General features: G+C 44.2%; 1 protein-coding gene, 1 long non-coding RNA gene and 12 other non-coding genes across 16 annotated transcripts; 13 read left to right on the top strand and 1 right to left on the bottom strand.

The window, feature by feature from the left end:
- Positions 1–3,648: 3,648 nt before the first annotated feature.
- Positions 3,649–3,737, top strand: TRNAI-UAU (transfer RNA isoleucine (anticodon UAU)). Its single transcript is given in 2 exon segments — positions 3,649–3,686; positions 3,702–3,737. It is a non-coding gene; the product is annotated as a tRNA-Ile (tRNA).
- Positions 3,738–6,838: 3,101 nt separating this feature from the next.
- Positions 6,839–6,927, top strand: TRNAI-UAU (transfer RNA isoleucine (anticodon UAU)). Its single transcript is given in 2 exon segments — positions 6,839–6,876; positions 6,892–6,927. It is a non-coding gene; the product is annotated as a tRNA-Ile (tRNA).
- A 2,633-nt stretch (positions 6,928–9,560) lies between these two features.
- TRNAI-UAU (transfer RNA isoleucine (anticodon UAU)) lies at positions 9,561–9,649 on the top strand. The gene is given in 2 exon segments: positions 9,561–9,598; positions 9,614–9,649. It is a non-coding gene; the product is annotated as a tRNA-Ile (tRNA).
- Positions 9,650–20,515: 10,866 nt separating this feature from the next.
- TRNAI-UAU (transfer RNA isoleucine (anticodon UAU)) lies at positions 20,516–20,604 on the top strand. The gene is given in 2 exon segments: positions 20,516–20,553; positions 20,569–20,604. It is a non-coding gene; the product is annotated as a tRNA-Ile (tRNA).
- Positions 20,605–23,694: 3,090 nt separating this feature from the next.
- Positions 23,695–23,783, top strand: TRNAI-UAU (transfer RNA isoleucine (anticodon UAU)). The gene is given in 2 exon segments: positions 23,695–23,732; positions 23,748–23,783. It is a non-coding gene; the product is annotated as a tRNA-Ile (tRNA).
- Positions 23,784–26,417: 2,634 nt separating this feature from the next.
- TRNAI-UAU (transfer RNA isoleucine (anticodon UAU)) lies at positions 26,418–26,506 on the top strand. The gene is given in 2 exon segments: positions 26,418–26,455; positions 26,471–26,506. It is a non-coding gene; the product is annotated as a tRNA-Ile (tRNA).
- A 10,828-nt stretch (positions 26,507–37,334) lies between these two features.
- TRNAI-UAU (transfer RNA isoleucine (anticodon UAU)) lies at positions 37,335–37,423 on the top strand. The gene is given in 2 exon segments: positions 37,335–37,372; positions 37,388–37,423. It is a non-coding gene; the product is annotated as a tRNA-Ile (tRNA).
- A 3,042-nt stretch (positions 37,424–40,465) lies between these two features.
- Positions 40,466–40,554, top strand: TRNAI-UAU (transfer RNA isoleucine (anticodon UAU)). The gene is given in 2 exon segments: positions 40,466–40,503; positions 40,519–40,554. It is a non-coding gene; the product is annotated as a tRNA-Ile (tRNA).
- Positions 40,555–43,214: 2,660 nt separating this feature from the next.
- TRNAI-UAU (transfer RNA isoleucine (anticodon UAU)) lies at positions 43,215–43,303 on the top strand. Its single transcript is given in 2 exon segments — positions 43,215–43,252; positions 43,268–43,303. It is a non-coding gene; the product is annotated as a tRNA-Ile (tRNA).
- A 3,106-nt stretch (positions 43,304–46,409) lies between these two features.
- Positions 46,410–46,498, top strand: TRNAI-UAU (transfer RNA isoleucine (anticodon UAU)). Its single transcript is given in 2 exon segments — positions 46,410–46,447; positions 46,463–46,498. It is a non-coding gene; the product is annotated as a tRNA-Ile (tRNA).
- Positions 46,499–49,156: 2,658 nt separating this feature from the next.
- Positions 49,157–49,245, top strand: TRNAI-UAU (transfer RNA isoleucine (anticodon UAU)). Its single transcript is given in 2 exon segments — positions 49,157–49,194; positions 49,210–49,245. It is a non-coding gene; the product is annotated as a tRNA-Ile (tRNA).
- Positions 49,246–52,406: 3,161 nt separating this feature from the next.
- TRNAI-UAU (transfer RNA isoleucine (anticodon UAU)) lies at positions 52,407–52,495 on the top strand. The gene is given in 2 exon segments: positions 52,407–52,444; positions 52,460–52,495. It is a non-coding gene; the product is annotated as a tRNA-Ile (tRNA).
- Positions 52,496–53,433: 938 nt separating this feature from the next.
- Positions 53,434–104,808, bottom strand: LOC147014368 (uncharacterized). Of its 2 annotated transcripts, none has more exons than XR_015050750.1 (4): positions 104,712–104,808; positions 60,353–60,434; positions 56,699–56,739; positions 53,434–54,133 (listed from the first exon to the last, which is right to left on the bottom strand). It is a non-coding gene; the product is annotated as an uncharacterized LOC147014368 (long non-coding RNA). The 2 variants fall into 2 exon arrangements; XR_015050749.1 differs by lacking the exon at positions 56,699–56,739 and adding an exon at positions 54,532–54,619.
- Positions 104,809–104,850: 42 nt separating this feature from the next.
- Positions 104,851–131,393, top strand: LOC147014367 (creatine kinase B-type). Of its 2 annotated transcripts, none has more exons than XM_085852286.1 (8): positions 104,851–104,999; positions 106,827–107,029; positions 107,996–108,150; positions 113,029–113,161; positions 116,766–116,937; positions 118,313–118,436; positions 129,942–130,131; positions 130,918–131,393. In XM_085852286.1, the coding sequence occupies exons 2-8, from the start codon at positions 106,837–106,839 to the stop codon at positions 131,094–131,096; spliced, it is 1,146 nt and encodes a 381-aa protein (XP_085708412.1). In that variant the 5' UTR covers positions 104,851–104,999; positions 106,827–106,836; the 3' UTR covers positions 131,097–131,393. The 2 variants fall into 2 exon arrangements, with proteins under 2 accessions (XP_085708412.1, XP_085708413.1); XM_085852287.1 differs by lacking the exon at positions 104,851–104,999 and adding an exon at positions 105,251–105,327.
- Positions 131,394–144,179: the final 12,786 nt, after the last annotated feature.

The raw sequence follows: 144,179 nt of genomic DNA, 5'->3' as shown, positions 1-144,179 counted from the left end.
GAAGCGGGAAACAGTTCAACATAAAGCACATTTATTCGCGATGAACGGAAAGCACACATATACAATTCCACCAAAAGCACATAGAAGGAAAAGAAACACAATGCAATTTTACACAAAAAGCAAATGTAAAAGCGAAGACACAATGCAGAGCTATCCGACTACCGAGCACACGGCAACACTTATACAATTCTACTTCACAGACGGCGCCGACAACACATACCCAAAACCAAGAAAAAGAACACCCTCAAGGATGAGGCGGGCCTGAGGCCGAGACCGGGTCGGGCCTACCCGTCTGGTGATGAGACGCGGAGCGGCGATGGTGCCTCAACTCCGCGGGCCTCGCGGACAGTGTCTGGTAGGGGGTGGGAAGGGGGCCCCCTTGGTCGCACTATCTCAGCGCGGGGGGAAACAGGAGGGGGTTGCTGATGCTCGGGGAAAGGAGGATTTTTACTCTGTCTCGAGTCCTGCGACGAGCGTCTCCACCTCGACCAGGTCGCGCCGTCGGCCTCCCTGGTGTGCAGCTCCCGGCACGACGCGAGCACCCCCTCGTCTGCCTTCGCCGCCTCTCCACAGCTCCGTCCTCTTCGCTCCGACTCCAACGCACACGACGACGACGACGACCAACAACCCCTTTTCTGACGAACGCAGCCGCTTATATAAGCCCCGTGGCTTCGCCTTTGACCCCCTGCCTTCGACCTTTCACCTCGCTCCCCATTGGCCCGAGAAAAAGTGGGCGTGAATGCATTTTGATCCATGAATTTGCATATAGCGACCGCCCTCCAACGCCCTGGAGGCGGGGCCAAATCGCCCCTCGCTCACCGATTGGACGGAACAAAAGTGGGCGTGTGTCGTTTTGATCCGTTTTTGGAGCGGAAAGTCCGTGGTTTTGTACACGCTGTTCGGCGCGCGCCCTGCACGAGTCCAATACCGGTACCCACAAGCGGCGCAAGAACGGTGGCGATGCGACGGTTGCGAGGGTTGACGGTCAAGGTCGTGGCTGTTGTGGTGAAGCGGCGTTGTGGTGGGTGGTTGATGTTGTGATGACTGTTGATGGTGGTAACAATGGCGGTTGGTCCAAAATAAAGATAGTAAAAGAAAAACGGCTATCCTGAAGAGTCGCAGCACGCATGAATAACATTTATTCCCTCTAGACAACGGGTTTGGGCCTAACTACACATATACTTACCGAGATATCTCACCTAAGGGACCTGAATGGTGGTTTGCGAATTTGGTAACCACAACAATATTCATTGAGGACCCAATGGGGAAATCAAATAAATAACAAGAGGGGGAGCACTTGGTTGAGTGCAAAACCTCCGCCGCCAATACTGCTGGGTCACTTAAGTGAACCTGATATCCTGTTCATTGTAGGTCAAAACGGATCAGACTCGACTGAACCACGATTGAATAAACTAAACGAGATCGACGTGCATGCAGAAATGCCAAAAAAAAATAATAATCGAAATTTTTTTGGAAAAAAAATTGCAAAATTTCTGGGTTTTTTTCTCCAACAATTTTTTTTTGGGGGGGGGGTTGGAAATCATTAAAAACATGTAGAAATGTAAAAAAAAAAATTCAAATATTTTTCAAATAAAATCGAAAATTTTTTTGATAAAAAATTGCAAAATTTGTTTGTTTTTTTTCTCTCACAAAATTTTTTTGGGGGGGGGTTGGAAATCACTTAAAACATGTAGAAATGTAAAAAAGAAAAATTCAAATATTTTTCAAATAAAATCGAAATTTTTTTGAAAAAAAGTTGCAAAATTGTTTTTTTTTTCTCTAAATTTTTTTCTTTGGGGGGGGGGGGGTTGGAAATCACTTAAAACATGTAGAAATGCAAAAAGAAAAATTCAAATAGTTTTCAAATAAAATCGAAATTTTTTTGAAAAAAAATTTTTTTGGACCAAGTCCAAAATATAATGGCATGCTCCTTGGACCATACCTTATCCCCCCACCAAGTTTCGTCGAAATCCGTCCTGGAGTTTTTCGGTAATACTGTTCACAAACAAACAAACAAACAGACAGTGGTGAAAACAGTAACCTCCGTCCATCTTCGATGGCGGAGGTTAATTATTATAAACTAATATGTGACTTTCCTTATGGAGTATATATATATATATATATATATATATATATATATATATATATATATATATATATATATATATATATATATATATATATATATATATATATATATATATATATATAAAACAACGAAAAGCACGATGAGGCAATGAGGCGATGAGGAGGTGAGTCGTTGAGTCTTTGAGCCGGTTCGGCAGTGAAGCTGTCCATCAGTTTGTGAAGGCCATATGCCGATGAATGAAGTCCTGTTTGAACGTTGATTCACCAGGTCCCTTAAGACCCCTAAAGCCCCAAAGACCTCGAAGACCCCCTCGACCCAAAAGACCCTGACGACCCCAAGGACCAAAAAGACCCAAAACTCCCTAAAGACCCAAAAGACTCTGAAGACCCCAAAGTTACTGAGCACACAAAAGACCCCAAAAACCCAAGAGTCCCTGAGGACGCAAAAGTCCCTGAGGACCCAAAAGACACCAAAGACCCAAAAGACACTGAAGACACAAAAAGACAATGAAGATGCAAAAGACCCTGAAGACCTCAAATACTCAAAAGTCCCAAAAGACTGTGAAGATCAAAAAGTCAACAAGGAGCCAAAAAATCCTGAAGACCTAAAATAACCGAAATACCACAAAGACCCCGAACACTCAACAGACATACAAATAGGCTTGAAAACTTGACCTCTGTCCACCTTTAGTGGTGGAGGGAATAAATGCACAATCAATAAAATGAACAAGCACTTCTTGAATAATCGACAGAGTGATCTCCTCAATGGCGAAATGTGCCTCTGTTTTGTGCATTTCCTGATTAAACCGACGAGGACGGGATTCCAAACGGAGTTGGGATGGAGGTGGCAAAAATACAAATGGCACCTTCTGTCCTCGAGCCGGCAAGCTGGGAGCAACAATTCACATTGATTGCCACATCTGATGCAATTTAAATGCTCTCATGGTGGAGGTGCTCCATTTGAAACTGTTTGTTGGATAGATGGAGCTTTTTGATGACGATGGTCTGAAACAACAATGTGTATTGGTGTCAAAGCCGGTGACCAATTATAAATTAATGGTGGTATACCAAGGGGAACTTTATTGATAAATCCATGGAGCTTGAGGACCTTGATGGAGTACATGTGCACACCTTGTCTCCCCCATATCATGAATGCACAATTATCATCTCCTCACAGGTAAACATCACAAGCAATGCAGTGTGGAGAGTTACCCCTGCCCATTGGGAGAGATGAGGAACCAAGCAGGTGGAGAGTAATCATGGATAGACGGCTTCAAAGTTCGTTGAAAACTTAAAACATCAACAATTAACAACAAAATAAAAATAATTCTGTCCAATATGAGGGATATGTTATTAATATTAATCATTAATTAATTATATTGAATGTATAAATCACAATATGATTCACACATCATTGATCTCGTGTCTTCTTGCTTTATATTTGGGATTTCCTCCCAACGTCCTCATTAACATTTCCTCCTCCTTCCTCATCACAGTAAAATTTCCATTGTTACAGTTATTAATTGTGGTGTGAAGTTTACAAAGTTTCCCACACCTGCAGCTCCAGTGGCGCAATCGGTCAGCGCGCGGTACTTATAATCAGTACTTGGGTGATGCCGAGGTTGTGAGTTCGAGCCTCACCTGGAGCAAGTATTTTTTCGATATCGTGTGTGTGGTTCAGAGGGCACCAAACTCGACGAAACAGATGATCGTCAAATTGAAGTCTTCACTTTCGTGTTCTTCATCAGATTGGTTGTATTTTTGTCATGTTTCGGTAAGTTTTTGATTCGTGAGTTTATTTGTTATGAAAATCGTGGTGGGGGGTTGTGGGATTTTGTGGTGGCAAATACTGAGGGTTTGAAAAGTGATTCGGAGCTTTGAATGGGTGAAGTTAATAAGTGGGGGAGGGGGGTCTGCATCAGAGAATTGGGGAACCTTCAACAAGCAAATGCAGAGAGTGCTTGGTATATAATCTAGATATACATATATGTTCACATGTATATTCCCCAGTGAGGTGTCACGGTGGAGGCAGAGACCTGGGTGGTGGAGCAGGGAGATCCGTCGGGTTATGTGGGAAAAGCAGGTGTTCATTGAGGACCCAATGGGGGAATCAAATAAATAATTATAAACTAATATGTGACTTTCGTTATGGTGTATATATATATATATATATATATATATATATATATATATATATATATATATATATATATATATATATATATATATATGTATATATATATATATATGTATATATATATATATATATATATATATATATATATATATATATATATATATATATATATATATATATATAACAACGAAAAGCACGATGAGGTGGTGAGGCGATGAGGAGGTGAGACAGTGAGGAGATGAGGCGGTGAGTCGTTGAGACAGTGAGGAAATGAGGGGGTGAGTCGTTGAGGCAGTGAGGTGATGAGGGGTGTGTCGTTGAGGAAGTTCAGCAGTGAGTCGTTGAGAAGATGAGAGTGAGGAGGTGAGGTGATGAGGTGGTAAGTCGTTGAGGCAGTGAGTCGTTGAGGAGATGAGGCGGTGAGTCATTGAGGAAGTAAAACAGTGAGGAGATGAGGCGGTGAGTCGTTGAGGAAGTGAGACAGTGAGGAGATGAGGCGGTGAGTCGTTGAGGCAGTAAAACAGTGAGGAGATGAGGCGGTGAGTCGTTGAGGGAGTGAGACAGTGAGGAGATGAGGCGGTGAGTCGTTGAGGAAGTTCGGCAGTTAAGCTGTCCATCAGTCTGTGCAGACCATATGTCAATTAATGAAGTCCTGTTTGAACGTTGATTCACCAAGTCCCTTAAGACCCCGAAAGCCCAAAAGACCCCATCAACCCAAAAGACCCTGAAGACCCCAAGTACCGAAAAGACCCCAAAGTCCCCGAAGACTCAAAAGACTCTGAACACCCCAAAGTTACTGAGGACACAAAAGACCCCGAAGACCCAAAAGACACCGAAGACCTAAAAGTTCCCGAGGACCCAAAAGACCCTGATGACCGAAAAGTCACCAAGTTCCGAAAATATCCGAAAGACCCGAAATCCTCCAAAAACCCAAAAGACTCCAAAGACCCAAAAAACAACAAAACCCAAAAATACCCTGACGACTCAAAATAACCCAAAGACCCAAAAAGACCCCAAAGACACAAAAGTCCCTGAAGACCCAAAAGACTCTGAAGACCGAAATCACCCTCAAGACCCAAAAATACCCTAAAGAAACAAAATAACCCAAAGAGCCAAAAGTCACCAAAGAACTAAAATACCCCAAAGACCCCAAATTTCCTGAAGACCCAAAAGTCCCTGAGGACTCAAAAGACCCCAAAGACCCAAAAGTCCCTGAAGACCCAAAAGTCCCTGAGGACCCAAAAGACTCCAAAGACCCAAAAGACACTGAAGACCCAAGAAGACAATGAAGACGCAAAAGACCCTGAAGACCTCAAAGATCCAAAACTCCCCAAATACTCAAAAGTCCCAAAAGACCCCATAGACTCAAAAGACTCCGAAGAGCCAAAAGACCCTGAAGACCCAAAATGCGCCAAATATTCCCAAAGACTGAAAACTCAATAGACATATAAAGAGGGTTGAAAACTTAAACTCCGTCCACCTTTAAGGGTAAAGGGAAAAACGTACAATTAATCAAATGAACACCAGCCTGGTGTTGGTTTGTGGTTCGGGTGGTGGCTTGAGACCCTCAGGTCCTGAGTTCAAGCCCCGTTGGCCGCTGAATGAATACACCAGGGAGTTGACTCAGCCTGTCATCCTTCCGAGGTCGGCGAAATGAGTACCAGTGTGCACTGGTGGAGGGGCACTGCATCAGTGACACAGTCACGCTTCCAAGAAATGATAGTTCCCCCTCAGCGAAGCTGCCATACGCAAGAAGCAGAAAAATCAAATGAACAAGCACCTCTCGAATAATAATAATCGATAGCGTGATCTCCTCAATCACGAAATGTCCCTCTGTTTTGTACATTTCCTGATTAAACCGACGAGGACGGGATTCCAAACGGGGTTGGGATGGAGAGGGCAAAAATACAAATGGCGCCTTCTGTCCTCGAGCCGGCAAGCTGGGAGCAACAATTCACATTTATTGCCACATCTGATGCAATGTAAATGCTCTCATGGTGGAGGTGCTCCATTTGAAATAGTTTAGTGGATATGTGGAGCTTTTTGATGACGATGGTCTGGAATAAAAAATTTGTATTGGTGTCAAAGCCGGTGACCAATTATAAATTAAAAATGGGATACCAAGGGGAACTTTATTAATAAATCCATGGAGCTTGAGGACCTTGATGGAGTGCGTGTGCAAACCTTGTCTCCCCCATATCATGATTGCACAATTATCTGCTCACAGGTAAACATCACAAGCAATGCAGTGTGGAGAGTTACCCCTGCCCATTGGTGGATATGATGAACCAAGCAGGTGGAGAGTCATCATGGAAAGACGGCTTCAAAGTTCATTGAAAACTTAAAACATCAACAATTAAAAATAAAATAAAAATAATTCTGTCCAATATGAGGGATATGTTATTAATATTAATAATTAATTAATAATATTATTGAATGTATAAATCACAATATGATTCACACATCATTGATCTTGTGTCTTCTTGCTTTATATTTGGGATTTCCTCCCAACGACCTCATGAACGTTTCCTCCTCCTTCCTCATCAGAGTTAAATTTCCATTGTTAAAGTTATTAATTGTGGTGTGAAGTTTACAAGATTTCCCAAACCTGCAGCTCCAGTGGCGCAATCGGTCAGCGCGCGGTACTTATAATCAGTACTTGGGTGATGCCGAGGTTGTGAGTTCGAGCCTCACCTGGAGCAGGTATTTTTATCGATATCTTGTGTGTGTTTTTGAAGTCACCAAACACGACCAAACAGAAGATCGTCACATTTCACTCTTCATCGGATTGATTGTCTTTTTGTCATGTTTCGGTAAGTTTTTGATTCGCGAGTTTATTAGTTTTGAATATCGTGGTGGACGGTTGTTGGATTTTGTGGTGGCAAATACTGAGGGTTTGAAAAGTAGTTTGAAGCTTTTGATTGGTTGAAGTTAATAAGTGGGGGAGGGGGTGGTTCTGCATCAGAGAATTGGGGAACCTTCAACAAGAAAATGCAGAGAGTGCTTGGTATATAATCGAGATATACATATATGTTCACATGTATATTCCCCAGTGAGGTGTCACGGTGGAGGCAGAGACCTGGGTGGTGGAGCAGGGAGATCCGTCGTGGAATTCGGAAGAAGCAGAAGGTCGTCATTAAGGCCAAAATAAGAGGATTAAAGTACGACTCAGCGTCGTGTTGGCTTCGTGGTTGGGGTGAATGGCTTGGGATCTTCGGGTCCTGAGTTCGAGCCCTGTTGGCTGCTGAATTAACACCAGGTGGGGTTCACTCAGCCTGTCATTCAACCTTCGGAGGTCGCCGAAATGAGTACCAGTGTACTGGTGAAGGTGCCCAGCATCAGCAGCATCGTTGTGTCCCAACAAAATGACAGCTTCCCAGCAGCTGAGCTGCCTTATGTCAGTGGAAGAAGATGTGTCGGGTAAACAGATGTCGAAAAGAGAATAACTCGGTACCCCACAAGAGAATGTGAAAAACAAATTGCCAAAAATGTGAAACATGACATCACAGCATTCCCAAAGTGTGGAAGGGGTAAATTAATGGGTAATGCAAGTGTGGGCTCTTTGAGGAATTACAAAGGGAGATTGGTTGGTGATGTGAGTGAGATGGCAGCCGTTTATGAAATACAGTGCTGTCGTTATTTTGCTTCAAACGTTACAGAAGGATTTGTCAAGGGATTTTTCAATAGCTGAGAGTATCTATTAAGCAGGTGAGTATGGGCATTGAGATCCAGGTGGAGGAGGGAAGGAAGTGGAGAAGCAGTTTTGGAAAGATGAGGGATGATCAATCTCGAGGACCAGATAACATGCATCCATCCGAGTATTGAGGGTGAGGGAGGTGATGGAGCAGATAAGCAGGATTCTAACCGACATCGAAACAGCTCATTTGGAGTCAGGACAGGTGCAGTTAGGTAGATTGAAGAATAATAATTATATTGCATAAATATTTCATAAAGGACCAAGAGAATCATTTCGGAACCATAGACCTATTTGTTTGACTTCAGTTCTGAAGGTGTTGGAGACATTATTTTCGGACCAACAGGGAATCAAACAAAAAATTAAAAACTAATATGTGACTTTGGTAATGGTGGATCGATATAATCTACAAACAAAAAACGAAAAGCACGACGAGGTGGTGAAGCCGTGAAGCTGACCGTCAGTCCGTGAAGACAGGATGCCTTTCAAATCATGTCATGTTTGAACATCAATTCACCAAGACCCTTAAGACCATAAAGCCCCAAAAGACCCCAAAGACCCAAACCTCACCGAGGCCACAAAAGATCCCAAAGACCTAATATTGCACTGAAGACCCAAAAGTACCAAAAGACCGTGAAGACACCAAAGTCACCGAGGACCACAAATACCTTAAAATCACGGAGGATCCAAAAGACCCTGAAGACCTAAAAGACCCCAAATACCCAACAGACATACAAACAGGGTTGAAAACATAACCTCCGTCCACCTTTATTGGTGGAGGGAATAAACGCACAATAAATCAAATGAACAAGCACCTCTCGAATAATCGATAGTGACATCCTCAATGGCGAAATGTCCCTCTGTTTTGTACACCACCTGATTAAACCGACGAGGACGGGATTCCAAACGGGGTTGGATGGAGGAGGCAAAAATACAAATGGCACCTTCTATCCTCGAGCCGGCAAGCTGGGAGCAACAATTCACATTTATTGCCACATCTGATGCAATTTAAATGCTCTCATGGTGGAGGTGCTCCATTTGAAACAGGTTGGTGGAGAGATGGAGCTTTTTGATGCTGATGGTCTGAAATATTTTTTTTTATTGGTGTCAAAGCCGGTGACCAATTATAAATTAATGGTGGTATACCAAGGGGAACTTTGTTGATAAATCCATGGAGCTTGAGGACCTTGATGGAGTACATGTGCACACCTTGTCTCCCCCATATCATGACTGCACAATTATCATCTCCTCACAGGTAAACATCACAAGCAATGCAGTGTGGAGAGTTACCCCTGCCCATTGGGAGATATGATGAACCAAGCAGGTGGAGAGTCATCATGGATAGACGGCTTCAAAGTTCATTGAAAACTTAAAACATCAACAATTAACAATAAACTAAAAATAATTCTGTGCAATATGAGGGATATGTCATAAATATTAATTATTAATTAATTATGATATTGAATGTATAAATCACAATATGATTCACACATCATTGATCTCGTGTCTTCTTACTTTATATTTGGGATTTCCTCCCAACGTCCTCATGAACGTTTCCTCCTCCTTCCTCATCAGAGCTAAATTTCCATTGTTAAAGTTATTAATTGTGGTGTGAAGTTTACAAGATTTCCCAAACCTGCAGCTCCAGTGGCGCAATCGGTCAGCGCGCGGTACTTATAATCAGTACTTGGGTGATGCCGAGGTTGTGAGTTCGAGCCTCACCTGGAGCAGGTATTTTTATCGGTATCTTGTGTGTGGTTTCGAAGTCACGAAACACGACGAAACAGAAGATCGTCACATTTAACTTCATCAGATTGGTTGTATTTTGCCATGTTTCTGTAAGTTTTTGATTCGTGAGTTTATTTGTTATGAATATCGTGGTGGGGGGTTGTTGGATTTTGTGGTGGCAAATCCTGAGGGTTTGAAAAGTGATTTGAAGCTTTGAATGGGTGAAGTTAATGAGGGGACTCAGGGAGGTCTGCATCGGAGTATTAGGCAACTTTCAACAAGAAAATGGAGAGAGTGCTTGGTATATATATATATATATATATATATATATATATATATATATATATATATATATATATATATATATATATATATATATATATATATATATATATATATATATGTTCCAGTGAGGTGTCACGGTCGAGGCAGGAAGAGACCAGGGTGGAGGAGCAGGGAGATCTGCCCTGTTATGTGGCAGAAGCAGAATATATTGTTACGGATTCGCGCCCGCCGGCGTGCTGACGGCCACGTAACTCGAATCGCGGCACGTCGCCCACCGGACGGACAATCCAGTCGTGACCCTCTCGGACTAACGCCGGGAACCAGTCACGGGTGGACCTTTCGGTCTCACCGCGATCGAGCCAATCGGCCCCCGCGTGGGATAGGGTTGCTCGCCAAATTCGACCTACCTAAGTACCCACACGGAGGGTAGACCGGGCGATCGCACCTCGCCGCAGGTCGACTTCGGACACGGGCCACTTAAGCGACCCGTTCCGTACTATCGGGATAACCGAGCGGTGTTATCGTCGGCCTCGACGGTTCGATTAATTATCGGGCGTATTCAGCCCACTACCAACCCTTTACGTGAAGCAAGATGAGGATTCAATGAGAGAAATGACGAAGCGAAGCGGGAAACAGTTCAACATAAAGCACATTTATTCGCGATGAACGGAAAGCACACATATACAATTCCACCAAAAGCACATAGAAGGAAAAGAAACACAATGCAATTTTACACAAAAAGCAAATGTAAAAGCGAAGACACAATGCAGAGCTATCCGACTACCGAGCACACGGCAACACTTGTACAATTCTACTTCACAGACGGCGCCGACAACACATACCTAAAACCAAGAAAAAGAACACCCTCAAGGATGAGGCGGGCCTGAGGCCGAGACCGGGTCGGGCCTACCCGTCTGGTGATGAGACGCAGAGCGGCGATGGTGCCTCAACTCCGCGGGCCTCGCGGACAGTGTCTGGTAGGGGGTGGGAAGGGGGCCCCCTTGGTCGCACTATCTCAGCGCGGGGGGAAACAGGAGGGGGTTGCTGATGCTCGGGGAAAGGAGGATTTTTACTCTGCCTCGAGTCCCGCGACGAGCGTCTCCACCTCGACCAGGTCGCGCCATCGGCCTCCCTGGTGTGCAGCTCCCGGCACGACGCGAGCACCCCCTCGTCTGCCTTCGCCGCCTCTCCACAGCTCCGTCCTCTTCGCTCCGACTCCAACGCACACGACGACGACGACGACCAACAACCCCTTTTCTGACGAACGCAGCCGCTTATATAAGCCCCGTGGCTTCGCCTTTGACCCCCTGCCTTCGACCTTTCACCTCGCTCCCCATTGGCCCGAGAAAAAGTGGGCGTCAATGCATTTTGATCCATGAATTTGCATATAGCGACCGCCCTCCAACGCCCTGGAGGCGGGGCCAAATCGCCCCTCGCTCACCGATTGGACGGAACAAAAGTGGGCGTGTGTCGTTTTTGATCCGTTTTTGGAGCGGAAAGTCCGTGGTTTTGTACACGCTGTTCGGCGCGCGCCCTGCACGAGTCCAATACCGGTACCCACAAGCGGCGCAAGAACGGTGGCGATGCGACGGTTGCGAGGGTTGACGGTCAAGGTCGTGGCTGTTGTGGTGAAGCGGCGTTGTGGTGGGTGGTTGATGTTGTGATGACTGTTGATGGTGGTAACAATGGCGGTTGGTCGAAAATAAAGATAGTAAAAGAAAAACGGCTATCCTGAAGAGTCGCAGCACGCATGAATAACATTTATTCCCTCGAGACAACGGGTTTGGGCCTAACTACACATATACTTACCGAGATATCTCACCTAAGGGACCTGAATGGTGGTTTGCGAATTTGATAACTACAACACTACCCCCTCCCCTTTTTACAGACTCGTCCCGAGTCGTCAAATTTTCGTGTGCCAGCATGTGTAGTTTTCCCCTAGTACATTTTACCTACGGATCCCTGAGTGCGACATTCATGGTATTCGTGTCCCCAAAATAAATAACCTGAGGGCTGCGTAACTACCTAAACAAACTCACTCACACGGACGACTTAAATAAAATTGCCGGCGCTAGGACAGACATGCCGGGGGCGCACTCATATTTACAGTACATCTTAACCTTAACTTACAAATTTTACACTAAACCATGGCCCAGGATCAATGTGCTCTGCAAAAGAAAAGCAGTTAGCAGGGAGCCAGGCTGCTCGCATGCAGTCTCTGGCTCAAACAATGCAGGTGACAGGGAACGTGGCTGGCTGCTCACACGCAGTCCAAGGCCTTCCCTTTTGAACTGAACGCAGTGAACCACAACGGTGCATGGGCTGCACAACGCAGTCTCCGTGCCAGCTCAAGTGGCACACGCAATGAGCACAACGAATGGATGGATGAATGCAAACACGGTGCACGGGCCGCCACTGCAGGCCCGTGTTGTAGCTGCCAACAGGGCAGTTCTTGCAGCTTGCAAACTGTTGCCTTGCGGATCCTGGCACACATGGAAATGAACAGGGGGGGGGGGGCAAAGCAAAAATTGAACGGGGCTGGTGAACGTGGGCAGTGGGCATGGCATGGCAAAGGTGAGCAGGCAATCACAGCCCGCAGAAGAAGGCCGCTGCAGGCAAACACAGCCGGCAGATGAACTGGCCGGCACAGGCCTTGAAGAAAACGGCCAGCCGGCAGATGAAGTGGACCGGCACAGGCCTTGAAGCAAAACACGGCCAGCCGATGGCACAGGCCTTGCAGCAAAACAACAGCTGCCGATGAAGTTGGCCGGCCTCTGCCTTGAAGCAAAACACGGCCAGCCGATGAAGTTGGCCAGCCTTTGCCATTCAGTGGAGGTTGGTGGAGGGAGTGCGGTGGTGCTGGCCACTTGGAAGGCGGGCTCGGACCTACCTACCTGTCTCCCTCCCAACCTATCGCCTTTGCCTGTCACTGTACATACCCACTCCCTTAATTTGTCAAACCCCAATTTAGCCCCAACTTAATATTTTTTTTTTAACTCCCCACTATAAATCGTCCCCTAACCCCCTTTATCGTCTTTGTTCGGCTAACCTATTCTGTCACCTAGCCTACTCCCAACCCCTACGTTCCCTTCCCAGAGGGGAACAAGGGAGAGCTAGTGTCCTGTGTCGAGGCCCAACTCAAGCCTCAGAATGGCCTCCCCAGAGTTCGGCGATCTATAACCAAAGTGGGTCCAGCGGCCCACAACGAGAGCGAGGGGATGGATGGTGCGGAGGGTTACACTTCCTAATCTACCCAATCCATTTAACTGTTAAACTACCCCGGGGCTTTCAACAAGCGCCTCTCGCTTAAACTATTGGTTCTTACAACCCAGATTCCCGTCGCCTGTGTTGGTGTCCTTACAATTTCGGGCCTCGCCCCCCAATTTTCTCTCCGTGCCCTCACACGGTCTCTTGGCTGGGACACGTGGCTCCCTTTGGCAGGCACGACCCTCTGCCGAATCTCCCGCTATGGCACCCCCGGGCACTACACTGCCTCCGAGCCTACCAGCTCCCGAACACCGGGAGTGCCCCCATGGCACCTCCCCTGAAACGCACACGTGGCAGGCTGGCTTCCCAGGCCCCTTTCCGAGGGTCACCCTTGCCCACAACACTGCCCACGCGGCTAATGGCGCCCGGGCCTCCGCACCAAGCAGACGCACCCGTGCCCACTACGCTATCCCGGCCCCCCATGGGCCCTTGGCCTACCGCGGCCGACTCGCCTGGTGCCCGGGGTACCCACTCAGCGATACTCACATTCCGCAGCCACGCTCCCAAGCCCGTCAACAGGGCTCCTGCACCCCTCCAAATGGGTCTCGAGCCTACTTTCCCACCAACAACAAAACGACCTCCATTTTTCAATTTGACTAACCCAGCGAACTCAATCTACACTGACCCCGGGGTCCCTTGGGTGGGAGTCACTCCTTCCCCCAATCACTCATCGCACCATGCATTCCCCATTCGCTCCATACACACAGACCCGCTGGCCTCACTCACTTACCAAGCACATGCTTCCAATCCACTCACCAACAACTCTTCAACACACACACCACTGAACTCTGCCATCCTCCTATCTACATCCCCTAACTAACTCGTGCTCCCACGTCGTCCCTTAAACTATAGCACGTTCCATTTAACACTACGTAGCTAAGCTACGTCCCCTCTACACATTCACAAGTCTGTCACTGTCTCCAAATAAATCTATTTATTTCATTTCCCAACCTAAATCTGACTACAATCCCTCTAACTAATCCATTCCACGGACTCCATGAGGACTTACCCTTGCCCCATGAAGTCGGTCGAGCTAAGCTAACCCTTCCCCCTGACTAGTTTCCATCCTGTGCCCTAGGTAAGGGGGTCTTCCACCCGTTGCCCAGGAATCCTGTGCACCCGAAAGTGAGGCTTGCTTTTTTTTTTCATGCGCAGCACCAGCGCGGCAACTCGCGCACTTTGCACCTGCCCGTGACGTCATGCAGCTGCACGTGTTCCTCGTCCCTCCTTGGACGGCACCATCCGGTAGGGATTCCCCTCCTGCCGGATTCCAACCCCACGTGCAGCCATGGCGTCACCGTGCGCATAAAAAAAACAAGCCCCACGTCTCGGGGGGTTCCCCACGCGAACACATGTGCTTTGCCCGTTGGAGCTTAACACACACGATCGCGTGGAGAACCCGTCCGGTCCAAATCCGTTTACCTGCCTAAACTTTGTCCGTCCGCGGGATCGGCAAATCCACCGCGTGCGTTTCCGGACCGGGACTTCACTCTCGCAAGCGAGCACGTGGGGGTCTCGTGCGTTGCACAGCACGGACCTCATGCTCACTGCTGGGTGAACCCGGCACGGTCCCCGAAACAACGACAGCCGCTACTCTGCTTTCTTTCCTCACATGTCGCCGTCGTCGCCATTCGACCCACGCACACCTGCGTGTTACGACGCTCACACTCCATTCCATCACATTCACACCGGGAGACGCGGCTGCGTGCTCCCGCATGCCAACCGACATCTCCCTCACATACCGCTCTCTCACACACACGGTCTCCCTTGCATTCGGCCGTTCACTCACGCGTGCCTCACTACTCACACAAACCATACTACTTACACACGCGGGGGCACTCACCCGCGGTGCCTCATCCACACTCCGTGCCTCACTCACACACACGGCCTCTTCCACACACGGGGTGCTGGGAAGCACGTACTCCGGTACAGTCGCCACCACACCACTCACACACGGGGTCGCTTCCACACACGAGGACGCACTCACACCTTGCACCACACACACAGGGACAACCACACTGGGGATTCGTGTCCCCACAAGAGTCTCCGGGGCCTCTATACCCCCCAAGCTCTCCAAGCACCCGTTCGCAGCACTCCTCCCCTCGAACTCGCAAAGCACGACCGAACTCACCTGGTCGTGACTCGCCTCAAGGGGGCATACTCCCTCCCCTCGTTCCTGGAGGAGGCCATCCAGCTGCTCGCACCGGGTCCCTGCACGGTCCGCCAGCTCAACCTCATGGTCCTCCACTACCTCTGTGTGTGTGTGCGTCACTTACCCCGTCTTCATCGTGCAGTCTTCCCTCTATCGTTCCCATCTCCCGTGTCTCTGCCAACTCTTCACCCTTTACCTCCCTTGTCTCCACTATTATTTCCGTTGTCGTCACCTCGTGTCTCGTCTCGCACGTTTTGGTCTCCCCATTTAATTTTTCCCTTTCGGTCACCGTCGATTCTTCTGTCACGACCCTCGCCCAACACGCCCCCCGAATTTTTTTTTACCCGCCTCCACCGCGGGCCTGTCAGCCGTTGCACCCCCTTCCAGCTCGTTTGCTCCCACACGTGGAGTCGCCATTCCCAGCTCCCTGGTCACAGCCTTCATGCCCGCCTGCAGGCATCGGCCCATGTTCTGCGTCTCACCCCGTAGCTCTTTCATTTCTTCCTTCATGTTTGTTTCCATTCCGTTCATTTGTTGTGTATTCGCATCCAATTTTTGTGTATTCGCATCCATCTTCGTTTTTACTTCGTCCATTTGCTTGTTCATGTTCGCATTCATCTTCGCTGTCATTTCCGCATTCATTTGTGCCAGCATGGTGAATAGCTGGGCCATGTCGGGTGCGCTTGGGTGAGCCGTTTCGGCAGGGGTCGGGGAAGGGTTTTGGTGGAGAGGGGGAGGGGAGGTGTCATACATCGCGGCCGCTGCCGCACCCATTTCGGGCTCTGGGTTCAGTTGGGCGAGTCCGTGTTCCTGCACAATCAACATTTCCTGCTCGGGGATTCCATCCTGGACCATGGATTCTACACATTCTACATCCATTTCTAATACCCCCGGCTCCCGCTCGCCTTGAGACGCCATCTTGCTTCTCGTGAAGGGTTAATTTCGCTCGCTCGTAATTTGGAGGGAATCGGGGGTCGCTTCTCTCACCCCTGGACCGATTCCCGTGAATTTAGCCGGAGACAGGAGAGCCCGTTTTCCTGTTCTCCGATACCAGTGCCGCGAGGAGGGCGATGGATTTGTATCGCACGACCTGACACCAGTGTTACGGATTCGCGCCCGCCGGCGTGCTGACGGCCACGTAACTCGAATCGCGGCACGTCGCCCACCGGACGGACAATCCAGTCGTGACCCTCTCGGACTAACGCCGGGAACCAGTCACGGGTGGACCTTTCGGTCTCACCGCGATCGAGCCAATCGGCCCCCGCGTGGGATAGGGTTGCTCGCCAAATTCGACCTACCTAAGTACCCACACGGAGGGTAGACCGGGCGATCGCACCTCGCCGCAGGTCGACTTCGGACACGGGCCACTTAAGCGACCTGTTCCGTACTATCGGGATAACCGAGCGGTGTTATCGTCGGCCTCGACGGTTCGATTAATTATCGGGCGTATTCAGCCCACTACCAACCCTTTACGTGAAGCAAGATGAGGATTCAATGAGAGAAATGACGAAGCGAAGCGGGAAACAGTTCAACATAAAGCACATTTATTCGCGATGAACGGAAAGCACACATATACAATTCCACCAAAAGCACATAGAAGGAAAAGAAACACAATGCAATTTTACACAAAAAGCAAATGTAAAAGCGAAGACACAATGCAGAGCTATCCGACTACCGAGCACACGGCAACACTTATACAATTCTACTTCACAGACGGCGCCGACAACACATACCCAAAACCAAGAAAAAGAACACCCTCAAGGATGAGGCGGGCCTGAGGCCGAGACCGGGTCGGGCCTACCCGTCTGGTGATGAGACGCGGAGCGGCGATGGTGCCTCAACTCCGCGGGCCTCGCGGACAGTGTCTGGTAGGGGGTGGGAAGGGGGCCCCCTTGGTCGCACTATCTCAGCGCGGGGGGAAACAGGAGGGGGTTGCTGATGCTCGGGGAAAGGAGGATTTTTACTCTGTCTCGAGTCCTGCGACGAGCGTCTCCACCTCGACCAGGTTGCGCCGTCGGCCTCCCTGGTGTGCAGCTCCCGGCACGACGCGAGCACCCCCTCGTCTGCCTTCGCCGCCTCTCCACAGCTCCGTCCTCTTCGCTCCGACTCCAACGCACACGACGACGACGACGACCAACAACCCCTTTTCTGACGAACGCAGCCGCTTATATAAGCCCCGTGGCTTCGCCTTTGACCCCCTGCCTTCGACCTTTCACCTCGCTCCCCATTGGCCCGAGAAAAAGTGGGCGTGAATGCATTTTGATCCATGAATTTGCATATAGCGACCGCCCTCCAACGCCCTGGAGGCGGGGCCAAATCGCCCCTCGCTCACCGATTGGACGGAACAAAAGTGGGCGTGTGTCGTTTTTGATCCGTTTTTGGAGCGGAAAGTCCGTGGTTTTGTACACGCTGTTCGGCGCGCGCCCTGCACGAGTCCAATACCGGTACCCACAAGCGGCGCAAGAACGGTGGCGATGCGACGGTTGCGAGGGTTGACGGTCAAGGTCGTGGCTGTTGTGGTGAAGCGGCGTTGTGGTGGGTGGTTGATGTTGTGATGACTGTTGATGGTGGTAACAATGGCGGTTGGTCCAAAATAAAGATAGTAAAAGAAAAACGGCTATCCTGAAGAGTCGCAGCACGCATGAATAACATTTATTCCCTCTAGACAACGGGTTTGGGCCTAACTACACATATACTTACCGAGATATCTCACCTAAGGGACCTGAATGGTGGTTTGCGAATTTGGTAACCACAACAATATTCATTGAGGACCCAATGGGGAAATCAAATAAATAACAAGAGGGGGAGCACTTGGTTGAGTGCAAAACCTCCGCCGCCAATACTGCTGGGTCACTTAAGTGAACCTGATATCCTGTTCATTGTAGGTCAAAACGGATCAGACTCGACTGAACCACGATTGAATAAACTAAACGAGATCGACGTGCATGCAGAAATGCCAAAAAAATAAAAATCGAAATTTTTTTGGAAAAAAAATTGCAAAATTTCTGGGTTTTTTTCTCCAACAATTTTTTTTTGGGGGGGGGGGGGTTGGAAATCATTAAAAACATGTAGAAATGTAAAAAAAAAAATTCAAATATTTTTCAAATAAAATCGAAAATTTTTTTGATAAAAAATTGCAAAATTTGTTTGTTTTTTTTCTCTCACAAAATTTTTTTGGGGGGGGGTTGGAAATCACTTAAAACATGTAGAAATGTAAAAAAGAAAAATTCAAATATTTTTCAAATAAAATCGAAATTTTTTTTGAGAAAAAAATTGCAAAATTTGTTTTTTTCTCTCACAAAATTTTTTTTGGGGGGGGTTGGACATCACTTAAAACATGTAGAAATGCCCAAAAAAAAAAATTCAAATATTTTTCAAATAAAATCGAAATTTTTTTGAAAAAAAAATATTTTTTTTGGACCAAGTCCAAAATCTAATGGCATGATCCTTGGAACATACCTAATCCCCCCACCAAGTTTCGTCGAAATCCGTCCAGGAGTTTTTCCGTAATACTGTTCACAAACAAACAAACAAACAGACAGTGGTGAAAACAGTAACCTCCGTCCATCTTCGATGGCGGAGGTTAATTATTATAAACTAATATGTGACTTTCCTTATGGAGTATATATATATATATATATATATATATATATATATATATATATATATATATATATATATATATATATATATATATATATATATATATATATATATATATATATATAAAACAACGAAAAGCACGATGAGGCAATGAGGCGATGAGGAGGTGAGTCGTTGAGTCTTTGAGCCGGTTCGGCAGTGAAGCTGTCCATCAGTTTGTGAAGGCCATATGCCGATGAATGAAGTCCTGTTTGAACGTTGATTCACCAGGTCCCTTAAGACCCCTAAAGCCCCAAAGACCTCGAAGACCCCCTCGACCCAAAAGACCCTGACGACCCCAAGGACCAAAAAGACCCAAAACTCCCTAAAGACCCAAAAGACTCTGAAGACCCCAAAGTTACTGAGCACACAAAAGACCCCAAAAACCCAAGAGTCCCTGAGGACGCAAAAGTCCCTGAGGACCCAAAAGACACCAAAGACCCAAAAGACACTGAAGACACAAAAAGACAATGAAGATGCAAAAGACCCTGAAGACCTCAAATACTCAAAAGTCCCAAAAGACTGTGAAGATCAAAAAGTCAACAAGGAGCCAAAAAATCCTGAAGACCTAAAATAACCGAAATACCACAAAGACCCCGAACACTCAACAGACATACAAATAGGCTTGAAAACTTGACCTCTGTCCACCTTTAGTGGTGGAGGGAATAAATGCACAATCAATAAAATGAACAAGCACTTCTTGAATAATCGACAGAGTGATCTCCTCAATGGCGAAATGTGCCTCTGTTTTGTGCATTTCCTGATTAAACCGACGAGGACGGGATTCCAAACGGAGTTGGGATGGAGGTGGCAAAAATACAAATGGCACCTTCTGTCCTCGAGCCGGCAAGCTGGGAGCAACAATTCACATTGATTGCCACATCTGATGCAATTTAAATGCTCTCATGGTGGAGGTGCTCCATTTGAAACTGTTTGTTGGATAGATGGAGCTTTTTGATGACGATGGTCTGAAACAACAATGTGTATTGGTGTCAAAGCCGGTGACCAATTATAAATTAATGGTGGTATACCAAGGGGAACTTTATTGATAAATCCATGGAGCTTGAGGACCTTGATGGAGTACATGTGCACACCTTGTCTCCCCATATCATGAATGCACAATTATCATCTCCTCACAGGTAAACATCACAAGCAATGCAGTGTGGAGAGTTACCCCTGCCCATTGGGAGAGATGAGGAACCAAGCAGGTGGAGAGTAATCATGGATAGACGGCTTCAAAGTTCGTTGAAAACTTAAAACATCAACAATTAACAACAAAATAAAAATAATTCTGTCCAATATGAGGGATATGTTATTAATATTAATCATTAATTAATTATATTGAATGTATAAATCACAATATGATTCACACATCATTGATCTCGTGTCTTCTTGCTTTATATTTGGGATTTCCTCCCAACGTCCTCATTAACATTTCCTCCTCCTTCCTCATCACAGTAAAATTTCCATTGTTACAGTTATTAATTGTGGTGTGAAGTTTACAAAGTTTCCCACACCTGCAGCTCCAGTGGCGCAATCGGTCAGCGCGCGGTACTTATAATCAGTACTTGGGTGATGCCGAGGTTGTGAGTTCGAGCCTCACCTGGAGCAAGTATTTTTCGATATCGTGTGTGTGGTTCAGAGGGCACCAAACTCGACGAAACAGATGATCGTCAAATTGAAGTCTTCACTTTCGTGTTCTTCATCAGATTGGTTGTATTTTTGTCATGTTTCGGTAAGTTTTTGATTCGTGAGTTTATTTGTTATGAAAATCGTGGTGGGGGGTTGTGGGATTTTGTGGTGGCAAATACTGAGGGTTTGAAAAGTGATTCGGAGCTTTGAATGGGTGAAGTTAATAAGTGGGGGAGGGGGGTCTGCATCAGAGAATTGGGGAACCTTCAACAAGCAAATGCAGAGAGTGCTTGGTATATAATCTAGATATACATATATGTTCACATGTATATTCCCCAGTGAGGTGTCACGGTGGAGGCAGAGACCTGGGTGGTGGAGCAGGGAGATCCGTCGGGTTATGTGGGAAAAGCAGGTGTTCATTGAGGACCCAATGGGGGAATCAAATAAATAATTATAAACTAATATGTGACTTTCGTTATGGTGTATATATATATATATATATATATATATATATATATATATATATATATATATATATATATATATATATATATATATATATATATATATGTATATATATATATATATATATATATATATATATATATATATATATATATATATATATATATATATATAACAACGAAAAGCACGATGAGGTGGTGAGGCGATGAGGAGGTGAGACAGTGAGGAGATGAGGCGGTGAGTCGTTGAGACAGTGAGGAAATGAGGGGGTGAGTCGTTGAGGCAGTGAGGTGATGAGGGGTGTGTCGTTGAGGAAGTTCAGCAGTGAGTCGTTGAGAAGATGAGAGTGAGGAGGTGAGGTGATGAGGTGGTAAGTCGTTGAGGCAGTGAGTCGTTGAGGAGATGAGGCGGTGAGTCATTGAGGAAGTAAAACAGTGAGGAGATGAGGCGGTGAGTCGTTGAGGAAGTGAGACAGTGAGGAGATGAGGCGGTGAGTCGTTGAGGCAGTAAAACAGTGAGGAGATGAGGCGGTGAGTCGTTGAGGGAGTGAGACAGTGAGGAGATGAGGCGGTGAGTCGTTGAGGAAGTTCGGCAGTTAAGCTGTCCATCAGTCTGTGCAGACCATATGTCAATTAATGAAGTCCTGTTTGAACATTGATTCACCAAGTCCCTTAAGACCCCGAAAGCCCAAAAGACCCCATCAACCCAAAAGACCCTGAAGACCCCAAGTACCGAAAAGACCCCAAAGTCCCCGAAGACTCAAAAGACTCTGAACACCCCAAAGTTACTGAGGACACAAAAGACCCCGAAGACCCAAAAGACACCGAAGACCTAAAAGTTCCCGAGGACCCAAAAGACCCTGATGACCGAAAAGTCACCAAGTTCCGAAAATATCCGAAAGACCCGAAATCCTCCAAAAACCCAAAAGACTCCAAAGACCCAAAAAACAACAAAACCCAAAAATACCCTGACGACTCAAAATAACCCAAAGACCCAAAAAGACCTCAAAGACACAAAAGTCCCTGAAGACCCAAAAGACTCTGAAGACCGAAATCACCCTGAAGACCCAAAAATACCCTAAAGAAACAAAATAACCCAAAGAGCCAAAAGTCACCAAAGAACTAAAATACTCCAAAGACCCCAAATTTCCTGAAGACCCAAAAGTCCCTGAGGACTCAAAAGACCCCAAAGACCCAAAAGTCCCTGAAGACCCAAAAGTCCCTGAGGACCCAATAGACTCCAAAGACCCAAAAGACACTGAAGACCCAAGAAGACAATGAAGACGCAAAAGACCCTGAAGACCTCAAAGATCCAAAACTCCCCAAATACTCAAAAGTCCCAAAAGACCCCATAGACTCAAAAGACTCCGAAGAGCCAAAAGACCCTGAAGACCCAAAATGCGCCAAATATTCCCAAAGACTGAAAACTCAATAGACATATAAAGAGGGTTGAAAACTTAAACTCCGTCCACCTTTAAGGGTAAAGGGAAAAACGTACAATTAATCAAATGAACACCAGCCTGGTGTTGGTTTGTGGTTCAGGTGGCGGCTTGAGACCCTCAGGTCCTGAGTTCAAGCCCCGTTGGCCGCTGAATGAATACACCAGGGAGTTGACTCAGCCTGTCATCCTTCCGAGGTCGGCGAAATGAGTACCAGTGTGCACTGGTGGAGGGGCACTGCATCAGTGACACAGTCACGCTTCCAAGAAATGATAGTTCCCCCTCAGCGAAGCTGCCATACGCAAGAAGCAGAAAAATCAAATGAACAAGCACCTCTCGAATAATAATAATCGATAGCGTGATCTCCTCAATCACGAAATGTCCCTCTGTTTTGTACATTTCCTGATTAAACCGACGAGGACGGGATTCCAAACGGGGTTGGGATGGAGAGGGCAAAAATACAAATGGCGCCTTCTGTCCTCGAGCCGGCAAGCTGGGAGCAACAATTCACATTTATTGCCACATCTGATGCAATGTAAATGCTCTCATGGTGGAGGTGCTCCATTTGAAATAGTTTAGTGGATATGTGGAGCTTTTTGATGACGATGGTCTGGAATAAAAAATTTGTATTGGTGTCAAAGCCGGTGACCAATTATAAATTAAAAATGGGATACCAAGGGGAACTTTATTAATAAATCCATGGAGCTTGAGGACCTTGATGGAGTGCGTGTGCAAACCTTGTCTCCCCCATATCATGATTGCACAATTATCTGCTCACAGGTAAACATCACAAGCAATGCAGTGTGGAGAGTTACCCCTGCCCATTGGTGGATATGATGAACCAAGCAGGTGGAGAGTCATCATGGAAAGACGGCTTCAAAGTTCATTGAAAACTTAAAACATCAACAATTAAAAATAAAATAAAAATAATTCTGTCCAATATGAGGGATATGTTATTAATATTAATAATTAATTAATAATATTATTGAATGTATAAATCACAATATGATTCACACATCATTGATCTTGTGTCTTCTTGCTTTATATTTGGGATTTCCTCCCAACGACCTCATGAACGTTTCCTCCTCCTTCCTCATCAGAGTTAAATTTCCATTGTTAAAGTTATTAATTGTGGTGTGAAGTTTACAAGATTTCCCAAACCTGCAGCTCCAGTGGCGCAATCGGTCAGCGCGCGGTACTTATAATCAGTACTTGGGTGATGCCGAGGTTGTGAGTTCGAGCCTCACCTGGAGCAGGTATTTTTATCGATATCTTGTGTGTGTTTTTGAAGTCACCAAACACGACCAAACAGAAGATCGTCACATTTCACTCTTCATCGGATTGATTGTCTTTTTGTCATGTTTCGGTAAGTTTTTGATTCGCGAGTTTATTAGTTTTGAATATCGTGGTGGACGGTTGTTGGATTTTGTGGTGGCAAATACTGAGGGTTTGAAAAGTAGTTTGAAGCTTTTGATTGGTTGAAGTTAATAAGTGGGGGAGGGGGTGGTTCTGCATCAGAGAATTGGGGAACCTTCAACAAGAAAATGCAGAGAGTGCTTGGTATATAATCGAGATATACATATATGTTCACATGTATATTCCCCAGTGAGGTGTCACGGTGGAGGCAGAGACCTGGGTGGTGGAGCAGGGAGATCCGTCGTGGAATTCGGAAGAAGCAGAAGGTCGTCATTAAGGCCAAAATAAGAGGATTAAAGTACGACTCAGCGTCGTGTTGGCTTCGTGGTTGGGGTGAATGGCTTGGGATCTTCGGGTCCTGAGTTCGAGCCCTGTTGGCTGCTGAATTAACACCAGGTGGGGTTCACTCAGCCTGTCATTCAACCTTCGGAGGTCGCCGAAATGAGTACCAGTGTACTGGTGAAGGTGCCCAGCATCAGCAGCATCGTTGTGTCCCAACAAAATGACAGCTTCCCAGCAGCTGAGCTGCCTTATGTCAGTGGAAGAAGATGTGTCGGGTAAACAGATGTCGAAAAGAGAATAACTCGGTACCCCACAAGAGAATGTGAAAAACAAATTGCCAAAAATGTGAAACATGACATCACAGCATTCCCAAAGTGTGGAAGGGGTAAATTAATGGGTAATGCAAGTGTGGGCTCTTTGAGGAATTACAAAGGGAGATTGGTTGGTGATGTGAGTGAGATGGCAGCCGTTTATGAAATACAGTGCTGTCGTTATTTTGCTTCAAACGTTACAGAAGGATTTGTCAAGGGATTTTTCAATAGCTGAGAGTATCTATTAAGCAGGTGAGTATGGGCATTGAGATCCAGGTGGAGGAGGGAAGGAAGTGGAGAAGCAGTTTTGGAAAGATGAGGGATGATCAATCTCGAGGACCAGATAACATGCATCCATCCGAGTATTGAGGGTGAGGGAGGTGATGGAGCAGATAAGCAGGATTCTAACCGACATCGAAACAGCTCATTTGGAGTCAGGACAGGTGCAGTTAGGTAGATTGAAGAATAATAATTATATTGCATAAATATTTCATAAAGGACCAAGAGAATCATTTCGGAACCATAGACCTATTTGTTTGACTTCAGTTCTGAAGGTGTTGGAGACATTATTTTCGGACCAACAGGGAATCAAACAAAAAATTAAAAACTAATATGTGACTTTGGTAATGGTGGATCGATATAATCTACAAACAAAAAAACGAAAAGCACGACGAGGTGGTGAAGCCGTGAAGCTGACCGTCAGTCCGTGAAGACAGGATGCCTTTCAAATCATGTCATGTTTGAACATCAATTCACCAAGACCCTTAAGACCATAAAGCCCCAAAAGACCCCAAAGACCCAAACCTCACCGAGGCCACAAAAGATCCCAAAGACCTAATATTGCACTGAAGACCCAAAAGTACCAAAAGACCGTGAAGACACCAAAGTCACCGAGGACCACAAATACCTTAAAATCACGGAGGATCCAAAAGACCCTGAAGACCTAAAAGACCCCAAATACCCAACAGACATACAAACAGGGTTGAAAACATAACCTCCGTCCACCTTTATTGGTGGAGGGAATAAACGCACAATAAATCAAATGAACAAGCACCTCTCGAATAATCGATAGTGACATCCTCAATGGCGAAATGTCCCTCTGTTTTGTACACCACCTGATTAAACCGACGAGGACGGGATTCCAAACGGGGTTGGATGGAGGAGGCAAAAATACAAATGGCACCTTCTATCCTCGAGCCGGCAAGCTGGGAGCAACAATTCACATTTATTGCCACATCTGATGCAATTTAAATGCTCTCATGGTGGAGGTGCTCCATTTGAAACAGGTTGGTGGAGAGATGGAGCTTTTTGATGCTGATGGTCTGAAATATTTTTTTTTATTGGTGTCAAAGCCGGTGACCAATTATAAATTAATGGTGGTATACCAAGGGGAACTTTGTTGATAAATCCATGGAGCTTGAGGACCTTGATGGAGTACATGTGCACACCTTGTCTCCCCCATATCATGACTGCACAATTATCATCTCCTCACAGGTAAACATCACAAGCAATGCAGTGTGGAGAGTTACCCCTGCCCATTGGGAGATATGATGAACCAAGCAGGTGGAGAGTCATCATGGATAGACGGCTTCAAAGTTCATTGAAAACTTAAAACATCAACAATTAACAATAAACTAAAAATAATTCTGTGCAATATGAGGGATATGTCATAAATATTAATTATTAATTAATTATGATATTGAATGTATAAATCACAATATGATTCACACATCATTGATCTCGTGTCTTCTTACTTTATATTTGGGATTTCCTCCCAACGTCCTCATGAACGTTTCCTCCTCCTTCCTCATCAGAGCTAAATTTCCATTGTTAAAGTTATTAATTGTGGTGTGAAGTTTACAAGATTTCCCAAACCTGCAGCTCCAGTGGCGCAATCGGTCAGCGCGCGGTACTTATAATCAGTACTTGGGTGATGCCGAGGTTGTGAGTTCGAGCCTCACCTGGAGCAGGTATTTTTATCGGTATCTTGTGTGTGGTTTCGAAGTCACGAAACACGACGAAACAGAAGATCGTCACATTTAACTTCATCAGATTGGTTGTATTTTGCCATGTTTCTGTAAGTTTTTGATTCGTGAGTTTATTTGTTATGAATATCGTGGTGGGGGGTTGTTGGATTTTGTGGTGGCAAATCCTGAGGGTTTGAAAAGTGATTTGAAGCTTTGAATGGGTGAAGTTAATGAGGGGACTCAGGGAGGTCTGCATCGGAGTATTAGGCAACTTTCAACAAGAAAATGGAGAGAGTGCTTGGTATATATATATATATATATATATATATATATATATATATATATATATATATATATATATATATATATATATATATATATATATATATATATATATATATATATATGTTCCAGTGAGGTGTCACGGTCGAGGCAGGAAGAGACCAGGGTGGAGGAGCAGGGAGATCTGCCCTGTTATGTGGCAGAAGCAGAATATATTGTTACGGATTCGCGCCCGCCGGCGTGCTGACGGCCACGTAACTCGAATCGCGGCACGTCGCCCACCGGACGGACAATCCAGTCGTGACCCTCTCGGACTAACGCCGGGAACCAGTCACGGGTGGACCTTTCGGTCTCACCGCGATCGAGCCAATCGGCCCCCGCGTGGGATAGGGTTGCTCGCCAAATTCGACCTACCTAAGTACCCACACGGAGGGTAGACCGGGCGATCGCACCTCGCCGCAGGTCGACTTCGGACACGGGCCACTTAAGCGACCCGTTCCGTACTATCGGGATAACCGAGCGGTGTTATCGTCGGCCTCGACGGTTCGATTAATTATCGGGCGTATTCAGCCCACTACCAACCCTTTACGTGAAGCAAGATGAGGATTCAATGAGAGAAATGACGAAGCGAAGCGGGAAACAGTTCAACATAAAGCACATTTATTCGCGATGAACGCGACACATATACAATTCCACCAAAAGCACATAGAAGGAAAAGAAACACAATGCAATTTTACACAAAAAGCAAATGTAAAAGCGAAGACACAATGCAGAGCTATCCGACTACCGAGCACACGGCAACACTTGTACAATTCTACTTCACAGACGGCGCCGACAACACATACCTAAAACCAAGAAAAAGAACACCCTCAAGGATGAGGCGGGCCTGAGGCCGAGACCGGGTCGGGCCTACCCGTCTGGTGATGAGACGCAGAGCGGCGATGGTGCCTCAACTCCGCGGGCCTCGCGGACAGTGTCTGGTAGGGGGTGGGAAGGGGGCCCCCTTGGTCGCACTATCTCAGCGCGGGGGGAAACAGGAGGGGGTTGCTGATGCTCGGGGAAAGGAGGATTTTTACTCTGCCTCGAGTCCCGCGACGAGCGTCTCCACCTCGACCAGGTCGCGCCATCGGCCTCCCTGGTGTGCAGCTCCCGGCACGACGCGAGCACCCCCTCGTCTGCCTTCGCCGCCTCTCCACAGCTCCGTCCTCTTTGCTCCGACTCCAACGCACACGACGACGACGACGACCAACAACCCCTTTTCTGACGAACGCAGCCGCTTATATAAGCCCCGTGGCTTCGCCTTTGACCCCCTGCCTTCGACCTTTCACCTCGCTCCCCATTGGCCCGAGAAAAAGTGGGCGTGAATGCATTTTGATCCATGAATTTGCATATAGCGACCGCCCTCCAACGCCCTGGAGGCGGGGCCAAATCGCCCCTCGCTCACCGATTGGACGGAACAAAAGTGGGCGTGTGTCGTTTTTGATCCGTTTTGGAGCGGAAAGTCCGTGGTTTTGTACACGCTGTTCGGCGCGCGCCCTGCACGAGTCCAATACCGGTACCCACAAGCGGCGCAAGAACGGTGGCGATGCGACGGTTGCGAGGGTTGACGGTCAAGGTCGTGGCTGTTGTGGTGAAGCGGCGTTGTGGTGGGTGGTTGATGTTGTGATGACTGTTGATGGTGGTAACAATGGCGGTTGGTCGAAAATAAAGATAGTAAAAGAAAAACGGCTATCCTGAAGAGTCGCAGCACGCATGAATAACATTTATTCCCTCGAGACAACGGGTTTGGGCCTAACTACACATATACTTACCGAGATATCTCACCTAAGGGACCTGAATGGTGGTTTGCGAATTTGATAACTACAACACTACCCCTCCCCTTTTTACAGACTCGTCCCGAGTCGTCAAATTTTCGTGTGCCAGCATGTGTAGTTTTCCCCTAGTACATTTTACCTACGGATCCCTGAGTGCGACATTCATGGTATTCGTGTCCCCAAAATAAATAACCTGAGGGCTGCGTAACTACCTAAACAAACTCACTCACACGGACGACTTAAATAAAATTGCCGGCGCTAGGACAGACATGCCGGGGGCGCACTCATATTTACAGTACATCTTAACCTTAACTTACAAATTTTACACTAAACCATGGCCCAGGATCAATGTGCTCTGCAAAAGAAAAGCAGTTAGCAGGGAGCCAGGCTGCTCGCATGCAGTCTCTGGCTCAAACAATGCAGGTGACAGGGAACGTGGCTGGCTGCTCACACGCAGTCCAAGGCCTTCCCTTTTGAACTGAACGCAGTGAACCACAACGGTGCATGGGCTGCACAACGCAGTCTCCGTGCCAGCTCAAGTGGCACACGCAATGAGCACAACGAATGGATGGATGAATGCAAACACGGTGCACGGGCCGCCACTGCAGGCCCGTGTTGTAGCTGCCAACAGGGCAGTTCTTGCAGCTTGCAAACTGTTGCCTTGCGGATCCTGGCACACATGGAAATGAACAGGGGGGGGGGGGCAAAGCAAAAATTGAACGGGGCTGGTGAACGTGGGCAGTGGGCATGGCATGGCAAAGGTGAGCAGGCAATCACAGCCCGCAGAAGAAGGCCGCTGCAGGCAAACACAGCCGGCAGATGAACTGGCCGGCACAGGCCTTGAAGAAAACGGCCAGCCGGCAGATGAAGTGGACCGGCACAGGCCTTGAAGCAAAACACGGCCAGCCGATGGCACAGGCCTTGCAGCAAAACAACAGCTGCCGATGAAGTTGGCCGGCCTCTGCCTTGAAGCAAAACACGGCCAGCCGATGAAGTTGGCCAGCCTTTGCCGTTCAGTGGAGGTTGGTGGAGGGAGTGCGGTGGTGCTGGCCACTTGGAAGGCGGGCTCGGACCTACCTACCTGTCTCCCTCCCAATCTATCGCCTTTGCCTGTCACTGTACATACCCACTCCCTTAATTTGTCAAACCCCAATTTAGCCCCAACTTAATATTTTTTTTTTAACTCCCCACTATAAATCGTCCCCTAACCCCCTTTATCGTCTTTGTTCGGCTAACCTATTCTGTCACCTAGCCTACTCCCAACCCCTACGTTCCCTTCCCAGAGGGGAACAAGGGAGAGCTAGTGTCCTGTGTCGAGGCCCAACTCAAGCCTCAGAATGGCCTCCCCAGAGTTCGGCGATCTATAACCAAAGTGGGTCCAGCGGCCCACAACGAGAGCGAGGGGATGGATGGTGCGGAGGGTTACACTTCCTAATCTACCCAATCCATTTAACTGTTAAACTACCCCGGGGCTTTCAACAAGCGCCTCTCGCTTAAACTATTGGTTCTTACAACCCAGATTCCCGTCGCCTGTGTTGGTGTCCTTACAATTTCGGGCCTCGCCCCCCAATTTTCTCTCCGTGCCCTCACACGGTCTCTTGGCTGGGACACGTGGCTCCCTTTGGCAGGCACGACCCTCTGCCGAATCTCCCGCTATGGCACCCCCGGGCACTACACTGCCTCCGAGCCTACCAGCTCCCGAACACCGGGGAGTGCCCCCATGGCACCTCCCTGAAACGCACACGTGGCAGGCTGGCTTCCCAGGCCCCTTTCCGAGGGTCACCCTTGCCCACAACACTGCCCACGCGGCTAATGGCGCCCGGGCCTCCGCACCAAGCAGACGCACCCGTGCCCACTACGCTATCCCGGCCCCCATGGGCCCTTGGCCTACCGCGGCCGACTCGCCTGGTGCCCGGGGTACCCACTCAGCGATACTCACATTCCGCAGCCACGCTCCCAAGCCCGTCAACAGGGCTCCTGCACCCTCCAAATGGGTCTCGAGCCTACTTTCCCACCAACAACAAAACGACCTCCATTTTTCAATTTGACTAACCCAGCGAACTCAATCTACACTGACCCCGGGTCCCTTGGGCGGGAGTCACTCCTCCCCCAATCACTCATCGCACCATGCATTCCCCATTCGCTCCATACACACAGACCCGCTGGCCTCACTCACTCACCAAGCACATGCTTCCAATCCACTCACCAACAACTCTTCAACACACACACCACTGAACTCTGCCATCCTCCTATCTACATCCCCTAACTAACTCGTGCTCCCACGTCGTCCCTTAAACTATAGCACGTTCCATTTAACACTACGTAGCTAAGCTACGTCCCCTCTACACATTCACAAGTCTGTCACTGTCTCCAAATAAATCTATTTATTTCATTTCCCAACCTAAATCTGACTACAATCCCTCTAACTAATCCATTCCACGGACTCCATGAGGACTTACCCTTGCCCCATGAAGTCGGTCGAGCTAAGCTAACCCTTCCCCCTGACTAGTTTCCATCCTGTGCCCTAGGTAAGGGGGTCTTCCACCCGTTGCCCAGGAATCCTGTGCACCCGAAAGTGAGGCTTGCTTTTTTTTTTCATGCGCAGCACCAGCGCGGCAACTCGCGCACTTTGCACCTGCCCGTGACGTCATGCAGCTGCACGTGTTCCTCGTCCCTCCTTGGACGGCACCATCCGGTAGGGATTCCCCTCCTGCCGGATTCCAACCCCACGTGCAGCCATGGCGTCACCGTGCGCATAAAAAAAACAAGCCCCACGTCTCGGGGGGTTCCCCACGCGAACACATGTGCTTTGCCCGTTGGAGCTTAACACACACGATCGCGTGGAGAACCCGTCCGGTCCAAATCCGTTTACCTGCCTAAACTTTGTCCGTCCGCGGGATCGGCAAATCCACCGCGTGCGTTTCCGGACCGGGACTTCACTCTCGCAAGCGAGCACGTGGGGGTCTCGTGCGTTGCACAGCACGGACCTCATGCTCACTGCTGGGTGAACCCGGCACGGTCCCCGAAACAACGACAGCCGCTACTCTGCTTTCTTTCCTCACATGTCGCCGTCGTCGCCATTCGACCCACGCACACCTGCGTGTTACGACGCTCACACTCCATTCCATCACATTCACACCGGGAGACGCGGCTGCGTGCTCCCGCATGCCAACCGACATCTCCCTCACATACCGCTCTCTCACACACACGGTCTCCCTTGCATTCGGCCGTTCACTCACGCGTGCCTCACTACTCACACAAACCATACTACTTACACACGCGGGGCACTCACCCGCGGTGCCTCATCCACACTCCGTGCCTCACTCACACACACGGCCTCTTCCACACACGGGGTGCTGGGAAGCACGTACTCCGGTACAGTCGCCACCACACCACTCACACACGGGGTCGCTTCCACACACGAGGACGCACTCACACCTTGCACCACACACACAGGGACAACCACACTGGGGATTCGTGTCCCCACAAGAGTCTCCGGGGCCTCTATACCCCCCAAGCTCTCCAAGCACCCGTTCGCAGCACTCCTCCCCTCGAACTCGCAAAGCACGACCGAACTCACCTGGTCGTGACTCGCCTCAAGGGGGCATACTCCCTCCCCTCGTTCCTGGAGGAGGCCATCCAGCTGCTCGCACCGGGTCCCTGCACGGTCCGCCAGCTCAACCTCATGGTCCTCCACTACCTCTGTGTGTGTGTGCGTCACTTACCCCGTCTTCATCGTGCAGTCTTCCCTCTATCGTTCCCATCTCCCGTGTCTCTGCCAACTCTTCACCCTTTACCTCCCTTGTCTCCACTATTATTTCCGTTGTCGTCACCTCGTGTCTCGTCTCGCACGTTTTGGGCTCCCCATTTAATTTTTCCCTTTCGGTCACCGTCGATTCTTCTGTCACGACCCTCGCCCAACACGCCCCCCGAATTTTTTTTTACCCGCCTCCACCGCGGGCCTGTCAGCCGTTGCACCCCCTTCCAGCTCGTTTGCTCCCACACGTGGAGTCGCCATTCCCAGCTCCCTGGTCACAGCCTTCATGCCCGCCTGCAGGCATCGGCCCATGTTCTGCGTCTCACCCCGTAGCTCTTTCATTTCTTCCTTCATGTTTGTTTCCATTCCGTTCATTTGTTGTGTATTCGCATCCAATTTTTGTGTATTCGCATCCATCTTCGTTTTTACTTCGTCCATTTGCTTGTTCATGTTCGCATTCATCTTCGCTGTCATTTCCGCATTCATTTGTGCCAGCATGGTGAATAGCTGGGCCATGTCGGGTGCGCTTGGGTGAGCCGTTTCGGCAGGGGTCGGGGAAGGGTTTTGGTGGAGAGGGGAGGGGAGGTGTCATACATCGCGGCCGCTGCCGCACCCATTTCGGGCTCTGGGTTCAGTTGGGCGAGTCCGTGTTCCTGCACAATCAACATTTCCTGCTCGGGGATTCCATCCTGGACCATGGATTCTACACATTCTACATCCATTTCTAATACCCCCGGCTCCCGCTCGCCTTGAGACGCCATCTTGCTTCTCGTGAAGGGTTAATTTCGCTCGCTCGTAATTTGGAGGGAATCGGGGGTCGCTTCTCTCACCCCTGGACCGATTCCCGTGAATTTAGCCGGAGACAGGAGAGCCCGTTTTCCTGTTCTCCGATACCAGTGCCGCGAGGAGGGCGATGGATTTGTATCGCACGACCTGACACCAGTGTTACGGATTCGCGCCCGCCGGCGTGCTGACGGCCACGTAACTCGAATCGCGGCACGTCGCCCACCGGACGGACAATCCAGTCGTGACCCTCTCGGACTAACGCCGGGAACCAGTCACGGGTGGACCTTTCGGTCTCACCGCGATCGAGCCAATCGGCCCCCGCGTGGGATAGGGTTGCTCGCCAAATTCGACCTACCTAAGTACCCACACGGAGGGTAGACCGGGCGATCGCACCTCGCCGCAGGTCGACTTCGGACACGGGCCACTTAAGCGACCTGTTCCGTACTATCGGGATAACCGAGCGGTGTTATCGTCGGCCTCGACGGTTCGATTAATTATCGGGCGTATTCAGCCCACTACCAACCCTTTACGTGAAGCAAGATGAGGATTCAATGAGAGAAATGACGAAGCGAAGCGGGAAACAGTTCAACATAAAGCACATTTATTCGCGATGAACGGAAAGCACACATATACAATTCCACCAAAAGCACATAGAAGGAAAAGAAACACAATGCAATTTTACACAAAAAGCAAATGTAAAAGCGAAGACACAATGCAGAGCTATCCGACTACCGAGCACACGGCAACACTTATACAATTCTACTTCACAGACGGCGCCGACAACACATACCCAAAACCAAAGAAAAGAACACCCTCAAGGATGAGGCGGGCCTGAGGCCGAGACCGGGTCGGGCCTACCCGTCTGGTGATGAGACGCGGAGCGGCGATGGTGCCTCAACTCCGCGGGCCTCGCGGACAGTGTCTGGTAGGGGGTGGGAAGGGGGCCCCCTTGGTCGCACTATCTCAGCGCGGGGGGAAACAGGAGGGGTTGCTGATGCTCGGGGAAAGGAGGATTTTTACTCTGTCTCGAGTCCTGCGACGAGCGTCTCCACCTCGACCAGGTCGCGCCGTCGGCCTCCCTGGTGTGCAGCTCCCGGCACGACGCGAGCACCCCCTCGTCTGCCTTCGCCGCCTCTCCACAGCTCCGTCCTCTTCGCTCCGACTCCAACGCACACGACGACGACGACGACCAACAACCCCTTTTCTGACGAACGCAGCCGCCTATATAAGCCCCGTGGCTTCGCCTTTGACCCCTGCCTTCGACCTTTCACCTCGCTCCCCATTGGCCCGAGAAAAAGTGGGCGTGAATGCATTTTGATCCATGAATTTGCATATAGCGACCGCCCTCCAACGCCCTGGAGGCGGGGCCAAATCGCCCCTCGCTCACCGATTGGACGGAACAAAAGTGGGCGTGTGGCGTTTGTCATCCGTGGTTGGAGCGGAAAGTCCGTGGTTTTGTACACGCTGTTCGGCGCGCGCCCTGCACGAGTCCAATACCGGTACCCACAAGCGGCGCAAGAACGGTGGCGATGCGACGGTTGCGAGGGTTGACGGTCAAGGTCGTGGCTGTTGTGGTGAAGCGGCGTTGTGGTGGGTGGTTGATGTTGTGATGACTGTTGATGGTGGTAACAATGGCGGTTGGTCCAAAATAAAGATAGTAAAAGAAAAACGGCTATCCTGAAGAGTCGCAGCACGCATGAATAACATTTATTCCCTCTAGACAACGGGTTTGGGCCTAACTACACATATACTTACCGAGATATCTCACCTAAGGGACCTGAATGGTGGTTTGCGAATTTGGTAACCACAACAATATTCATTGAGGACCCAATGGGGAAATCAAATAAATAACAAGAGGGGGAGCACTTGGTTGAGTGCAAAACCTCCGCCGCCAATACTGCTGGGTCACTTAAGTGAACCTGATATCCTGTTCATTGTAGGTCAAAACGGATCAGACTCGACTGAACCACGATTGAATAAACTAAACGAGATCGACGTGCATGCAGAAATGCCAAAAAAAAATAATAATCGAAATTTTTTTGGAAAAAAAATTGCAAAATTTCTGGGTTTTTTTCTCCAACAATTTTTTTTTGGGGGGGGGGGTTGGAAATCATTAAAAACATGTAGAAATGTAAAAAAAAAAATTCAAATATTTTTCAAATAAAATCGAAAATTTTTTTGATAAAAAATTGCAAAATTTGTTTGTTTTTTTTCTCTCACAAAATTTTTTGGGGGGGTTGGAAATCACTTAAAACATGTAGAAATGTAAAAAAGAAAAATTCAAATATTTTTCAAATAAAATCGAAATTTTTTTTGAGAAAAAAATTGCAAAATTTTTTTTTTTCTCTCACAAAATTTTTTTTGGGGGGGGTTGGAAATCACTTAAAACATGCAGAAATTCAAAAAAAATTCAAATGTTTTTCAAATAAAATCGAAATTTTTTTGAAAAAAAAAAATTTTTTTTGGACCAAGTCCAAAATCTAATGGCATGATCCTTGGTGCATACCAAATCCCCCCACCAAGTTTCATCAAAATCCGTCCAGGAGTTTTTCCGTAATACTGTTCACAAACAAACAAACAAACAGACAGTGGTGAAAACAGTAACCTCCGTCCATCTTCGATGGCGGAGGTTAATTATTATAAACTAATATGTGACTTTCCTTATGGAGTGTATATATATATATATATATATATATATATATATATATATATATATATATATATATATATATATATATATATATATATATATATAAAACAACGAAAAGCACGATGAGGCAATGAGGCGATGAGGAGGTGAGTCGTTGAGTCTTTGAGCCGGTTCGGCAGTGAAGCTGTCCATCAGTTTGTGAAGGCCATATGCCGATGAATGAAGTCCTGTTTGAACGTTGATTCACCAGGTCCCTTAAGACCCCTAAAGCCCCAAAGACCTCGAAGACCCCTCGACCCAAAAGACCCTGACGACCACAAGGACCAAAAAGACCCAAAACTCCCTAAAGACCCAAAAGACTCTGAAGACCCCAAAGTTACTGAGCACACAAAAGACCCCAAAAACCCAAGAGTCCCTGAGGACGCAAAAGTCCCTGAGGACCCAAAAGACACCAAAGACCCAAAAGACACTGAAGACACAAAAAGACAATGAAGATGCAAAAGACCCTGAAGACCTCAAATACTCAAAAGTCCCAAAAGACTGTGAAGATCAAAAAGTCAACAAGGAGCCAAAAAATCCTGAAGACCTAAAATAACCGAAATACCACAAAGACCCCGAACACTCAACAGACATACAAATAGGCTTGAAAACTTGACCTCTGTCCACCTTTAGTGGTGGAGGGAATAAATGCACAATCAATAAAATGAACAAGCACTTCTTGAATAATCGACAGAGTGATCTCCTCAATGGCGAAATGTGCCTCTGTTTTGTGCATTTCCTGATTAAACCGACGAGGACGGGATTCCAAACGGAGTTGGGATGGAGGTGGCAAAAATACAAATGGCACCTTCTGTCCTCGAGCCGGCAAGCTGGGAGCAACAATTCACATTGATTGCCACATCTGATGCAATTTAAATGCTCTCATGGTGGAGGTGCTCCATTTGAAACTGTTTGTTGGATAGATGGAGCTTTTTGATGACGATGGTCTGAAACAACAATGTGTATTGGTGTCAAAGCCGGTGACCAATTATAAATTAATGGTGGTATACCAAGGGGAACTTTATTGATAAATCCATGGAGCTTGAGGACCTTGATGGAGTACATGTGCACACCTTGTCTCCCCCATATCATGAATGCACAATTATCATCTCCTCACAGGTAAACATCACAAGCAATGCAGTGTGGAGAGTTACCCCTGCCCATTGGGAGAGATGAGGAACCAAGCAGGTGGAGAGTAATCATGGATAGACGGCTTCAAAGTTCGTTGAAAACTTAAAACATCAACAATTAACAACAAAATAAAAATAATTCTGTCCAATATGAGGGATATGTTATTAATATTAATCATTAATTAATTATATTGAATGTATAAATCACAATATGATTCACACATCATTGATCTCGTGTCTTCTTGCTTTATATTTGGGATTTCCTCCCAACGTCCTCATTAACATTTCCTCCTCCTTCCTCATCACAGTAAAATTTCCATTGTTACAGTTATTAATTGTGGTGTGAAGTTTACAAAGTTTCCCACACCTGCAGCTCCAGTGGCGCAATCGGTCAGCGCGCGGTACTTATAATCAGTACTTGGGTGATGCCGAGGTTGTGAGTTCGAGCCTCACCTGGAGCAGGTATTTTTTTCGATATCGTGTGTGTGGTTCAGAGGGCACCAAACTCGACGAAACAGATGATCGTCAAATTGAAGTCTTCACTTTCGTGTTCTTCATCAGATTGGTTGTATTTTTGTCATGTTTCGGTAAGTTTTTGATTCGTGAGTTTATTTGTTATGAAAATCGTGGTGGGGGGTTGTGGGATTTTGTGGTGGCAAATACTGAGGGTTTGAAAAGTGATTCGGAGCTTTGAATGGGTGAAGTTAATAAGTGGGGGAGGGGGGTCTGCATCAGAGAATTGGGGAACCTTCAACAAGCAAATGCAGAGAGTGCTTGGTATATAATCTAGATATACATATATGTTCACATGTATATTCCCCAGTGAGGTGTCACGGTGGAGGCAGAGACCTGGGTGGTGGAGCAGGGAGATCCGTCGGGTTATGTGGGAAAAGCAGGTGTTCATTGAGGACCCAATGGGGGAATCAAATAAATAATTATAAACTAATATGTGACTTTCGTTATGGTGTATATATATATATATATATATATATATATATATATATATATATATATATATATATATATATATATATATATATATATATATATATATATATATATATATATATATAACAACGAAAAGCACGATGAGGTGGTGAGGCGATGAGGAGGTGAGACAGTGAGGAGATGAGGCGGTGAGTCGTTGAGACAGTGAGGAAATGAGGGGGTGAGTCGTTGAGGCAGTGAGGTGATGAGGGGTGTGTCGTTGAGGAAGTTCAGCAGTGAGTCGTTGAGAAGATGAGAGTGAGGAGGTGAGGTGATGAGGTGGTAAGTCGTTGAGGCAGTGAGTCGTTGAGGAGATGAGGCGGTGAGTCATTGAGGAAGTAAAACAGTGAGGAGATGAGGCGGTGAGTCGTTGAGGAAGTGAGACAGTGAGGAGATGAGGCGGTGAGTCGTTGAGGCAGTAAAACAGTGAGGAGATGAGGCGGTGAGTCGTTGAGGGAGTGAGACAGTGAGGAGATGAGGCGGTGAGTCGTTGAGGAAGTTCGGCAGTTAAGCTGTCCATCAGTCTGTGCAGACCATATGTCAATTAATGAAGTCCTGTTTGAACGTTGATTCACCAAGTCCCTTAAGACCCCGAAAGCCCAAAAGACCCCATCAACCCAAAAGACCCTGAAGACCCCAAGTACCGAAAAGACCCCAAAGTCCCCGAAGACTCAAAAGACTCTGAACACCCCAAAGTTACTGAGGACACAAAAGACCCCGAAGACCCAAAAGACACCGAAGACCTAAAAGTTCCCGAGGACCCAAAAGACCCTGATGACCGAAAAGTCACCAAGTTCCGAAAATATCCGAAAGACCCGAAATCCTCCAAAAACCCAAAAGACTCCAAAGACCCAAAAAACAACAAAACCCAAAAATACCCTGACGACTCAAAATAACCCAAAGACCCAAAAAGACCTCAAAGACACAAAAGTCCCTGAAGACCCAAAAGACTCTGAAGACCGAAATCATCCTTAAGACCCAAAAATACCCTAAAGAAACAAAATAACCCAAAGAGCCAAAAGTCACCAAAGAACTAAAATACCCCAAAGACCCCAAATTTCCTGAAGACCCAAAAGTCCCTGAGGACTCAAAAGACCCCAAAGACCCAAAAGTCCCTGAAGACCCAAAAGTCCCTGAGGACCCAAAAGACTCCAAAGACCCAAAAGACACTGAAGACCCAAGAAGACAATGAAGACGCAAAAGACCCTGAAGACCTCAAAGATCCAAAACTCCCCAAATACTCAAAAGTCCCAAAAGACCCCATAGACTCAAAAGACTCCGAAGAGCCAAAAGACCCTGAAGACCCAAAATGCGCCAAATATTCCCAAAGACTGAAAACTCAATAGACATATAAAGAGGGTTGAAAACTTAAACTCCGTCCACCTTTAAGGGTAAAGGGAAAAACGTACAATTAATCAAATGAACACCAGCCTGGTGTTGGTTTGTGGTTCAGGTGGCGGCTTGAGACCCTCAGGTCCTGAGTTCAAGCCCCGTTGGCCGCTGAATGAATACACCAGGGAGTTGACTCAGCCTGTCATCCTTCCGAGGTCGGCGAAATGAGTACCAGTGTGCACTGGTGGAGGGGCACTGCATCAGTGACACAGTCACGCTTCCAAGAAATGATAGTTCCCCCTCAGCGAAGCTGCCATACGCAAGAAGCAGAAAAATCAAATGAACAAGCACCTCTCGAATAATAATAATCGATAGCGTGATCTCCTCAATCACGAAATGTCCCTCTGTTTTGTACATTTCCTGATTAAACCGACGAGGACGGGATTCCAAACGGGGTTGGGATGGAGAGGGCAAAAATACAAATGGCGCCTTCTGTCCTCGAGCCGGCAAGCTGGGAGCAACAATTCACATTTATTGCCACATCTGATGCAATGTAAATGCTCTCATGGTGGAGGTGCTCCATTTGAAATAGTTTAGTGGATATGTGGAGCTTTTTGATGACGATGGTCTGGAATAAAAAATTTGTATTGGTGTCAAAGCCGGTGACCAATTATAAATTAAAAATGGGATACCAAGGGGAACTTTATTAATAAATCCATGGAGCTTGAGGACCTTGATGGAGTGCGTGTGCAAACCTTGTCTCCCCCATATCATGATTGCACAATTATCTGCTCACAGGTAAACATCACAAGCAATGCAGTGTGGAGAGGTACCCCTGCCCATTGGTGGATATGATGAACCAAGCAGGTGGAGAGTCATCATGGAAAGACGGCTTCAAAGTTCATTGAAAACTTAAAACATCAACAATTAAAAATAAAATAAAAATAATTCTGTCCAATATGAGGGATATGTTATTAATATTAATAATTAATTAATAATATTATTGAATGTATAAATCACAATATGATTCACACATCATTGATCTTGTGTCTTCTTGCTTGATATTTGGGATTTCCTCCCAACGACCTCATGAACGTTTCCTCCTCCTTCCTCATCAGAGTTAAATTTCCATTGTTAAAGTTATTAATTGTGGTGTGAAGTTTACAAGATTTCCCAAACCTGCAGCTCCAGTGGCGCAATCGGTCAGCGCGCGGTACTTATAATCAGTACTTGGGTGATGCCGAGGTTGTGAGTTCGAGCCTCACCTGGAGCAGGTATTTTTATCGATATCTTGTGTGTGTTTTTGAAGTCACCAAACACGACCAAACAGAAGATCGTCACATTTCACTCTTCATCGGATTGATTGTCTTTTTGTCATGTTTCGGTAAGTTTTTGATTCGCGAGTTTATTAGTTTTGAATATCGTGGTGGACGGTTGTTGGATTTTGTGGTGGCAAATACTGAGGGTTTGAAAAGTAGTTTGAAGCTTTTGATTGGTTGAAGTTAATAAGTGGGGGAGGGGGTGGTTCTGCATCAGAGAATTGGGGAACCTTCAACAAGAAAATGCAGAGAGTGCTTGGTATATAATCGAGATATACATATATGTTCACATGTATATTCCCCAGTGAGGTGTCACGGTGGAGGCAGAGACCTGGGTGGTGGAGCAGGGAGATCCGTCGTGGAATTCGGAAGAAGCAGAAGGTCGTCATTAAGGCCAAAATAAGAGGATTAAAGTACGACTCATCGTCGTGTTGGCTTCGTGGTTGGGGTGAATGGCTTGGGATCTTCGGGTCCTGAGTTCGAGCCCTGTTGGCTGCTGAATTAACACCAGGTGGGGTTCACTCAGCCTGTCATTCAACCTTCGGAGGTCGCCGAAATGAGTACCAGTGTACTGGTGAAGGTGCCCAGCATCAGCAGCATCGTTGTGTCCCAACAAAATGACAGCTTCCCAGCAGCTGAGCTGCCTTATGTCAGTGGAAGAAGATGTGTCGGGTAAACAGATGTCGAAAAGAGAATAACTCGGTACCCCACAAGAGAATGTGAAAAACAAATTGCCAAAAATGTGAAACATGACATCACAGCATTCCCAAAGTGTGGAAGGGGTAAATTAATGGGTAATGCAAGTGTGGGCTCTTTGAGGAATTACAAAGGGAGATTGGTTGGTGATGTGAGTGAGATGGCAGCCGTTTATGAAATACAGTGCTGTCGTTATTTTGCTTCAAACGTTACAGAAGGATTTGTCAAGGGATTTTTCAATAGCTGAGAGTATCTATTAAGCAGGTGAGTATGGGCATTGAGATCCAGGTGGAGGAGGGAAGGAAGTGGAGAAGCAGTTTTGGAAAGATGAGGGATGATCAATCTCGAGGACCAGATAACATGCATCCATCCGAGTATTGAGGGTGAGGGAGGTGATGGAGCAGATAAGCAGGATTCTAACCGACATCGAAACAGCTCATTTGGAGTCAGGACAGGTACAGTTCGGTCGATTGAAGAATAATAATTATATTGCATAAATATTTCATAAAGGACCAAGAGAATCATTTGGGAACCATAGACCTATTTGTTTGACTTCAGTTCTGAAGGTGTTGGAGACATTATTTTCGGACCAACAGGGAATCAAACAAAAAATTAAAAACTAATATGTGACTTTGGTAATGGTGGATCGATATAATCTACAAACAAAAAAACGAAAAGCACGACGAGGTGGTGAAGCCGTGAAGCTGACCGTCAGTCCGTGTGGACAGGATGCCTTTCAAATCATGTCATGTTTGAACATCAATTCACCAAGACCCTTAAGACCATGAAGCCCCAAAAGACCTTAAATCCGCAAAAGACCCCAAAGACCCAAACCTCACCGAGGCCACAAAAGATCCCAAAGACCTAATATGGCACTGAAGACCCAAAAGTCCCCAAAAGTACCAAAAGACCGTGAAGACCCCAAATCACCGAGGACCACAAATACCTTAAAATCACGGAGGATTCAAAAGACCCTGAAGACGTAAAAGACCCCAAATACCCAACAGACATACAAACAGGGTTGAAAACATAACCTCCGTCCACCTTTATTGGTGGAGGGAATAAACGCACAATCAATCAAATGAACAAGCACCTCTCGAATAATCGATAGTGACATCCTCAATGGCGAAATGTCCCTCTGTTTTGTACATTACCTGATTAAACTGACGAGGACGGGATTCCAAACGGGGTTGGATGGAGTGGGCAAAAATACAAATGGCACCTTCTAGCCTCGAGCCGGCAAATTGGGAGCAACAATTCACATTAATTGCCACATCTGATGCAATTTAAATGCTCTCATGGTGGAGGTGCTCCATTTGAAACAGGTTGGTGGAGAGATGGAGCTTTTTGATGCTGATGGTCTGAAATATTTTTTTTATCGGTGTCAAAGCCGGTGACCAATCGTAAATTAATAATGGGATACCAAGGGGAACTTTATTGATAAATCCATGGAGCTTGAGGACCTTGATGGAGTACATGTGCACACCTTGTCTCCCCCATATCATCATTGCACAATTATCATCTGCTCACAGGTAAACATCACAAGCAATGCAGTGTGGAGAGTTACCCCTGCCCATTGGGAGATATGATGAACCAAGCAGGTGGAGAGTCATCATGGATAGACGGCTTCAAAGTTCGTTGAAAACTTAAAACATCAACAATTAACAACAAAATAAAAATAATTCTGTCCAATATGAGGGATATGTTATTAATATTCATAATTAATTAATTATGATATTGAATGTATAAATCACAATATGATTCACACATCATTGATCTCGTGTCTTCTTACTTTATATTTGGGATTTCCTCCCAACGTCCTCATGAACGTTTCCTCCTCCTTCCTCATCAGAGTTAAATTTCCATTGTTAAAGTTATTAATTGTGGTGTGAAATTTACAAGATTTCCCAAACCTGCAGCTCCAGTGGCGCAATCGGTCAGCGCGCGGTACTTATAATCAGTACTTGGGTGATGCCGAGGTTGTGAGTTCGAGCCTCACCTGGAGCAGGTATTTTTTATCCGTATCGTGTGTGTGTTTTAGAAGTCACCAAACACGACCAAACAGAAGATCGTCACATTTCACTCTTCATCAGATTGGTTGTATTTTTGCCATGTTTCGGTAAGTTTTTGATTCGCGAATTTATTTGTTATGAATATCGTGGTATGGGGTTGTTGGATTTTGTGGTGGCAAATACTGAGGGTTTGAAAAGTGATTTGAAGCTTTGAATGGGTGAAGTTAATGAGGGGACTCAGGGGGGTCTGCATCGGAGTATGAGGCAACTTTCAACAAGAAAATGGAGAGAGTGCTTGGTATATATATATATATATATATATATATATATATATATATATATATATATATATATATATGTTCCAGTGAGGTGTCACGGTCGAGGCAGGAAGAGACCAGGGTGGAGGAGCAGGGAGATCCGTCGGGTCATGTGGGAGAAGCAGAAGGTGTTCATTGAGGACCCAATGGGGGAATCAAATAAATAATTATAAACTAATATGTGACTTTCGTTATGGTGTATATATATATATATATATATATATATATATATATATATATATATATATATATATATATATGTATATAACAACGAAAAGCACGATGAGGTAGTGAGGCGATGAGGAGGTGAGTCATTGAGGAGGTGAGACAGTGAGGATATGAGGCGGTGAGTGATTGAGGCAGTGAGACAGTGAGGAGATGAGGGGGTGAGTCGTTGAGGAGATGAGGCGGTGAGTCGTGGAGGAAGTGAGGTGATGAGGGGGTGGGTCGTTGAGGCAGTGAGACAGTGAGAAATGAGGCGGTGAGTCGTTGAGGCAGTGAGGTGATGAGGGGCTGAGTCGTTGAGGAAGTTAGGCAGTGAGTCGTTGAGAATATGAGACAGTGAGGAGGTGAGGTGATGAGGCGGTGAGTCGTTGAGGGGTGAGTCGTTGAGGAGATGAGGCGGTGAGTCATTGAGGAAGTGAGGTGATGAGGGGTTGAGTCGTTGAGGAAGTTAGGCAGTGAGTCTTTGAGAAGATGAGACAGTGAGGAGGTGAGGTGATGAGGCGGTGAGTCGTTGAGGTGATGAGGCGGTGAGTCGTTGAGGCAGTGAGACAGTGAGGAGATGAGGCGGTGAGTCATTGAGGAAGTTAGGCAGTGAAGCTGTCCATCAGTCTGTGAAGACCATATGTTGATTAATGAAGTCCTGTTTAAACGTTGATTCACCAAGTCCCTTAAGACCCCTAAAGCCCAAAAGACCCTGAAGACCCCAAAGACTCAATAGACTCTGAACACCCCAAAGTTACTGAGGACACAAAAGACCCCGAAGACTCAAAAGACCCCGAAGACCTAAAAGTCCCCGAGGACCCAAAAGATCCTGATGACCGAAAAGTCACCAAGTTCCGAAAATATCTGAAAGACCCGAAATCCTCCAAAGACCCAAAAGACTCGAAAGACCCAAAAAACAACAAAAACCCCAAAATACCCTGACGACTCAAAAATAACCCAAAGACCCAAAAGACCTCAAAGACACAAAAGTCCCTGAATACCCAAAAGACTCTGAAGACCGAAATCACCCTGAAGACCCAAAAATACCCGAAAGACACAAAATAACCCAAAGACCCAAAAGTCACCAAAAAACTAAAATACCCCAAAGACCCCAAAGTTCCTGAAGACCCAAAGGTCCCTGAGGATTCAAAAGACCCCAAAGACCCAAAAGTTCCTGAAGACCCAAAAGTCCATGAGGACCCAAAAGACTCCAAAGACCCAAAAGACACTGAAGACCCAAAAAGACAATGAAGATGCAAAATACCCTGAAGACCCCAAAGATCCAAAACTCCCCAAATACTCAATAGTCCCAAAAGACCCCATAGACTCAAAAGACTCCGAAGAGCCAAAAGACCCTGAAGACCCAAAATACCCAAAATACCCCCAAAGACCCTGAAAACTCAACAGACATATAAAGAGGGTTGAAAACTTAAACTCCGTCCACCTTTCGGGGTGAAGGGAAAAACGTACAATTAATCAAATGAACACCAGCCTGGTGTTGGTTTGTGGTTCGGGTGGTGGCTTGGGACCCTCGGGTCCTGAGTTCAAGCCCCGTTGGCCGCTGAATGAATACACCAGGGAGTTGACTCAGCCTGTCATCCTTCCGAGGTCGGCGAAATGAGTACCAGTGTGCACTGGTAGAGGGGCACTGCATCAGTGATACAGTCACGATTCCAAGAAATGATAGTTCCCCCTCAGCGAAGCTGCCATACGCAAGAAGAAGAAAAATCAAATGAACAAGCACCTCTCGAATAATAATAATCGATAGCGTGATCTCCTCAACCACGAAATGTGCCTCTGTTTTGTGCATTTCCTGATTAAACCGACGAGGACGGGATTCCAAACGGGGTTGGGATGAAGGCGGCAAAAATACAAATGGCACCTTCTGTCCTCGAGCCGGCAAGCTGGGAGTAACAATTCACATTTATTGCCACATCTGATGCAATGGAAATGCTCTCATGGTGGAGGTGCTCCATTTGAAATAGTTTAGTGGATATGTGGAGCTTTTTGATGACGATGGTCTGGAATAAAAAATTTGTATTGGTGTCAAAGCCGGTGACCAATTATAAATTAAAAATGGGATACCAAGGGGAACTTTATTAATAAATCCATGGAGCTTGAGGACCTTGATGGAGTGCGTGTGCAAACCTTGTCTCCCCCATATCATGATTGCACAATTATCTGCTCACAGGTAAACATCACAAGCAATGCAGTGTGGAGAGGTACCCCTGCCCATTGGTGGATATGATGAACCAAGCAGGTGGAGAGTCATCATGGAAAGACGGCTTCAAAGTTCATTGAAAACTTAAAACATCAACAATTAAAAATAAAATAAAAATAATTCTGTCCAATATGAGGGATATGTTATTAATATTAATAATTAATTAATAATATTATTGAATGTATAAATCACAATATGATTCACACATCATTGATCTTGTGTCTTCTTGCTTGATATTTGGGATTTCCTCCCAACGACCTCATGAACGTTTCCTCCTCCTTCCTCATCAGAGTTAAATTTCCATTGTTAAAGTTATTAATTGTGGTGTGAAGTTTACAAGATTTCCCAAACCTGCAGCTCCAGTGGCGCAATCGGTCAGCGCGCGGTACTTATAATCAGTACTTGGGTGATGCCGAGGTTGTGAGTTCGAGCCTCACCTGGAGCAGGTATTTTTATCGATATCTTGTGTGTGTTTTTGAAGTCACCAAACACGACCAAACAGAAGATCGTCACATTTCACTCTTCATCGGATTGATTGTCTTTTTGTCATGTTTCGGTAAGTTTTTGATTCGCGAGTTTATTAGTTTTGAATATCGTGGTGGACGGTTGTTGGATTTTGTGGTGGCAAATACTGAGGGTTTGAAAAGTAGTTTGAAGCTTTTGATTGGTTGAAGTTAATAAGTGGGGGAGGGGGTGGTTCTGCATCAGAGAATTGGGGAACCTTCAACAAGAAAATGCAGAGAGTGCTTGGTATATAATCGAGATATACATATATGTTCACATGTATATTCCCCAGTGAGGTGTCACGGTGGAGGCAGAGACCTGGGTGGTGGAGCAGGGAGATCCGTCGTGGAATTCGGAAGAAGCAGAAGGTCGTCATTAAGGCCAAAATAAGAGGATTAAAGTACGACTCATCGTCGTGTTGGCTTCGTGGTTGGGGTGAATGGCTTGGGATCTTCGGGTCCTGAGTTCGAGCCCTGTTGGCTGCTGAATTAACACCAGGTGGGGTTCACTCAGCCTGTCATTCAACCTTCGGAGGTCGCCGAAATGAGTACCAGTGTACTGGTGAAGGTGCCCAGCATCAGCAGCATCGTTGTGTCCCAACAAAATGACAGCTTCCCAGCAGCTGAGCTGCCTTATGTCAGTGGAAGAAGATGTGTCGGGTAAACAGATGTCGAAAAGAGAATAACTCGGTACCCCACAAGAGAATGTGAAAAACAAATTGCCAAAAATGTGAAACATGACATCACAGCATTCCCAAAGTGTGGAAGGGGTAAATTAATGGGTAATGCAAGTGTGGGCTCTTTGAGGAATTACAAAGGGAGATTGGTTGGTGATGTGAGTGAGATGGCAGCCGTTTATGAAATACAGTGCTGTCGTTATTTTGCTTCAAACGTTACAGAAGGATTTGTCAAGGGATTTTTCAATAGCTGAGAGTATCTATTAAGCAGGTGAGTATGGGCATTGAGATCCAGGTGGAGGAGGGAAGGAAGTGGAGAAGCAGTTTTGGAAAGATGAGGGATGATCAATCTCGAGGACCAGATAACATGCATCCATCCGAGTATTGAGGGTGAGGGAGGTGATGGAGCAGATAAGCAGGATTCTAACCGACATCGAAACAGCTCATTTGGAGTCAGGACAGGTACAGTTCGGTCGATTGAAGAATAATAATTATATTGCATAAATATTTCATAAAGGACCAAGAGAATCATTTGGGAACCATAGACCTATTTGTTTGACTTCAGTTCTGAAGGTGTTGGAGACATTATTTTCGGACCAACAGGGAATCAAACAAAAAATTAAAAACTAATATGTGACTTTGGTAATGGTGGATCGATATAATCTACAAACAAAAAACGAAAAGCACGACGAGGTGGTGAAGCCGTGAAGCTGACCGTCAGTCCGTGTGGACAGGATGCCTTTCAAATCATGTCATGTTTGAACATCAATTCACCAAGACCCTTAAGACCATGAAGCCCCAAAAGACCTTAAATCCGCAAAAGACCCCAAAGACCCAAACCTCACCGAGGCCACAAAAGATCCCAAAGACCTAATATGGCACTGAAGACCCAAAAGTCCCCAAAAGTACCAAAAGACCGTGAAGACCCCAAATCACCGAGGACCACAAATACCTTAAAATCACGGAGGATTCAAAAGACCCTGAAGACGTAAAAGACCCCAAATACCCAACAGACATACAAACAGGGTTGAAAACATAACCTCCGTCCACCTTTATTGGTGGAGGGAATAAACGCACAATCAATCAAATGAACAAGCACCTCTCGAATAATCGATAGTGACATCCTCAATGGCGAAATGTCCCTCTGTTTTGTACATTACCTGATTAAACTGACGAGGACGGGATTCCAAACGGGGTTGGATGGAGGGGGCAAAAATACAAATGGCACCTTCTAGCCTCGAGCCGGCAAATTGGGAGCAACAATTCACATTAATTGCCACATCTGATGCAATTTAAATGCTCTCATGGTGGAGGTGCTCCATTTGAAACAGGTTGGTGGAGAGATGGAGCTTTTTGATGCTGATGGTCTGAAATATTTTTTTATCGGTGTCAAAGCCGGTGACCAATCGTAAATTAATAATGGGATACCAAGGGGAACTTTATTGATAAATCCATGGAGCTTGAGGACCTTGATGGAGTACATGTGCACACCTTGTCTCCCCCATATCATGATTGCACAATTATCATCTGCTCACAGGTAAACGTCACAAGCAATGCAGTGTGGAGAGTTACCCCTGCCCATTGGGAGATATGATGAACCAAGCAGTTGGAGAGTCATCATGGAAAGACGGCTTCAAAGTTCGTTGAAAACTTAAAACATCAACAATTAACAACAAAATAAAAATAATTCTGTCCAATATGAGGGATATGTTATTAATATTAATAATTAATTAATTATGATATTGAATGTATAAATCACAATATGATTCACACATCATTGATCTCGTGTCTTCTTACTTTATATTTGGGATTTCCTCCCAACGACCTCATTAACATTTCCTCCTCCTTCCTCATCACAGTTAAATTTCCATTGTTAAAGTTATTAATTGTGGTGTGAAATTTACAAGATTTCCCAAACCTGCAGCTCCAGTGGCGCAATCGGTCAGCGCGCGGTACTTATAATCAGTACTTGGGTGATGCCGAGGTTGTGAGTTCGAGCCTCACCTGGAGCAGGTATTTTTTATCCGTATCGTGTGTGTGTTTTAGAAGTCACCAAACACGACCAAACAGAAGATCGTCACATTTCACTCTTCATCAGATTGGTTGTATTTTTGCCATGTTTCGGTAAGTTTTTGATTCGCGAATTTATTTGTTATGAATATCGTGGTATGGGGTTGTTGGATTTTGTGGTGGCAAATACTGAGGGTTTGAAAAGTGATTTGAAGCTTTGAATGGGTGAAGTTAATGAGGGGACTCAGGGGGGTCTGCATCGGAGTATGAGGCAACTTTCAACAAGAAAATGGAGAGAGTGCTTGGTATATATATATATATATATATATATATATATATATATATATATATATATATATATATATATATATATATATATATATATATATATATATATATATATATATATATATATATATATGTTCCAGTGAGGTGTCACGGTCGAGGCAGGAAGAGACCAGGGTGGAGGAGCAGGGAGATCCGTCGGGTCATGTGGGAGAAGCAGAAGGTGTTCATTGAGGACCCAATGGGGGAATCAAATAAATAATTATAAACTAATATGTGACTTTCGTTATGGTGTATATATATATATATATATATATATATATATATATATATATATATATATATATATATATATATATATAACAACGAAAAGCACGATGAGGTAGTGAGGCGATGAGGAGGTGAGTCATTGAGGAGGTGAGACAGTGAGGATATGAGGCGGTGAGTGATTGAGGCAGTGAGACAGTGAGGAGATGAGGGGGTGAGTCGTTGAGGAGATGAGGCGGTGAGTCGTGGAGGAAGTGAGGTGATGAGGGGGTGGGTCGTTGAGGCAGTGAGACAGTGAGAAATGAGGCGGTGAGTCGTTGAGGAAGTGAGGTGATGAGGGGCTGAGTCGTTGAGGAAGTTAGGCAGTGAGTCGTTGAGAATATGAGACAGTGAGGAGGTGAGGTGATGAGGCGGTGAGTCGTTGAGGGGTGAGTCGTTGAGGAGATGAGGCGGTGAGTCATTGAGGAAGTGAGGTGATGAGGGGTTGAGTCGTTGAGGAAGTTAGGCAGTGAGTCTTTGAGAAGATGAGACAGTGAGGAGGTGAGGTGATGAGGCGGTGAGTCGTTGAGGTGATGAGGCGGTGAGTCGTTGAGGCAGTGAGACAGTGAGGAGATGAGGCGGTGAGTCATTGAGGAAGTTAGGCAGTGAAGCTGTCCATCAGTCTGTGAAGACCATATGTTGATTAATGAAGTCCTGTTTAAACGTTGATTCACCAAGTCCCTTAAGACCCCTAAAGCCCAAAAGACCCTGAAGACCCCAAAGACTCAATAGACTCTGAACACCCCAAAGTTACTGAGGACACAAAAGACCCCGAAGACTCAAAAGACCCCGAAGACCTAAAAGTCCCCGAGGACCCAAAAGATCCTGATGACCGAAAAGTCACCAAGTTCCGAAAATATCTGAAAGACCCGAAATCCTCCAAAGACCCAAAAGACTCGAAAGACCCAAAAAACAACAAAAACCCCAAAATACCCTGACGACTCAAAATAACCCAAAGACCCAAAAGACCTCAAAGACACAAAAGTCCCTGAATACCCAAAAGACTCTGAAGACCGAAATCACCCTGAAGACCCAAAAATACCCGAAAGACACAAAATAACCCAAAGACCCAAAAGTCACCAAAAAACTAAAATACCCCAAAGACCCCAAAGTTCCTGAAGACCCAAAGGTCCCTGAGGATTCAAAAGACCCCAAAGACCCAAAAGTTCCTGAAGACCCAAAAGTCCATGAGGACCCAAAAGACTCCAAAGACCCAAAAGACACTGAAGACCCAAAAAGACAATGAAGATGCAAAATACCCTGAAGACCCCAAAGATCCAAAACTCCCCAAATACTCAATAGTCCCAAAAGACCCCATAGACTCAAAAGACTCCGAAGAGCCAAAAGACCCTGAAGACCCAAAATACCCAAAATACCCCCAAAGACCCTGAAAACTCAACAGACATATAAAGAGGGTTGAAAACTTAAACTCCGTCCACCTTTCGGGGTGAAGGGAAAAACGTACAATTAATCAAATGAACACCAGCCTGGTGTTGGTTTGTGGTTCGGGTGGTGGCTTGGGACCCTCGGGTCCTGAGTTCAAGCCCCGTTGGCCGCTGAATGAATACACCAGGGAGTTGACTCAGCCTGTCATCCTTCCGAGGTCGGCGAAATGAGTACCAGTGTGCACTGGTAGAGGGGCACTGCATCAGTGATACAGTCACGATTCCAAGAAATGATAGTTCCCCCTCAGCGAAGCTGCCATACGCAAGAAGAAGAAAAATCAAATGAACAAGCACCTCTCGAATAATAATAATCGATAGCGTGATCTCCTCAACCACGAAATGTGCCTCTGTTTTGTGCATTTCCTGATTAAACCGACGAGGACGGGATTCCAAACGGGGTTGGGATGAAGGCGGCAAAAATACAAATGGCACCTTCTGTCCTCGAGCCGGCAAGCTGGGAGTAACAATTCACATTTATTGCCACATCTGATGCAATGGAAATGCTCTCATGGTGGAGGTGCTCCATTTGAAATAGTTTAGTGGATATGTGGAGCTTTTTGATGACGATGGTCTGGAATAAAAAATTTGTATTGGTGTCAAAGCCGGTGACCAATTATAAATTAAAAATGGGATACCAAGGGGAACTTTATTAATAAATCCATGGAGCTTGAGGACCTTGATGGAGTGCGTGTGCAAACCTTGTCTCCCCCATATCATGATTGCACAATTATCTGCTCACAGGTAAACATCACAAGCAATGCAGTGTGGAGAGTTACCCCTGCCCATTGGGAGATATGATGAACCAAGCAGGTGGAGAGTCATCATGGATAGACGGCTTCAAAGTTCATTGAAAACTTAAAACATCAACAATTAAAAATAAAATAAAAATAATTCTGTCCAATATGAGGGATATGTTATTAATATAAATAATTAATTAATGATATTATTGAATGTATAAATCACAATATGATTCACACATCATTGATCTTGTGTCTTCTTGCTTTATATTTGGGATTTCCTCCCAACGTCCTCATTAACATTTCCTCCTCCTTCCTCATCAGAGTTAAATTTCCATTGTTAAAGTTATTAATTGTGGTGTGAAGTTTACAAGATTTCCCCAACCTGCAGCTCCAGTGGCGCAATCGGTCAGCGCGCGGTACTTATAATCAGTACTTGGGTGATGCCGAGGTTGTGAGTTCGAGCCTCACCTGGAGCAGGTATTTTTATCGATATCTTGTGTGTGTTTTTGAAGTCACCAAACACGACGAAACAGAAGAACGTCACATTGAAGTCTTCACTTTCTTGTTCTTCATCGGATTGATTGTATTTTTGTCATGTTTCGGTAAGTTTTTGATTCGCGAATTTATTTGTTATGAATGTCGTGGTGGACGGTTGTTGGATTTTATGGTGGCAAATCCTCAGGGTCTGAAAAGTGATTTGGAGCTTTGAATGGGTGAAGTTCATAAGTGGTTCTGCATCAGAGAATTGGGGAACCTTCAACAAGCAAATGCAGAGAGTGCTTGGTATATAATATATACATATATGTGCACATATATATTCCCCAGTGAGGTGTCACGGTGGAGGCAGAAAGAGACCTGGGTGGTGGAGCAGGGAGATCCGTCGTGGAATTCGGAAGAAGCAGAAAGCATTTATGAATATGAATTTCTGAATTCCAAAAAAACCAGGACGAAAGTATGACTCCTGTCATTGTCGGGGAAAGTCCATGGTGTTGGCTCACTGGTCAGTGTAAAGGGTTTGGGATGTTCGGGTCCTGAGTTCGAGTCCTGTTGGCTGCTGAATTAACACCAGGTGGGGTTTGCTCAGCCTGTCATCCTTCCGAGGTCGGCAAAAAGAGTTATTGTGTGCTCGTGTCGGGACCAACATGAGCAGCATCCTCGTGCCCCAATAAAATGATAGCTTCCTGACTGCCAAGCTGCCTCTTGAAATCAGAAGAACAAGAAGAGTAAGGTTAAACGGAGGCTTGGAAAGAAAACTCGGCAGGCTTAAAGAGAAGATAAAAAACATCTTGTTAAACCTCACGTCATGGTATTCCTTCAGTGTATAAGTGGTAAATAGATGGTTAATACAAGTGTGGGATCTTCATGGAATAGCACAGAGAGATTGGTTTGTGACGTCGGTGAGATTGCAGCAGTTTATTACATTCAATACTGTCGTTATTTTGCTTCAAAAGTTACAGAACTGTCAAGGGATTTGTCAATAGCTGAGAGTATCTATTAAGGAGGTGAGGGTGTGCATTTAGATCCAGGTTGAGGAGGGAAGGAAGTAAAGAAGTAGTTGGGAAAGATGAGGGATGATCAAACTCCAGCACCAGATAACATGCATCCAAGAGTATTTAGTTGGGCAGCTAAATCACCCCCACGTGCACCCCCCCCCCCAGAGTACTTATGCAAACATACTTTTTTAGAAACCTTAAGGTGTCTAGTTAACATTTTTAGATGTTAACAAGAAAATTAGTTTGGTCTTGGGTTTTATTTGGCTGCCATCTTGGATTTTGACATGCCCAATTGTCGAAAACCAGAAATTTTCATAAATTTTGAATCAAATGGACGAGAAACACAGGGCAGTTTCTCAATGGGATCTGCTTTGGTCCTGCTAAATGATGTAAAATTCCCATAATTATTAATACCAGTCACATGCAAGATACAGTTGGGGTAAGAGACTTTTTTTTTAGCTTGAGAGTCAACTGGACTTTCAATGCTCAGGCGTTTTTTTTTTTCCTTCAGGCGTAGTTGGGTTAGTTTCCACTTGACGATGATGTGAACCCTCCACAAAATAAGCAATATGTGTATCTACATTCTACAGATTTGTTTCTCACCATCACCATTGCATGCACCTGAAACCAGAAGAAAATATGATGAAGCATTTGAGGAAAAATCATTTACAGAGGTAACAATGCTGTTGGTCAGTTTAGATATAGTGAATGACCACCGCTGTCTCAACAGACACAAGTCAGTTAGGCCCATACAATGATACAACTACAGGGTGCCCCACAGAAAACCAGGAAATTTGGTACACTTTTATTTAAAACAAAACAAAAGCAAACTTAGATGTCGTGTAAAACAAAGATACACTTTATTTTCAAACAAAACAAAAGCAAACTTAGATGTAGTGTAAAATAAAGATACACTTTTATTTAAAACAAAACAAAAGCAAACTTAGATGTCATGTAAAACAAAGATACACTTTATTTTCAAACATAACAAAAACAAGCAGTCATAGACTGGTACTTACGAAATCGTCAACTTGACCTCTGACCTTGTCTAATAAAAGCTGTCTCTCGAGAAGGTAGCGACGCAAACCAGAAGTTTCTACGATGATTCTGTACCAAACCATCAAAAATCGTAACGTTGACCGAAGCAAAAATCTCCATTTCTCCACGCAATTATTTAATATTATTTTATCAAAGTCACAAAACCGTAATATTCGGCCATCCACCAACAATCTTTACATAATCCAACAGCTTAGCAAGTCAGGAATGCGACGATAACCTTTATTGGGATAAAAAAATGACTTTTAAACACCATCTTTATCGAAAACCCCATCAGCGCGCACACGGAAAACCTTTACGTGATCAACGATGCCTCTGCTCGAGCGCGCTGCACAACGTGATGAGCCATGATGCGGCGAGTGAAATATTTTTTATACAATCTTAAAAAGTCTCCAAAACATCCGATTTTTACCAGAATTTCGACAACCGAGTTTTAAGCGTCCTAAGCGATCACAAAAACCGAAGACAAAATTAAAATCGAAGTTAAAACGAACTCGTAATGTCGAGCGAAGCAAAAACACTCCATTTCTCCACATGAATTTACGGAATTATGTTTGACCTCACTGTGACCTTGACCTTTGACAGATTTTGACCAAAATCTAATCAGCGCTAGCTATCGCCCTCCTGAATCACGTCGTGTAATTTGACATTGGTAGCTTCTTCTGTTCTCGAGTTATCGTGCCTAGAATCAAACACACAAACACACACACAAACAAACACACAAACAAACACACAAACAAACAAACAGAGGATGGAAGTCATCAATATACTTACGAAATCTAAAGATTTCACAAGTAACGAACGTTAGATGTAGTGTTCAAAGTGCTTTCCGTGGGCCGCTGAGCAATGGCGGAGACGGTTTAACCAACTTCCAGTCGCCCTTTGGATAACTTCATGCGGGATATTGTTCCAAGCTTCCGTCAACACAGTTTTCATGGATTGAATGTCTGTGACCTCTCTCCTCTGTAGTTGAAGTTGATGTAACAGTACACCCCAAATGCTAAAATCCATTACGTTGAGGTCTGGAATTTTGGATGGCTATTCGTTAGGTTCAATAAAGTCAGGAGTATTGACTCTGAGCCAGGCAACAGTGTCCGTGGCTGTGTGAGCCTTTGCTCCATCCTGTTGCCATGTCCATTCATCTCCTCTCATGACTTGGTTTATGTCGTGGAACATTTGGGTGCACATTTCATCTCTATACACGAGCTGATTCACTGGTTTTTTTTCTTTCTTCAGTATGATGTTCTTGTCCAGCAGCATCCCCTTCAACAAATCGCAACTCTGTTTTACCATGCCAGGAGACTGCACCGTAGCACATGATTGAAGGCTGTTGTTAATCAATCTCCACCAGCAGATCATCCTCGGAAATGTTTGTTTTAACCTGCACAGCACGATAAATGCGATCATTCTGACGGTTGAGAGGTGCATGAAGACTGAAACTTGCTTCATCGGAAAACCACACCTGCTTCCACTTCTCGTGTCCTTCAAAACGGTTTATCAATGCCTGACATTTTTGTTCTCGTGCTTGTTGATGTGTTTTTGTAAGAATATTGCATTTAATTCTTCTATAGCACTTTAAGTCAGATTTTTGAAGAATGCGAAAGACTGTCCCTTTTGATAACTGTAGCTCCCGGCAGATTTCATGTTGATTGGAATGTCTTGGTGGTGTGACAGCAAGATCTATCACAGCCCGTTTGGTAGGTGAATCAATTTTCTTGGTTGTGCCAGATCCACCTCGACGCACTTTGGCAGTAGGTGACCCTTCCCTTTTAAGTACAGCTGCAACACCCATAAACTGATTTTTAGTTATTGAATTAAAAAACTCCGGCAAAATTTTATGGCATTTCTTCAGTCCCCAAGTTGGATGTTCTTTCTTAAAGAGAACAATCACCTCAAGTTGAAAATTTGATAACTGCTGCATTCTGAAATAAAATATAAAAAATGATTAGAAAATTTATATGTTAGTTTATTGATATGGTAAAATATGGCAAAATAAATCTCAAAATCTCAAATTTCCTGGTTTTCTGTGGGGCACCCTGTAGGAGCACCCGCTCCCTACGGGAGCCATCAAGGGGGTCATGTTATTATATTTATGCCTATTTTACTCCAAGGGGTCCCAGGATTACACACCCAAAAAATGGTTGCAATCGGTTCAGTTGTTTTTGCGGTACCTGGGAACAGACAGACGGACAGACGGTGAATTATAGTAAGATGCAAAAAAATCTTAGCACCTAAACAAACAGAAAGTATTATTTAGTGTTCTCGGAAGGTAAGGTAAGTATAACACAGCAACAATGGGAAACAGCATAAATTCCTCTTATTGTATTTGATTTATAATGCAAGTTCCAGGATCTTATCACTTAATCAAGCTGTCATTTTGGGGTACTTCTACTCCATACATAAGGTGAGTGAGACTTTTCTTACCCAGGCCCAAGATGGACTAAGAGTTCTCAGAAGACTGACAAACATGTCACAAGGTTACAAAATTTTACAAGGAATGACCATTGCTAACACAGTTATCAGATGCCAGGGATACCTAGGAGTTATCAGATGCCAGAGATACCTGGGAGGACTTCACTCCACATTCTGAAACCTCCATGTGCACACACACACACACACACACACACACACACACACACACACACACACACACACACACACACACACACACACACACACACACACACACACACACACACACACACACGACGGTGGATACTTCGAGACTTGGGAGGGATCTGTTCCACCTTCTGAAACCCGCAGATGCAATAAAACTTCCGCTTGGTCCGTGAATCATGACCCCTTACCGATATGAAGGTGGAAACTTTGAGCCCACATTGGGCGGACTTCATTCCACATTCTGAAACCCCATATGTGGACACACACATACACACACACACACACACACACACACACACACACACACACACACACACACACACACACACACACACACACACACACACACACACACACACACACACACACACACACACACACACATAGCCTTTTATTAGTATAGATTAATGTAACATATATATATATATATATATATATATATACATATATATATATATATATATATATATATATATATATATATATATATATATATATATATATATATATATATATATATATATATATATATATATATATATATATATATATATACTAGCGATACCCGTGCACATGCACGGGATAGCAGTACAACATAGCTGGTAGGAGATGACAGACCGTACACGGGGAATGACAAAAATATGCATTGTGCAAAATGCAAGTGGTACTATGGAACGCCAAGACTTTCCAAACATTGTCGGCATGTCCGCTAAGTGCCACAGCAATTTCATAGGGATCGTGTGACAGCGAGCGGAGTTTTTAGTGTACAAGCTTGGTATTATAATAGAGATTATTTCGCAATCCTCTGGTACCTGCCCTGACTCCAGATGAGCTGTTACGATATCGGTTAGAATCCCGCTTATCTGCTCCATCACCTCCCTCAATTAGTAGGGCTGCTAAATAGCCCCCATGCGCACCTCCCTGAGTACGAAAGAAAACATACTTTTTCAGAAACCTTAAGGTGTCTAGTTAACATTTTTAGATGTTAACAAGAAAATTAGGTTGGTCTTGGATTATATTTGGCTGCCATCTTAGATTTTGACATGCCCAAATCTCGAAAAACAGAAATTTTCATAAATTTTGAACCAAACATGCTAGAAATACAATTGAAACATCTATTCCATACAATTTTGACATGACAAATTTATTTATAATATCATTTTTAATACTTGATAATGCTTTATGGGTCATACTTCTCAAAATGGTGAAAAAAACATGAAAAAACATAAGGAATCATATATATGCCTGATCTTGGGTCCATGGTGGTTAATTGCCACATATAAACTGATCAACAACATTGTAACTCTTATTTCATATTGTATAGACCTTACTTACTGGCATCTGATAACTTGTTGTGACATGTTTGTCAGTCTTCTGAGAACTCTTAGTCCATCTTGGGCCTGGGTAAGAAAAGTCTCACTCACCTTATGTATGGAGTAGAAGTACCCCAAAATGACAGCTTGATTAAGTGATAAGATCCTGGAACTTGAATTATAAATCAAATACACCTTCATTTTGGTAAGGGGTCACGATTCATGGACGAAGCTGTGAAGTTTTCTGTTTTCAAAGTTTTGCGCCGAGGGTTCTCTTTAGGATCATTACTGAGCCCAGGACGGCTTCCAACTATTGTTCGTTTGTTGTGATATTCCCAGGGATGGTTTTTAATATCTCTGTGAGGTTCTACTTCATCATTCGCAGGAGGTTCTTGATCATCACTGGAACAACTTTGGCATTCTTCAGCTTCCAGGATCTTTTCACTTCCTGCTTGAGGTCTTGGTATTTGGTCATTTTCTTGATGTCTGTGTCGTTAGTCCAAAATCACCGGTATTAACACCTCAATTGGCAACGCCTTCTCTTTTTTTTTGCACCTAAATATGATATCTGGTCGCAACGCTTTGTTTTTGATGTCCACACCCGATGGGATCATTAGGTCATACGTGAGTGGTACTTCAATGTTTTCAGTCATTGCTTTTGGTTCATTTTCCCACAATTTTTCTGGAATTGGAATATCAAAGTTTTTGCAGATGTGCCAGCGGTTAACTTTACAAACTCCGTTGTGTCGTTGTGTGCACAGCTGTTCTGACACGTTTTTTTTTAAGCATTACAATTCCCATGTTTTTAGCGCATGCCATGTTAAGGTATATAAAGCAGCTTGGTATGTCCTTCCATCACGGCATGGCATTCCAATAACAAAATATATAACAAAAACAATGATGAGATTGTAAGAAAGCATATATGAATTAATACTAATGATATTTATACTAATAATAAAACAATTGGCAAAATCACGGCATATGGCAAAATTAGAAATGAACATATAATTCCCGCGTTGGCCACAAACACATCTGGGTTTCGTGAAAGGCAAGCTAATGCTCAAGCAGTGCAGCAGGCGGGAATGCTGCAAGGCCATAAAGACCAATGAAAATTTGGTCCATCAGACCAACGGGCCCACTCGTGGTAAAACCATTTAACTTGGTACACATGTTGATGCTGACAAAAGATGTAAATTTGGATATCGTACCATTTCAGATATCACCCATGGCGGTTGTGGCGGCCATTTCCTCCATAACGATCTATATCTCGGAAACTATGACAGCTAGAAGTTCGATTCTGGTGTCTACAGTCTACATATTGGTTTTTGGGCCATACAATCCAGAGAATGAAGTTTCTACTGCATAAAATCAGCACATATGCCAGTTTTAAAGATGGCAGCTTCATCCAGTCACTGAACATAGTTGGAAATCGACACGAACAAACTCAACACCCAATATTCTGAGAGCAAATAAATCAGAGCACCGAAGACTTCGTTCTTCTGCTAAGTTAAAGTTGTGGGGTATTTTAGAAGTCAATAAATCCATTTTTTCATTATCGTTAAACGACAGAACCGAATATTCAAAGATGAATCGCATGGAACCATGAGGAGACAACCATCCTCGTGGAGACTTTGAGGATACATTGTGCTCGTTTTCACATTGCTGGTTTAGCATGAGCCGCCAAACTTCCACAGTGCTGTGAATGTCAGCTCGGCTTTCAGGAATTTTTAGCTTCCTTTACACCCTTTACTGCATCCACAGCGCAAAAGTTCTATGCATACTTTGCTTGCCTCAGGTAGGGTGCTCCAAACAACATGCTATTTTCCATCATTAGTCCCGATCCAACACCAACCTTCAGGCTTGGGAAGCTTGGGCAATGGCTCAATTGCTTGGCTCCAGAAATGCCCAGCCTGGTCCACAGCTCTCGTCGCGTGCTGAAGAAGAGCGCCTGTGTTAGTGGAATACTTATCACATATCAGCCTTTAGTCGCAAACAAGTCCAGTCCAGCTTCATTTATACGATATCTATAACTTGTCTTGTCATATAAAAGAATGACCGATCTTGAGAATGCGTTCATAGCAGCATCTACCATCTGTCTCCCATGCTCTCCTTTTGCCTCTCCCAACAAAGCAGTGGAAAGTATCACATCTGGTAAAAGTGTGATACATCGGTCATGCAAAAAACTTGGCCTGACCAATCTCGGCATAGATCTTGTTTGCAGGAACCAATCGAAAATTATTTCCTGTGCCGAAAGTCACCCATAATGCAGTTAATGACGTGATCAGCAGTGCAAATATGTAAACAGACAGCACAACGTCACTGTCAACAATGCGGAAGAGAATAGTATCATACTGCTTTGGTAGCATCAGCAACATGGACCATCATGTGGCTATCCATCTCCTCATGTGAACAGAGGGCTAGTCCATTGGTGTTCCTCGGGTGCTGACAAACTATATTTTCCTGCAGCATGCTGATGACTTGATTTCCGGTTGATATTGTAAGAACTTCCCTGCTCAAAAACGCAAATAGCTCTTTCTTGTTGTCAGTGAGTCTCAAAAACTCACCCCAGTTTTAGGGAACTGAGCTTTTCACCTCTACATGACAACAAATTCCTTTACCTAATTTCTCTCGTGTTTGCTTCTTTAGTATATCGGGTCTGTAGTCATCCCACACAACAACTACTCTTTGTACCTTTTGCAGCTGCGACTTCACGAAAGGAAGGAAGACATCCTATGAATATTCTTGAAATGTCTTGCCTGGTCCAGGCCTCACTCAACATGCTCACAATTGCTGGTCCATCTAATACGATAACCTCAACATCTTGATTCACTTCCTCTTCCTCCATCATTGCATCCTCAAGGCAGCGAACGATGTCTGATTTCATGCCCAGCCTGAGTTTTCCTCAATCAGACAATGATAGGGGGACATGACTGATTTTCGTGGGAAAAAAATTCTTAAAGATTCCCATTGCGAGCTTGAGATGCAAGGTAAACCATTGAAAAAAGGTTACGGTCACTTTTCAGCACAGAGACAAGTTCATGACTTTTTGACTTCCGACATGTCAGTCTCATACTGAAGAGAGGAAACAGGTTCTTATTTACCATTGTAGCAAGTGAAGTTGTCCTCTTAACAAGGCGTCCATTGGAAAACGTGTTATACTGTTCTCATCCCACCCTCTCGATTTGATACACGGTGGCCACAACGCGGACTTATCCATGATGTCTCATAGATCCAGAACTAGCAAGTTGCACTGTTTTCGAGGAATTGTTTTCTGTATTCGTCAATTGTAGATTTCAATGCCTTTACATCTTGTAGGAATACTTTCTGCACCCTCTGGCATTGATCATGGTGGTGGACGTCTGGTGTGGTCTGTGTACAATCAAGTGAAGTTTCAAAGTCGTTGATGAGATGAGCCATTTTCGGCCCGCTCACCATCCATCTCTGAAGAGCCGCAGGTGATTCAGTTAAGCCAACAGCTCCACCATCATCCTTTACCATGGTGCTATTCAACTCATGTGCTTGGTCAATGGCCAGTTTTGAGAAAGTGTGAATGGTTTTTTTTGTTTTGTTTTTTTTACTGTGAAATGTCCTTTCAAGAATGACACAAAGACAGTCGGATGAAAATGAGACAAGGTCACCAGGTCTTGGAGGTGAACTGATATCCATTGATGGAAGTGATCAAGGTCGAAGAACCAAAGGTTTTTTAAAAAAAATGAAAGACCACTACTGTATTTTCTTTCCTCTGAATTATGAGAATTTACATACCTTCATTGGGCGGTGCACATTAGACCTCCACTGCGATCGCTGCAAACGAAACATGCATTACCTCGTTTGAGTTGTAATGAAAATGTACCTTTGTTTCCTCAAAACGGTGCCTTTATTTAATGATAGAAGACACATTGTTCAGTCTTCAAATGTACATCAGAGGCAGCTCTGACCAATCAGAGCTATGCAGAGCGAAAAAGATAGCGGCAATTTCTGCACGACTGGAGGGAAATACAAATTTCACATAAATGTAAAAGGGTTGCTTTTATATTTTTTTTTAATGAAACACCCTGAATCTTACAAAAACGAGGAAAAGGTGATGCCAGTTTAATTTCCTCTTTATCCCTTGAAATTCATCGGCTTGTCTCGCATAACTTAGTTGTGTTTTTTTTACGCTGCTAAGGAACTTATCTTGGCACATATTTAGAGCATCGCGGAAAACGAATAGAATTCACAGAATCGGTGACTTGAAACATAAAACTGAGTCTGACACGGAAAAAAACGGAATGCAGTAAATCACAGAAATAAGTCGATTAAGTCCAACTACAAGTAAAATGTTCACTATTTTGACTGAGTGTGTGTGCGTGTGTGTGTGTGTGTGTGTGTGTGTGTGTGTGTGTGTGTGTGTGTGTGTGTGTGTGTGTGTGTGTGTGTGTGATTCTCCACAGACTTGATTTAATTCCCACAGCTAATTACGAAAAGTAGTAAAACAAATAAATAAATGCACTGCAATTTTATGCACAAGGATACAGACTATACTCGATACCTTCTACAGCGGGGCACAAGTACAGCCAATAATCCACTCGCATCAATCATCTATAGTCAATACGTTCTACAGCGGGGCACAAATACAGCCAATAATCCACTCGCATCAATCATCTATAGTCAATACCTTCTACAGCGGGGCACAAACACAGCCAATAATCCACTCACATCAATCATCTACAGTCAATACCTTCTACAGCGGGGGGAAAAAACACAGCCAATAATCCACTCGCATCAATCATCTATAGTCAATACCTTCTACAGCGGGGCACAAGTACAGCCAATAATCCACTCGCATCAATCATCTATAGTCAATACCTTCTACAGCGGGGCACAAATACAGCCAATAATCCACTCGCATCAATCATCTATAGTCAATACCTTCTACAGCGGGGCACAAACACAGCCAATAATCCACTCACATCAATCATCTATAGTCAATACCTTCTACAGCGGGGGGAAAAAACACAGCCAATAATCCACTCGCATCAATCATCTATAGTCAATACCTTCTACAGCGGGGCACAAGTACAGCCAATAATCCACTCGCATCAATCATCTATAATCAATACCTTCTACAGCGGGGCACAAGAACAGCCAATAATCCACTCGCATCAATCATCTATAATCAATACCTTCTACAGCGGGGCACAAACACAGCCAATAATCCACTCGCATCAATCACAGCTGGACATCACTGTGAATCTCAATATTGATTACTGCCACTAAATACTGTACTGAATAAAATCCCAACAAACAATCTTTGAAGAGCCCAGTGAAAGTGAAATTCGTTTTGAAAAGTTTGAAATTGGCTGTGCATGTGCTTCGTGTATCGACGGTACAGAAATTGATATTGATGGTATACCTTGTGCATCAAATTGTGGTGCTTTGACCTCCACCACCGAAGGTGGACAGAGGTTATGTTTTCACCCCTGTCTGTCCCTCTGTCTGTCTGCATCTTTTTTTAATGTTGTAAAGTTGTAAACTCCATTCAAAGACTACCTGGATAATACTCAATGAGGGCACGACTTAAATAAAAGAACAGCTTAGATAGAAGAGTGAAGAAAGAGAGAATAGTCTTAGACTTTTTGAGGAAGTACAAAATCTACTTCTTTTTTTTTTGAAGGTCATAAGTGTTTGGAAAGACATGAGAAGGTAAAAAGTTCCAGAGTTTGGCAGTAAAGGGGAAGAAACAAACATCGTAATGGCCCACCCTTGAGTGGCCAATGGCCACACACTACTCGTGTGATGTGGTGGCTTGCTGGGTATTTTATGGTCTCGCTAATAGTGGAGGAACACAAGCAGCAAGTTCTCTGGAGCAGAAACTGAAGTAATGTCTATATAAAAGAAAAAGAGAGCCAACTTTGTGGTGGAATTCGGGTGGGTCGAGTTTTGAGGTCTGATTGGGAGAGTTGATGTGTCAGTAGGTCAGGTCAGAATAGATCTGTGACTTGCTACAGGTACTGTGTAAACCTGTACTAACCTGTTTCATGGTCGGGTTGGCGGCGACTAAACTGTCTCCACCACCAGGTTTCCTGGTGAGGACAGTGTATGGATATGGACATCCAGCAGGATTAAAAACAAAACCTCTCAAAGGGCGGAGGAGCTCCTTGTGAGCCAATGGTCATCCATATCTCATGCCCAACTGTGTCTGTGGACGTCCTCCTGCAGTTGGGTTCCCTATTTCTAGGAGGTTGGTGGCAGGATTTGCACTCCGGCCACCGTAAAACACTTCATTCCGCAAAACACGAAAAAACGCAAAGAAAACTGAAAACCCACTCCGTGGGAGTACCTCCTATGCTGCTGCCCTTCGCAGGGCAGATCACCGGATGACGGGAATGGGATAAAGCCTACGGGACCCCCACTCTTTGATGATCGGAGGAAAAGCACATGACACGGGGTAACGTTCCTCGGTCGGATTGCAGTGGTGTGTGTCGGAGTGGTGCTGAGGTGTCGTCCACCAGACGGCAGTCTCCTTGGGTTAACCTGGTGGATACCTGGAATGTCCAATCCCTAAGAGATGATGGTCACCTGTTTTTGTTATCATCTGAGCTCCAGCGTTTGAACATCGGTATTGCAGCACTCTCCGAGGTTTGGAGACCGGATAGTGGCGAGATCATAGTGGGTGGTTACACCTCTGAGGATTGGATAGTGGCGAAGTCTGTGTCGGAGTGGCGACCCATCCAAGATTGTGCCCAATAGCCAGGGAGACTGCTTAGGCAGCACCAACGCTCTGCACAGAGGATGGTCGCAATGGATGGTTGGATGGTCACACCTACTATTGGTCTGGTCGCTCTGATGGTCACTATGCCCAATTATAAGGAGTTGCTCTAGCTGTGTCCAATATGATTTAACTCAAACAGAGAATAATTTTCGATTTTCCACAAGTATGCCGAGTCAATGCATCCTTGGTACTTGTATAGTAAAAACAAATCGAGATGGTTTCATGATACACCATTGGCTGAAACACCCTAAGTTTGCCAGAAATTGGATGAGGTTTGTCCAAAATACCCAACTGTGGATCGGGCCTACAAAATATTCGCTTTTGTGCTCGGAACATTTTACAGAGCGTTGTTATGAAAAAACAGAGGTGGTTAAGGCCCGGTCACACCTTGACGTTTTAGCCAGCGATGGTAACGTATTAAAATTTATGTAAAACGCTGGCTTACGTTGAACTTTTGATGTTTTTTTTTTAAAGATTCGGACGTATTCATAGCGACTTGGTCTTATGTATAACGCATTGGTAACGGACACAGAACGTTTCGTTGTGTTATAGATAACTTATACCAACGAATGCTGAACCTGTTGTCGGCCTACACAACCGATGCCCAACGATAGTCTAACTTCGGCATAGCGCGTTGCACGCATCGCCGACGATGTCGTGACGTAGCCTATTAAAAGGCTGACGCACAACGATTCGAATCATAACTGCCGTAGAAATGGAAGTGTCAACATCGCAGTCACACCTTGGCGATCTTGCCAGCGTATGCCGACCTAAGAAAAATGTGTCTAAAACGTTGGGGCACGTCAAATACGGTATGAGTAAGTTTGGTATACGTGAGTAGAACGCTAAAGTACGCTATCATACGTCGTAGTAAGTAGAGTACGTCAAGAAATTTTAAACATGTTCAAAATTTTTGGACGTACTCGGCGTATGACACACGTTCCGCATGCGATGGGGATAAGTTTTACACACGATATGTGGACGCTTACACACGTCCACAAACGCTACTTATAAGCTACTCATAAGTCGAAACACGTCGTGGTAATGTCTTTTTTACGCGAAACTTATTTCTAACTTATGTTTGACGTGCTTTGAACCAAATCTTTACGTAGTCCCAACACACATCGACGTATGTAGATGTATTCCAATGACGTCTTCCGGTCGACAAAAATAAATAAATTAACGTGTTTCTAGCTTACAACTGCCATATAAAGACGTGTTCCCAGCGGTTTTGGGAATTGGTATATAAAAATGCTGCTCATAAAAGGGGAACCCAACAGTGTTTTCGAGTCCTTTTTGAGTCGATGTCCATGTCAGCAGTAACAGTATCAGTATTAGTATTAGTATTAGTAGTAGTTTGTTCATGTTGGCAGTAGTAGGTGAGTGTGAGGGGGAGGGTGTGGGTTATGATGGATCGTCCTTGCGTCCGCGTGTCCACGGGTAGGAGACATCTTTTCACCATTGTTCGAAGTTCTTCGCGGCTAATTTTTTATGGGGCTTTTTCAACAATGAGCTATTGCTTGTTTTTACGATTTAGGTCTATTCATAACGGGTTGGACAAATGCACAATGAACTAATAATGTGCATAGAGCGCTTTGATTACTTATAGATACGATATACCAACAAATAATTATCGTGTAGCCGGTGTTCACAAACTATGCCCAACGATAGCCTAACTTATCCATATCGTGCGGCAGTTTATCTTTGCCGGTGACGTAGGGTTTGCTATTCATAGGCTGCCACTCAACGATTTAAATGGCTGCATCTCCACTATTGAAAGTAGATGCTTGCGCTCAACAATTGGATTTTTTTTTACACTCAACGACTTTTAAACGGCACCACTCAGCTATTTTCATTGTTTACAATGAACGATTTAAATTGCTGTCACTCGCCTTTGTTTTTTGACGCTGGGGTTTGGAAATTTGAAGCGTTTCTTCTGAACGTGTTAAAACGCTCAAACTCGACTATTTTAAATAGACGCTGCCGATGGACAATTGGAATCATAGCCAAGCTAGACATCGAAGTGTGAACATCCTCGTCATGCCCAAGAAAAGTTTGAAGAATGCTGCAAATAAGTGTCCTGGCCGTGGCCGTGGACGCTGACGCAAGGACGATCCATTATACCGACGTCTTTCAGCCTATGAGTAACTTAAAAGTAACGTCTGTCGATGTGTGGCAACGATCGCGTAACGTGCCAACAACACGTTAATCATAGGTTAGAAACAAGTTTCGGGTATGCTAAACATTACCTCGGCGTGTCTCAACTTATGATTAACTTACAAGTAGCATGTGTTGACGTCTCTCAACGATCGCAGACCATGCATACAACTTGTGGCCGGCGTAGCGGAACGTGTGAGTCATACGCGGGCATACGTCGTGAAATTTCAAGCATGAAAAAATTTGAGAACAACCAAAAAGTACAACGTTTAAAGCCAGCGTACAATGACGTATGGCAGTGTTTTTCAGCGTGCTCTCAATGTTATCAAAACTTACCCATAACTTATTCAACGTGTGCCAGCGTTTGAGAAAAAAAATTCAAAAATCGGCATACGTTGGCTAAAACGTCAAGGTGTGACCGGGCCTTTAGATCGGAATCCGGATCTGATAATTTTTAAAGTGATTCTTCATCATTGAGAGATCGGGCTAAACCGATATAGAGCACGATATCTCAAAAAGTTATTGACGGATTCGGACAAAACTTGCTTGACATGTTGGATGTGTGGCAAGGACAAATTGATTCGATTTTGGTGAATATCCGAATCCAGATCTGGATACGATTATTATTTAGTTTTTAAAGTGATTCTTTACTATTGAGAGATAGCGCCAAAAACTATGTCATGCTGTTTAGCATGATATTTCAAAAATGTATAGGGTCCGATATGTTCTTGTGGATCAAGCATTGTGTGGCGGAAGTATGCGCTCTAGCGAGTGCCCTTCTAGTTTAATCATGTAATCATCATCCTTTAATAGTTAATGGTGAACATTGGATGGACTCAAAGTGCAATCTTCCACCAGGATGGTCACCAATTTTGTGATAGATGGTCCTCGCAGGCTGTACGTTGTACACCAGGAAAGCTGAACAGATGTTTTCTTCAGTTTCCAATGTACAGAAACTCCAACGAGATCTGTTGCCAACAACTGATTCACCCATCTGAAGGATGAGGGCTGAGCGATAACCCAGGCTGAACCGCTGCATATGAAACCTCTTAACAAGGGCTTTTCATGCCGAATTTTAATGGCCGTGGTCTGACCCACGTCATTAATTAGCATTTCCAAGTCGAACCACGCACCAAGCCGACACACCAGTGAGGGAAAACAGAATGTATTAAAAAAATTAAGTGGAAGGAAAAACAAGAAGCAAAACACTGATCAATTATAGCTCTACAACAATGAATTCCGCAGCACCCACAAGACTTTGATGGCTTATGTGATATATCTGATGGCGCAGTCACTCACTCACATGCACTAAGGACAGGAATAGGTCACAAGACAGAGAGAGCCTTCTCCCCACACAATCCTCCTCCAAACCATGATCTTTTATACCATCGTTAACCCAACCCAAATCCCTCCTCCTTCCAATTTTCCAGTTTAACCTCCATGGCGTTTCCTTCTGTATCCATCTTATCCTCTCCTGCCCTCTATTCCTCCCACACCCTTTGTTTGTCCAAGTCTCCCTCTGTCTTGGCCTTCAACTCTGCTGTTGGAGTGTCTCTCTCTCTCTCTCTCTCTCTCTCTCTCTCTCTCTCTCTCTCTCTCTCTCTCTCTCTCTCTCTCTCTCTCTCTCTCTCTCTCTCTCTCTCTCTCTCTCTCTCTCTCTCTCTCTCTCTCTCTCCTGTTCCTTCTGCGTGTTTTGCATCCTATTTTTGTCTGTTCCATCCTGATCCATTCAGTGTACTAACGAGCCTCGACTATATATTCAAAAAAAACCCTCACTTGGCCATCTTTTTGTATAACATTTTTTGAAAATGGGAATAATTTCCATTAATGAATTGTAACAGCAACACTCATTTTAAGTTTAGGCTTTCTCAGGTCAATTTTTTTTAATGTTTTAATGATGTAAATGTTTCTGATGGTTTTGCTTTTGTTGAAGAATGGAGTGCGATGTCATCCTCTACAATACCTTGGATAATTTATAAACTGATTTCTGGGGTTTTTTTTTTTGTGTATACACTGTCGAGGCTTGTATGAGATAACACAGAATGTATAACAAGGGGAGCAGGAGATAAGAGGGGTGGGAGGGGGAAGGAAAAAAAAAAACAGTGTGGAACAGAGACATGAGGAGATCTGTGGAAGGGAGAGGGATTGGGGAGGGTACACGGGGTAAACAAGATGGACACTCCAGGGACTTCGAGGTCCTTACACGACAGGGACTTTCAGGTCCTTACACGACAGGGACTTTCAGGTCCTTACACGACAAGGACTTTCAGGTCCTTACACGACAGGGACTTTCAGGTCCTTACACGACAGGGACTTTCAGGTGTTTACACGACAGGGACTTTCAGGTGTTTACACGATAGGGACTTTCAGGTCTTTACATGACAGGGACTTTCAGGTCCTTACCCTACAGGGACTTTCAGGTGTTTACACGACAGGGACTTTCAGGTGTTTACATGACAGGGACTTTCAGGTCCTTACACTACAGGGACTTTCAGGTCCTTACACTACAGGGACTTTCAGGTCCTTACACTACAGGGACTTTCAGGTCCTTACACGACAGGGACTTTCAGGTCCTTACACGACAGGGACTTTCAGGTCCTTACACTTCAGGGACTTTCAGGAAGGAAAGCAGGGAATTTGAAGGAAGTGGGTTTGAGTGTGGATTTATATGTCTGAATTCAGAACTTTTTTATACAGTCTGTTTCATAGTGCGATTAAAATGCCCAATTACAACAGCTTTCCCTTCGTTAATAAGAGCTGTATAATATAATTCCATTATCTTTCAGAAAATTCCTTCATTCGTCCATATAGTTTATTCGGCTTTTCTTAAATATCTTTATGAAAGAATCCACAAGACCAGCATTCGTTTTCTTTTTCAAAGGAACAAATTAGTAATGGTTCGAGCATACTTGTATCCCCCATCATTTTAAAGTTCAATTAAAGTGAGTGACCATGTCGATCGATTGCTTGACCGGCATACTTGTACTACCCCCCATCATTTTTTTTAAGAACACGAAACAAAGCAACACAAGTAATTGATTGACCAAGTGAGACAATGAACTCATGACATCACCCATTATATTTTTTTTCCATAAGAACTGCCAAGCCATAGTTTATGCATTGCTGGACAGGAATAATCCCTTACTTTGTGCGGAATCGGACATGCCTCCACGCATCCTGCCGACTCATTCATTCTGTCCCACCATCTGCACCAACACTATCCACCTTCATAATTCACAATAAACAATATCACGACACTTCTTCACGATCATTCACAGGATGAGAAAAATGATTCAAACAATTGTAACAATCAATGGTGAGGGCTGGCCGGGTTTTCAGTCGAACAGTTGGGACCAATGCGCGTCCATGCTGTTTAAGGCCAGTTTCTGATGTCCTCCCAACATAATGCGGACCAATGTGCGATCCTTATTATGGAACCCCCCCCCCCCCAAAAAAATGAGGATTCCTGGACGATGTAATTACAAAGAAATCTCTTTTTAGGGATTTCAAGACGTATTCTCAGTCCGATACAATGGACAGCTGCCGGAGCTGAGTGAAGACCTTAAATCCCACGACAGCAGTTTCTCTTTTGATTGTGATCAAGTGAGGTGGAGACGGAGGGGAGATTTTGTTTGCCGTGGGAGAGCGATCAAGAGGCACACAGATGACCATGAGGGCTTTGTTGTGAGGAAAGACCCACATCCATTAACAATCTCCGCGTCGCGGTTTCCATGGCTTCATTCAATTGCAAATCCGCCAGACTCCATCGGCTTTCAGGCTTTTCAATCTGCTTTGTCTTTTTTTTTTCTTTCTTTCTTTTTTTTTACACACCCACAGGAATGTTGCAGCATTACCCACGCATGCTGCGAGCCAGGTAGGCAGCTTTTTCACACAACCCTTATCAATAAGTGATAAAAAGGTTTCCATACCTGAGTAATCTCGCATTTTGTAACTTTTTTCACACTTTGTTTGCTTTCATATGCACACAAACGAAAATGGCAAGATTCTGAATGGGCAATGACGTCATAATGGGTAATAAGGCAAGCTGTAAGTCCCCAAGCAATCTTCCAAGAAGATTACATTACTCATCTTGAATTGAAATTTTTATTTTTAAAACATTTTTGCTCGAAAAGTTTGAAAATCTACTTTATTTTGAGGCCATATGGTGTGGTTTGTGTAATCTCGGTGTAACAAGGATACACAACCTTCCACAAGGGTACAACACACACCAGGTAGATGACTCATCGAGTTTAACATTTAAGGCTCGTAAGCAGTGTGGAAGAAGCTTGAGTTCCATGTGACATTCAGAAGAGGATATTGATAAGGAGAAATTGGAGATGGTCTGAAAAACAAATCTTTGTGGTTACTGATCTATGGTGGAATTGTTCAGCTTTTAAAAACTGTTTCTCCAGCATAACGTTTTCTTGGTTATCTTGGATCAAGTTCTGTATATTTCTTTGGCAGTCTTCTCATTTATTTATTTATTTTACAAATAATTAGTTTTTCAATCTTTCATTGCTTGGCCTCTTTAAGTTGGAGCATCTAAGTTGGAGAACCCTTTACCTGGAACCTGCTCCCTCCTCAATCCTAACCTACCTCAGTTCAAGAGGACTGTAAGTAGATTTATTGCTTCTCTTTTATATGTATACTTTCTTCTGTGTAGCCCCCACCTTTGAGTGGCCTTTGGCTTTGTGGCAGGCGGAATTCCAACAAAATAAGCACATCCTCTTAATTTGTGACTATTGGAGTCAAGCGAGTCGAAAGCAATGAGTTTTAAGGCATCCCTGTACAAACGATGTGTAAGGGTCACCTTTTCTCTCATCATAACCAGCTTGCAGCTTGTTGTTTTTAACTTAGAAAACTAAACCGCAGGACGTGACCTGTTGCCAACTGCTTTCAATGAAACTTGCCTCGGTAATGATGCAACCAGCAGGCTGAATTAGGAATTCGATCCCACTCCGACATGCATTCGATTACAACAAGTGCACGCATTCATTTTCTCCAATCTTTTGCTTTTGGAATTCGAAGTTATGTTTCATGTCTGTGTAAAGGTATCGCAAACCCCCACGACTGCCCGGGGGCGGGGGGGGGCAGTTCACGATACTGGCCTGTGGTTTCTCTTTTTCCCCCTTTTGTGCTGTTCTCGCAGCAGCAGTAAGTACATTGTAAGTGATCTTGCACCTATATTACCGACCACCAATCCTGGCAGTGCTTCTCTGTTCTACGTGTCTCCTGTGCATTACACAGTTATTTATGACAGCATGTCCTTATCACAATGTAGAGCAGACACGTACATGACCTTGGTCCCACAGGCAAGATAACAAGTGCAAGAAGAAACCGTAAAACGAATACAGGGTCCACAGTCTGACTTGTAGCACATACTGGATATCTCAACAGTGTTTCACATTTCTTATGCATTATAGTGATCCAGTACCGTGACGTCGTGGCCAAATTCTGGTGACATTCATGATCACATTTCTGCAAACTTTCCGATCCTGCACCGCTTCCCGAAGTGACATACATTATTAATGCCATATTTTGTTGAATAAATGCAATGTGCATTCTGGATACATTCAAGGCCATCTGATGAGAATAGATATCCAATTATTATGGGACAAAAAACTTTACAAACCGAAAGTAGCAGAGCAGGTGACAAGCTGAAGATAATTACTGCAGCATGGCCTGCATGGGTCTTACAACTCAAAAAACATGCAAATAAGGCCCAGAGTCTTTATTGTGTTCAATTCTAGTCACCACATCTGAGGATTGACATAGTTACCAAAGAGAGGGTTCAGCGTAGAACAACCCGATTGATTTCAGGCTTAGCAAGATGAAACTATGAGGAGCAGCTGAAGGGGACAGCACTTTATCTATACTGTACTATAAAAGGAGTCATGCGTGCATGCGTCCGAGTTCCACACATTGATTTGATAGTTCGCATGACTTCACCACAATTTCTATACTACGGCCTCCCAATCAGTGCTTACTGCCATGCGAAGTCAAAAGCATCTTTGGAGCTGTCCTATTCGAAATCGCCATGTCCTCCATATAAGTTTTCCCTTCAGTGTAAGATGACCAAAGCAACAGTTAAAAGGATTTTGAGCTGACAGGTGTCACCAGCCTTGTGAAGATGGGCCTCAGCGATCGAAGCAGCGGCCTGTTGTTTATAAATATGTTGTATTCTCTCAAGCAGGGCTTTTACCATGGAGGTTACATGGGTCCTTGCTAATATTTTAAACTATTTTCTCTTAAACAACTCGAACAGGGACCAGAAAACCCCATGTCGATATACAGCTCTTTGTTGAGGACTTCCTGGAATCCCACGACAATGTGAAAGCAAACATTGATCATGATTTACTTTTAACAATGTGTATATAATATATAGTGTAGCAGCATAGCAAACCTGTTGTGCATTGTGTGATACAAGCACCAAATTTGGCACAAATGTACATCAATATGTTGCGAACATTTTCAGATATTGGGCCACTTGAAATTCTCTCTTTATGTCCGCCATATTGGATTTCAAAATGGCCGCCACTTGAAATCTACATTTGCTATTATCTCTGGACGTCATGCAGCTATTGACTCGATTCTGGTATCTAAATGTATGTTTTTGGGGGCAAGGAATCCAATGGTACCATTTTCAACTTAATATTATCTATCACAGTCTGTTATATAATTTTATTTGGAAATTATCTAGGCAAATATTGGATTCAACACAATACTTTGAAAAGAATGTCTTAGTTCTGTAATGTCTTAGGCATAATACTGACATGCTACGTGGTCTAGTATCTGAGGCTAGGTGTACTGGTATCTGAGGCTAGGTATATACCGGTACTGAAGATACGTGTACATAAACAGTGTCATGTTAACAAGTTCAGCATTGCCACAAGTACATGTATGTTATTGACTCATCGTCATGTGCAGTCCCCTTCACACACACAGAGGGCTGTGCACTGAAGGGCAGCCTTTTTGCACTTGCAGCGCCTCACACACCCTTTCTTGCACTTGCAAGAAACCAGCTCAATGCAGCTGTGAGCTGCCTCAGTTAGCCTGGTCCAGTAAGGTGTGTACTGTCCTTCTCCAGTCCTTGACCAACCCCAGTTGGTTGGTGGAGGGAGCTCTGGTGCTGGCAGCAGTGTCTGACCCCACACATGTCCACCTTGATACACTGCCCTCTTGACATGTTCCTCCAGAGCTGCCTTCATTGGAGGGATGAGCTGCACATTGTTCTTCCTTGCGAAGAGTTTCCTCCTGGCCTTGTCAATGTCTGTGCATTTTCTGGTTCGATCATACAACAGGATCACGAACCTCTCGATGATGCGCATTGCATCGTCTGGTATGTCACGAGGTGCAGAGGACAGCAGCAGCAGCGCCTCAGTGAGTTCTGGCAGTACCACCCAGACTGCCCACGCAGTCTTCTTGCCATGTCTATGAAAACTAGACACAGTGTCGCATCCAGTTAGAGCGTGGAACATTGGCAGTGCACGAGCCTTCTCTCGTCCCAATCCAGCTGCTATTTCATGTGTTGCTAGGTATCGGAAGCTCTGGCCTGTTCCGAATGCCAGCCACAGTTTGTCTTCTGGTTGCAACTCCTGTGCCAGGGACACTGCCAGCACCACAACATCGGTGTCTACAGTCCGGATGAGTATTGCATGGTGTCCATGCTGGACTGCGTGATATTCATGCAGCAACATCTGACTGTCAGCTTCTTCATGGTTACATGGGGCGAGTGAGGTCAGATCTGGCAGTAGTGGCTTGCTGAGCACTGCCTCTCCATCAGTAATGACGAGTTGCTTGTCCTCCTGGTCAAACCATTCCATGAGAGCTGCTGAGAGGAACCTGAACAGCTCGGTCTTGTTGCTGTCCACTCGTAGGAAGTTCTGCCAGTTTCCTGATATGGCTGCGGCAGTCACACACGTCTCCGCACACCTTGTCCCCGCTTTGCACGTGTACTACCTTTCAGTGAATCAGCAAGGTAAGTATCCCAGACCAGATCCAGGCGTGACACTGTTTGCAGCTTCGTGGACATATATGGGATGAAGATCTGTTGTGCATACTCTTCAAAGGTCTTTGATGCAGCCGGCTTCAGCATCTGGACGATGGCTGCTCCATCAAGCACAATACAGGTCGTGACAGGAGTCTCTGTCTTTGCGTCAGAGACTTCTTCCAAGCATGTGAGGAGATCACTCTTGGTACCAGTGCAGAGGCTTCCACCATGAGACAATGCAGGAGGACATGCCTGATTCTCATGACAAAAGAACTCCTCAAGGTTTCCATCCCTCGTCTGGCAGCCAATGTACAGGCGTGCGAAGAGTTCACGGTCATTCTTGATGGAGGCGAGCTGTTGCTGACCTATGCTCTGGCTTCTTGGAGTGGAAGTGCTGAACACCTTCAGCTTGTTATGAGGAATGGGTGCGTCCACTGCCTTTGTTCTGTCCAACAGACACTCTCTGGTGAAAGCCTCGAACTGCTCTTGGCCAATCTACTTGGCATTCATCACGGTCTCCACAGCAGCAGGATCTGCGATCTCCTGTGTCCAGTTTGACTACATCCTGACTCTCCTCGAATGGGTTGCCCATCTCCTCTATGACACCGACGAGAGAGCGAACATCTTTCACAAATGAGGCCTGTACACTTGGCATAAAACGATTTGTTTTATGGCAAGAAAGTTCATTGCCCCAAAAAACATACATTTAGATACCAGAATCAAGTCAATAGCTGCATTATGTCCAGAGATAATAGCAAATGTAGATTTCAAGTGGCGGCCATTTTTAAATCCAATATGGCGGACATAAAGAGAGAATTTCAAGTGGCCCAATATCTGAAAATGTTCGCAACATATTAATGTACATTTGTGCCAAATTTGGTGCTTGTATCACAAAATGCACAATTCTTTTGAATATTTGGGCAAAGCCGCCCCACTAATACGCATCAGGAAGAAGAAAATTCGTTTCAGGTCATTTATTGGCTCAATTAGACTGCTCTTGGTCACTTGAGAGTTGCAATGCCACGGGGTTTTTGCATATCTCGTGGGATTGTGATTTGGACAGACGACTGTGACGGATTTCTGTGAAGTCGGAGATAGCATAAGAGGGGAGGGAAAGCGTTAAATATTCTGCTGTTTTGATGTGGGAATGCCCATTTGTTTTATGAGCAGGAGTGTTAGGAGGGTAGGACAGAGTTGAAGTTTGGAGGGGGGTGGGGGAGAGCAAAAATGGGAAAGAGTTGGGAGTGTGCGTGCGTGCGTGCGTGTGTGTGTGTATGTGACTGTAGGGGGTGATGCAATCACCCTATGGGTCATGTGCTGGTGCATTAGAAAGGAGGTGGTTACGAGGGGATTTGATAGAGATGTTTATGATAATGAAGGTTCTCAACAGAATAAGTACAGAAGTTTTTCAGCAGAACAGACAGTGATAGGACCAGGGGCCATAGCTTTAGAGAAAAGAAGAGAGTGTTAAGATGGTTGGAACGCAAGGGTCTTTTACTCAGAGAGTACTTAATCCTTGGAATGGTCTCCCTGGAAAGGTAGTGTCAGCAGAAAGAGTAGATAGATTTAAATTGTAATTGGATACGTACCTGGAAGCATTGGAGATAGCGGGGTACAGGGATATTGGCAGGACTTGTGGATGGATGCGTGATGGTATACCCTCCCTCCCCCCCCCCACCTCAACACCCACTCCATGCATCATCTTGTCCACCCCATGCATCCTCTCTTGCCCCATATTTCTCCCCCACACCCTTTGTTTGTCCACGTCTCCCTCTATCTCGGCTTTATACTCTGCAGTTGTTGTTTCCTTTATCTCTCTACTGTTCCTTTTGCATCCTGTTACGTCCTATTTCATTCAGTGTTCTAGCTCCTCCACGACCCTTGACTGTGTATGCAAAAAAAATACAGGGCGTCCCAAAAGTCACCGAGGGATTTAGAAATTATATAACATTTCTGTTTTTTAACAGTTTGTTGTTTCTTTTCTTTTCAGAATTTAGATTAACATTTGGAAATGACCCATGGAAAAATTCACAACTGAACAAAGAACCAAAATCGTGGAATTTTATTTTAAATTTCATCGATCAATTATTCTCACCCAAAGAGCATGGACACTGAATAATTTCGCGAAATTCAGAAATTTCTTGGCCATCACGTTCTCCTGATTTGACGCCTCCCGATTATTTTCTGTGGGGTTACTTAAAGGAGCGTGTTTATATCAATAAGCCCCAGACAATTCAGCAGCTCAAGGACATCTGTGCAGAAATTTGAGGGCTGCAGCCAGAGTTATTGTCCGCTGTTATGGAAAATGCTGTCGAAAGAGCCCCTCTCTGCGGAGCCGATACTGGAGGACATCTAAGCTGCATCATTTTTCATAAATAAAGCAAATTTATGTCCATTTTGTTTTGGTATAAAAATAATAATAATTTTTTTTAATGTTATTTAATTTCTAAATCCCGAGGTGACTTTTGGGACCCCCTGTACTATCCGCTATGCATCCACACACTCAACAAATGAGGGAAAAAAGTGACACAAAAGCAGGCATGGGATGAATACAGCACATGGCCCAGCAGGCAGGAGCAGGGAGGCTGAAGGTGAGAAAAGAGTGAAGGGCCCCCGCATCAATTACACACCCTTATACCTGACTCACGCCTTGCAGGAAGTATCCACCCCCTCAAAGCTAACCAATCACCAGTTGCAGGGGTCTTTCCACCATGAAGGATCCAGCAATCATGGCCCAGGGGGTTGTGGTGGGGGGGGGGGTCTCTCTGCTCTCGATACAGCGAACCAATCACCAAACTGGTTTTACAGCCAATTACAGTCCAGGGAAGGTCCAAGGCCCATTTCCTACCCGTTAATGGACAGCTGGGAGAAGGGGCTTTTACTCTTTGTGGGTGGAAAGGAAAAGCGCCATCTCACTGCCCTTGCTCACCTAGTCGTGCCCATTTCGACATCATGGGGGAACACGTCGATAAGACCTCTTAACCTGCTTTGTCTAAAATAGACAAGTCTCTTCCCCCTGGCCAGCCATACAAAGGACAACATAACGTTACCACATGATGTTAAAACAGTTGTAAAAGTTCTAAGAACTATCCAAAACACGGAGGGTCTAAGGTCCTGTCTAAGTATCCTCCTCCCCCCTCCCCTAACTCCCCAATAAAAGGTACACAGTCCCATACATTGGACCTTAGACTCTCCCAAGGTCACTCAAGACCAGGCCTTATCACTTAAACATTGACACTCCAATAAATTAGAGGAGTTTGAGGAAGACAGGGTTGGCTTTAACCTACACTAAACACAAAAACACAGCACCCATTCAAAATTTTAAAATTCCAATAATTCATATCCCCACCCCATTCCAGGTCTCCGTCCAGGTGATCCTGGAGCGGAGATGAAAGAATGGACACAAAAGCACAGGCCTAGCTTAACGACAATCTTTAACAATCATAATTTGTCCACACACCTGTCCCCAACCTTGTCACCCCCACTCATACAGGGCAGAATTTCTCCATGTGTTTAACAAGTGTTCTAATCCCCCGTCCCATGATCTTTATCTGCCTACATCAAAATTGGGAATATGGAATCAGGAAAAGCATCCACCACCATAAAGCTTCATGTCCATCCTTTCTGCCTCTCTCTGCACCCTACCTTCTCAATGCTTCCACCTCACCCCACCTCGCATTCAAACCTTCCTCCACACCTCTTACACTCAAATCTTCTCCTGCTCCCCACACACTCAACCCTTCCCCTGCACTCCTTGCACTCAAACCTTTCCCCGCACCCCTCACACTCAAACATTCTTCCATACCCCACACACTCAAACCTTCCCCCACACCCACGCACACAATCATTCCATTGCAGTCCTCACTCACACAAACATTCCCACACACCCCACGCATTCAAATCTTCTCCTGGATCCCACACACTCAAACCTTCCTCTGCTCCCCACACACTCAAACTGTCACCCACACCCCACACACTCAAACCTTCCCCTGCCCCCACACAGTTAAACATTCCCCCTCACTGCAGTCCCAAAAACCTTTCCTTGCCCCCCAAAACCCTCTTCCCCATCCTCTACCATCCCAATGCCTCCTCCCTCGTATTACCTCTGCCACCGAAGGTGAAGGAGGTTTTGTTTTCACCCTTCTCTGTCTGTTTGTTTGTCTGTCAGTTTGTCTCTTTGTGGTCGGATTCGGATGAAATTTTGTGGACAGGTTAGGTGTCTGACAAGGACGAATTGATTCGATTTTGGTGAAGATCTGACTCCGGATCTGGATACGAGAATTATTTAATTTTTAAAGTGATTCTTCACCATTTTGAGATTGGGCCAAAAACGAGATAGTACTGTGTCGCACGATATTTCAAAGATATATTGGGCCCGATATGTTCTTATGGATCAGACATTACGTGGCGGAGGTACGCGCTCCACCAAGTGCCCTTCTAGTTTTTCTTTGCAAGGTCATGGCATTCATTTAACAACATGGTGTGCCACTTAGACTGCCTTGAGATCCTAAAAGAAGTTGATGGGGGTGCGACAGTGTGTGGTGTTCACAAAGCGAAACAAAATCCCAACTCAAGAGAAACTCTGAGCATCCCCTATTCATCTCACACCCTCAGCACCAACACAGCTCCCTTGCTCTGTCCTCGCTGGAGGTGTCACCAAAGTGGCATTCCACACCCCCATTCCAATCGAATTGTGATAACAGATTTGAACCATTTTTATTGTATGAATGGACATGCGAAACATTTTCCTCCAAGACGAGTCAGGGTCTACTTTTTATTACAACTTTTGTGGTTCTTGATTGGAGCAAAATGATAAACCTTCCCAATCAATCTGGCAAGCCTGTGGAGTGGAACTGCGCAAACTTGATTGTGTAAGCACTAAAGTACATTGGTACTTTGCTTACAACTGGTAATTCGCTAAAATGTCTTCATTAATATTAGAATCAGAATTGCATCGTTTACTACACTCATACTACATGTGTACAAGCATGCTCGGGAAGCAAGTTTGCAATTTATGAACCTGAATATTTTATAGATTTTATATTTGATTCGATTGCATGTACTGTACACTATAAATCTCAGGAGAGAGCTTTTGAATGCACAAACGAATTAGAAAGTAAAAGGATAAGGCTTTCCAAAGCCCCTTGTGTCTTGTGATTCATCGTGATGCATTGGTTATCGACACCATCCACATTTATCATGATGTGGAAAATGCCAGAATCTGTGCCCCCCCCCTTTTTCCACTTTCACTTATTTCTGATCCTCATATCCCCCATGCAATTTCCTTTTCTCTCCACTCTCACACTCTCCTCTGCCCCCCTTCCCTCTCCCATCCTCCATCCCACTTTTACTTTTCTCAATTTAACCCCTTCCTCCCTTGCTTACACCATTTTCACATGGCACCTCAGCTCAATATGTATTGGCATTTCAAGTGAAATGTCCTCGAACCAGCTTATTACCTCTACCACCGAAGGAGGGTGGAAGTTATGTTTTCACCCCTGTCTGTCTGTCTGTTTGTCTGTGAACAGGATATCTCAAATAGTTGTGCACGGATTCAGACGAAATTTGGTGGAGAGGTTGTGTGTGTGTGTGACGTGGACCAATTATTATAAACTCTAAACTGTTTCTAAGTAAATGGTGACAGCTTTACCGATGGAGCAGCTACATTAAGCTCCAAGCCTCCAAGTCTTGCTAAAAGGCAAAATTGTGATTCATCGAACACGTCATTGGACAAGTATTAAATTTTGCTCCAAGCTAATGGAATATTAGCTTTTCAACTGTTCCATTATTGTTATTCTAGTTCAGCAGGAACCCTTTAAAATAAAGTGTGATGCACGGACGGACGCACGTGCGCACGCATGCAAGCAGCCGCGCATGGACTGCGCATTTTGGTAATGACACTAGTAAATCGTCCAGATTAATCAATTATTTGTTTTTGTGATCGAAGACTGCTGCAGGAGCTTGCTTGTGCATCTATCACATGCAGGACAAAGACGTTAGGAAATACGTCATTGTACTTTTCCATGCATTCCAAGGACATCAGCAGACAATGGACAAATATGTGGCCAATGTGGATATGTGTGATTTGAACCTGGATTCCCGACATCATAAGTTCAGATGGGAACACAAACACGCCGAGCAGCTGAAAAGACACCAACAACGTCTGGAAGGAGGAGAGTTCGATGAGAGAAGAACTACACTGTGTACAAAGCATGAGCAATGAATGGAGCAAAGAGACCCACGTTTGGTCTCCTTACACCCCGTGAACATTCTACATGCATTTACAGCAGTGAAATGACAAAGGTTGTAGATATGATATAATTGTCCGTTCATTTGCACTCAATGGCATTTATATACATCGTCTTATGGTTGAGCTACTTTGTAAACGTTTTATTTCCCATGATTGGTTGTACAAGGACAACTTTCACCGACCAAAGACGTTTATTGCAGCCTTACTTTTTGTCTAAGGAACCATGAAGGGTCGTAAGCCATAAGGACATACCTTTCAAGGTCATCCTCATATTACACAACATACACGGTGCTTGAAATCCAGCAGAGCGTAACCCCATGTAATGTCCTCCCTAAATGTATTTCGTCACGGTTGCTTTCAGTTCAATATCAGTGCTTTCACCTTACTCTTCATTTGTGCTCCCGATATCAATTGGACGATTTCACCTTGTACAGAGTTTTGATTTTGCTTTGAGCTAAGTCACTTTACGAGGGGAGTTCAGAAAGTTCACTTGCACCGTCTCCATGACGAGACCCAACAATATAATCCTTTTGAAAGAATCCCTTCCCCCCCCACCCCCCCAAAAAACTTTTCTCTGCACCCAATAAGTACAACTACCAGATTTGAGGTCATTCAGTCTCGCGGTTTAGGAGTCCATAGAAGTCAAACACACAAACACAGAAACAGACACTTCTCAAACTACAGAGATCATAGAGCACCTTATGGCTTACGCCATGAAGTTTTGAGATAAAGGCCAAGGGAAGAGTCTTTTAAACTTTTGCTTTGCATTTCCGAGCATGATCTACATTTGTTTTGTTCGTGAACCTTGCATAACAAATGTAATGGTAACCACACAGCACTATGCGCCGCCATATTTGTCAGTATCAGCTATTCTGTCCTCAAGGCATGATGTCATTAATGGTGATCCTCCCAATTTTCCTCATAGTTACTGTGCCCTCAGGGTATTAATATTGTTATGGTTTTGGAAGACCCTGGTAGTTACATCCAACACATAAAGGAACCCTTTAATTTAGATATACTCGTAGTATTTTGTTTAGTTAGTTTACCTCTCCCCTTGTATTGGTGGAAAGGAAAGATGAGTTGTGAATGTAGTTAGAACTATCCCCATTGTTCTCTTCGTCATTCTCCAACTCCGTACTCAAAGCTTATTCTCAAACACCCATTCTCAAACTCCATCCTTTTACTCATTCACATCCTTCATTCTCAAACTTCACTCTCAAACTCCATTCTCAAATTACTTGTCTAACGTAAATCCATTCCACCAGCGGTTCGACCATCTAAGCGGAATTCCAGTGCCTCAATCGCTTAAGCGAGGTTCCAATCACAGCGGGTGGGCATTCATCTCAGATGGCGTCCGTGGTTGCTTAGTAACTCATCGTACCGTGGAGTTATCTGCACCTCGTCGGCTTTAGGGTCAACGGCCGGGAAGTGGGTCCAAGAAGCGCCACATGACCGGCGGCCGGCCAACCCGTAACAATATTTTTTCCAAGTCCTGCTACACAGAAGGTTTATGAAAGTAACAAAAGGTTGATTTGTGTTCTACAGTGTTCAAGTGTATAATTCAACTGATATAAAATAATTTTTTTTAAAGGTTGAAGAAAAAAAAAATTCGGAAGTTTACCGTCGTTGACGCAGCGTCTTTTACACCACCTTATTTGACACATCACGTGCCTGTTGTTTGTGTCTTTTATGACATCCTTACAAACAGTAGGTTTCCTGTTTGGAATGATTTTCAATTTTGTTTGACTGCCAGGCAGGCAGACCGAGTACAAAATTATCTCACTCCTCTCTGCACATGCGTGATCAGGATGAATTCAGAGCCGAAGTACTGCTAAACTCCATGTTCGTTTTCCGATTCGTGTTCGAAATATAACATTCAATTGAAAACAAGTTGTTTCTCGATCATAAACTGACGTTTGTAGACAGAGAGACAGGCAGACAGAAGTGAAACAATTGCTTCACCCCACTTTTCGCTATGCATGTGTGGGGTAAATATGTACATTATGATTAAATGCAATGTCACCCACTGACTTCTTAGTAGCATCCATTTTTTGGAATTCAAAATTACTTCCATCTTAAATTTCAAAAATCGTCGCTGTTCAGGTATATTCCAGTTTACCTTGACGTCCAAGCTTGCGAGCAAATGAGAATACACATCAAATTTTAGGGCCATTGATTTTCATAGTTGCATCAGTCATTCTCAACGTCAAATTAGCAGACATTTTGCATTTCAAAATAACCACTATATTCACATATTTTGTCGTGTTTGGTGACTTGTGTGTTTAGTTAGGAACTTGACCTCAAAGTATGCAGTCCACGTTAGGGTTAAGAGTTCGCATGGGTGTCATTCTGTATTTCAATATAACCACCTCTTGAAATTCATAATGGCTATCACATTGGTGTTCAAAATTTGTACTTCAATGATATTTCATTAATATAACATCTTGCACTTTCAGATTCAGAAAGGACACAGAAGAGATGAGTGAAGACATGCAAGCAAGCCCAGCACCAGTTGCCTTGCCTTCCCCAGCACTGTGGAACATAGTTCTAACACCCAGTTGGAAGAGATCCCGGCAAAATGGAAACCTACTGCTTTCAATATATGCAGAAAGTGTCAAGAGTCGAAAAAAAAAGCTAAATTTAATAAATCAAGAGATGTATCTACATTTGAAACATTCCTTATTCTTATCTTTTAAATTATTATTATTATTTTTCTTTCGACTTCTCCCATTTTTATTTGGGGTCGCCACACATATGATTTCTGACAAGCGTAAATAAGAGATCAGAATTTGGGGGTCTGGACTTTGTCAGTATATCACGCAGACTGAAAGGATTAACAGTGGGCAATCTATTTGACTACACACTGGATAATAATGTACCAATTACAACTGCACACTGGACATAACATCTCAATTCAATCCATAGAATATAATGTAATTTGAATCACAGCATTATGTGAACTATGGAGACCACAAGTATAAATATTCTATAATTGAGGCTCAACTGCATAATGGTGACCATTTTAAAATTTAAATTTCTGTTGTACATCAACAACATGAACAGCAACAACACCATTATGTATGCATTGTGAAAGCAGCCAAAGTTATAGAGTAACAGTCATTGAAAACATGTAGTTATGATGAAAAACTAAAAGACCTTATAAATGTGACAGTTGTGTTTCAGTATAAAATAAATAGTGCCCATTTGGAATTTTAGAACGACTGCCATTTGAGGGCATTAAAAGGTATCAAGTAATTGGTGGCCATTTTGAATTGTGAAAATGGCTGCTGTTTGGGGCATTTTGTGTTTTCAGATGTAATGGCAGTATTTTCTGAAAAATACTAAGATTGTACCTAAAAATGCATATGGATTCCACAACTAGGCAAACTATCACCTTCGAACATGAAAGCAATGACACACTTTCCAAGTTCTGCCCCTCTCCCCCACACCCCCTAAACCTGCCCCCCACCCCCCTCTCACGTGGGATAGCTACGCTCAATCTCAATCGCCCAAAGTGGCGTTATTTCGTGTTTTTACGTCAATTTGATGAAGAATTGCAATTTTTTTATTGTGATGTTGACTGACCTACGCCAAGTTTAAAAAAAAAATTGTCCATATTGTTACAGTTGGGGGGGGGCGGGGTACATGTTGGAATTTCATGGAAAAGTTAGGATTGTAGAGAGTTGCTTGGTCCGTGGATGTGTAGGAGACATCTCGATGTAAATTAAGTAGGGAAACTGTGAGCTTAAGTGTTACGTGTCACCACATTGAGGGTCGTGTTGTATTAATTAGACAGGGATTAAGACCAATTTACCCCAGTATGTAACTGTCCCCTGTGACATTTTCCTACGTTTTTACATTTACAAGCCAGCAATAAAATTACATTCGTATAACAACAACAACAACAACAACAACAACAACAACAACAACAACAACAACAACAGAGCTGCACGACCAAGCAGGTGAGAAGCCCCACCTTCCCGGCTTCGTACCAGCAAGTCAAGCCAACAAGGTTTATGATTGATGAGTTTAAGTGAGAGGGAAAGTAAGGGTCAAAGAGGAAACAGTAGTTGTGAGAGGACAGAGTTGGTGGAAGATACAATTGACGAAGAGGATCTCGTTTTTGCTCTCCTCTCAGCACAATGAAATGGCTGCGTGATTCTCGTGTTTGTGCTGTGTGAATTTGCAGCATGCTGGGCAAGACGCTAGCCATTCCTGTTTGGCTGAGTCACCAAGGTGTACGATTATGAGAAAGGGAGGAAGAGTACACCTCTTAGCAAACTTGTCGTTACACCATTGTCTGTTCAAGGAGAAAGGCAGGTGATCGTTGTGAGCAGACCTCGTGTAAGAGAGGAACATTTGGCATATTCGTTCATGAAAAGAAGCCACATGGCAGTTGGTCAGTCCTTGTGTTGAATACCGCCTCACGAATTACCTCATATACGTTTTTCCGCGGAGAGAGCAGCTCAGCGCCATTTTGGGTGCATCTTCCCATGCAAGACAAAGCGGCTCAACCCCAAAGTTCAATAAAGACCATCTCTGGGCAAAGCTAAGTGTCAGAGTAAAGGGAGGATTTTCTTTCTTTTAGTTTCCCCTTGTCTGTGTCTGTATGTAAAGTATGTGTGTAGAGGCACCTCGACTTTAGGCTTTAATTTACCTCGCATTTTATTGTTACATTTTGAATTATTACCCTTGTAAATATTGTTGGTTCACGAGTCAGTAAGTGACCACTATATTAGTTATGGGTGTGTGTCTGTCTGTCCCGAGCATAGCTCCGTGGGTTTTGATCTGATCCTGATCAAATTTGGGTGGGAGGTTTATATCATGATCCAGTTGTGGTTTTCTGAGAATGGGTGTGCTGCGCCCATTATGGGTGGAGCCACGCCCAAAAAACATGTGTTTTTAGGGCGTAGCTGATTTCAATTTGCCTCTTCTCCGAGGGGGTTTGTCGAATCTGGCAAGGGTTTCGGTATTTGGTTATCCCAATGGCACCTGCATAGCCCCACGGAGCTCGATTTTTCATTTTCGTCCCAAGGTCAAGGTCACAAGGTCACGAACTTAGAAAATGTCAAAAAAATCAATAAATTTGGCATCGATATCCTAGGGTTTTCAACTGTTTCGAATGAAAGTTGGTATGCAAGTAGTGCTCTTCGAGTACTACAAATTTCATCATTTACGTTTTTCCCGATTCCCGCCAGTTTGCCCGTGGCGTCCCCTCGAAGGTCAAAAAATAAAAAAGGCGAACCGTGTACATTGCTCGTGAACCATCGCCGTCTCCAGACTTGTTCGATTTATTTTCATTAAATCCCTGTGTTTATTTTTAGTTGCTGGTATTGTCTATTTGTCGTGGGTTTGAGTATTAACCCCCTTGTGCTGTGCTTTGCATCCATCTGCTCCATCTTTGCTGCCCTTCCCTCCCGTGCGTGCCATAATCTCCGAGGATCACATGTTCGCCTTAAAGGAAAACCGCTCAGCCATCCAGCCTGGTTGGTGTAAACTGCCCGTCCATGACAATTGGGTCGGGCGAATTAACTTAACCACCAAGACTGCGATATTATTATTCAATGTGTTCTCCAGAATCTCGTAATAAAGGTTTGTTGAAGATTTGATGACAAAAGCTCAATTCGTAAAAATGTTCTGGCCTGGACATACGAACTGAATCTCAATAGTCAACAAGGATTTTGATTAAAACATTTTTAACTGTTCCACCACTTCATCGATGACGTTATCTTTACAACCCTTTATACCCCATTAGGAGTAGAATGAGATGTGTGTGCCAAGTTTCAAATTTTTCTGCTCAGTGGTTTCAGAGATATAATGTTTTAATTTGTTTGTGTTTAATCCATGATGGCTGCCATAACACATGACCTATGGCTATGACATCATAAAAAATCACTCTCATTCCCCATGAGGAGTATTTGCTATGTGCCAAGTTTCATTTTTTTCCTTGGTGCGGTTTCAGAGATACAGGTCCAAAATTTTTTCCGTTTTTCCAATATGGCTGCCACACCACGTGACCTAAGACGTCATAATCACCATTACAACATTCCACATGAGTAGTTGCACCAATCATTAAAATTTCGTCTCAATCCGACAAGCGGTTGCAGAGAAAAACATGAAAGTTCTGTGCAGACAAACAGACAGACAAACTGACAAACAAACAGACCCAAATGCAATACCCTCTCCTCTGGTGAGGGTAACTAGAACTGCCACCTCATAACTGCTGGCAGTGATTACCGGGTTCCAAGATGTCTGGCTTTGATACAACACAGGATTGACGAGTTACGGACCGAGTAACAGGCTACGTTCCATCTATTTATTACTTACGCAGTTAGCCCCTTTTCTGGAATACATTATCGGTATCAATTAAATTGGTGTTTAAATAACCTGAACACAAAGTAATAAATGTCATCATGGGTGGACAGGTAAACCGGAACTCCCCCGAGTAATACAAAGCCCCCCAAACGTATCTCTACAATGCAGGATTGATGAGGTATGGACCAAGTAACACACCAAATTCAATCTATTTATTACGTAGGCAGTTAGCCCTTTTTCCTGAATACATAGTCGGTATCATTTGAATTGGTGTTTAAATAACCTGAACACAAAGAAATAAATGTTGACACCATGGGTGCAGAGGGTAAAGCAGGATTCCCTTGAGTCTAATGAGGCCCCACGTTTCTCTACGATGCAGGATTCATAAGCTAAAGACAAAGGAACAGGCCACATTCCATATTTTTATGATATACCCAGTTGACTCATTTTCTTGTGGCCATCATCGGTATCAATTGAATTGCTACTCCTGTACCCTCAAAAGTATACATGCGCAGCCAAGTGAGCCTTATTCCAAAAAAAAAAAATTCTGAAAGGTCTCAGATTCAAACAATTAAATAATTCTGGCTGCAATACCTTGTGGCCGATCGGGCTGAAATTCAAAATATATATTGCCCATCAATACGTGATCATAATTTTGAAGTTTGACGTTGATCGATGAAGCGGTTCCAGAGAAAATATTATTATCTTGCCAAAATGAAGTTTTTGCAAGATAATGTTAGTCAGTTTGTATGTTTTTTTTTGTTTGTTTGTTTGTCTGTAATCACGTATAAAAAATTCTGTAGAGCACAGTTATCATTGGAAATTTTTGTAACTTCGCATATCGGAGCCCTATAGAGGTCCCTTTCAGCGCATAAAATTTTCAAGGTCAAAGGTCAAGGTCACTTTGTCGCAAATCAGGGGAGTCGACGAAACCCTTATTTTTTGAGTAATTTTGATCGGATCGTCTTCAAACTTCATGGGAATATAGTTCATGGTCTGGCGCTCAGCTGATTAATTTTTGTTGGCGATTGGCCTTGACCTTCATGGTTAGCGCCTGAGGTCAAACATATTTGACCCCAAGGTCAAATTTTCAAGTTTTAGGAACCATATCGTGTGGTACCTCAAATTGAACACCTCGATGAGTGCTTTCTAGATATGTCAAGCTTGAGACATTATGACATCATTTGGTGACGTTATGAGGCAAACGCATATTTTTCATGGTTACTCTGTAGAACGATTCTCATCGGAATCTCTCGTAGGCAGATATTCCTCAAGGAGTCGCTCCTGGTGAATAGCAGCTCTGTTCACCTCAGTGTGACCTTAAAGAAGTCACACGTGGTCACCTTTTGGCAAGATACGGATCACCCTGCAGGTGACATTGCTTTTATTTAATATTTTCCTTCAATCCAATATGGCTGCCAAACCATGCGGCTGATTATATTGAAATTACAAAAATACATTTCGTATGCCACCTAGATCATAATTGTGAACTTGGACTTTCATTGTTTTCGCAATTCCAGAGTAAACATTATTTAATATTTTCCTTCAATCAAATATGACTGCCAAACCATGTGACCTATCAATTATTCATTAACAAGCTTGTACACCCAAGGCTTGGGGAATATTTCTGTGAAGTTTTGCCTCAATATGTCCAGCCATTCTGGAGATTTTTTTCGTATTTAGGGTAATTTCAATATGGCCACCAAACCATGTGACCTATCAGTCATTAATAAACTTGGGCCTATTTTGACCTTTTGGTCCATGTTGACAATAATAATTGGCATGTTGAATTGAGTGACCTGAAATTTAAATCCTCTACAAATTTCAAGTCAATCAGATGAAAATTGAGGATTTGAGAAATCCCACCGAAGTTGTTGACCTTTGGCCGATGTTGACCTTTAGACCTCAAAAACAAAAGGGTTCTTCCTTATGACAAACTCTACAATGTGGTAAAGTTTCATGAAAATTGGTTTAAAATTGTGACCTGTAGGCAGACTTAAAATCAGACAGACAAACAGACAAACAAAAAGCCAATGTCACCCGCAGCGTGACCCGTATCTTGCCAAAAGGTGACCACGTGTGACTTCTTTAAGGTCACACTGAGGTGAACAGAGCTGCTATCCACAAGGAGCGACTCCTTGAGGAATATCTGCCTATGAGAGATTCTGATGAGAATCGTTCTACAGAGTAACCATGAAAAATATGTGTTTGCCTTATAACATCACCAAATGACGTCATAATGTCTCAAGCTTGACATATCTAGAAAGCACTCATCGAGGTGTTCAATTTGAGGTACTACACGATATGGTTGCTAAAACTTGAAAATTTGACCTTGGGGTCAAATATGTTTGACCTCAGGCACTAACCATGAAGGTCAAGGCCAATCGCCACCAAAAACTAATCAGCTGAGCGCCAGACCATATACTATATTCCCATAAAGCTTGGAGACGATTAGATTAAAATTACTCAAAAAATAAGGGTTTCGTCGACTCCCCTGATTTGCGACAAAGTGACCTTGACCTTTGACCTTGACCTTCAAAATTTTGTGCGCTGAAAGGGACCTCTATAGGCCGCTGATATGCGAAGTTACAAAAATTTCCAATGATAACTGTGCTCTGCAGAATTTTTTATACGTGATTACAGACAAACAACAACAACAAAAAAATAAAAAACATACAAGCTGACTAACATATCTTGCAAAAACTTCGTTTTGGCAAGATAACAAGCCGGTAGGTGGCGATGGGTCGCCGAGCATGGAAACTATAAGATATAGAGAAAAAATGGATGTCATATAGTGGATAGGGAATCACCTTAAGATTATGCATATCAAATCTCATCGAGTTCCATCGACTGATAACTACTCGGTATCCATTTGAATGAAAAGTACCGAAAATGCGGTTTGAAATCGGAAATCCCCAAAGTTCGAGGGGGTGCTGTGGGTGAACAAAGATCTAAATCGAAAATCCGGCTTCATAGTTTGTGCACAATGTATTCCAGACGATTAGTGTGAATTTTCATGACCATCCAACCATAACCCTAGGAGGAGTAGCATTTGGCGTGAAGGCACCTGCAGCTCTCGCATATTATAGATTTTTGCACTAATTGACCTTTGACCCCTGACCTAAGCGAAATCGGTCAATATGTCCTGAGGTAAAGTTGTAGTACTCATTCAGTACCATGAACCTGCAAAGTTTCATTCGTATCGATGCACTCACCTGGTCGCTAGGGGGCCTTCAATTTTCGCCAATTTTCGCGCATACCCTAATTGTAGGGGGTGCTGTGGGTAAAGTATTCCATATATCACAAAAACTGGAATAAATTTGATAGAGCATCACCTGTAGATCATTCATGCCAAATTTCATAACCCTACGTGGGATAATGGCTTTCGGAATTGATTTTGTGTGAACGGTACCGATTTTGAAGGTTTTTCGGTTGTTACTGGGGAACCAAAGCGTCCCTAGCAACCATCACAATTTCCAAAGCACTGGGTCATAAGATGTACCTACCACCCGAGTTTGGTCAAAATCGGCCCACGTTTACTACCAATTATGCTGATGACCAACGGACAAACATCCAAACAAACAGACAGAATTACTGACAATTAGGGTCACCTATTTCAGCGACCCAACAGACAGAATAACAAGAAAAAGACGACATGCAGAGCACAATTTTTTTTTTTTGCAAAATCCGTAAAACATATTTGATCTCAAGAATAATAGGTAGTTGAATTCAATGACCAAATATGCAACTCCTCTTCAAATTTCAAGTGAATCGGATGAAAATTGACAATTTTAGAAATTCAGCCTATGTCGACATTTTGGCTCAAAAATAATGGGTGGATGAATTCAGTAACCTGAAATATGAATCCTCTTGAAATTTCAAGTCACTCAGATGAAAATTGAGGATTTTAGAAATACGTACCTCCTTAGTTGTTGACCTTGGGCCTATGTTGACCTTTTGGTCCATGTTGAGCTCAAAAATAATTGACTGGTTAAATTTGGTGACCGAAAATATAAATCCTCTTCAAATTTCAAGTCAATCGGATGAAAATTGAGGATTTTAGAAATCTCACCTAAGTTGTTGACCTTTGACTATGTTGACCTTTTGACCTTTTAACCTCAAAAACAATAGGCTTCTTCCTTATGACAAACTCCACCATATGATGAAGTTTTGTTGAGATTGCGACCTGTGGGCGATAAACAGACAAACAGACAGAATAACAAGCCGGAAGGTGACGAGGGATCCGCTAGGGTGGAAGTGCTGGATACGATTCTTTTCATTCTGACCGATCCACCGACGAATTATTCATTGCCAAGACGTATTGGTTCACATGCAATTGTTCCTCTGCCTGGCAAGATTTTTCCTATTGCGTATTTTGCCAACTGGCACTCCTCAGAGTGGAGATGGAGGAAAGTGTAAATGACAAAAAAATGTTCGACCAACCATGTTCTATCACCATGCCAAGACGCTTTCGTTTATGTCTAACCGTTTCGCCTTGATGATATTAATTTATAAGGGACAAGTATTGAAAATAGTGAACGTAGGTCGAGAAAAAGTATTTTTTCGAATTTTGCGTATTTCAGCCCCGACACCCTTGGTGATCGAATCTGCAAAAATGCTGCGGTTCAATTTTGTAGTAGTTATTAAACTCTATCAATACACCGAATTTGAATGTTCCGCCATTGACGGTTTCCGAGGTCAAGGTCACGTAACATATTCCCTGGTTCACCACCTTTCCGTATTCGGAGGGCTGCCATTCGGAAACTATGAGAGATAGAGGAACGTTATGCTGTCGCGATAACTAGATGGGGATGCAAGGAATAGGCAGGAGTTGGTCCGGTCACTCTACCTATCATAGAAGCCGCGCTACGTCAGTTACCATTTGGGTTCTTAAAACGCGGTTTTTCGGCCGCTACATAGCAACGGGTGGTTGCTTAGCAACGAAACTCAAACGCGCACACTCCCAGCCCATATGGCACCTGCTCGCCAAGATTCATCGAAATCGGTTTGCTGGTTTGTGTTGTGGAGTCTCGCGTTGCAGACACACACACACACACACACACACACACACACACACACACACACACACACACACACACACGGAAAACCCGACAATAACGGATATCTAGCGAATCCCAACAAGAAAAAGGCATCCTGCAGAGCATGATACTTGCAAAATCCACCACCCTCTCCAAAGGTTGCCATGGATACATCAAATTGACCATTTTATTGAGATTAAAATTGACAATCTTAAGTAAAGCTCAGGTCAATCGGAAGAAAATTGATTATTTTTCAGTTTGAAATTGATGATTTTAGAAGTTTGACCTTGAGTTGACATTTGACCTTTTGACCTCAAAAATAGTTGCTTTCCCAATCAGTGATGCACAATGCAATTGCTGCTTAATTTTCAAGTTAATAGCATGTAAATTGATGAGTTTTCAGTTGAACACTGATGATTTTCGAAGTTTGACCTTGAGATGACCTTTGACCTTTCGATCTCAAAAATAGTTGCTTTCCCAATTCAGTAATGTACTTTGCAATTGCTGTTTAATTTTCAAGTCAATCAGATGTTAATTGACGATTTTTCAGATTAAAAAATGGATGATTTTAAAAGTTTGATCTTGAGTTGACCTTTGACCGTTTGACCTCAAATAGTTGTTTTCCAAATTCAGTGACACAATATGCAAATCTTATTCTTATTTCAAGTCAATCGGATGAAAAATGACGATTTTAGAAATTTGACCTCAAGATGACCTTTGACCTCATAATCGATAGGCTTCTCAGTTCAGACTACTTCTACAACTTCGTAAAGTTTCATGATGATCGATTTTGAATTATGACCTGCAGGCGATAAACAGACAAACAAACAAATAGACAGAATGATAAAATCGACTGGCCAATATACTTGAAAAATCTTCGATTTCGCAAGGAAAAACAAGAAGAAAGGGGTCAAAACATCACCTCCTTCATCTTCGGTGGCGGAGGTAATAATACTCTACTACATAATTACTTTTACAATGGACTTAAATAACCTCTCATAAAGTGCCATCCAACAAAGGCTGATTGATGTCTTTTGTCTCACTCACTCAAGGTTAATTAAGGTAATTCTCTCAGTCTCAGTCATTCATTAAGTTGTCAGTCAAATCGATTATCTCATCCCAAACTTTGGGGAGAAATATGTGTTTGGTTTCAAGCTCCCAAAGCCTTTTCCTGACAAACAAACAATGAATCACCCTCTTTGCTGGGCAAGTTGTTTTTAAAAGGGGAACCCAAATGCAAAAAAAAAAAATTCTGAAAAATATTGAAAACTAGTAGGGCACTCGGGAGAGCGCATACCTCCGCCACGTAATGCCTGATCCACGATAACATATCGGACCCATCACATTTTTGAAATAAAATGCTGTACAGTACTATATCGTTTTTGGTCCTCTCTCTCAATGGTGAGGACTCACTAATTAAATAATTCTCGTATCCAGATCTGGATCCGGATATTCACCAAAATCTAATCAGTTCGTCCTTGTCACACACCTAACGTGTCCACAAAATTTCATGCGGATCCGTCCACAACTTTTTGAGATATCCTGCACACAAACAAACAGACAAAAAAATGAAATTGCTCGTTGAGCAAGGAATTTCCGGAATAACTTTGTCATATCTCCATGATCTCTGAAAAAACAAAAACCTGGAAATCAATTTGGTTCTTATAAGTCGATAGTGCTACTGTTTAATGAGTTATAGCACTTAGTTTGGTCATGATCATAACTTGGAAGTCAATCGGACTTGAAATGACGTTTTTATCGCAATTTGAAAGTTTTGACCCGAACCCCCTGACATTCGACCCCTGACCGCTAAGAAGGGTGTTGGTGTGACACCCCCAATGAGACATATGGTTGGATGCAGAATTGGAAGATGCACATTTTGGATTTGGTTTGACGTCAATACGACCATTTTAGCGGACGTTATTGCGAAAATAAGAATTTCGGTTTTTCGGTGACCTTGACCTTCACCTTTGACCTAGATTCACCAAAAACGACAAGTGTCTAAGTTGGACCATGGCCGACGTCTCCACCCAGTTTGGTCATGATCGCTGAAACAGTGTGGCTGCTACAGGGTAAACAAACACACAAACAAACAGACAAACAGACAGACACACAGAATGACACACACAACCGATCAACATAATTGCCGAAATCCGAAGGATTCCGGCAATTAACAAACAAAAGGAGGCGATCAACAGACCTGTCAAAAAAATATTTTTTTTTGCAATGTAACAAATAAACAAACAGACCGCAATGCAATATCCTCTCCTCCAAAGAGGGTAATACGAGGAAAGAGACACACACCCATTGATTTGTAATGCAATCAATTGTTACTGATAATCACAAAATTTTTAATTGTTCGATTTCCTCATACTTTACACATTGGTGTTTTTACCACAATCTTCCAGACAGTCTCATCCTCATCGTCTGTCTGTCTGTCTGTCTGTCTGTCTGTCTGTCTGTCTGTCTGTCTGTCTGTCTGTCTCTCTCTCTCTCTCTCTCTCTCTCTCTCTCTCTCTCTCTCTCTCTCTCTCTCTCTCTCTCTCTCTCTCTCTCTCTCTCTCTCTCTCTCTCTCTCTCTCTCTCTCTCTCTCTCTCACCAACATGCTTATTTGCTTTATCATCTCTTTCAGTGTTGTCATGTCAGAGGTCTGGCTAATGCAGAACCTCTAAGCTGGAGGTCTAAGCCCTCGGCGAATGACCAAACGATCTCCGAACTTGCAATGTGTTCAACAGATTGTGATAACTTATACTGTGTTCAATTAACCATTTACATTCTCCCAAGGATCATTCAAATATAAATGAGACTGTTGGTTGCTTATGTGGGACGGCATAAGGTAGGAAAACGTTTCTTACAAATAATGGCCTGTCGTACAGTTTATAGACATGTTGGGAATCAAACCCATACTAAACAGCTTAAAGGTAAGTGTGCTACATGTGTACGTTCTTCACACAAGCACATGCACACGCACACACACAATATTTGGGGAACATAATGAGATATTGAGAAGTAAAAGACAAATTACCCGTTTCCTGGACTATTATGACAATCTGATTCCAAATCCCTCTTGAACAACCAAGTCAGGTCAGGTATGGGAGTAGGCGCCAGAGCAGCGGGTCGCTACTTCCACTTTCCGCAGGTACTACAGGAGCCTCCATCTGGTCATCCCCCATGCATATGCCTGACCCATCCTCATCTCCTGAGATGCCAATCAACCTGCTGCAACCACGAGGAACATGGTCGGCCCATTGGCCTCCTCCACTCACGAGGCTCCCTCGCTGACAGAATCTGGTCAGCAGGATCAGCATCAGGAAAATGAGCCACATGTCCGTACAGCCACAGCTGATGGTCATGGACTATACAGGTGACAAATCTCATCTCAGTCTCTCAGAAACTGCTCGTTGGACACAAAGTATGACCAGCAATAGCCAAGGATTCTCCAAAGAGACATGGTACCAAAGGAGTTAAGTCTCTGTCTCAGATCCCTGGTCAGAGTCCAAGTCTCACATCCATAGAGCAAGACTGGAAGCACGAAGGACTTAATGACTTGGACTTTCGTCCTCCAGCAAAGGTACCGACAGCGCCACACCCAATGATACAATGAATCCATGACTCCGCAGGCCCAACTCAGATGTCTATTGACATCTGGTTCACAACATGCAGAGACATGAATATCACTGCCAAGGAAAAGTTAATCTCTCAATGATCTCAACATCCTCACCACAAACAAGTACAGACAAGACAGCAGCATCCAAGATGCCATTGAAAGCTTGGATCTTAGTTTTGACCCAGGAAACCTGAAATCCCAGTGGCTACGACTCCTCATTCAGTGTCTTGAGGGCCCCCATAAGGATATCCAAGCATTTCCGCAAATATGACTGAATTATCTGTAAAATCAAAGTCAGAGATCTCGACATTCTCAAATGACACACCACAGCTTGATCTCTCCGACATTCCTCCTCAGAATGCAGTCCATACATGCACTGAAAAGTGTGGGGGCCAATACTCACCCCTGACAAACTACAGTAATAACTGGAAGTAAGTCGGAGATGGAACCACCACACCTCAGAGCACTCTCAGTACCAGAGTGTAGTTCAGAAATCAGATTGATCAGTTTTCGTGCCACCCAATGTAGACTGGGAATCCTCTAGGGGGCATCCCGATTCACTGAATCTAGCACTTTGCAGAGATCAACATAGGCTGCAAGCAGCCCCCTACCGAAACTCACGTCTGCATTCGGTGAGGACCTCAAGAGCAAAGATAGTCAATCGTTGACCTCTTTGGTGTAAAGCCTTACTGCTCTGGGCGCTGGTGCTCAAGCAGATGGTGGTGAATCCTATCAATAATTATCTGAGCAAAGACCTTGCCTGGCACTGAGGACAGTGTCACACCTTGGTAGCTGTTGCTGTCCTGGCAATCACCCTTCCCTTTCCAGAGAGGGGCAACAAGGCCTCTCTTCCAGTCAGTTGGGATGATGCCCGTGTTCCAGGCAGAGTACAGAACTGCATGCAATGACACAAGTACAGCATTTCCACCAACCTTGAGAAGTTCAGCACGGATGCCACGGATCCCAAGAGCTTTACCCCCTTTCAACCAGTTCACTTTCGACAAACGAAGGTGGTTCACAGATGATTGGAGGGTCAGCAATAGGGATAGTTCCACCCCTGATGTCCAACTCAACAGCTGGTGGGTCAGCCTGGTTCAGCCGCTCAAAGAAACCAGCCCAGCAGGCTTTCATTTTGGACCCCTCTGTCAAGAGTCCACCACCCTCTGCGGTAACTGCAGTACACCAGGGGACAGGCTTGAAAGAACACAATGCACAAATTCCTGAGTAAGCAGGATGAGAATTAGTTGAGCACAGGTGATGCTCTATCCCTTCACAGATTCCTCAGATATAGGCCTGCTTGTCCACCCTCAGCACACTCCAGTTTTATGCCTCAACTCCCTGAACAGTTCAGCTTTGCCATTCAGCCTGGCCCTGCGACTCTGGTCAATGGTATCCAGTGTCACTTGAGAGACAAAATTCTTCTTCGCCCTACTATGAGTTCCAAGACATCTACTGGCAACATCAAGGACGGTGGTCTTGAAGGCACTCGACAACTCTTCAGGATTCCCCAAAACATCCTGACTCCCCACATCCCCACTCAGCCTGTTCGCAAACTCCTCAGATGCCCTCTCATCCTTGAGCTTGCCAACATCCAGCCTAGACTGGGTTGGTACCAATCTCTTGGATTTAAGTTGAAACTTCAGAGTTCCTACGACAAGCCTGTGGCCGGTATTGAGGAACTGAGCTCTCCGGTAGACCCTGCAGTTCTGAATCATCCTCCAGCGACCATTAGCAGTACTTGGACATGTTAAACAGTGTGATTGAGTATGAGGGTGGTATATAAGACTGCTTCAATGGCGCTAAATCTCTGGAAAGTTTTTTTTAAAACAATCTTTGAAATCATTGTTTATTAAAATTGAGGAATGTACTTCAATACTACATGGGGTATCGTGTTCTATGAACTCTCTATATACCCTCGCCGAAGGAAAAGGTATTGCTTCTTGGTCTGTTTGTTTGATTTGTTTTGGTTGTGTTGTGTACACAGAACTTTCATGTTTTACTCTGAACCGCTTGTTGGATTGAGACAAATTTTTCACTAGAGGTGCAACTACTCATGTGGAATGTTGTAATGATAATTATAACGTCATAGGTCACCTGGTGTGGCAGCCATCTTGGAAAAACAGAAAAATTTTGGACCTCTGTATGTCTGAAAACGAACCAAGGAAAAAATTTTAACTTGGTGCATGGCAAGCACTCCTCATGGGGAATAAATGTGATTTTTGATGACATCATAGGTGCCTTTGTTACGACATCATAATTGCATATGTAGAATGCTACATCTGATCAGTATGAAATTTTTTGAGGGTCATCGAGGAATAAAATGGTCCACAGAAATTTTTTGATGATGTTATCGGTCACGTGATTTGGCGGCCATATTGTTTCAAAAAAACCTTCAAAAATCTTCTCTGAAGTGGCTGAGCAGATCGAGGCGAAACTTTACACATATCACCACCTATCCATGAGGAACAAAAGGTTCATACGTATGATGGCATATGTCACATGGTTTGGTAGCCCTATTGGATTTACCATAAAATCTATATTAAAAAAGGAAACTCTTCTTCTCCAGAACGGCTGGACAGATCATGGGGAAACTTCACAGAAATATTCTCTAAGCTTTGGGTGTACAAGTTTGTTAAGGAATAATTGATAGGTCACATGGTTTGGCAGCCATATTAGATTGAAGGAAAATATAAAATAATGTTTACTCTGGACATGAAACGACATGAAACTTATTCAATCGACATGAAACTCCACAATTATGATCGAATAGGGATGGGGGACACATGTTTTAAATTTCAACATTATCACACATGGTTTGGTAGCCATATTGGATTTACCATAAAATCTGTATTAAAAAAGGAAACTCTACTTCTCCAGAACGGCTGGACAGATCGAGGGGAAACTTCACAGAAATATTCTCTAAGCCTTGGGTGTACAAGTTTGTTAAGGAATAATTGATAGGTCACATGGTTTGGCAGCCATATTAGATTGAAGGAAAATATAAAATAATGTTTACTCTGAACATGAAATGACATGAAACTTATTCAATCAACATGAAACTCCACAATTATGATTTAATAGGGATGGGGGACATGTTTTAAATTTCAACTTTATCACACATGGTCTGGCAGCCATAATTATTTAATTTTTGATTTGGGTTCTTTTTTTTTTTAATAAGGCTCACTTTAATAAGGCCTGGATGGGTTTGAGGGTAGAGGAGAAGCAGCTGAAATGTGAATCCTATCCAGGTTCCTCCTGATGACTTCATCTTTTCTTTTTACTTATTTGGGTTCCTTCTGATTACTCCAATGCAGGACTGCACCGATTTGGTCTTCCATTTGATTTGAGTTGAATCTATTTTAATCCCATTCTGAATTCAATTAAATAATCATAAAAAAACGTCACGGGTCAGGGTCAGGTGTCTAATCAAAGCGGGGTTGCTTCAAAGTGGGACGTCTTGGTACCCGGTCATCACTGCCAGCAGTTATAAAGTGGCAGTTGTAATTATGTGTCCTATTAATTACGTGACACACCAGTACACAAACGCCACACAAAATCCACCACACAAAACTCCACAAACACCACAGAAAACAAGTTCTCGCGATGGTCTGCAATCTTTGATTGCTCTTTCTAGTGCTGACCAAAGAGGTCGAATACTTTTACGACCAGGGAATTTTTACAACCAGCCTCAAACTCAGGAACCTAAGATCCCAAGCCAACCACCCTAACCACTAAGCCAATACCAAGCTGTAATTTATCTTAATGTGGTGTTATTGGTTGGGGGTGAATACTTTTGCAGGTAACTGCAGCTATTCTCATCCATATGCATCCTGCAGCCGGAATCATCTCCCTTTCGGACTGTCATTTCGGTTCAACTCTAGTTTACATCCTCCAATGATACTGTTCTTGTTCACACCTCAACATCTATGCCTACACAGGTGTGGTTCATGTCAGGTATCGTTCGCAAGGCTCTCATGGCGTTTCTAAGGCCAAAACATAAAGGAAAGAGAGCATAATAACACTATGAAACAACGTAACCATTTTAAAATGAATAACTCCATGTAATTTATGATCTAAACTTAAGTCATCCAACAAGATGGTACAGAGATAACAAACTTACCTTTGAGCTGTCTCCTCTGGGTTTGATTCTCAACCCGACTACAAACTGTCAGATTGGAGCTTTGTTGTTAGTGTGTTGCATCACAAAGTTCAGCATCCCTCGGATTGACATTATGCTGGGTATCCCATCTGCTAGCATTCACTATAGCGATTCCATGGTGTCTTTTGCAAAGCAGCCAGTACCGTTTTTGAAGTCTTTGGTATGAATCGGCCAGGATTTGAACCACCAACCTCCCTAGACTCAGAGTGGACACTCTATCCATTACATCACCGAGTCTGGGTATAATCCAGTGCATTCTCCAGGATACTGCATCGGGCTCCCCCTAGCTCATAACACAAACTCATATTTATTGCCTTGCCACTGTGAAGGGTACAGTTAATTTGTTGCATTTAAAAGTTGTGCTTTTTTCATACATGATCATGACCGAGGCTCGTGGAAGAGCTCGAGCAGAATTGAAGGGAACAACATGGAAGGGGGAACACCAACAGCAGAGTATAAGTGAGAGTAAGATCAAGGAGAGGGGAGAAGTAGGCTACACATGGAGGTGAACAAGCTGCACATAAGCTGAATGAAACAGAGCAAGAAGAGGAAGGGGAAAGTGGGGATAAAACAGAAAAGGAACAAACCAACCGACAACAAACAAATGAAAAGAGGTGAGGAAGAGGGAAAATTATAATAACCTGGAAAAAGGGAGTACTTGGGAATTGGGTCATTTGGGGTAAAATAGATCATGAGTATGGATGAGGGGTAACCTAAGGTAGTGATGAACGGCTGCCTTGAAGCCCTGGAGGGAAGAATGGGACTGAACAGACTGGGAAGGTGGTTCCACCGGTGAGAGAAAAGAGGAACAAATGAGTAGAGGTGAGCAATGAACCTGGATTTAAGGAGTTGAGGGTTATTGGCAGACCATGTGTGCCCTGCAGAAACTATGAAGGGACAGAGCCAAGAAAGGGCAGACGGTGCAATACCAAAAAGGAGGTAGTAGAATATGGAGAGGCCACCAACCTGTCTGCGATGCGAAACTAACAGGTCTAGATATTCAGCGTCGTCATGGGAGATCCCAATGGTTTTGAGGGCCTTACTTTCCATGGCATCAAAAAAAAACAACATGCGAGGTGGGGTGCCAGCCCAAAGGGGGGGGGGAGCAGTACTCCATCAAGCTGTGAATTAAGGCCTTGTAAGTTGTCAAAAGTCTCAGATTGGCAAAGGAAAGACCTTGCACGACGAAGGATGCCCAGTTTAAGATTGGCTTTCGAGGCCATGTTGGAAATACAGTTTGCTGAAGAAAGATCATTGCTGAAGGTAAGGCCCAAAAGTTTGAGTGACAACGTCTACAAGTGGTTTGTTTCATCTTGTAGACAACGTCTACAAGATGGGAGGGTTGGCCAGATGGTCCTTTCAGAGAAACAGGGTGAGCGTGTGGGGATTGACAGGATGAAAAGACAAATTCCAAGTGTTGGACCAGCTTATGATTCTATCAAGGTCTGCAAAGAGGGAAGCGACTGCTGCCTGTCAGAAGGATGAGTACAAATGATATGGCAATGGGTGGAAACATCAGCAAAGTTTAATTCTTCATATGTATTTATCTCTATGCCTGAAGAATTGTCCCTTAGCAGAGTGGATTTAAATTATCGTGTGAAGCAATTTTCAGGTTTTTGATTTTGTGGAACCAACCGCTCCTCCCTGTGGGTTCCTTGCCTGTTTCATTCCCACTCAAATCGATGATCGATGACCTCCACAGGGGTGAGTCAGTTGGCCACGTTACACTTAATAATTACCTCCGCCACCGAAGGTGAAGGAGGTTATGTTTTCACCCCTTTCTGTCTGTTTGTTTGTTTGTCTGTTTGTGCACAGTCAATGCCGGATTTAGACTTGGTGAGGCCCTAAGCTGTATCAAGCTTGGAGGCCCCTTGCTAAAAATTACACCAGAAGGTCTCACAAAAATTGAAAACATGTATGCCTTTTAATTATTGAATAGTAAGGCATTTAAAGTGAAAATACAAATTACATTTTCAAATGAATGCATTTACTGATTACATATCTATCATTTGATTGGCTTGATCTCTATCAAAGATTATAATATAGTATACCATGGAAACAACACTTAAATGTAATTTTAACATACATTAATATATATATATATAATATATATATATATTAGATATAATATATCTATATATATATATATATATATATATATATATATATATATATATATATATATATATGTACAAAATGCTGACAAAATAAGTCATCAGGATCACTTTTATTAATGTAAGTAATAATGAACTTGTTTGTAAAATGAGAAAAATGAAATCAGAAACAACTTAAAACATTTTCTTTCTTGATTTTTCAAAAGTAAAATCATGAATTGTGTTCTCAAATGATATGCCACGCAGCTTATCGCTTTCTATGCACATGATATTAAGTGCAGACAGTTTTTCTTGAGACATGGTTGCTCTCAGTTAATTTTAGATTCTCTTTAGCTGTGAAAATGACCTTTCTCCTGAGCAATTTATTCCCATCAGACATAAGAATAGTGTTCTTTTTTTTTTCCTTTTTAAAAATATTTTTACACGTCTTCTCACTTCTTTTTTGAGGCCCCTGTGGATTGTGAGGCCCTAAGCTGTAGCTTGTTTCGCTTATGCCTAAATCCTGTGTACAGGATATCTTAAAAAGGTGCGGTCGGATTCGGATAAAATTTTGTGGACAGGTTCAGTTTGTGACAAGGACGAACTGATTCGATTTTGGTGAAGATCCGGATCCGGATCTTTATACGAGAATTATTTCATTTTTAAAGTGATTCTTCACTATTGAGAGATAGGGCTAAAAACGATATAGTTCTGTATGGCATGGTATTTCAAAAATATATTGGGCCGGATATGTCCTCGTGGATCAGGTATTACGTGGCGGAGGTACGCGCTCCACCGAGTGCCCTTTTTTTGTTTTAATTTGTGTTGCTGCTCGGTTGTTCCCATACAACAGGGTTGCAGCTAGTCTGGTTCATCCAACACCATGATGTTCGTTACATGTCCGCCATCAATAACGAATCTCGGCTAGCTGGATTCCCCATTAGCAAGGTATAACCAGAGAAAAGGTGGAGTGCGAGGGATCGACAAAGCAAAGAGCGGCAGCCGAGGCTCCTGGATGCTCAGCCGGTGCGGAGAATCAAAGCAATTAGTTTGCAGAGCTCCAACGAGCGCATCCCGGGAGATGTTGGGGCGGCGCGGGAATGAGAACGGATTAATTACCTTCTCAACCGAAACATAGAGACGTGTGGAGCCGCCTTTATAGCTCAACCGAGCAACGCGCCAGTTGATAAGCGAACTTCGTACCCGGTATAATGCGGTGCCAGCTGTCGCGACCTTCTAAGGTTCTACTTTGATCTCTACTGATGAAATAGCGATCTGCATCTCGAGTAACGTCGAAACGTATCTACTGCCTTATAAATGAGAAGATAAATGACGACCACCTTTAACTGGTGACGTCACAATGCTTCGTGCCATCCTTTTCAATGGAAATCCGAGCACGAATTGTCCCGCGCGTTTTACCGTCCTGCTGAGAGTCGGGAGGGTAAATAGGGATCGGACGTACAACTGAAAATTGGAATCACCATTATAAACGACTCCAGCAATTGAGAGATCGAAGAAGCGACCACGGTCCATTCAGATCGAGGCGTAAAGATTCCATGACAAAGAATCAAGTAGGCCTGAGCCGTTGCTAGGTTACGTGAAGAGCCTCCTACGTTTGACGTCACTTGCCGAGGACTGGATACGACTGGCTGATAGTGTGTGTACCTTTTACCCATTACCTTGTACCCTCGGTAAACCTGGACCTTCAATACTATACTGAGTACTCGCTACTTGATAGTCCTCCAACGCAGGACCCTCCACCCCACATCAAAGCCTCCATTTTTAGTTCTTAACCCGACAAACGAATTGTTGGTCCAAAGGTAACACGCATACTCGGTAATCCCACCACACAAAGCATGAGCCCGAAAAAGGCTCCACCAACCGCCAGCTTAGCTCGTCCCATCAGCGCCCACTGCCAGTTTCACTCTACTCAGTCCGTTCCACCAATCAGCGCCCACTGCCAGTTTCACTCAGTCCGTTCCACCAATCAGCGCCCACTGCCAGTTTCACTCAGTCCGTTGCACCAATCAGCGCTCGCCGTCTCTGCCTTAAAGTGCCACACGGGGGGGGGGGGTGGCTCGAGATCCATCACCGTTATTTTATTCCTCTTCAGTCAGAGCAACCGGCACCTCAGGTGAGGGAACAACCCGTGGGGCGTTGATTTGTTGGTGATTTTAAAATTAATTTTCTCTTTCACGAATTCGGTGACACGTTATTGTTGGTGGATTTAATTTTATTTTCTCATGTTTGTTTGTAATTTTAATGTTGATCCAGTTGTGAGAATCTCCAACCGCCTTTTTTTTAAACCCCCCCTCCCTCCGCGGTCCAGTCCCTGACCCACCACATCGTCCCGAGCTTGTGACGGATTTATTTACTCGTTGTTGGTGTAGCGCAGGCATGATGGGCCGAATGGCCTCATTCATCAAATTCCCTTGCTATTCCTCTCTGAGCCCTTTGAGGAGGTGAGCCGCTGTTTTTTCCATGACGCACCTTGCTTACCTGCGCGTACGTTGGCCCGTTGAGTCGGTTAATTTTCAACGTCCTGCGAGGACGCGCGCGCTCCAAGCGCGCTCCAGCCGGCTCGGGGATTTATTTATTTATTTATTTTCGATCGGCTTTTTTTATTTATTTTTTTTAATTAAAAATTATTTATTTTATTTTCCCCTCGATTTCTGTATTGGGACAACTTGATTATATGAAGGTATTGGTTTGTATCCTCCACCTCCTGTCTGTGTGCAAGGGGGGGGGCGAGTGGTGGAGTACAGTATTTGAAAGACCACAGCCCGTTTAATATCGACCGCTAATGGTGCGCACGCCGATCGTGTCGTCCTCTGCATCCTGATCCCGGTCCTGTAAGGCTTGCAGCAGGTTGTACGCATGCGCAGAGGGAAGGTGCGGTAAAATAAAGGCGCATAGAGAGGGTGAGCAATCCTTGTAAGTCTCTTCCCCCTTCTCCCCCCCCTTCCACCCCCACATCTCTGCCTGTCCTGCTGCGTCCGTCCCCCTTTGTCCTCTGTACCAGCTTAAATGCAAAGCTCTAAATTCCCATGTACGCATATCCTATATGGATAAACGGAACTCGAAGGAGCTGTACGTAGTCTTGAGGGATGATTGGTGGATTCAGTTTCAACATTAAAATCGTACTCTGGACTCTCATAACCTCAATGTTATCTGACATCGCGATACAGCATCAATGCTTACTTTGAACTCTTGTCCTATCACCACCACCACCACCACCTGAAATGAGCTTGAACTGAATACTATTTGGCTGTCTAACTCTTGTAACTGCCAACCGTCACTGGTGGTGGTGCTTTGGGGACAAAATTGGTCCGTCATCGCAGTTGAACCTGTAACTTTCATTACTGCAAGTTTGTGCTCCAAAGGTGGTTTGTGGGTGACACGATGCACGCTGTGTCTTTCATTTATTTTTATTACACCAAAAAGTCCCTCATGAAAGACCTCTGAAGCGAAGGTTTTGGGTAGCTTGAGGAATTGATGTTTAGAGCATGTTGGATTCTAACCCACAAACCCTTGCCCAACCTAACTTTGTGCCCCATAAATTTGAAGCGTTGATTGTAAGTAGTTGTGGTTATGCTTCATGCCAGTTTGGCAATGATTCCCTTCATTCGGGTCTCCAAGGGGCGAATGTATCGTGTCGAAGTCGAGCCAGAAAAGTCGGAACCACACTGACCCTACTCTTGTCCTTGCGACTGTGCGTGTGGTGTGAAACGTGCAATGGTTATTAATTGCATCATGATGCAGTGGGATGGGTTTGCAAAATACACCTTGCATTGCCTGGGGTTTTGGAGGTTCTTTCCCTCCACCCCACCCATCACCTGGCTATCCTCAACTTGACTTTATTTAAAACCCATAATTGGTGCCAAATGCTTTGTTCAAGATGTAAACATCTTCAAATACACAAACTAGCTCCTCCCCTCCTCGGCGCCGGTTACTTTTGTAGATCTTCAATCATGCCTTTCGGCAACTCGCACAATCTACGGAAGTTGGAGTTCTCCATCGACGATGAGTATCCGGACCTGAGCACACACAACAATCACATGGCGCGCCTGCTCACCCGTGAGCTATACGGCAAGCTGCGAGAGCGCCAGACGCCAAACGGAGTCTCGCTGGACGACATCATCCAGACAGGCGTGGACAATCCAGGTATGTGAGTTGAGATTAAAGTTGAAAAAATGCAAATAAAAATTCAATTGTGATCTAATTTTCAAAGATTTGCAACTCAGGGTGAGTATGGTACTGAGAATCCCCCCCCCCCCCCCAAGTGATCATTGACCATGCTGCTATATGCCCCGCTACTGGAAGTGTACCAATGTTTTAAAACGAATTTGTAACTGATTTGTTGAAAATGCTTTGTATGAAGATTGCTTTCCTGGAATTGCAGTTTTAACTTTTTTTTTTATTTTTTTAATCTCACGTGCTCAACTTTCAAGCATCTGTCAAAAATCCAAGGGTTTCTCGTTGGAATCTAATCTTGGATGTGTGTAAATGTTTGTTGGTGCAGGGTTTCCGTCCAACAAAGACATTCCCGTGTTGGTCGTGTTAGGTCGGCTTAGGTCTGCTTTCACGGGCAAAAATTGAAATGTCATCAAGTGCCTTTTTCATTCCGTCTCGCTGCTCTTTCCAAACGTTTTTTTTTTTATTTTTTTTTTCAATTTAATTTTTTTTTTTGTTGTACTGTTTTCTGTGGAGACCATTCTTTATTTATGGATTTGCAATTGGAGTGCATCACAATGTACTGTTTTTCGAAAAAAAAATTTGGGGAATGAGCAATCGGGTAATAGCCAAAGCGAAGCAGGTGAATCGGTCTTGATGCCATGCAAGTTGTAACAATTATTTTTGTCAGTCAGTTTTGAATGATCGTCTTGTCAAGGCTTTGCAGAAGCTTTTTCGGGTTAGTTTTACCTGGAACTGCAAATGCTGTTTCAAAGGTTAAAAGTTTATTACTCTTCTGGTTTAAATTTTATTCAAGGACGAGATAACTGCAATCATTTTCAGTGAGTGGATTTGTTGGGTAGAATAACAAAAATATCCCAAGATGAAGGATTTTTTTTTTTCTTGGGCAAGTTGCTGGCAATGTGGTGTTGATCATGTTTGACTTTCCTCACACAGGCCACCCATTCATCATGACTGTGGGCTGTGTGGCCGGTGATGAGGAATCGTACAGTGTTTTCAAGGAGCTGCTTGACCCCATTATCAGTGACAGGCACAATGGGTACAAGCCCACAGATGTACACAAGACTGACCTAAACTCCAATAACCTGAAGGTGAGGTGTTTTAGGAGAGCCCAGGAAGTCATGTGTATTGAAAGGGTGTGCTCCAGTAGCATTTATATATTGGTTTTTGTAGGTGACTAATGTTGTCTAGTTGGGTGCTAGATACCTGCTGAAGACCAGCATGGATGTGGTACATTGCTGGGGATTAAATGTGTCACTTGCCTTGTGTGATGGAAACTCAGGACCCATCCGTCATTTTAGAATGGCGGCCAGTGAAATGTTTGTGGCCACCTGCTTTTGTACAAATGAGGAAATGGTAATTTGCTCAGAGGGAGAGTGGTGGAGGTTTAAATGAAAGTCTTCCTTTTGCATACATAATGTCCTTTTGACTTGTTTGGCATTTTTCCTTTCCTGTAAAATGTCTTAATTTCTTGCATCCACAAAACTTGTCCCAATTCGAGAAAAATAATGTCGCTTCATGTGTTGGAAGATTTATTTATTTTTTAATTTCCTCACCCCCTTCACCAAAATGTGTTTTGGTTTTACGTACTTTTTAATTCCCAAAATATGAATGTGGTTGAATAATAGCAATAAAAGTTTGTTTATAAAGGCAATTGTAATTACCAATGTAGTCTGTTTGATTCTATCGATTCACATGTTTTGCATCGCTCTATGTATGACCATTGCAATTGTCATGGAATGGTACACAAGGTTAAACCAGTGTGCATAAGCTCGGAAAGCATCAGAATGATTGATAAAGGTTGGACACGAAACCATTTATCACACCATCCCAATCCCTTTGCAATTCCCACATCAACCAGTCACACCTCTATTCTGCCATTGGCTACTTGCTGTGTTCCGATTCCAAACCGATCAGAAATGCAAGAAGTCATTGATTGCTTCAAAGGAAGTTGTCTATGGTAAAATATTAAATTTCCCTTCTTCGTGTGTTAATTACTGATTGCGTGAGCAATCTAATTGAGCAAATGCAGTGCAGTATAAAGTGGGCTCTGGAGCACACTCTGGTCTCGTACCGCAGCTGCACAAAGCAATTAAGATATCCTATAGCTTGGGCCAAGAAATAAACGTAGGTTGCACCTCGCTTCCTGTCAAGAGTCCAGTGAACAATTCACTCTCCATTCATGGTGAAATGGCCTTACAACAGATGCTTTTGGGTAAATTCACTCAAAGCACCATTTTGATTCAAATAATTCCCGTGGTAGCCGGGTGTAAAAACATTGCCTAAAACTCTATCCGTGAGCAGAGCCCATGTTGGATTGCACTCTCAAATCGTTGAAAGTGATCTGGATTTTGGAAATCTGCTAACATCACTGCCCTGCATAAAAAAGGTGCAAAAACAGATCCCTATAACTACAGACCAATCAGCCTTCTCCCAATCATCAGCAAGGTGATGGAATCCATCATCGCTTCAGATATGAAATCCTTCCTCTTCTCCAATGGCTTGATTTTCCAATCATCAATTTGGTTTCAGACCAGGTCACTCTACCCTGGATATGCTGCTTCTGCTCTCCCATCAATGGATGGAGGTCCTCAATGCCAGACAGGAAATCCGAGCCGTATCCCTGGACATATCACGTGCTTTTGACACACTCTGGCACCCTGCCCTACTCACCAAACTCTCTTCCCATGGTATTCAAGGCCATCTCCACTCATGGCTCGCAGACTTCCTCTCCTGTCGCAGTCAACGTGTGGCCCTAAATGGAGTTCTTTCATCCCCTCTTCCTGTGCAGGCTGGAGTTCCTCAAGGTAGCGTTCTGGGCCCTGTTCTTTTTCTGGTTTTCATCAATGATCTCCCGGACTCTCTGGAAAATCCTCTATTTCTCTTTGCCGACGACTCCACCCTCTGCCGTACCATCTGTCATCCCTCAGACCGGCAAGCAGCAGCTTCTTCGCTCACTGCAGATCTGGATAAAATCACAAACTGGTCCAACACGTGGAACATGTCTTTCAATCCAGACAAATCTCACACTCTCACTATGTCTCTTTGAAAGGACCGTTTAGAAAACCCCCCCATCCACTTTCTCAACAATCCTCTGGAAGAAGTCTTTTCTTTCAAGCTTCTAGGTCTCACTATCTGCCATGACCTTTCCTGGGAAAGTCACACTTCCAACCTCGCCTCAAAAGCCAGTCGCCGACTGGGAATCCTACGTCGTGCTAAGTCCTTCCTCGGCCCTCTTGAGCTCCTGACCACTTACAAAGCTTTTGTCCATAGCCTGATGGAGTACTGCTCTCCCCTCTGAGCTGGTGCTCCTGCCTCCCACCTTTCTCGGCTTCACGCTGTCGAAACCAGGGCATTCAAGATCATTGGCATCTCCCGCAATGAAGCTGAGTCTTTGGGCCTCTCACTCAATCACCGCAGGTTGGTCGGTGGTCTTTCTGTCTTCTACCGACTCCTCTCCAGCCTTGCCCCCCCTGCTCTCTCTGCGATTTGTCCCCACCACATTTCCACAGGGCGCTCAAGGTCCGCCAACAACCCCCTTCTGGTAAAACTACCAAAATCACGAATCACTGCTCATCTTCACTCTTTCATTCCTCTTTTTTTCCCGCCTTTGGAATAAACTTCCTCACTATATTCTTTCCCATTCTTCCCTCCAGGCTTTCAAAACAGCTGTTCACCACCACCTCTTATCTTCCCCCATCCAAATCCTCGATCTTTTCTACCCCCGATAATCCACCCAAGCCCACTTCCTTCATTTCTCCTGCTTTCCTTCCTGAAAGTCCCTGAAATGTCCATCTTCTCTTCGCCATGTTCCCCGTCCCATCCCCATCCCTCTCCCTTCCACAGTTCACCTAATGTGTCTGTTCCCCACTGTTTTGTCCCTTCCACTCCCGCCCTCTTGTCTCGTGCCTCCTTGCTGTGAGTTGTGTGTTAGCTCTCATACGAGCCTCGACCAAGGTATACAAAAAAAAAAAGTGTGGTGTTGAACATGGACGAATGAGAGGTCTGTGTATGGCAGGTGGATAGCAATAAACCATGTGGTTTGCAAATTGTATTTGTTTAAGCAAAGTGTTTGTTGCTGAGGAAAAAAACAAACAAAAAAAACCTTATTTGTTACCTCTGCCACTGAAGGTGGAGGTCGTTTTCACCCCTTTGTCTGTCTGTTTCTGTCTTTTTGGTTTATTTGTGTGCATGATTTATCAAGGTTGTGGATGAATCCAGATGAAATTTTGTGGATAGATTGGGTGTGTGACAAGGCCGAACTGATTTGATTTTGGTGAAGATCCCGATCTGGATCCGAATCCGACCACTAGAATTTTTAAAGTGATTCTTCACCATTGAGCGATGAGCCTAAACCGATATATGGCAGGATATCTCAAAACGGTGTGGATGGGTTCAGACCAAACTTGGTGGATACATTGAATGTGTGAGAAGAACGAATTGATTCAATTTTGGTAAAGATCTGGATATGAGAATTTATTTAGTGATTCTTCACCATTGAGACGCAGGGCCAAAAATTATTTTATTATATATATATTGTTACAGATTTTAGAATCAGGTCTGATGAATGCATCCAGGTCCTCAGTTATTTCCTTAAATGCATGTTCAGATTAGCCCCATCCCCATGTCTAATGGGATCTTAAATGTGATGCGTTGAGAAGGGTAAAGGATAGATCCCTCTCTTATGGGAAGTTTTTTTTTTTTTTTTTTTTTTTTTTTCCTTCACGACAGACACGTTCACACACATTTCTTTCATGAGCTCTGAAGCCCGCCCTCATTTTTCCTCAGCAACATTCTTTAACGTGCTATGAAGCCCACCCTCATGTTTCCTCAACATTCTTTTGCGAGCTCCAATGCCCGCCTTTTTTTTTGAGCGCACGGGTCGTCATGGTAACCGTGCCCCAGTGGGGTGGGGTGAGCTTGGGACGGACGGCACCCCGCGGAGAAGGCCTGGGGATATAAAAACGAGCGTGAAAGCGTGAGGTACATTCTGAGGAGAAAGGAGGGAAAAAAAGCGTTCTGAAGAGAGGCAACCAAGAAGCGGGTCTGACCAGTGCGAACGAGACAATTCGGCAAGCGAGCGTGTGGTGCACGTGTGGGTGTGAGCAGCGCCACCAACAAGTGAGGCACGGGTCGATCACCAGTGTCTAAACCCGCGACGGACGATCTTGGTGCCCTCCAGACTTTGACTGGCGTGCACGGCAAAGCTGGGTGCTGGCGACGGAGGTGACACGCATGCACGCATTTTCAGGACTTTTTCGCTTCACGGACTACTTTCTGGTGAGCGAGACGATTCTCCCCCTCCCCTCCCCCTGAATGATCTGCTGGGTACCCTTGTCTGTTTAGCTGTAAGCAAGTCAACCCCCGATAAGCATATGTTCTGTCTCTTTCCTGGCATTTTGATTGATTTTGCTTTGAAATTCTTTCTTTATTTACCTCAGCAAATAAAAAGTTATTTTTATTTATTTGTCGATTTCCAACGTGTCCGTGTTTGTCCTTTCCTTCCATTGGTCTAGCATTGTCCGAACCGAGATAGACTGGGAGGTAATTACAACAGATTTGATCAAAAAAAGTCTGCTCGGCCGCTCTAATTAAAATCTAATCAGATAACATTGGTGCTTTGCCAAGGGCGTGCTTCCCGCTCAGGTAACCACATGACCTCTAGTTAAACGGAATAATTAGACTGCGGACACTAACTCGTGGTTGACTGGGTGGCGTTCATGGTTTTAAAACAACCCACCGTACCATGACTAATTGTGAGCGGTGGCCCCATGTCCTGCTCAACAGAGGACAACCGGGGATTAATCCCCCTGAGTGACGAGCTGCTTTGGTCACCGTGGCCGCAACAATATATATTTCAAAAATGTATTGGACCCGATTTATCTTCTTGTGGATCAGGCATTACATGGTGGAAGTATGCGCTCTACCAAGTGCCCTGGTTTTCTCCATTGTTTTTTTATGATTGTCAGGGTGGTGGTGATCTGGATCCAAACTACGTGCTGAGCAGCAGAGTGAGAACCGGTCGCAGCATCCGAGGCTTCTGTTTGCCACCACACTGTAGCCGTGGGGAGCGACGTGCTGTTGAGCGACTTTCTGTTGAAGGTCTGATCACCTCTTGTAAAACATTGCTTTGGTTGTTGATGCAAAACCACCCGTGACGCTATTGTTTTTGTTTTTAAACTAGCAAGGACCTGGATTGCTTTTCAGGAACGGAATGGCTATTTAATTTTGCAGCAGTTGGTGGAGGTTTCTTTTTCTTTTAATTGATAAGAACAACCAAGTTAAAATGTTATTTGCTGCTGTTCAGTTGTCAGCCTTGTGGTTACAACTTTGCTTTCCCTGAAGTGAGACTATGTCTTGTTCTTGATTTATTCCATAAAAAGTATGACCCTGCAAGGGGCAATGTACATATTGGTGTGCAAAATGGGGGCTGATTTTAAGCATCTGCCCATGTCTTCTTACATTGAAGGTGTATTATTTTTGGTTCACGAAAAATATGAGTGACCACTATATTTGTTATTGTTGTGTCTGTCTGTCTGTTGGGTAGTCGATCTAGTTGAAAGAAAAAAAATTTTTTTTTTTTTTTTGAGATTTGTTCTATCCTTATTATCAGTATTTAAAATGGCTATTTCATTTAATTCAATGGTGATTTCGATGAAACTTGGTTGGTAGGTTCATACCATGACCAAGTTGTGTGCAAATGAGAACCGTTGCTATGGACACCACCGTTGCCGAGCAACGGGACTTTGAAATTTTAGAAAAATCATAAATTTATTTTTCCGAAAATCAAAAATCGGGCCACGAGCGACTGTGGGCAGTACATTCAGCCATATTGTCAAAAAATTCCAGCCGGATCCTATGAAAACTATCGGAGAAGATAGACTTTGAATGAACCCTGGTCGAGAACAATAAAAAAACGAAGTTCGTTATATCTCAGAGACTGAGTCAGATATACATGAAACTGGTATGGTAGGTTCATGGTATGTCCTAATTATGTGTGAGAAAGAACCGTTGCTATGGACCCCTCCATTGCCTAGCGACGGCCGAAAAACCTCAATGCGGGGGGTATTTTAACGAAAATACAATCTGCAGCATTAACCCTTGAAGCAAGAATCATGAATTTTCTTGCGCTTAATCCTCAGGTCATTCCCCATCGAACGGGTCCATCGTGTCAGGTTCTATTGGGTAGTCGACTCCCCATGTCTGCCTACCAGCTTGTCTGTCTGTCTGTCCTGAGCAGAGCTCCGTGGGTTTTGATCAGATCCTGAGAATTTTGGTGGGAGGTTTATATCATGATCGAGTTGTGTTTTCCTGAAAATGAGCGTGGTCCGCCCATTATTGGTGGAGCCACGCCCAAAAAAACGTGTTTTTAGGGGGTAGCTGATTTCAATTTGCATCTTCTCCTCGGGGTTTTGTCGATTCTGACGGGTTTCGGTATTTGGTTAGCCCCTATGGCACCTGCATAGCCCCACGGAGCTCAATTTTTCATTTTCTTCCCAAGGTCAAGGTCACAAGGTCACGAACTTAAATTGCGATTTTGACAAAAAATTCTTCTCTGAGGGGTTTGTCGAATCTGGCAGGGGTTTCGATATTTGGTTAGCCCAATGGAACCTGCAGAGCCCCACAGAGCTCGTTTTTTATTTTTTATTTTTTTTTCTCCATTTTTGTCACAAGGTCACGAACTTAGAAAATTGAGAATTGTGTTTTTTGGGGGTAGCAGATTTCAATTTGCATCTTCTCCAAGGGGTTGTTGAATCTGGCAGGGGTTTCAGTATTTGGTTAGCCCAATGGCACCTGCATAGCCCCACGGAGCTCGTTTTTATTTATTTATTTATTTTTTTTTTTCTTCATTTTAGTCCCAAGGTCAAGGTCATGAACTCAGAAAATTTCGAATTTTGACATAAAAATCAGACGACCGCCCAAACTTTGAGAGCTCGGATGACAATTTTTTTTTTATGCATAATCTTTGTTTTGTTTGTCAAAGATCATAATCTTTGTTTGTTTCATAACAACATTGTTTTGGGACCTTTTTTAAAGGTTATGCAAAGGTCAAATTTTTAAAGTTTTCGACATTTTGCAGCTAATAACCTGTCACTCCTACCACATCATGTTCATCATTTTTATAACTTGGTGAAACATTATCACATTGTCGCATCCTTGACTTCTGAAACAATCTACATCGTCAAATACCGCTTGTAAACCATCGTTGTCTTCAGACTTGTTCCAATCTTTCTTTCTATTGCCAACAATTACCATTACTTCATTACTGAGGTATTCTCATTCAAATTTGGAATGCATGTAACATGGCATAACATGAATAGTGTTTCTCAACCTTTTTTGTCCCACGCTCCACTTTGATTTTCAAAAAAATCGTACGCCCCACCATGATTGGAGACACTACAGTACATGTGTATTCAAAAGGCAAAGCTATGAAAGCGATCATATATTGATTCATTAATTCTGAATCCTCATGCCCCACCAAAATATTGCCACACCCCACCTTGAGAAACACTGGTCTTATACATTTAAGAAGCATGAAGGTATATTGATATAATACTTTTAGCTTTTTTGGGGGGGGGGGGTCTCATTCTGAGTTTGAGTGGTCAAAGGTGAAACGCTTAAAAAAAAAAAAATGCACATTGCCATTCTCTTGTATTTGAGGTGGGGGGAGCTAAAATTTGAGTGCTTTCAAACAGCCTGAGATGTGGCAAAACACTTTGGATTCGTTTGGGGAGGGGAGAGGATATTTTACAGGGGACAAATGTCAAATTGCTCTTGATTTAAGGTTTTGGTTTGCTCTTTTTTTTTTTTTTTCTTCTTCTTCTTCCTTCCCCGTTCCTTTACAGGAGCGAGGCTCATGGAAGAGCAAGGTATAACTGACAGTGGGACAAACTTCAAGAGAATGATCAAACAAAGGGGGAGGGAGGAAGGAAACACTAACAAGCAAGCAAGATGTTTGGGTTAGGAAAGGTTGATCAAGGTAATGAAGATCATGGGTCATAATTGGGGATTACAGGAGATGGTGGTGCACTTGAAGTCCTAGAAGGAAGTGGAACAGAACATTCTCTGGCAAGTGGTTCCATAGATTCAAGAAGTGAGGATGGAGTTGAATGTAGACCCATGCCTCTATTTCAACCAATCAAGATAACTGGCAAAAGTATGCCTTGCAACATCCACTGATTAAAATGGATGAACATTAGTTTGCTGCTTTTCTTTACATTCCACAAAGGGATGAAGATCAAAATCTGGTTTGCAATTATGGTGTTTGGCCTGCCAAGCATTTATATTTAGAGCACCTCAAACATGAATTGGCAGAAAAATACTGGGCGACTGACTAAACCAGGTATATATATTTGTCTGGGCAGATTAGGCCTTTATTTAATCTTGTGACATCTTTCATGTTTCCCTTAAAGCAAATGGTATCCCTTTTTCACAATGGAAATTAGAGCTAAATTTGGCAATTTTGTGAATGAAGTCCGAGCTGACTGTTGGTGCAATTGTATGATTTCACTTGTCAGGTGGATGTCCAGGAATTGTATTTTGCAGTTTTAACTTTACTGTGGTTGTGGAAATGTTTTGGAGAAGCATTTGCTGTTTGTGGTGGCATGGTCAGGGAACTGAATTGTCAAATGAATGTATGGGAAGCAATTTTTTTTTTTTAACTTTGCACTTCTGAAGACCCCCTATCTGTGCCCTGCATATGCAGCCTTAGATGCTCTTGGAGGGGACCTCAAAGGCAAATACTATCCACTCAAGGGTATGACCGAAGAGGAACAGCAACAGCTGATTGATGATCACTTCCTGTTCGACAAGCCAGTGTCTCCCCTGCTGCTTGCATCTGGCATGGCACGTGACTGGCCTGATGCTCGTGGAATCTGGTTTGTAAAACTAGGGTTTTTCTTTTCATGAAATTTTTTTCCTCTTGTTTTGTTTTGTTTTGTATTTATTTATTCATTCTCCTCAAGCCCCATCTCTATTATGCCCCTGCCCACCATTTATCTTTCTATATCAATGGCCTGTGCACCACAACACAGTATAAACAATGCAGGTGGAATCTTCTTTCCGATGCCCTGACCAATTTGTCATATTAAGATGATCAACTGCATGCAAACCCAAACAAAAATTAGGTCTGTATCTTCCACCTGAAGAACAAGAATGCAGACCAAAATTTGCACCCATCGTGAAATGTAACCAGGCTGGGGAAATGCGGACACCTGGGTACCTCAGGGCGATCTTGGATCATTCCTTAATGTACAAAGTTCATAATCGGTAAACTGAAAGCAAAAGTCAGTACCCATAATGCATTGTTCAGCAAGTTGGTAAATTCCAAATGGGGAGCCAACCCAACAAATTGATCAATAGTGCTAACCTTCTGCTTTTCCACTGGAAATGCATGCCCAATTTGGGCATGATGACCCCATGCCAAGAAGCTGGATCGGTAAACACTAGTTGATGTTACATCATTGACTGTCAAACTCACTGGGTTTAGCTTCTTGGCATGGGCTCATTGTGCCCAAATTGGGCATGCATTTCCAGTGGAAAAGCAGAGTGTTGGTACTGTTTGATTTGTTGTTGGGTTGGTTCCCCATTTGGAATTCAACTTGCTGAATAATGCATTATGGGTACTGACTTTTACTTTCAGGTTACCAATTTGGACTTTGTATGTCAAGGAATGGTCTCGGGTCACCCTGAGGTACACAGGTTCTGTGCATTGCTCCAGCCTGGTTACATGCCATGATGGGTTGAACTCAAGCTGATGTTGCATCACTGTCAAACTCACCAATGCAGCTCTATCTGCTTAATGGTATTTTATTCAACTTCAAGACTGCAACCTAACCTCTGAGGCTGAAACGTTGGGATGAAAAATCCCAGCTGGTCTCAGATGACCTCTGAACCTTGAGCCAACAAACTCCCACCAGGCGCTGATCAATCTGGTGCCACCTGAATAGACTGCTGGAGTTGGAAGCAAATATGCTGATTGCTGAGATGGGGTATGCGATACAGTAAAGATGCCAACTGTTAGTGTGGCTTTCGACTCAAGACTATGGAACAACTAATTCGATGAGGCATGTTTGTCAAAAGATCTGGCACAGACTAATGATGTGCCCAATGGCAGGCAATTGTGTGGTGACATGAGATTAATTTAGCTTTTGCACTCCTGTGAATTTGATGTCATCTCTTGGATTGGGCAACATTGCCTGATTAATTGTTATCCATTATTATGTTTTAACTTTCATGCTCATTTCCTGGCAGGCACAATGACAAGAAGAGTTTCCTGGTTTGGGTAAACGAAGAAGATCATCTGCGTGTTATCTCGATGCAGAAAGGTGGAAATATGCGGGAGGTGTTCGCACGGTTCTGTCAAGGCCTGCAGGAGGTGAAATGACCGTTTCGGTGTTGAGGCGTTTTTGCGAAAGCAAACATCTAAGTCATCATCTTGGAAGCTAAGCAACAGAGCAACTCCAGCTCTCTTGCTTGGCTCCTCATTCTCAAACCACTCGGTGATACTCTGAGAATCCACCGAAGCATTCTCTTCCCTTTTAAAGTCTGTTTTACAACAAGGAAGGTGTTGGTATTCAGAAATCTTATGTTTGTGGGGTGAGGGATATTAAGCTGTTTGATCACCTTTGAGATCTGAACCTACAATTTTAATTTACCCAGTCCAATGCCTTGCCAGAATAAAATAAACACTCCTAATTGTAATCAAACTATTTTGACACTTTGTGACATCTATCGGGTAGCATGTCTTCTGGCATCATGGTGTTTGAACCCATGAATCAAATCTATTATCCTCTGTCAGACTGCCCAATCCAGATCTCACCAAATGTGGAGTAGATTTTGTTGCAGCTCTTGTACTGTATATATTGGCGGAGGTCAGCTTTTCTGCAGCATGCTTTTATTGTTCATGTCAGAAGCTGCAGCCCCAGTCTGTCCTCAGATCGAGGTTGTTCTTGACATATGGCACGATCTTCCTGCAGTAAATGTTCCATTCTGTAAAATGCCTTGCTGATGTACATCTTGCCACTCAACTGCAGCAAAATCTGGATCAGGCCTTCAAACAAAATTATTGATTTTATACCTTCAGAGGTTCAAGAACCTATCAGGCCAATGTTGCCAAAACGAGACCCATGGGAGGTGCATTACAGAGCAGACATGCACGGTCTCACGAAAGATTTATGAAATGCAGAACTCTGAGATGAGACGAAAAATAGATACGTTCGTGGATAAATAAATGATTAATGAATTGCAGTATAATAAATAAATCCTCCGACAGTACAACAAAGCTTACACCTCTTTGGGCTCAGTCTTGCATTCACACACAAACGAGGCAAGGATTGTTGAGAGCTCAAATGTCCTAAAGGGAATAGCTGTGGGAGCAGAGCAGCAATGGTGGAGATTCAGTGAAGCAAATGACAGAAGGTGGGTGTGCTGCTGCACAGATGTCCCTAGCAAAAGAGATCTGACACCAATGAGCATCCCCAGTGAAAAAGTCACTCAGGTGCTTAAATACTCCCTCCCCACTCCTCTTGCCCCTTGTGATGTGGTGTGGCCACTGACAGCACCTTCCCGTCAGTCCAATCAAACGGCCCAGAGCACTGCTCCGAGCAAGTGGATCTGGTGAATAGCATACCATGTTATTTCAGCATTGGGAGGGTCCTCCCAGGTGACGTTGATGGCACTGGTGCTGACGTCACATCCTCAGGCCCTCACCAATTCCAGAGGGAGGTGGTAGAAGGGAGCAAACTTTATAGCGCTGTGTGTTTGACATTAATTGCCCCCTTGGGGATCCATTCACCTTCCCTTCCTTGGCTTAAGGCCCGGTCACACCTTGACGTTTTAGCCAGCGATGGTAACTTATTAAAATGTATGTAAAACGCTGGCTTACGTTGAACTTTTGATGTTTTTTTTTAAAGATTCGGACGTATTCATAGCGACTTGGTCTTATGTATAACGCATTGGTAACGGACACAGAACGTTTCGTTGTGTTATAGATAACTTATACCAACGAATGTCGAACCTGTTGTCGGCCTACACAACCGATGCCCAACGGTAGTCTAACTTTGGCATAGCGCGTTGCACGCATCGCCGACGATGTCGTGACGTAGCCTATTAAAAGGCTGACGCACAACGATTCGAATCATAACTGCCGTAGAAATGGAAGTGACAACATCGCGGTCACACCTTGGCGATCTTGCCAGCGTATGCCGACCAAAGAAAAATGTGTCTAAAACGTTGGGGCACGTCAAATACGGTATGAGTAAGTTTGGTATACGTGAGTAGAACGCTAACGTACGCTATCATACGTCGTAGTAAGTAGAGTACGTCAAAAAATTTTAAACATGTTCAAAATTTTTGGACGTACTCGGCGTATGACACACGTTCCGCATGCGATGGGGATAAGTTTTACACACGATATGTGGACGCTTACACACGTCCACAAAGGCTACTTATAAGCTACTCATAAGTCGAAACACGTCGCGGTCATGTCTTTTTTACGCGAAACTTATTTCTAACTTATGTTTGACGTGCTTTGAACCAATTCTTTACGTAGTCCCAACACACATTGACGTATGTAGACTTATTCCAATGACATCTTCCGGTCGACAAAAAAAAAAAAAATTAACGTGTTTCTAGCTTACAACTGCCATATAAAGACGTGTTCCCAGCGGTTTTGGGAATTGGTATATAAAAATGCTGCTCATAAAAGGGGAACCCAACAGTGTTTTCAAGTCCTTTTTGAGTCGATGTCCATGTCAGCAGTAACAGTATCAGGATTAGTATTAGTATTAGTAGTAGTTTGTTCATGTTGGCAGTGGTAGGTGAGTGTGAGGGGGAGGGTGTGGGTTATGATGGATCGTCCTTGCGTCCGCGTGTCCACGGGTAGGAGACATCTTTTCACCATTGTTCGAAGTTCTTCGCGGCTAATTTTTTTATGGGGCTTTTTCAACAATGAGCTATAGCTTGTTTTTACGATTTAGGTCTATTCATAACGGGTTGGACAAATGCACAATGAACTAATAATGTGCATAGAGCGCTTTGATTACTTATAGATACGATATACCAACGAATAATTATCGTGAAGCCTGCGTTCACAAACTATGCCCAACGATAGCCTAACTTATCCATATCGTGCGGCAGTTTATCTTTGCCGGTGACGTGGGGTTTGCTATTCATAGGCTGCCACTCAACGATTTAAATGGCTGCATCTCCACTATTGAAAGTAGACGCTTGCGCTCAACAATTGGATTTTTTTTTACACTCAACGACTTTTAAACGGTACCACTCAGCTATTTTCATTGTTTACAATGAACGATTTAAATTGCTGTCACTCGCCTTTGTTTTTTGACGCTGGGGTTTGGAAATTTGAAGCGTTTCTTCTGAACGTGTTAAAACACTCAAACTCGACTATTTTAAATAGACGCTGCCGATGGACAATTGGAATCATAGCCAAGCTAGACATCGAAGTATGAACATCCTCGTCATGCCGAAGAAAAGTTTGAAGAATGCTGCAAATAAGTGTCCTGGCCGTGGCCGTGGACGCTGACGCAAGGACAATCCATTATACCGACGTCTTTCAGCCTATGAGTAACTTAAAAGTAACGTCTGTCGATGTGTGGCAACGATCGCGTAACGTGCCAACAACACGTTAATCATAGGTTAGAAATAAGTTTCGGGTATGCTAAACATTACCTCGGCGTGTCTCAACTTATGATTAACTTACAAGTAGCATGTGTTGACGTCTGTCAACGATCGCAGACCGTGCATACAACTTGTGGCCAGCGTAGCGGAACGTGTGAGTCATACGCCGGCATACGTCGTGAAATTTCAAGCATGAAAAATTTTGAGAACAACCAAAAAGTACAACGTTTAAAGCCAGCGTACAACGACGTATGGCAGTGTTTTTCAGCGTGCTCTCAATGTTATCAAAACTTACCCATAACTTATTCAACGTGTGCCAGCGTTTGAGAAAAAAAATTCAAAAATCGGCATACGTTGGCTAAAACGTCAAGGTGTGACCAGGCCTTTACATAGGAAGATATGTCACCTTTAACCGAGCTAGCCTCGATCGCACACAATACTGCTTTCCAAAACAGGATGACTTTACCAAAATGTGAATTCCTTGTTTCAGGCAAAAATGAACTATTCTACGTGAGCACACAGTCCATGTTAAGGTCTTGCATTTTGCTAACCACCCTGTAACCCCACACAGGTAACAATGTTTCATCGATTTGAGTGTATCACGGATCATTTAAAATAGTTTGTTTACAATCAGGAGTGTTCATTACCCTCGCTGGAGGAGGTATTGTATTTGGGTTTCTGTCTTGATTTGTTTGTCCATACAGAACTTTTTTTTTTTCGTTTTTTTTTTTTTTTTTTGTTCCCCTCCACCACCACCACTCGCCAGATTGAGACAATTTTCACCATCGGAGCGACTACTCGTGTAAAATGTTTTATTGATAATTATCATAGGTCGTTATGATGTCAATTGCATATGTAGAATGCTACATCTGATCAGTATGAAAATTTGAGGGTTATCTTGTGATAAAATGGTCCACAAAAAAGCCATCGATTATGTGATTCGGTTGCCATATTGTTTTAATAAAAATTTTAAATAAAAGCAGCTGAACAAATAGAGGTGAAACTTTAAATGTATGACCCCTATCGCTGAGGAACGAAAGCTTCACACATCATAGGTCACATGGTTTGACACCCATATTGGATTTACTCAAACCCATAAAAAAACCTTCTCCAGAATGGCTGACAGATTGAGGGGAAACTTCACACAAATGTTCCACAAGCCTTGCGGCTGGCTACCAGGGTATTCACGAATGTCACATGGTCTGGCAGCTATATTGGATTGAGCAAAAATCGAAATTTCTCTTGAACCGCTTGATCGATGTGAAACTTCACAATTATGATCTTGCTGTGATGGGAATAATATATTTCAAATTTCAACATGATTGGATGCATGGTCTGGCAGCCAGAATTATTTTATTTTTATTTATTTATTTATTTTTGAATAAGGCTCACTTGGCTGTGCCTGAAAGGGTTTGAGGGTTGATGAGTCACAGGTGAAATGCAAACCATATCCTGGTTCCTCCTGATGACTTCATCTTTGATTTTATTGTTTGTTTTTTTCTTTGAATTCCTTCTGATTACTCCAATGCAGGAGTAATCCTATTTGATTTTAATATAATTTTTATTTTAATCCCAATCTGAATTAAATTGAATAATCGTCATGGGTCAGGATTGAGTCCGATCAAAGCAGGATGTCTTGGTACCCGGTCATCACTGGCAGTTCTAGATATGTCCGTCTATGAAATACATGACACAATTACACCACACAAAAGTCCTGGTGAGGGTGTACAATGTTTTTTTTTTTTTCTTCTTCTTCTTCTTCTTTCTCTTCTCCCCCCCCCCCCGTTTTCTTTGGCCACTTTGGTTAAAAAAATTATTTTGCCATTTGTTTGATGTATTGCACAGTGTGGCCTGAACACTTTTTTATGGCTGATTCAATATGGAACATTGTTATATTAGTGGGGCTGTTGGTCCAATGGACCAAATTTTTATTGATCTTCAAGGCCTTGTTGCACACCTGCTTGTTGTACTGCTTGAGCATTAGCTTGCCTTTCACCAAGCCCAGATGTGCTTGGGCCAGCATGGGGATTATATGTTCATTATTATTGCCTTATTATGCTACTTTACTATTATTATGCTACTTTACTACATATTATGCTATGCTACTTTTTATTATTGAGTCAGGTCAGGTTCGATCTGTGACCTGCTTACAGGTACCACGTAAACCTGTACTAACCTATTCCATGGTCGGGTTGTCAGCGACTAAACCGTCTCCCCCACCAGGTTTTGTGGTGAGGGGGGTGTTTGGATATGGACACCCAGCAGGATTAAAAACAAAACCTGTCAAAGGGCGGAGGAGCTCCTTGTGAGCCAACGGCCATCCATATCTAGTGCCCAACTGTGTCTGCAGACGTCCTCCTGCAGTTGGGTTACTGCTTATTAGGAGGTTGGTGGCAGGATTTGCACTCCAGCCACCGTAAAACCCTTCATTCCGCAAAACGTAAACGCAAAAAAATCTGAAAACCCACTCCGTGGGAGTACCTCCTGTGCAGCTTCCCTTCGCAGGGCAGCTCACCGGATGACAGGATTGGGGCAAAGCCTTCGGGACCCCCAATCTTTGATCGGAGGGAAACCACGGGGTAACATCCTGGGTCAGATTGCGGGAGAGTGTGTCGGATTGGTGCTGAGGTGTTGTCCACCAGACGGCGGTCTCCTTGGGTTAACCTGAGGCGGTCCCTTTGGGTGGGTGCCTGGAATGTCCTATCCCTAAGAGAGGATGATCACCTGTCTCTGTTATCATCTGAGCTCAAGCGTTTTGACATCGGGATTGCAGCTCTCTCTGAGGTTCGGAGACCGGATTGCGGCGAGATAATGGTGGGTGGTTACACCTACTATTGGTCTGGTCGCTCTGATGGTTACCATACCCAAGGAGTTGCTGTAGCTGTGTCCAATAAGCTGACCCCAATGATAATTGAGGTAACACCGGTCAACGAGCGTATTATGAGATTAAGGATTCGTCACTCCTTAGGTGTCATTTCCCTGGTCTCTGTTTATGCTCCGACTGAGGCGAGTGATCTCACCGTGAAGGACGCATTCTACGCCACACTCGAGTCTGTGGTTGATCAGTGCCCCAGACGAGATACACTTCTAGTCTTGGGGATTTCAATGCATCGACTGGAACTGATAGGGATGGTTATGAGGTGTGTGTTGGTCCCCATGGGTCAGGAACTATGAACCAGAATAGCACTAAGTTCCTTGACTTTGCAAGAAGTCATGGACTTAGGGTGGCTGGTTCATGGTTTCAGCGCCCACAAGCTCATCGCTGGACTTGGTATTCCAACGCTGGCGGTGTGGCAAAGGAGATTGACCATGTCCTCATTGACGGTCGTTGGAGGATGATCCAGAACTGCAGGGTCTACCGGAGTGCTCAGTTCCTCAATACTGACCACAGGCTTGTTGTAGCAACTCTAACGCTGCACCTTAAATCCTGGAGAATGGTACCATCCCAGCCTAGGCTGGATGTTGCCAAGCTCAGGGATGAGAGAGTGGCTGAGGAGTTTGCGAACAGGCTGAGTGGACACTTGGGGGGTCTGGGTGCTTTGGGGGGTCCTGAAGAGTTGTGGAGCGCCTTCAAGACCACCGTCCTTGATGTTGCCGGTGGATGTCTTGGAACTCACTGCAGGACAAAGAAGAATTTTGTCTCTCGAGGGACACTGGATACCATTCACCAGAGTCGCAGGGCCAGGCTGAATGGCAGAGCTGAGCTGTTCAGGGAGCTGAGGCGTAAAACTGTACGTGCACTGAGGGTGGACAAGGAGGCCTATGTGCGAGGAATCTGAGGGGGTAGAGCATCACCTGTGGACAGGTGATTCTCGTCCCGCTTACAGGGGAATTCGCGCATTACGTTCATCCAAGCCCATCCCTCGGAGCACTGCAGTTCGAGCAGAGAGTGGTAGGATCTTGACAGAGGAGTCTGAAGTGAAGGCCCGCTGGGCCGGTTACTTTGAGCGGTTGTACCAGGCTGATCCCCCAGCTGTCGAGTTGGACGTCAAGGGTGTTACAATCCCTGTTGCTGACCCTCAAATCAACTGTGGTCCACCTTCGCTTGTGGAAACACGGGCTGCGGTGAACCGGTTGAAACGGGGCAAAGCTCCAGGGATCTGTGGCATCCATGCCGAACTTCTCAAGGCTGGTGGAAATGCTGCACTCGTGTCGTTGCATGCAGTTTTGTGCTCTGCCTGGAACACAGGCATCATCCCAACTGAGTGGAAGAGGGGCCTTGTTGTCCCTCTCTGGAAAGGGAAGGGTGATTGCCAAGACTGCAACAACTACCGAGGGGTGACGCTGCTCTCAGTGCCGGGCAAGGTCTTTGCTCGGATAATTCTCGATAGGGTTCGCCACCATCTGCTTGAGCACCAGCGTCCAGAGCAGTCAGGCTTTACACCAAAGAGGTCAACGATTGACCGTATCCTTGCACTTCGTGTCCTCACCGAACGCAGACGAGAGTTTCGGCAGGGGCTGCTTGCAGCCTATGTTGATCTCTGTAAAGCGTTCGATTCAGTGAATCGGGATGTCCTCTGGAGGATTCTTGGTCTTCGTGGGGTGCCACCAAAACTGATCGATCTGATGTCTGAACTCTACTCTGGTACTGAGAGTGCTGTGAAGTGTGGTGGTACCACCTCTGACTTATTTCCAGTTGTTACTGGAGTTCGTCAGGGATGTGTACTTGCCCCCACACTTTTCAGCACTTGTATGGACTGGATTTTAGGGAGGATGTCGGAGAGATCAAGTTGCGGTGCATCGTTTGGGAATGTCAAGATCTCGGACCTTGATTTTGCAGACGATGCAGTCATCTTTCGGAGACTTTAGATATCCTCTTGGGGGCCCTCGAGGTGCTGAAGGAGGAGTCTGAGCCGCTGGGATTATGGGTTTCTTGGGTCAAAACTAAGATCCAGGCTTTCGGTGACATCTTGGATGCTGCTGTCCTGTCTGTGTCTGTTTGTGGTGAGGATGTTGAGGTCGTGGAGACATTCACTTACCTTGGCAGTGATATTCATGTCTCTGCTGGCTGCGAGTCAGAGGTCAATAGACGTCTGGGGAGTCATGGATTCACTGGATCATGGGGTGTGGCGCTGCCGGTACCTGTGCGGGAGGACGAAAGTCCGAGTCTTCAGGTCCTTGGTACTTCCAGTCTTGCTCTATGGGTGCGAGACTTGGACTCTGACCAAGGATCTGAGACGGAGACTTAATTCCTTTGGTACCAGGTCTCTTCGGAGAATCCTTGGCTATCGCTGGTCGGATTTTGTATCCAACGAGCGGTTGCTGAGAGAGACTCGGATGAGATTTGTTACCTGCATAGTCCGTGAGCGTCAGCTGCGGCTGTATGGACATGTGGCTCGTTTTCCTGACGCTGATCCTGCTCACCAGATTCTCTCAGCGAGGGAGTCTCATGAGTGGAGGAGGCCAGTGGGCCGACCACGTGCCTCATGGTTGCAGCAGGTTGACCATCATCTCAAGGAGATGGGGATGGGCCTGGCATCTGCCTGGGGGATGGCCAGATGGAGGCCCCTGGAGTACCGGCGGAAAGTGGACGCAGCGACGCGCTGTTCTGGCACATGCTCCCATACCTGACCTGACCTGATTATCCTACTATTGTAAATATTGGTATTAATACATGCTATAAATTGTTTTTATTTGTTATAATAAAAATTCTTGTTTTTTTTTATGAGAATGCCATGCAATGCCAGAAGGACTTATTATGCTGCTTGATGTACCTTGACATGGCATGCGTTTGAAATGTGGGAATTCTCATGGATTTTTTTTTTTTTGTCAATTAACCAAATCAACTCGGGAGGTCATGACTGTCATTTTGGTATATTGCATTCCATATCAGAACACTCCAGCAGAACTCCAGAAAAAGCACACACATCATCCATTTATAGGAGTCTTTCAGGGTCTGCAGGATCTTTTGGATGTTTTGAGTCATCTGCCTTTTTGTTCTTGTTTAATCTGGTCATGGTAGTTGCATTGCAGGCATGGTGGGTGAAATCTGGCTTTCTCGTGTGCCAAATTTCCTTGTTATATCTCCGTGGCAGGCTCACCACAAATCTGGCACCCCAGGCAGTTGCTTGAGTTGCCTGCTCTTAATTCCATCCCTGCCTACCACCCCAGCTTCTGAATTTCCCTCTTCTTCTGAATTCCCCCCCCCCCCTTGCCACAGTGGCAAAAACAACTTGACTGAAGTAGCGTTTCGACTTGGATATTCTCCCACACTGCTGCTCAATCGTTCAAAGTTAAAATGGAGTTCCATATTGGATGCTGATGCTTGTGGTACTGTTTGACCGTGTCAACTTCAAACCATTTGAGTGCTTCATCTTATTCAGCTCAAAAATATCGAGGAACAGTATGAGAGAATCTGAGTAGAACTGCACTTTATCCCTGTGTTCTTTCTTTTGGGAGGTGAGCTGTTTGGGTTTGTTGGGCAATATATTGGTGGTTCCCTTCAGCTCACTCCAAATTTTACAAACTTTGAGTTGAACTTCCTGATTTTTCTGAAATGCCATCTTGAAGCCTTGAATCTATTTAAACTGCTCCTCTGCAATTTTTGGATGGATTCAAGCAAAAACAACGTTCTAAATCGACGCGTCCTATCGTGGTTGAGGAAAATCCAATATGGCTGCACCCATAAAGATGGGTCTTGCATGACTGGCTCCACCTCCTCATGATGCTTCAGTATACTACCAACCCCCACCCCCAAAGGTGGCCTTGTATATTTTGTGTATGGCCTCCAACTTTCTCATTTTGTTCAGTCTTGCATTTTTTCCACCAGGGTTTCTTCAAGATGGCTTTTCACCATGTTATTCCATGTATCCATTCTTGTGATCTTTTCCATGCTCATCAACCCTTCCTAAACGCACCACTTTCCAGGTTTTTGCCCATCTCCTCGAGCCACCTTCAGTTTTTGTTGCATGGTTTTTTTCCCTTCCTCTACTTTCAGCACCTGTCTTGCTAATGTTTGAGCTTGAATCCACCTTGATCACTACGTGTTGTCCTACCCCACACTTGCTCATTCTTGTGTTGCCCTGTTATGCCCTCTACCCTGGTGTTGGTGTGCTTCACCACTTTCTGCCATTGTTCTCACACTTCCACAAGCCTTGACTTTACATTAAAAAGAAGAAAACAAAAATTCCTGATTGGTATCATGCAATATGGTTTTAAAGCAATACTACTGGTACTTTGGAATGTTCGTGCTTTGTCAATTAAAGGGTTGCATTTGATGTTTCGTATAATGTTGGGAGTCACCTTTGATTATAAAGTGAAAGTAATGCTAAATAATCTTTGCTGAGAAGCAGGTGCCATAATTTGGTCACTTTTCCCAGCTAACCTCTTCACATGGCCATTTAGTTTATTGCATTTGGAATAAGGTTGGCAGGAGAGCCAAGAGGTATGCACACTTGTCTGGGTATGAATTTTGGTCCAGCTATAAACTGTCACCCTTGTGTTTTACAGGTCAGGATTTCCTCGGTGCCATCCATCAGATGGATGTTGATGTTGGTTAGGGTCCTTCGTTAGGGGGTAAATTTTCGAATTCATTTATTTTAAGCTTCAACCCCCGGAATTCGTTGGAATAGTCGAGAAAACTCTTCTGGTGTTTTCATTTCAAATTCCAACAACATTTACCTCCCTCATCGACCTTGAAGTTTCGCCTCGTTTCTCTGGGCGGCTGACATTAGAACGACGACGTATCGACCTGTGCTGAACTTTAAAACGCTCCTGTAATGTCCAATCGTCTCTTTTGATGTGATATGTCGATCTGTGTTTGTGTAATGTGTATTACTCGTTCTCACCCCCCCCCCCCCCGAGCATTTTTTTTTCAGGGTGAAACCTCAAGGTCGATGAGGGAGGGGTAAATGTTGTCCGATTGGAGAGAAAAAAAAAAGTTCACCAGGAGAGTTTTCTCGACTATTCCAATGAATCCCGGTGGTTGGAGCTTAGAAAATCCGAAGTTGAGGAATAAGGACCACCCTATTGTGGGTGTCCTGTCTGAGTATAAGTTGGTGGATGTTAAAGATCCACACTTTTTTTTGTGAAGAGGCAAGTTGTCGCTGTCACCCTGAATAAATAGAGTTCTTGCTCTAACTTATAGGGGGCATTGCATCAGTTGCACAGGTTCACTCGGTGATGCAAGCCAGCAACTGATCCCCACAAAATGTGTGGGTGTCTCATTTTGACACTAACAAAACCATGCATGTGATTTAAATGTTGAAGGCAGACAGCAATTTTGTATGCACTGTTTCCTCAGATTGAGGTGATTTTCAAAGAGAAAGGACACCCATTCATGTGGAATGAACACCTGGGGTATGTGCTCACTTGTCCATCCAATCTGGGCACCGGCCTGCGTGCTGGGGTTCATGTAAAGCTTCCCTTGCTCAGCAAACACGAGCAGTTTGGACCTGTTCTGAAACGTCTCCGACTGCAGAAACGAGGCACAGGTCAGTTGCACGCTCCAAGATCTGTTTTGATGGCATTATCTCAGTTTTGTCTAGCAGTCCATCTGTGACAACTTTTTTTGTTAGCGCAATCATTTGCAAACCACAGCAGGCATTCCCACCAAAGCTGGCACAAGTGTAGACTGTAATACAAAAATTGACTCGTTACATTTTAAGTCCAAAAGGACATGCACCCTTTTGATTGAAAATGTTACCGCCCACTTGTGAACGATACATTTCAACCAAATCGGGTACAAATATGAAATGTAATCGAAATATGAACAGATTTGCCCCCCCCCCCACCCGAGTTCAACAGTTCAATAGTTCATCGGTCATGTGCCTTAATTTTGCAGACCATGCTTTCACTCCTGACCTATAGTTTAGAATGCAAGTGGGTTGACGTCTAACACAGGCAGAGGTATTCACATCACTTTATTTTCTATTTGGTCTTTAGTATGATTTGGCTATGATCGAAATCAAACCGCCAACTCAGATCAACGGATGCCAGTCTGGTTATGCAACTACTTTATTTTTCTCCTTTACTGGTAACTTGCTTTTCTCCAACATTCCTAGTCTATATTGGTCAGTGCAGCCTTTTGTTAATTGGAAATAACCTGGTTGTAATGAAAATACAGCTGATTGCCTTTGTCATGTAATTGAAAATGTGATTTTGGTTGGTTATTGCTGGGAATTTTTTAATTTTTTTTTTCTTCTTTTTTCCAAAGACCATCTTGATGTGATTTGTTTAAGGTGCATTTGCCACGACCTGATGCACGTGCTTGTCTCCAGGTGGGGTTGATACTGCCGCCGTAGGCGGTGTATTTGACATTTCCAACGCAGACCGCTTGGGTTACTCTGAAGTAGAACTCACACAAATGGTGATAGATGGAGTGAAACTTTTAATAGAGATGGAAAAGCAGCTTGAGAAGGGAAAGGCCATCGATGACCTTATCCCCCAACAGAAGTGATGCTGATGTATAAAAAAAAAAAAAAAAAAAATGGTGGTTTGACAACTTATTTTGTGTTCAGCTCATTTCCATCATGGCAAATCCCTTTCGATGACAGTCCTTGTAGCAGTATGGTGACCGCTCTATTACGTCTGTTCTGATGTTAGCCTCTGCACTCCCAATTATCTGTCATGCACCACTTGCTATTCTTTAAGTGTGCTCTGTCCATCTTGCTGATCATGACTGAGTGGTGTGATTTTATTTTTTTTTCCTGAAAACAAATTGGTTGCTCTGTGCTCAATAAACCCTCTGGCATGACTCTTGGTTTATCATTTAACTTCACCTATTGTGCATGCAGATGAATAATTAATTGATAATAATCCTGGTTTAGCTCCAATTGTGTTGTGAATATTTTTGAGGTGGGCTTGCACATCCAAAGTTGGACACAATGGCGTACAGTACGTATGTAACATAAATGGTAGGTTGGTATACTGATTATAATGGCAAGCAGGTCACCTGGGCCATGCAATTTAAATTTTTTACATGGTCACGTGAAACTCCATATCCAAGGAGTATTGATGCATAAGACATGACTTTATTGACTATTTTGGTTCAATCCACCTTTGCATGTCGCTTTACTGACAGATTTAATCAAAAGACCATATTGTACTTCACAAATTCTGCTCTCGTCACTATCATTTGCACGAGATCGTCTTCTGTCTGGCAACATCGCCATCAACCGAGCTGCTTGTGTCAGGAATGTGCAAAAATCGCTTTTGCTGATCGTGGTGTTTGCTTTAGTTTGAACATCCACTTGAAATGAGTGACAAACGTTTTGAAAACTTAATTGTTCTCATTTACATTTTATCACTGATGCAGATTGTGTTAACTTTAAGATGACCATTTGTAATAATTGAAGCATGCAAAATTATTTTATTCATTTTGTTGAAGCATGCAGAAACACCCCAATTGAGTTTATTTGTACAGTATTAGATTCTGTTCTCTTCTGGAATAGATGGTTGGGAGAGGGGGAAATGAGAGGCTCGAACATCTGTATAAAAATGGGGGAAGAGCAAAAGTAGGAACCCAAATTCACACATTGTTGGGTTGGCTGGGGAATTTTATTTATTTTAAATTGACAAACTAGCTCTAAGAATTTAATTTACTCCAGAGTACTGCCAATAACTCACCTACTCTTTGTGAAACACTGGGTTTGAACTTCCAATTAAGCCAGCAGTTGACACCCAGGTTTACGTCCACCCAAGGAATGGTGCACTTAAATGCAACACCTGTCTGAAGCGGCAGTCTGACAATTTATATTCAGGTAGGGAATCGAATCCAGATTGGGCAGCTAAAAGTTAAAGGTGCTGCTTTTGCACCATCCTGTCAGTCGGTGGCAAAATGTTAAAGAGCAGGTTGCGGGTCACCAAACATGTTCTGAAAATTAATCAATATTATTATATGTGCATTAAATAGTTCGAGGCAAACTATTGTGGTTGCCTAACTATTGGGAGAATTAATGAAATTTAACTAAAGTTATTTCTCGAGGTTGTTGAAAATGACAGCCGTGTGCCTATATATGGAGGGTGACGTCACGTTCTCAAAAACAAAGCGGACGCTCACTTGCTCATTGAAGAAGTGTCCAGTTCAGCGGGCTGTTCTTTTGCTTTTTTTTTGAGCTTGCAACTCTATTATCCTTTTTTATTTTGAATTATTGTAGAACAAAGTTATTTGTACGTCATGTTTTGTGAAAATGGCTGGAAAACGGGTAATCGCTCCCACCGATTCCCGAAGGAATCAAACATTCGCCTGCAGTGGATAAGATTTGTACAAAGAGGACCCTTTGGATAGACTTGTCATTTGTGGTGACCATTTCACAGCCGAGAATTACGAAGGCAACGCAATGAGAGCTCTGTTTCAAAACAACTGCTCAAGTGAGACTGAAGCGTGACTCTGTGCCCACCATTCAGCCTTCTCCTCCTCAGCTGGCTCCTGCTTCATCTTCTCACACTCACCTACGATTATTCGCAATTTAGTTTTAATGGCCAATTATTCAATTAGCGCCAACGCATTTTGCCTTTTCGCAAGGAAAAACACAGAGAAGAGAAAAAAAAAACACTTTCAAGGTCTCGCAAACGATGACTGAATTGGGACATTGTGTTTATAAATGCGCATAAGAAATCGAGAAATTATTAGAATACACGAACTCATCACTATCCAGAAGTCCATACGTTGTAACCCGTAAGGGCGAACGCGGCTGACAATCTCTGCCACGCCTACGTAGCAACGTGTCCTGTCATTGGTTGGTAAATAAATGGCCATAACTTGGGAAGCACTTGTCCAATTAATATCAAACCTTGGAAAGGCACATCCACAGGGCCCCAGTTTCAATTTGATCGGACCTGGCAAGTTTCAATTAGATCGGACCAGCGGTTGTCGAGAAACAGCGGTCTCACACACACACACACACCACACCACACCACACCACACACACACACTGCTGGAATTATAAATAGATATGCCACAACAGTCTCTTGAAAGTTGGGACCGGGCATAGTGGCGTGCGCCTGTAATTCGGCTACTCGGAGGCTTGGGTTGGAGGATCGCTTGAGGACGAGCTCTGTGCGATGAGAGGGTGCAGGGCAGTCCTGAATTATGGTGAAACCCAATCCTTATCCCTGTGTTGTAAGAGGTGACCAGAGTTCTGGGCTGTGCTCTGAGAGGGTGTAGGGCATCCCAGAATCATGGTGAAACCCAATCCTTATCCCTGTGTTGTAAGAGGCGACCAGGGTTGCGTCAGGAAGGGCATCCGGCGTAAAAACCTTTGCCAAATCAGTATGCGGATCATAACGGATGATCTGCTGTGGCGACCCCTAACGGGAGCAGCCGAAAGACGAACAGCAACAACAGTCTTGAAAGTTGGGGTTTGTTCTAACTGTTCATTTTCGCTGGGGTCAAGCTCAGTTGTCAGAAAGACTTCAATGCCAAGGCTACTGTGTATAATACTATAATATATTTGGGTCGATTATTGATTCGTTCTGTTTCTGACTCTTGGGTGACTAAAGGTTTGGTGGTGGTCGTATGGCAGCTCAGCTGCCGGGGTCGCTATCATTTCTTGAAGTGCGACTATGTCGCTGATGCAGTGCCCCTCTTCCAGTACACACACTGGAACTGGTACTCATTTCGCCAACCTCGGAAGGATGACAGGCTGAGTCAACCCTCTGGTGTATTAATTCATTAATTCAGCGGCCGACGGGGCTTGAACTCAGGATCATCGGATCCCAAACCACCACCAAGCTGTTAGGCTGTTAACCTTGAAGCGGCTACAGTTGCCCTGCATGCCAACACCAGGCTACTAGAGAGTTAAAAAATATATTATATCAAGGTCACAGACGATTAAAACTTTACATTATTTTATGCATTGAACAAGAAAATGAAAATCTACAAACCAATCTGTGTGGTGGAGTCTGTGTGAACTGTGGGGCAGTCAGTCCTGCTACTTGTACACGAAATAGGCCGTTTTTCTGGCACTTGCAAGTGGCTCAAATTTATATGGCTCAGGGCCAGAAACTCCATAGTATAAATTCCCATCATCCTCCGACTCGTCCTTGGCAATATCGGAATGAACACACTCAATTTCATCGCCGCTGAAATCACTCTCTAATTCGCATCTCGCCATTGTTTACACGCTGTTTCCGAATGTTCACGAAGTTTTCGGAGAACGTGATGTCATAGCATCTTCGGTAACTTCCGGACTGTTTTTAGATCACTGACAAAAGTTTTGACTCAAAAGTTAATTTCGGCATATTTTGAGTTTCAAATGTAAGAAAATAAATACCCAACGATTAATTATTAATGTGCTTACAACCTTCGAATCACGCGGTCATCAGCGACCCAAAACCTGCTCTTTAAAATATGTTGATGGACCTAAACGATCAAATCTTGCTACATGCATTCACTTGCTTTTGTGCATTCGATCCCTGTTTTTGTTTGTTTGTGCCTTGCATTCCTTTGATTACTACTTCCATATTTTAAAATCTGATTTGGGGGCCTTGAACAAATGCAATTAAAACAATATATCCTGTCAATCACACTCTTCAAACCACACTATCTGGCTTAATGGATTCATCTGTTTGGTCTCCTTTCCGAAATGAAAGCATTTGGCTTTTCCGATAGACACTTCATCGAATGGAGGTTTAGAATCGTCTGCAGCATGGGGATAATCTTTCACCATTGGGGATAAACCAGCACAGCGATGGATCACAGCTCTTTGGCAGCTTAGTCTTGCCCTCAAGCATTTATTTTAATATATATTTTTTAATTTTACCTTCGACAACTGCTTGGCTGATTGATGTGAAACTTTAAATGTGGGAAGGATTCTGCATGGATAATATTTTCTTTAATGCTGACACGATACAGGGTAGAGCAGCCCTATTAGATTAAAGGACAAAAAAATGGACATCTTGCAAACTGCTCAACAACAAAAAATTAAACTTGGAAAGTGTCAACTCCCCATGGGAGTATCTCGGGTAATATCAGTGAAGTGGTATTGTCATAATTTGGTTGAATCAAAATCCTTATCCGATAAAATCTTGACACTTCATCTGATTTACGACTCTGTGAGTGAAGAATTAAATTTGTCATTGGTCACACGGTCTGGTGGCCATATTAGATTGAAAATTAATAAACACTCATCTCCAGAATTGCTTCACAGATCAATGTGAAACTTCATATGATTGGGCAGGCATGGGAATTTAATTAAAAAAAAAAATTAATATCATTGATGCAATTTAGCCTTGATGTGCACAAAAGTTGTTATATATCCTAATAATAATCCAGTAGCCACCATTCACAATCCTGTTGACTCAGAAGTTGTTTGCTGTAAGTTTTTTATTTTATTATATTTTTTGATGAATTCATGAACTATTGGGGTTCTAGATGTGGAATCGGACACCAACTTAGCATCTTCTTTGGGCAACTCCCAGAAAAAAATCCAACATGGCTGTCGCCTGATTAGTGAAATAGAAAAATGGATATAACTTTTGATTGGAACATGCTTGAAGGATGACTGGTGGCGTGGGGGTTCTTTAATGTGGTAGCTTCATTTCTCACGTTGAAACAAAGTTTTGATGTTGCCTAGCAATGATATCTAATATGGCTAATGTGTGAAAGGGACAAACTAGGAAAATGGACATAACATTTGGAACATGCGAGAAGGATGATTCTCATGTTGAGGTGGGGGTTTTTTTTTTAGGTGTGGCTGATTCATTTTCAAGTTTTGAAAATTCATGCCACTACATTCTGTGGGTACCACTTCTCCAATTCATTCTGCCAGTCACCCATGCGTTAGATTCCATGTACCAGGCTTGATTCCGTTCAATTCCATGCACACCAGGAGGAGATACATAAATAAGAAAGCACAAAAGGATGAAAGCTGCACGGTGATGATCGAAAACAGATGGCAGATGAGCTGTCAAAGCACTCACATTCCCCTATTGACAGTCAACAGAGCTGTTCAACACTGTAAATGGCAAGGTCGCTGATGAGTCGATCAATGTTGCTGATGCTTTGGCGATCGGATAAGCCATGGCACACAGCTTCAACGAATCCCTCTCGGAGGGTTTTCACAACCCTATCACGAAGAAAGTGAAAACACTTGAAGCCCTGAAAAAGGGTGTCAAGATCGGGTCTAAGACAGCATGTGACATTGAAGCTCTGTTCAGCCACCTGTTTGCTTGGCCAGATGTGAAACATCAGCCTTGAATCTTTCTTTGCCAATGAACGATGTGGAGTACCACCAGCAGTTTTGGATTCTTCCACAGGGGCAACAAGTCAAATATTGTCAGGCAACTCGCCATCACATGCAAGCCAAGGGAGCCAGATGTGATTGTGGATGCGCAGAAGCTTCCATACCACATCGGTGGCCCTGTGGAGGTACCATCTCAACTCTAGCTGCAAGTATGAGCAGATGACTCCTGCAATTCAGCCAGATTGCTGCTGTGCTCATTACCTTTGATTGGTATCACGGTATCTCCCATAAAGAACATAAGAGGGCACGGCGAGATGATACAGCTTCAAGCATGACCTACAACCTGACACTAACTTTCTTTCTGCTTGAGATATGAAGACGAAAGTCAATAGAAGACTCTCACATCTGCTCTGCACGTGACCTCAGGACGAACATGTTGATTGAGGATTAGGGACTTCTCGACCATGAATGGGGCTGGCATCCTCATGTTGAGCTACATTCTGAAGGCTGCTCATGAAGGAAAGCATGTCATTCAAATCCTCGGTGACGACAGACGTGTTTGTCATTCTCATCTATTTTGTATGGAAGTACATCACAGGCCTCGTTCTATTGGAGAGGTTCCCATCGTATGCTGCCTTTTTGGGTGCTGGTTGCATCATTGGTGAGAGACACAGCTATTCCACTGATGCAGTGCCCCTATTACCAGTATACTGGTACTCATTTCGCCAACCTCAGAAGGATGACAGGCTGAGTCAACCCCCTGATGTTAATTCAGTGGCCAACAGGGCTGGAACTCGGGACCCGAGGATCCCAAGCCACCACCCTAATCGCTAAGCGCTAAGCCAACACCAGGCTACTTATTGGAGAGGTGGGATGGAAGCATGCTCAACATCACCGAAATTGCTAAGAAGCTCGGAGAGAAGTCAGGGCAGCTTCTTGGCATGCATGCGCTAACTGGTTGTGACTGTTTCCTCGCCATATAACAAAGGTAAAGTTACTTTTCAAGAAATTAAAGCTGCAGATTTTCCCAAGCTGTATAATGTTCTGGGTGAGGAGACTGTGATGGAGGCAGAGTTGCATGAGATGAGAACAGAGTTCTTCTGTGCACTCTATGGTCTGCCTAACAACATGAGTATGAATGCGGTGCAGTATGCAATTTACTCTGAAGAAGGGCAAGCCTCCTCAAATTAAAGCACAGCTTCCGACGGATGAAAACCTCCAGTATCATATGCTGGGGGCTCATCTACAGGTGATGCTGTGGAAGGCTGGTGATGAGCAAAGTGCCCCTCCCCTTCAGATCACCAGCTTTGGCTGGGAAATCTTGAATGGTGTGCCACATTTGGCCACCACCACAGGACCTCCAGCACCTCCTGTGTTGATGGATGTTGTTAGTTGCCAGTCCAGAGCTGAAGGGAAGGCATGCATGCAGGGCAACTGTAGCTGCTTCAAGGTTAATTTATCCTGCTCCAGTTGATGCCACTGCTCTGCTTCTGATGAGTGTCACAATTGTTAACCAAGTCCAAGAGAGGAGAACGAGAGCATTCAAATGGGGAGGAAGAGGAGGAGGAAAAAGAGTTGGAAGATAAGGTGGAATTAAGACTGATTGATAACATGATGTGCATCCAATATTGTGGTCAGTCCATCGCTGGTAACTCAGGTAACTTTACTATTGCTGGCTTCACACGTTCACTTGTAGTTTATACATGTAGCCCGCCACACATGCAACGTCCAACCACCGAACAACCTGGCTAAACATGCATTCAAGGGGGGATCTGGGCTAATCCTATATTTAATAACACACTAATATAAGGGCCATTTCCGCAACATTATCACTCTTGCTAACGCTACCTCCACCCATCACCTTTCTCCCTATTATTTTTTCCTCCTCCCCCCCCCCCATTCACTCTCTCTGTCCCCCTCCTCGCTCCCCCCTCCAAATATAATGTCTCTCTCTCTCTCTCTCTAGCAATGTTTGGTGAGGTGTTGCTCTCCCCACCTCCACCCCTCTTCTTGACCCTTCCCTCCTCACTTCCCTTCCCTCCTCTCCTCTCTCCCTCTCTCTTTCTCACACCCCTCCACTCCCTTGCTTAATACCTCCGTCAGCAAAGTGACAGGTTGTATTTGCTAGTTGTGGTATCTGGAGTTGCATGAATATTAATGAATGCATGATGAGCCGGAACTGACGAGGCGGAACCGTGAGTGACATCAGCGGGCCGTTGAGTGTGTAGTGATGCACGAGCCGTAAATAAAAGCAGATGAGCGAAAGAACCTTTGTGTCACCGTGTGGGCTTTTTTTTTCTCTTACACACAACATATTGGCGACGAGGATGGCTCACCTTGCTCATACACCACTTGCTACATTCTTACCAAGTCCAGGTGAGCCTTCGATACCTTTTACCTCATGGATGCGCATGTTCGAGAACTTCGTGCTGGCGGTAAATGACGACGCACTTTCTGATGCGAGGAAGCGCGCATTGCTTATACACCGCCGAGGAACTGATAGGCAGCGTTTATTCTATACCCTCCCAGTTGATGGGGACACGGACTCTGTTGCTGTCGGTGCATTAACAGCCTTTTTACAGCGTGTGCGCTGGTATACAATTGCACCGAGTTTGAAATGTCCCCGGTGTCTACCATGTCTCCGGTGTCCCGCCCCCCACACGCATCAAGTGACAGCGAATGATGGCCGTCCGGTAGATGGCAGTGCGTAACCGAGACGGAAATGGCGACAATTGACGGAAATACCCGAGTATTTCAATGGAAATTTGTGAAACTAATGTATTATATATGTGAAAACCATAGGATTTATAGCTTGACGGAAAAAAAAACCAAGAAACGCTCCCCTCTCATGCACGAACGAACGAAAGACATCATTTTCGCCCACCATGGCATTTCACGCCGAACGCTGAAAGCTAAGTTCTTCTTATGCCATCATTCTCTTTAATATTAGCCATAAACAAGTGTTTCGTCATGCATTAGTAGTTGAAATTTACTTACAATTATGGCAGATATTGGTGGCAAAGTGATAAGTGGTTCTTTCAACCAGGGACATCTTGAATTATTTTCATAACTTTGTACTATACATTCAAAATATGCAAAAATTAAATATGCTTAAATTCAAAATGTGTTCGTCTATATTTTATAGAATAACAATATAACTAATATTATGTAGTTGGTGTAACCACTATGTTTCAATATTTTGCTCAACAAATATTTTAGCTTTGCTTTCATCTTTTCATCAGCAAAGCTTACATTTTACTCATCATTTGTTTGGCTGTACATTAACTTTATGATTATTATTTTTTTTACATCATTCTTTTGCGACCCCCTGCCACGCTGTATTGAACAATTTCATTCCTTCTGTTATATATATAAAGGTGCTTATCACAATAATAACAAGATTTTTACATTTCAAATATTATTTAAGTACTCTTTTTAATTGTTTTTCAACTGGAAAAGCATAAATTGCATATTTTAACATTAGTGTACTCATTTGCTTCACCATACGCGCTGTATTGAAGGATTTCACTTGTTCATGCCAAAGGTGAACGTTGTTTTGGAACGATATAAGTTTCGTCAACGAACACAAAGGCCGGGTGAATCGACTGCTCAGTTTGTTGCTGCTTTACGTGAGGTTGTGGTTAATTGCGAGTTTAATGATCTCTCTGATGAAATGATACGAGATCAGCTCGTGGAAAAAAAAAACCCTTATAGCTCGTGAACGTGAACGATTGCTTTTGGAACCGGAGCTTACACTGCAGAAAACCCTCGTAATGGCGGGACGAATCGAATCGGCCATGGCGGAAGCAAAAGCGATTACATGAGGCACATCGACGTCCTTTTAGGATGTTAATGCTATAACAGCACGTACCGGCGTGGAGCAATACAGACGTAACCCCATCCACAAGGACACATCAAATGGACCTGCAAGGCCAAAATTTTCACAACAGGTACGCCAAGAGAGGACTTGTTATCGTTGTGAATGTGCAATGCACTTAGCCAATTACCCCAAACACCCTGCAAAAGATGTACATTGCAGGCAGTGTGGCAAAAGTGGACGTTTTACTAAAGCATGTCACAGTAAAGACCACAAATACCAAGTGCGGGAAGTGACGTGCCAGATGTCACTGTTTTAAGCATCAACAAACAAACCTCTGAACAAATTAGAGGGAATCTATTTTGTGATGTTCGTCTTTGCACACCTGATGGATAGGCATGCTCAGCTAAATTGCTGGTGGATACAGGGTCAATTCGTTCTATACTTCCACTCCACCTACCAGGAGCATTTCAAGAATGCACTTCATACACAAACAAAATTACACTTGGTGACTTACCAAAAAAACGATCTCTGTAGTTGGTTGTCTTCAAGTACTGGTGTGACACAACCATGTTTCTGTGCCTGCTGATTTCTTCATTGTGCCTTCTGGAACAACGATACTCATGGACCTCTTCACTGCTCTTGGACTGAATATTGTTAATGGATGTGTAACTCCTGCCTCAGTGTTAAATACCTATGCACATCAAACATCGGCTTGGCAGACATCTAATCCAAATGTCATGAACCGCTCGCTCAGGATGGCGGAGCACGGACCGCTCGCTCAGTATGACGGAGCACGAACCGCTCGCTCAGGATGACGGAGCACGAACCGCTCGCTCAGGATGACGGAGCACGAACCGCTCGCTCAGGATGACGGAGCACGAACCGCTCGCTCAGGATGACGGAGCACGAACCGCTCGCTCAGGATGACGGAGCACGAACCGCTCGCTCAGGATGACGACGCACGAACCGCTCGCTCAGGATGACGACGCACGAACCGCTCGCTCAGGATGACGACGCACGAACCGCTCGCTCAGGATGAAGACGCACGAACCGCTCGCTCAGGATGACGACGCACGAACCGCTCGCTCAGGATGACGCAGCACGCAACCGCTCGCTCAGGATGACGCAGCACGAACCGCTCGCTCAGGATGAAGCAGCACGAACCGCTCGCTCAGGATGACGCAGCACGAACCACTCGCTCAGGATGACGCAGCACGAACCACTCGCTCAGGATGACGCAGCACGAACCGCTCGCTCGGGATGACGCAGCACGAACCGCTCGCTCGGGATGACGCAGCACGAACCGCTCGCTCGGGATGATGCAGCACGAACCGCTAGCTCCGGATGACGCAGCAGGAACCGCTCGCTCAGGATGACGCAGCAGGAACCACTCACTCAGGATGACGCAGCAGGAACCGCTCGCTCAGGATGACGCAGCAGGAACCGCTCGCTCAGGATGACGCAGCAGGAACCGCTCGCTCAGGATGACGCAGCACGCAACCACTCGCTCTGAATAACGTGACACGGCAAAAGCATCTGCAGGGAGTGAACGATTCGCTCAGAATGATGTAGCGCGTTGTTTACTTTCTTTTTGGGGTTTAATGGCGATTTCAGAGCCACGAGGCTCTATATATGCCATGCACTTTAACATCTCGGATATGGATACTGGAAGCTTGTATTGGTAGCCCCGTTTCTTTCATTAATTTTAAAACTGATCGACAGATCCGGGGGTGCTTCCGAGTCAGATGGCAAAACGCATCCAGCAGGTCTGACCACGTGATCCTCATGACACAGACAGAATGCAGTCGACGTGATCTGGGCTCATCGTACAGAGGGCAGAGAGAAACCATGAACCAAATCCTCAAGAACATGACACCGGTCCCACAACCCCGTGGGGTGACACCCTATCCTGTGAAGATCGAGGTTGAGGGAACAATGCCCGTGCAGTTGTTGATGTTGAATTAAATCCGTGCTGTAGTGAAAACGCGTTATCAGAACATACTTTATCTCACAGCAACTGCCAACAGTGCATCCCATTTGGGACAGGAACTGCACCGCCATCCACTGTGGGGCGCTCGGGAAGTGGCTTAACCACTCAAGCAAGCATTCCAATTGAATGGTTGCCAAGCGAAAGTGATGTCCAAAGTATAACCGTATTGGACAAATCAACACTTTTTTTCGAAGTCGGAGCTGCTGATACTTTCAAATCTGGAGCTTAAATTTTGTAATTCTGGTTAGTTTAAGAGATTCTCTCGGTTATTCATGTGCGAAAATTAAATAAAGCCATGAATGCTGGCTTCTCCAGGTGTTTATAAGCATTGCAATATACCCAGCGATTCGTAGCTATGATGAACAAGCATTCGATAATATGAGTGAGGAAAGTGAAAACACCAACTTTATCGTTAAGAAATCGTTGTGGATTGTTTAAAGTCAAGGTATGGTTGAGCAGGCCAAAAAACATGGCGGCTTCAGACCCCAGTAAGGTTACCCAGGAAACGCCTCAAGACCCCAGAAAGCGAGGTGGCCGAGGATTGCCTGATGAAGGATATAATTAAATAAGGCCGTTAATTATCTTCAAAAGTGGTGTTTCAATTAACCCAAACACCCAATTTTCAGTTTCCTTGGCGTTTCCCTATTTTCCTTGGCATTTTCTTAGTATGCATGCAAAGTTTCAGGCTGCTCGGTTTTATGGTTTTGGAATTATGGAGGAGACGCACTGACACACACATTAACATTTATTAGTATAGATTGGGGACGCCCCATGGGGGGAAGGGGGACAGCCCGGAGGCTGCTGCACACCATCTGTTCTATTCTTTGCTTCTTTGGTCGATGGAATGGAACCACATTAGTGGCTGTTCTGTCTCAGTCTTCCCTCCAAGAATTCGAGCAAGCAGTGCACTACCACCACCTCTTGCCATCCCAAACTCTGTTCCATGACCCCCATTTCCATTAACCTAACTAACACAAACAGTGCTAGTTTCAGTGTGTCCTCTTCCACTCCCCTTCCTCTTCTGTTCGTTCATTCCCGAGATTTTTATCCCACAGTCAGATATACGTTGCTCTTCCATGAGCCTTGCTCCCTGCAAATAGAAAAAAAGAATAAATCCAAGAGGCATCTATTTAGTACATCCACCCAGGATGAAAAGGGAGGACGACAGAAGGGTGGGGAGAGAAGGAAAAGGTTGGGAGGATTTTTGGAGGAAAGGGGAAGGGGGCATAGAATTGTTTGTGGAGTGAAGAGATATGTATGGAGCGTTGAGCAAGGGCAAAATTCCACTGCATTTGCATGCATAATAAATAAATTGATTCAAAGGCAAAATAATGTATATGAGGATTCATGAAGAAGCCTTTACCCCTTCCAGACGTCACATGGTAAAGTGAATTTTCCTCGAGTCTACTTGCAATGTTGCATCATAAAGGTACATCGTCACTACTTTGTAGCCTCAAATTATTGGGGCCTTTCCAGGTGGGCGATGTTATGTCGAGTTTGTGCAACAAGTGTCACAGAGCAATTCGATAATATGAGTAGCACGAG

This window comes from Eptatretus burgeri, chromosome 13, assembly GCF_056783735.1.
Source record: "Eptatretus burgeri isolate ZD-2024b chromosome 13, Ebu_testis_v1, whole genome shotgun sequence".
Taxonomy (NCBI): Eukaryota; Metazoa; Chordata; class Myxini; order Myxiniformes; family Myxinidae; genus Eptatretus; species Eptatretus burgeri.
The sequence above is the reverse complement of the archived record's forward strand: the minus strand, read 5'-3'. Positions and strand labels throughout refer to the sequence as shown.

Bases quoted from the DNA above. Each gene is read 5' to 3' on its own strand.
- LOC147014367 (XM_085852287.1), top strand. From the start codon at position 105,263: ATGATGGGCCGAATGGCCTCATTCATCAAATTCCCTTGCTATTCCTCT. The intron at 108,151-113,028 runs GTGAGGTGTTTT...TATGATTGTCAG, and splicing joins TAAACTCCAATAACCTGAAG to GGTGGTGGTGATCTGGATCC. The intron at 116,938-118,312 runs GTTTGTAAAACT...ATTTCCTGGCAG, and splicing joins CCTGATGCTCGTGGAATCTG to GCACAATGACAAGAAGAGTT.